This window comes from Ursus americanus, chromosome 2, assembly GCF_024610735.1.
Source record: "Ursus americanus isolate L20-20 chromosome 2, mUrsAme1.1.p, whole genome shotgun sequence".
In the NCBI taxonomy this organism is placed as follows: Eukaryota; Metazoa; Chordata; class Mammalia; order Carnivora; family Ursidae; genus Ursus; species Ursus americanus.
Window position 1 is genome coordinate 43,182,946 of NC_142128.1, and position 118,129 is coordinate 43,301,074.

General features: G+C 47.7%; 3 protein-coding genes across 10 annotated transcripts; all 3 read right to left on the minus strand.

Annotated features, from left to right (window-relative positions):
• Positions 1-276: 276 nt before the first annotated feature.
• Positions 277-39,450, minus strand: FCRL5 (Fc receptor like 5). 2 transcript variants are annotated; one of them, XM_045784526.2, is made up of 15 exons: positions 39,309-39,450; positions 31,138-31,158; positions 29,690-29,944; positions 27,442-27,693; positions 26,883-27,170; positions 25,124-25,402; positions 22,340-22,618; positions 17,028-17,306; positions 15,585-15,863; positions 12,068-12,346; positions 11,518-11,634; positions 4,589-4,616; positions 3,587-3,669; positions 3,319-3,387; positions 277-1,526 (listed from the first exon to the last, which is right to left on the minus strand). In XM_045784526.2, exons 1-15 carry the CDS (start codon positions 39,337-39,339, stop codon positions 1,372-1,374), a joined length of 2,694 nt encoding a protein of 897 aa, XP_045640482.2. In that variant the 5' UTR covers positions 39,340-39,450; the 3' UTR covers positions 277-1,371. The 2 variants fall into 2 exon arrangements, with proteins under 2 accessions (XP_045640482.2, XP_045640481.2); XM_045784525.2 differs by lacking the exon at positions 277-1,526 and having other exon boundaries at positions 1,625-3,387.
• A 13,538-nt stretch (positions 39,451-52,988) lies between these two features.
• On the minus strand, positions 52,989-75,935 carry FCRL4 (Fc receptor like 4). Of its 5 annotated transcripts, none has more exons than XM_045784528.2 (11): positions 75,761-75,931; positions 73,975-73,995; positions 71,081-71,332; positions 69,775-70,032; positions 69,191-69,475; positions 67,960-68,247; positions 61,485-61,598; positions 60,373-60,400; positions 59,355-59,455; positions 59,063-59,131; positions 52,989-54,814 (listed from the first exon to the last, which is right to left on the minus strand). In XM_045784528.2, the coding sequence occupies exons 1-11, from the start codon at positions 75,894-75,896 to the stop codon at positions 54,648-54,650; spliced, it is 1,719 nt and encodes a 572-aa protein (XP_045640484.2). In that variant the 5' UTR covers positions 75,897-75,931; the 3' UTR covers positions 52,989-54,647. The 5 variants fall into 5 exon arrangements, with proteins under 5 accessions (XP_045640484.2, XP_045640483.2, XP_045640486.2 ...); XM_045784527.2 differs by having other exon boundaries at positions 71,081-71,335; XM_045784533.2 differs by having other exon boundaries at positions 54,685-54,892; positions 71,081-71,335; positions 75,761-75,935.
• Positions 75,936-99,791: 23,856 nt separating this feature from the next.
• FCRL3 (Fc receptor like 3) lies at positions 99,792-116,809 on the minus strand. 3 transcript variants are annotated; one of them, XM_087855340.1, is made up of 14 exons: positions 116,631-116,809; positions 115,679-115,699; positions 114,431-114,673; positions 113,709-113,966; positions 113,181-113,465; positions 112,591-112,878; positions 112,003-112,281; positions 111,606-111,884; positions 111,132-111,251; positions 105,414-105,441; positions 104,163-104,281; positions 103,884-103,952; positions 102,427-102,458; positions 99,792-102,342 (listed from the first exon to the last, which is right to left on the minus strand). In XM_087855340.1, exons 1-14 carry the CDS (start codon positions 116,692-116,694, stop codon positions 102,217-102,219), a joined length of 2,211 nt encoding a protein of 736 aa, XP_087711466.1. In that variant the 5' UTR covers positions 116,695-116,809; the 3' UTR covers positions 99,792-102,216. The 3 variants fall into 3 exon arrangements, with proteins under 3 accessions (XP_087711466.1, XP_087711471.1, XP_045640577.2); XM_087855345.1 differs by lacking the exon at positions 111,132-111,251; XM_045784621.2 differs by lacking the exon at positions 115,679-115,699 and having other exon boundaries at positions 116,631-116,808.
• Positions 116,810-118,129: the final 1,320 nt, after the last annotated feature.

Below are 118,129 nucleotides of genomic sequence, written 5' to 3' on the forward strand. Positions count from 1 at the left end.
CTGGGGCGCTAGCGGTGGCTGGGACTGGCGCTGGGGAGCCCGAATGACGGCCGGGAGTGCCGATGACGTAATCTCGCGAGGGTAGCGGGTGCGGCGCGGCCTGGAGTGGCCTCTGACGCGATCACCCTTCTGACCCACGCGGGAGTGTGGACGGACCAAACCTCACTGACCGGGAGTGCTCCCAGGAGGCTGCACAGAGGCCGAGTACTGGACACACACACGCACACAGAAACACGCACTAACACACAGAGAAACACACGTATTTAAAATGTTTACTGAATAACTTCAAGGTATTTCAAATATTTTCAAAAATATTCTTGAAGTAAAAAAAATAGTCTTAAAGTAATATCAGATTATTGATTCAATAGTATCAATAATATATAGTTCATATTCTGTTTTCCCTGTCTCCAAAATTTCCCCTGTGGCTTCTTGACCTGGAATCCGATCATGGTTCCCACTAGGCCGTCAGCCCTCCTCTGTCCCTGGCTCCCGCTGCCCTTCTCTGTCTTCACGACTTTCGGAGGCGGCTGTGTCAGAACGGCCCACCCTTGGAACGTGTGTCTCCTCCTGGTGACAGGTGAGAGGACGTCCCTGTGCCTGCATCAGAGGGCGCACGGGAAGGGCTGTGAACCCACTGACTTGGGCAGAGGTGTTGGCCTGTGTGCAGGGAAGAAGCTGTCCTGGTGTCGGGGGCTGACCTTAGCGTCTGAAGCAGATGGGGGCACGGAATGTAGCCCCATGGTGAGGAGGTCCGCAGCCTGCCTGCACCTGTTCGCAGGGCCACATGCTGTCCCACTTGTCCAAGTGCTTTGGTAGCCCCAGCAGGCTGATGACCATTGGGGAAAGCAGCCATGGGGGACAGGTGTCCATGGGGGGCAGGTGTCCATTGAGGGGAAGACAGGTGTCCGTGGGGAGGACATGTGTCCACAGGGGAGGCAGGTGTCTACGGGGAGGACAGGTGTCCTCAGGGGGGCAGATGTCCACAGAAGGGGGCAGGTGTCCGCAGGGAGGACAGGTGTCCGTGGGAGGGCAGGTGTCCACAGGGGACAGATGTCCGTGATGAGGTCTAGGAGCAGGCCCCACTGGGGAGAATTTGGGGTGTATGTGGGAGTGGGACTCAGAGCAGGGACTGTGGCTGAAGCCTGCTGAGGAAGCCAGGGGACAAGATGGCCCTGGGTGGGAGCCACATGTCACTGAACAAAAACCCCACAAGCTCCAGGCTGTCACTTGGGAAAGAGCGGTGTCCTGCTGGGTCCGTGCTCTGGTCACACTGACCGCAGAGGCCACAGGATGGGGCTTGGAGCCATTCAGATCTTCCCACTTCCACGTCCCCAGCCCCAGGATCAGCTTGGGGTGCAGAGGGGTGTGGACTCAGCTGCGAGGAGCCGCGGAGGCTGGGAGGGAGGCCACCTTCACCTGAGAGTAGATGACCGAGGAGCCCTGGGGTCTGGAAGGCCGCTGGCTGGCGGCCGGGCTGTGGGAGGGCAGGTAGGTCCGGAGGAGCCTTAATGCGGAGTTTGAAGCCGCTGTAGGAAGAAGAGCGGCTCTCAGCTGGCAAAGATGGCCCAGCGCTCTCGCCCGGCCCCACGTCCCCACCAGCCCCGTCCCATCCCGGGTCCTCCCCGTGCCCAGGCAGCAGCCTCCCTGTACCGCCAGCACCCTGTCCTGAGACCTCGGCCTCGGGGGGCCCAGCCCCTCCTCAGCATCACTCCCAGCTCCCCAGGTGCCCGGCAGCAGGAATCCACCTCTTCTCCTGTTAGTGCTTTGAGCTCGGACTCCTTGCATGTACTGCGGAGAGCCCGGGCCGGTCACCTGTGCGGCCGCCGGCACGTACTGCCACTTCTCCTGTGCCTGTGACCTCGTCCCTACAGTGGGAGTCGTAACATTGTCCCCCTCTACTGTTACTGTAAACTGATAGGAGTTTGTGTGCATGCGTGTGTGTTTTCCAGCATCCGTCATGTGCACCAGACGCGGTCCTGACTGCTATGAATAAATACACAAGCACACGTAGCACACTTACTTACAGCACCTGGAACTGTACTGGGTACATAGGATCTTAGCACATGCTGATGGGATGCTAGACGTGGTGATGACTTTATATACCGTCCTAAATCTGGAACGGGATGTGGCATCCGGCACGCGGCTCTCTCCTCTTGGCTTGGAGGGACCATCTAGGCTTTGTGACTTCAGGCCGGTCACTTAAGGTCCTCGGCCTTAGTTCCCTCATTTATCAGATCGGGGTAATAACAACACTCACCTTGAAGTGGGTTGTGAGTGTGAGCGAGTTCAGGTGTATGACGGGTGAGCCATTGACTGAACCAAGCATGGGCACAAGCACAGCTCGTTCGACTTTACACAAGAGGATCAGAAAACCAGAGAGGGAAGCAGAACGGCTAAAATCACACAGCACTCCTTACAGAGCACAGGTGGAAGGGAGTCTGCCCCAAAGGCAGGTCTCCCTTGTGCAGGCAGGAGCCAGGCTGGGGCCCTTCATGGCCGAGCACCCGCCGGGGAGGACGGGCACAGCCAGCCCACCAGCAGAGTCATCCTCAAAGCTGCTGGGACGGCATCCCCAGGTCTGCTTTCTCAACCCTGTGGGTTAGAGTGGGAGGCAGAGTCGTGCCCTTGAGACTCCTGTGTCCCAAGCCCTGAAGCCTGTGAGCGTGTGACCTCACAAGAAGGGACTTTGCAGATGTGATCAAGGTTAAGCACCTTGCAATGGGAGGTTGTCCCGGGTTATCCAAGTGAGATTTTAGGGAGAACTTTAAATCAGAGAACTGTCCCAGCTGTGCTCAGAGGGAGACCTGGCTTTGGATGAATGGTCAGAGGGAGGCCACACACCACTGTCCACTTTGAAGACGGAGGAAGGGGCCGTGAGCCGTGGGGAGGGGTGTCCTTGAGAAGCCGGAAAGGGCAAGGAAGTACTTTCTCCCTTGGAGCCTCCAGAAAGGAGCGCAGCCCAGGCAACAGCTCGACATGAGCCCGGGAGGCATGTGTCTGGCCTCTGACCTCCAGCACGGTAAGCTAATGCATCAGTGACCTGATGGAAGGAGGACGGGAATGCTGACCCCGTGTCCCATGACAACGGGGAAAGCCGAAGCCCTGACAGGGCACGTGCCCCTCAGGCTCTCCCGAGGCTGTCGGTGAGGGATGGAGAGTGAGGCCTGGACGGTGGGGCGAGGGACCCCAGCAGGGCAGGTGGGCACAAATGAAGAAAGCCAGTGACCCTCGCATGGGTGGCTCTGTGTCTGGTCTGCTCAGACCTGCAGAAGGGGTGGAGGCCGCTGGCACGTCCGAAGTCAAGTCCACGTGTCTTACCTGCACGTCTGTTCCCCTGCTGAATCGTCCGAACTTCTGAGTACACCACGTCTCCTCCTTTAGGGTTGACTTGGAAAGAAGGTGCAGCTTAAGAGAACTATAAGGTCCTCACCTCTCGTCCGAGCTATTTCCCCCTCCCCCAGCCGGACCTTGTTCTCTGCAGGGACAGGGGGCTCGGGGCCTCTGCACAGCCCTGTGGTCTCCTGCCCCACCCCTGCCCGGACCAACCCTGGGGTCCCTGGCCAAGTGTGGGGCCCTTGGTCCTCACCATTGCTGTATACTGGTTGGAGCTCCACCCAGCCTGGCACATTGTAGTAGGTGGGCTCTTGGGGGTCCGCGTCTGAAGGGCTCCTGTGAGACAGAGACAGCCATGTCTCCCAGCGAGCCTGCCGAAGCAGCTGCAATCATCACTCGCTGCTGGCAGGTCTAGCCCAGTGGGTGGCTGCCAAGCCTGGACGCGTAGATGAGCGCATACCCGAGGGTCTGCGGTTAGGAACTGTCATGTTACAGATGACAGTGTTTCCAGACTCATGGGCACCTGCTACATACCAGCACTGCGCTGGACAATACGAGGCTGAGTCTATCATCATCCCTCTTCTATAGATGGAGAAGGTGATGAGTCCGAGAGGCAAAATGACTTGCTCAAGACCACGTGACTACAAAGGGCCAGAACCAGGATTCGAACTCGTCAAGAGATCAGGATCTCAGAGAAGCCAGTCATGATGAGGGCTCAGGGGAACTCTGCATGGTTTGGATGCTGCTGCCATGGGCTTGCCCAGAGATGGTTTGTGAGCCGTGGTGGGGCTCCCAAGCTTAGCCTCTGGGATCCAAGATGGCAGCCCCTTCTTCACAGACACCACCTCCGGTTGGCAGAGTGATCTCTCTGGGTGGCCAGTCATGTGACTCCATCTTTTTGGCTGTCCCCACAGCAGGTATGAGGTTGGTCATGTCCAGAACTTTGCAGGCTACCAAGTTGAGACTGGCTTAAGACATGGGTGGATTCAGTCTGATAGTGGTCAGTCAGACAAGCAAGGCAACAGTGGTCGAGGTTGTAAGTTATGAACGAAAAAGCAGTGAACACCCGAGGCAAGAAGATGTAGGCAGCTAGGGTGGCGGTGAGAAGGTCCTGGCAATTGCCTTGACGTTTGCCAAGGCAAACAGCGACATGAAGATGGCACAACCTATCTGTTCCCAGCAGTGACCAGACCCTGTTCATTTTTATCCCCTGAGGGCATCCCGTTAACCACACGCAACACAGCCCAGGTCTTACCTAGAGGGGTCAGAGGTCGTTCTTCCTCCTACAAAGGAAAGCAGAGGGTCACTGGAGCCAGGAGAAGGAGGCCTTCACAAGGGGCACAGCTGAGAGGGGAGTTAAGATGGCGGAGGAGTAGGGGACCCCTTTTTCAGCCGGTCCCCTGAGTCGAGCTGGATAGGTACCAGACCAGCCTAAATAACCACGGAATCAGCCTGAGACGCAGGATGATGCATCTGGATCTCTACAAATGAACATCTCCAGCGCTGAGTATTGAGGTACGAAGAGGGGAGCTGTAAACCGTGCACAGATATTGGAAGATAAACGGAAGGGGGAGGGAGCCGCCGCGTTTGGGCGCTGGGAAGCGGCAGCCACCTGCACGGGGGAGCGGGCGGACTCACAGAGGGCACCTGTGAGAGAGCGGACTGAGACCGGTGAGCCGTGAACGCGCGCCACCAGGCTTCTCACGAAACTCCGGAATCGAGGTGTGCTCACTGGGCATAGACTGAGACTGGGAGACCCGGGAGCGTGCGGGGCGGCCGGTGGCTGGCGGCATTAGAAACACAAAGGACAGAGACGCGCCGGCCCTGGAAGTGAGGGCACGGACGCCGAGTTGGTGCGCACATCCCGGGACGCTGCAGGGTTGAGCAGCACCAACAGTAACAGAGTTAAAGTGGCCAGAACATCAGTGGAGAACAGACCGCAATCCCTCTGTTCTGTGACAATGCAGCCTCTGCTGCTCTGACCCTCAGAAGAGGCATAGCCAGCCGCCAGGTAAAGCCGCCAGAGAACAAAAGCCTGGAAATACTGGCTCAGAGAGTGCCTATCCCCATCCCCCCTCTCAGGGGACACGGAGACTCTAACCAAACAAGGTTGCCTGAGTATCGGCGCGGCAGGCCCCTCCCCCAGAACACAGAAGGCAGGCTGAAAAATCAAGAAGCCCACAACCCGAGGCGCCTGGGTGGCGCAGTCATTGAGCGCCTGTCTCCGGCTTAGGGCGTGATCCCGGCGTTCCGGAAAGGAGTCCCTCATCGGGCTCCTCCGCTGGGAGCCTGCTTCTTCCTCTCCCACTCCCCTGCTTCTGTTCCGTTCTTGCTGACTGTCTCCCTCTCTCAGATAAGTAAATAAATAAAATCTTTAAAGAAGAAGCCCACATCTCTAAGATCCCTATAAAACAAGGGGCACGGCCTGGGACCCAGTCAATAATTTGGGCTCTGGACAACCCCGCAACCTCTCCTCATTAGAATGACAAGAAGGAGAAGCCCCCCCCCAGCAAAGAAAAGACAGTGAGTCTGTGGCCTCTGCCACAGAAGTAACGGATATGGATGTAACCAAATTATCAGAAATGGAATTCAGAGTAACAATGGTCAAGATAATGAGTAGACTTGAAAAAAGTATTAAGGAAAATGTTACTGAGAATATAGAATCCCTAAGGGCGGAAATGAGAGCGAATCTGACAGAAATTAAAAATTCTATGAGCCAAATGCAGGCAAAACTAGAGGCTTTGACGGCCAGGGTCACGGAAGCAGAGGAAAGGGTTAGTGAATTGGAGGATGGGTTAATAGAGGAAAAAATAAAAATAGAAGATGGCCTTAAAAAAATCCACCCCCACGAATGTTGGCTACGGGAGATTACTGACTCAACGAAACGATCCAATGTTAGAATCATCGGCATCCCCGAGGGGGTGGAGAAAAACAGAGGTCTAGAAGAGATATTTGAACAAATTGTAGCTGAAAACTTCCCTAATCTAGCAAGGGAAACAAAAATTCGTGTCCAAGAGGCAGAGAGGACCCCTCCCAAGCTCAACCATGACAGACCTACACCACGTCACGTCATAGTGCAATTCGCAAATATGAGATCCAAGGATACAGTATTGAAAGCGGCCAGGGCAAAGAAATTTCTCACGTACCAAGGCAAAGGCATCAGAATTACGTCAGACCTGTCTACACAGACCTGGAATGAGAGAAAGGGTTGGGGGAGCATTTTTAAAGCTCTTTCAGAGAAAAACATGCAGCCAAGGATCCTTTATCCAGCAAGGCCGTCATTCAGAATTGATGGAGAAATAAAGACATTTCAGAATCGACAGTCACTAGCCAATTTCGTAACCACGAAACCAGCCCTACAGGAGGTATTACGGGGGGTTCTATAAAAGTAAAAAGGCCCCAAGAGTGATACAAAACAGAAAGTCACAGCCAATACAAACAAAGACTTTACTGACAACATGGCAGAATTAAAAGCATATCTCTCAGTACTCAGTCTTAACATTAATGGTTTAAATTCTTGCTTAAACGCCACAGGGTTGCAGATTGGATAAAAAGAAATGACCCATCCATTTGCTGTCTACAAGAGACTCATTTCGAACCCAAAGATACATTCAGACTGAGAGTAAGGGGATGGAGTACCATCTTTCACGCAAATGGACCTCAAAAGAAAGCTGGGGTAGCAATTCTCATATCAGATAAACTGGATTTTAAACTACAGACTATAGTTAGAGATGCAGAAGGGCACTATATTATTCTTAAAGGAAGTATTCAACAAGTGGATATGACAATTATAAATATATATGCCCCCAACAGGGGAGCAGCAAGATACACAAGCCAACTCTTAACCAGAATAAAGAGACATATAAATAAAAATACATTAATAGTAGGGGACCTCAACACTCCACTCTCAGAAATAGACAGAACACCCTGGCAAAAACTAAGCAAAGAATCAAAGGCTTTGAATGCCATACTCGACGAGTTGGACCTCTTAGATATATATAGAACACTACACCCCAGAACCAAAGAATACTCATTCTATTCTAATGCCCATGGAACATTTTCAAGAATAGACCATGTTCTGGGACACAAAACAGGTCTCAGCCGATACCAAAAGATTGAAATTATCCCCTGCATATTCTCAGACCACAATGCTCTGAAATTGGAACTCAACCACAAGGAAAAATTTGGAAGAAACTCAAACACTTGGAGACTAAGAACCATCCTGCTCAGGAATGACTCGATAAACCAGGAAATCAAAAATCAAATTAAACAATTTATGGAGACCAATGAGAATGAAAATACAACAGTCCAAAACCTATGGGATACTACAAAGGCGGTCCTAAGGGGGAAATACATAGCCATCCAAGCCTCACTCAAAAGAATAGAAAAATCTAAAATGCAGTTTTTATATTCTCACCTCAAGAAGCTGGAACAGCAACAGAGGGACAGGCCTAATCCATGCACGAGGAAGCAGTTGACCAAAATTAGAGCTGAAATCAATCAAGCAGAAACCAGAAGTACAGTAGAGCAGATCAACAGGACTAGAAGCTGGTTCTTGGAGAGAATCAATAAAATTGACAAACCACTGGCAAGACTTATCCAAAAGAAAAGAGAAAGGACCCAGATTATTAAAATTATGAATGAAAAAGGAGAGGTCACGACGAACACCATTGAAATTGGAAGGATTATTAGAAATTTTTATCAACAGCTATATGCCAATAAACTAAGCAATCTGGAAGAGATGGAATCCTTCCTGGAAACCTATAAACTACCAAGATTGAAACCGGAAGAAATTGATTCCTTAAACAGGCCAATTAATTATGAAGAAATTGAGTCAGTGATAAACAACCTTCCAAATAACAAAACTCCAGGCCCGGACGGTTTTCCTGGGGAATTCTACCAAACATTCAAAGAAGAAATAATACCTATTCTCCTAAAGCTATTTCAAAAAATAGAAACAGAAGGAAAGCTACCAAACTCATTCTATGAGGCCAATATTACCTTGATCCCCAAACCAGACAAAGACCCCCTCAAAAAGGAGAATTACAGACCGATTTCCCTAATGAATATGGACGCCAAAATCCTCAACAAGATACTTGCTAATAGAATCCAACAGTTCATTAAAAGGATTATCCACCACGATCAAGTGGGATTCGTACCTGGGATGCAAGCGTGGTTCAATATTCGCAAATCAATCAGCGTGATACATCATATCAACAAGAAAAGACTCAAGAACCATATGATCCTCTCAATCGATGCCGAAAAAGCATTTGACAAAATACAGCATCCTTTCCTGATTAAAACCCTTCAGAGTGTAGGAATAGAAGGTACATTTCTCAATCTCATAAAAGCCATCTATGAAAAGCCTACTGCAAATATTATTCTCAATGGGGAAAAGCTGGAAGCCTTTCCCTTAAGATCAGGAACACGACAAGGATGCCCACTCTCGCCACTATTATTCAACATAGTACTAGAAGTCCTTGCAACAGCAATCAGACAACAAAAAGGGATCAAAGGTATTCAAATCGGCAAAGAAGAAGTCAAAATGTCTCTCTTCGCAGATGACATGATACTCTATATGGAAAACCCAAAAGAAGCCACTCCCAAACTATTAGAAGTTATAGAGCAATTCAGTAACGTGGCGGGATACAAAATCAATGCTCAGAAATCAGTTGCATTTCTGTACACGAATAACGAGAACGAAGAAAGAGAAATTAGGGAATCCATCCCATTTACAATAGCACCAAAAACCATACGTTACCTTGGAATTAACTTAACCAGAGACGTAAAGGACCTTTATTCTAGAAACTATAAATCACTCTTAAAAGACATTGAGGAAGACATAAAAAGATGGAAAGATATTCCATGCTCATGGATCAGAAGAATTAACATAGTTAAAATGTCCATGCTACCCAGAGCAATCTACACTTTCAATGCTATCCCGATCAAAATACCGAGAACGTTTTTCAAAGAACTGGAACAAATAGTCCTTAAATTTGTATGGAACCAGAAAAGACCCCGAATCTCCAAGGAACTGTTGAAAAGGAAAAACAAAGCTGGGGGCATCACAATGCCGGATTCGAGCTGTACTACAAAGCTGTGATCACAAAGACAGCATGGTACTGGCACAAAAACAGACACATAGACCAATGGAACAGAATAGAGAGCCCAGAAATGGACCCTCAGCTCTTTGGGCAACTAATATTTGATAAAGCAGGAAAAAACATCCGGTGGGAAAAAGACAGTCTCTTCAATAAATGGTGCTGGGAAAATTGGACAGCTACATGCAAGAGAATGAAACTTGACCACTATCTCACACCATACACAAAAATAAACTCCAAATGGATGAAAGACCTTGATGTGAGACAGGAATCCATCAAAATTCTAGAGGAGAACATAGGCAGCAACCTCTACGACATTGGCCAAAGCAACCTTTTTCATGATACATCCCCAAAGGCAAGAGAAACAAAAGATAAAATGAATTTATGGGACTTCATCAAGATTAAAAGTTTCTGCACAGCCAAGGAAACAGTCAGAAAAACTAAGAGGCAGCCCACGGAATGGGAGAAGATATTTGCAAATGACACTACAGATAAAGGACTGGTATCCAAGATCTACAAAGAACTTCTCAAACTCAATACACGAGAAACAAATAAACAAATCAAAAAATGGGCAGAAGAAATGAACAGACACTTTTCCAATGAAGACATACAAATGGCTAACAGACACATGAAAAAATGTTCAAAATCATTAGCCATCAAGGAAATTCAAATCAAAACCACACTGAGATACCACCTTACGCCAGTTAGAATGGCAAAAATAGACAAGGCAAGAAACAACAATTGTTGGAGAGGATGTGGAGAAAGGGGATCCCTCCTACATTGTTGGTGGGAATGCAAGTTGGTACAGCCACTCTGGAAAACAGTGTGAAGGTCCCTTAAAAAGTTAAAAATTGAGCTACCCTATGATCCAGCCATTGCACTACTGGGTGTTTACCCCAAAGATACAGACGTAGTGAAGAGAAGGGCCATATGCACCCCAATGTTCATAGCAGCAATGTCCACAATAGCTAAATCGTGGAAGGAGCCGAGATGCCCTTCAACAGATGACTGGATTAAGAAGTTGTGGTCCATATATACAATGGAATATTACTCAGCAATCAGAAAGAACGAGTTCTCAACATTTGCTACAACATGGACGGCACTGGAGGAGATAATGCTAAGTGAAATAAGTCAAGCAGAGAAAGACAACTATCATATGATTTCTCTCATCTATGGAACATAAGAACTAGAATGATCAGTAGGGGAAGAAAGGGATAAAGAAAGGGGGGGGTAATCAGAAGGGGGAATGAAACATGAGAGACTATGGACTATGAGAAACAAACTGAGGGCTACAGAGGGGAGGGGGGTGGGGGAATGGGATAGGCCGGTGATGGGTAGTAAGGAGGGCACATATTGCATGGTGCACTGGGTGTTATACACAACTAATGAATCATCGAGCCTTACATCGAAAACCAGGGATGTACTGTATGGTGACTAACATAATATAATAAAAAATCATTATTAAAAAAAAAAAAGAACAAAAAGAATAAAAAGCCCAGGTATAGCAAAAAACAACAACAACAACAAAAAAAAAAACCAACAAGGGGCACAGCTGCCAGGGGCTCAGGAGGACCTGAGGGGGGTCACCGGCACTACATGGACCCGGCTCTGCGACGCCCAAGGGAGGTGGCTGATGGGGCAAAAACTGGTGACCCTGGCTTGCGGTGGGGCTTAGCGACACCACGAGAGAGCGTTTTGCCAGGCGCAATCGTCTAGCTGCCGACGGGAAGCAGACCTGATCAGCTGTGGAAATACTGCACGTTAAACCACCAGTAAGTCATCAGATCCCCTTGGGTTTCTGTCCTCGCTCCCATTCCTTGGAGGCTCGTAAGGGTGGAGAGGGAGACACACTGAGGTTTATGATGCTGGATAAACTCTGTCTCATTGAGGCATTTTATGTGCATGAGGGCTGTTTCGGGAACCCTGTGTTTGCAAAGATGAATTCTGGGGGAGCAGGCGGGGAAGGTGGGGACTGGGACTGGGCGGGGGCGGAGCTGTTGAGAGCTCGGCGGTGCTTACAAAGGCAGCAGGAGCCTGGGGCGGGGGGACGGGGACGGCAGGGACTCAAGCGAAGGTTACCCACCTGCTCTCCTGAGGAGCCGGCAATACAACAGCAGTGCCACGACCCCGAGGCCCACCACGCTGAGCAGACCCCCAGCCACGCCTGTGGCAACAGGGCCACTTCTGCTCCCCGTCAGCCCTGGAGGGGAGACCCTGTGCGTGAGCTGGAGGGAGAGGCTCGCAGTCTCGAACTGCTCTGACCCCTGCAGCTGATGCTTGGGGCTGGGAGGGAGGAAGGACCTGGGGCACCAGGACGGGGAGGCTAGGCAGCAGCCCAGGAAACGGCTCCGCTCTCTAGGAGGAAGCTCACGCCTGCAGCCGAGGCCAGGCTGGAGGGTCAGGATGGACGGGGCCCACCAGGGAGCATCCAAATCAGTGATCGTCCTTGGTCCCCTGCTCCACTCAAGTACTGTCCCTTCAGAAACGCTTCAGAGGAGGACCATGTGCAGAACTCTCAGGTTTGTGTCCCTGTCCCTGAGAAGCAGGGCTTTGGTCACACGGCATGAGGATTCTCAGAATATCCCTGGAGGAGATATTTGTCCACATCTGTGGCCTGGGCACCGGAAACTCACCTGAGACGGAAAGTGGCACCGCCTCGCTGCGCTGGGGCCCCAGGCCATTGTCGGCCTCACAGGAGTAGTTTCCAGAATGTTCTGCGGTCAGAGAGAGGTTGAAGGACGCTCCTCCTCCAGAGGGGGCCGAGCTGCTCCCCAGGGTGACATCCTCGTGATAAAACCAGTACAGGATCGGGGGAGAGCCGCTCTGGGCCTCACAGCGAAGCTCTACCGTGTCCCCAGGGAAGGCCTGGGCCCCAGGCGCTCTGAGGGTGAGGACGGGGCGGGACGCTGGGACTGAGGGAGACACAAAGTTAATACAAGTTTCTACTTCTACCATATTTGTAAACAAGCAGAAATTATAAACAAATGGCAGAGGTCAGATCTCAGCCTTGGAAACTAGATTGAAACTCACATGACGGACAAAGCTACTGACCTTAATCTGCAGAGGCACGAAAATACCCAACAGAAAAGTGTGTGAAGGGTATGAATCGCGAACAACTTCGAGTAGCCAATAAATAGATAAAGAGATCATTACTTCCATTACTAAGTAAATACATACCAAAAAACCACCCATCAGAAGGGCAAAGCCTTGGATCTGTGGACACACAGGCACTTAACGGGTCTAGGTGGGATGGTGAATTTGAGACACTTCCTGGCATGGCAATACTTGCCAAATTGAAAATGCACATCAAATTTGACCCCGCAAGTCTACCTCTCAGACTGCTTCCTTCCCAGATACGGAATGTCTCATGTCACATATGGACATGAGATAGGCAAAAGCATTTGTGCAAGGATTTCTGTGGTAGAATTTTTACAATCGCAAAAAACCGGAGACAACCTAGTTGACCAATGAAATACAAAAGATGTCCAAGATGTATTTTTAAGTGAAAAAGCAAGTTGCATAATTATGTATAACCTGATTCTATTTCTGTGAAAAAAATTTTATACCTTTATGTTTATAATATATTTGAATATTTCTAGAAAAATATCCATGAGTTCTAGCAGTTTTGGGGTGAAGTCTTTTTGGGTTTTCTACGTAGACTATCATGTCTGCGAAGAGTGAAAGTTTGACTTCTTCTTCGCGGATCTGGATGCCTTTTATTTCTTTTAATTGTCTGATTGCTGAGGCCAGGGCTTCCAGAGGGTATTATGCTAAAAGAAATAAGTCAGTCAGAGAAAGACAGATACCATATGATCTCATTCATATGGAATTTAAGAAACAGAACAGATGAAGATAGGGGAAGGGAAGAAATAATTAAGATATAAACAGAGAGGGAGACAAATGATAAGATATTCTTAACTCTAGGAAACTAACTGAGGGTTGTTGGAGGGGACGTGGGTGGGTGAAATGGGTAAGTGGGTGACGGGCATTAAGGAGGGCACGTGATGTAATGAGCACTGGGTGTTAAATGCAACTGATGAATTACTAAATTCTACCCCTGAAACTAATACTATATATGTTAACTAAATTAAATTTAAATTTAAAAATTTTAAAAAGAGAGAAAAATGCCCATGAAACCCTTTTCTTTTCTCTTTACTTTTCTTTTCTTTTCCTTTCATTTCTTTTTCCCATGAAACTATTAAGGGTGGTTATATCTTGGAAGTATGTGGACATAAAAGTGTGTGCCTGCCGGTAGAATGAGACCTTCACTTTTCATATTGTGTCTTTTGTACCATTCACTTTTCTTATCATGAAGATTTATGTATTCCTTCCGAATAATGAATTACTAAGAACTCAATAGTTGAATACCCACCATTTGCATCAACATGGATGGGGCTGGAGGGGATTATGCTAAGTGAAATAAGTCAAGCAGAGAAAGACAATTATCCTATGGTTTCACTCATATGTGGAACATAAGGAATAGCCCAGAGGGCCATAGGGGAAGGGAGGGAAAACTGAAAGGGGGGAGGGATCAGAGAGGGAAACAAACCATGAGAGACTATAGACTCCAGGAAACAAACTGAGGGTGTCAGGGGGAGGGGGTGGGGAGATGCGGCAGAAGGGTGATCGGTATTAAGGAGGCCATGTGTTGTGATGAGCACCGGGTGTTATACGCAACTAATGAATCGTTGAACACTACAACAAAAACTAATGATGTACTATATGGTGCCTAACTGAACATAATAAAAAAAATAAAATAAAATAAAAACTCAAAAGTTGTGCTAAAACAGGTCACAGTGTAGACTTAGGTGAAGACCTGGGTAGGCCCATGCCTCCACCTGGCTTTCCCCTCACCAGCTGTGTGTAAACTAGCTACTTTTTACCTCTGAGCCTCACCTCCCTCCCCTGCAAATTGGGGATAAAGAGGTTTCACCAGTTTATCTTAAAGATGAAATGAGATATTATATGCTAAGTACTAAGCAAAGGGCCCAGCACATGCAAGGACTCAGTGACAATGATGGTAGTGGTGATGGTGGTGGTGATGGTGGTGATGGTGATGGTGATGATGTTGGTAGTGATGATTATGATGATGGTGATGGTAGTGGTGATGGTGGTGGTGGAGATGATGGTGATGGTGGTGGTGGAGATGATGGTGATGATGGTGGTGGTGATGAATGTGGTGGTGATGATGGTGATGACAATGGTGATGGTGGTGATGATGATGGTGGAGATGATGGTGATGATGGTGGTGGTGGTGATGGTGATGGTGGTGGTGATGATGGTGATGATGATGATGGTGGTGGTGATGATGGTGGTAGTGATGATTATGATGGTGGTGGTGATGGTGGTTGTAATGATGGTGGTGGTGGTGATGGTGGTGATGGTGATGACGTTGATGACCAGAACATTCATCTCAACTGCCCTTAGCATACTTTTGCTATACCCCAGTTCTCCCTAAACAGGAGTTTGGGGGTTTGGCCAGCCAGTATGGACCATCAGAACAGGTTCAGAGCTCACAGGAATCAGCTTTCCTTTGGATATAATACTTAATAGTGAGAGGTCAGAGGGCAGCATAGAGAATGGAGGAATTTGGTGGAGGGCTGGCTGATTCCATCCATGCCATCCTGCTTTCTCCTCTCTGTGCTGGTTTCCTGTGCTCCCATTGCTTTAAGAATCACTTTGTAAACAGGATTGGTTGTGTTTCCTGAAAGGCTACACACAGAGTTGATGTTAATATAGAGTTTTTAATATGGAAGTTTGAGGCATATTTATATTCCTGGTAATAAAGGAAGCACAAGAGTAGAGGCTTGCGGGGGTCAAAGAGAGAGAAACCCAGACCAGGAATGGCCAAATCTTTTTTGGAGCAGAGAGACACGTACTCAAAATTTCTTAATTTCCCTTTCAGTAATCGTAATTACAGATCAATATATAGTCTATGGTCTAAAAAGCCTTTGCATTTTTAGTGAAGAGTTTTGGTCCCATATGGGAAGAGGGACTTGGACATGCAGATGGGCTTTCTGCCGGCAGGAATTCCCCGGGGCTGGGCTGTCACACCAGCAGTGGGGGTGCCGGAGCTCCACTCTGGCTGCTGGGGAGAGAAGGCAGGCTTGCCATGCTTGGTTGTGCTGCTTGTGGGCAGGACCAACCCACCTGTGACGCTGAGTGGCACCGCCTTGCTGCGCTGGGGCCCCAGGCCATTGTCAGCCTCACAGGAGTAGTTTCCAGAATGTTCTGCGGTCAGAGAGAGGTTGAAGGACGCTCCTCCTCCAGAGGGGTCTGAGTCGCTCCCCAGGATGACATTCTTGTGATAAAACTGGTACAGGATCGGGGGAGAGCCCCTTTGGACCTCACAGCGAAGTTCCATCATGTCCCCCACCGCGGCCCGGGTCCTGGGTGCCTTGAGGGTGAGGACAGGGCGTGATGCTGGGACTGAGGGAGGAAAAATAGTTAACCATCAGTTTCTACTGTTTAAATATGTTCTTCCAAAGGAGAGACCTTTCAAACTGGAAACTGTTTTCCTCAGTTTTTAGTGACCTTGTGACATTACTCAGAACCCAGCTGTAATTTGTTCTGATCTGAAGAAACAGTGACATTGGGGTGGTGCTCTGTGTGGCTCCCAGGCCTTGGGTGTGCAGTGACACGTGTGTTTGGGGAGTCTGAAAACAAACATTAAATTGACTTCTGAGAACTCAAAAGACAATTGGGGGAAAGGAGAAATCGGTGTAATCAAAACTAGGAACAGGAGAGATCCACTATTCATGCAGCCGGGGATGCCACCCAGTGTCTGGGAGGGAGTAAGGTGTTGGTGAGCTGGGGCTCTGCTGGGGTCTGAGAGCAGGGGGGATTGGAACGGCTGAAGGAGCAAGTAGGACAGGAGGCTGTGGTTAGGCTATTGGAGCCACGCATGGACGTGGCAGCGCTGGCTTATGTGGAAGAGACGACAAGCCACGGTGTTAAGTGGCTCAGCCACGTGGACGGTAGAGTCCTGGAACGACGGCAGAACGCAGGGTAGGGAGGAAGGCCATGGGTGAGGTGCCAAGCCTGCACTGAAAGGGGCATGGTGGGGAGGTCAGCCCATCACAGGGGCTGTAGCTGAACACAACAGGGACAGGCAAGCAGTCAGGAGAGGATGTCGGGAAGTCCTCCAGCCAGAGCTCCAGCTGGGAGCCCGAGCTGAGAGAAACTGAAGGGAGAACGAGAGCTTGAGTGGCCTTTTTATGGGTTATCAGACAGAGGGAACCCCACCTGAATCGCCTCTGAGGTGAGATACGCTGCCTTTACAATCTCCTTTCTTGCTGATAATTGTTGACAAGGAAGTAGTTTGCGTACTGAAAGCCTGTGCTTCTATGTTAGGGAAATTTGGGGAAATTTTGGTCACAAAATTTGCTTCCAGGAAGTGCATAGCAAGCAAAGGGAAGGTGCAAGTTCCCGAAAATGCAGACTCCAGAGCTCCCGGATGGAGGCTGTGTCGGCGGCAGGCCTGCTGCGATGTCACAGTGCAAAGGGCCCTGTGGGACCACCAATCTCGGCTACTGGGGAAGGTGGGGGCATGGCGGGTCCCCGGTTGTGCTGCAGTCGGAACCATCAACTCACCTGTGACACTGAGTGAGGCCGCCTCACTGCGCTGGGCCCCCAGGCGATTGTCGGCCTCACAGGCATAGTTTCCAGAATGTTCTGCGGTCAGAGAGAGGCTGAAGGACACTCCTCCTCCAGAGGGGGCCGAGCTGCTCCCCAGGATGACATTCTCATGATAAAACCGGTACAGGATCGGGGGAGAGCCCCTCTGGGCCTCACAGTGAAGCTCCATCATGTCCCCCACCATGGCCCGGGTCCTGGGTGTCCTGAGGGTGAGGACAGGGCGCGATGCTGGGACTGAGGGCAAAAATAAATTAGTTGACATCAGTATCTTTTCATAGTTCCTTTATTTTCATTTTTCAGAGATTACCTCTGTAGATTATTTGTGACAGTTTCTAGATCTTTTCTATGTATAAGAATACCCTTTGACACCAACACATAAATAAACACATAAAAACATACGTGCACACACAGGCATGGGGTCACCATACACGTCCTGGTCTGCAGCCTGGTTTTCCCTTCAGCAACACATCACGAGCCTCTTTCCACGTCATTCTAGAAGGTCTATCCCATCCACCTTTAGAGACCAACTTATACTGAGCTATAATTTATACACAGCAAATGCAACTCTTTCAAATTTACAGTTCGATAATTTGGGGTGAATACTGCTCGATTATTTTAACAAGTGCAAAGCCTCCCAGTGTATGGGTTCACCATAGGTCACCGAAGGAACCCCATGGCTCGGAACGTCCTGTGCTCCTCCGGCAGATAGTGCCACGGCCAGCAGTCCTGGGTATCCGTCCTGGCCCATCTGTGTGCGCACTACTTAGGATAAATTCTTAGAAGTGGAATTTCTGGGACGAGGAACATGAACATTTAAATACACATATATTCTGCTAGATTGCTCCTCAAACACTTTGGGCCCTTTTGCACTTGCACTAAGGGAATAGAAGAGCCCCTGCTCCCACACTCTCATCAGTGAGAGTCACGGAGGGGGCAGAGGCTTGTTTATTATTTCTTCTCTGTCCCCAATCCTACATTCTACAGTTACTCCATCTGAACAAACCACCCGTCGCAGCCTACGCGACCCTGTGGGCTACTAGTAGGTGTTTCAGGGGCTGCTGGTGAGCTACAATCCATTAACGAGAAGGTCCTGCCTGTGGACGATTCAGACATTGTTGACAAAACGGAAGATTTGGAAACTGCCGTTCATTTTCAAAATGTATCCAGTCAACTCTTTTTTGTCCTCCACTGCGAAATAAGAATCACGACCACGAGAGAATTGTGGTTTTTTATTTCTTCTCCTCCCTTAGACCAGCCGACTTTCCTTTGTTACATATATATATATTTTTACATTTTTGGCACTTTCTGTAACCATAATTCTCACAGTTGATTAGCCTTTGTTTTCATTTCTGAATCAGTGGTTTTCAGCCCTATCTGTACAATATTCTCACATAAGGATGTGTTAAAAGATAACGATTGTGGGCCACATCTGAGAGAGTCTAAGTTTAACTGGTCCAGAGAGAGGCATCGTAATGAACCTGTTTCCGAGCCCCTAAGCGGCTCTCACAGAGATTCAGTGCGTACGCTTTATATTCCAGTGAAGCCATTTTGAGTCCTTTGTATCGATTCCTATTTTGGTTGGCTGGATTTTGTCATCAAGTAATTTTTCAAGAACGCTTAACGGATACTAAGTTGCCTGAGTCCCTGCATGTCTGAGCACGGGATTTGGTATAAAATTCTCGGTTCTCTTTCCTCCCTCGAAAGTACATGTCTGGACATGACTCCTCTCTCTTAGCAATGATTTCTGTGGAAAGCCTAAGACCGGTCTAACATTCTTTTTTCTTTCTGAGATGCCTGCACTTATGTACGTACTGCTGTGATCACACTTGCACGCGCACACGCACACGCACATGCACACAGATATTTAACCTCGACATCAGTAACCTCCTGAGGCTAAGTCTTTCCATCTATGTATTCAAGTTTTCTTCACTTCAGGAACATTTTTTATTCCATCGTTGAGTTTCATTTCTCTCCTCGGGTTGATTTCCTGACTTAGAGACAGTCCACTGGGCGGTCTTCACTGTCTGACCTCCGTAATTTACATTTTCGTCTTGTTGCCTTTATTTCTACGTTTCTATTTCTACTTTGCATTCTGTATTATTTTCTCAAACCAGTTCTTCATTTGATTAATGGTTTCCAGAAGTATACATTCTAATCTTACTGCTTCAAGTTTGGATTTCATTCTCAAAATAGCTTTGTGGGTTTTTTTTTTTTTTTTGGTGTTTTTCTGAGCTCTGCTAGGCAACTTTTAAAATCTCTTGTGTTGTCTTATTGTCTCTTCTTTAACCTGTTTATTCCTTTTTGTAGTTTTTTTTTTTCCTGGAGCCCATATTTTCTTTAATTGTCTGCACAGTATTCAGAAGCATTTGTAGGGTTTATTTTTGTTTCTATACTAATTCTTCTTTTTAACAATTTTATGTATTATGTGTCCTTTCTTTCGCTTGTATAAGTTGAAACGCATCGATGCAAAGACTCCCATGTTGTGCTTCGTTTTGCTTATAACTTAACCTTTAATGAATAAAGTTATATTCAGAGTCTTGTATTTGCTTGAGAATACTGTGTGTGTGTGTGTGTGTGTGTGTGTGTGTGTGTGTGTGTGCGCGTGCGTGTGTGTGTTTCGGTCGCTCAGGGCTGGTGATAGATCAGAGCACATTCCCATGAAATCTCTTTGCCTTTTCTTTGGGGTACATTCCCTCAAGAAAGTAGACTGCTTTCCGAATATCTGCCTGCCTCCCCATGGAGCTTCCCACTCGGCTCACAGACAACTTGCTTGCTAATCTAGGGCTTCTTAACTTCCGCTGACTTGTATGAGCAGATGCAAAGATCGGTGTTCTCTTCCTGCTCTTCTCTTCCTCATCTTACCTCAAAGACTTCTTGTGCATTGAATTGTAAATGCTGACTGAGGGCCTGTCCGGTGCCAGACTCCAACGAGGCACAGGGGTGTCGTGGAAACCCCAGGGGATCTGGCTCCCCTCTCAGGAAGCTTATATCGTGTTTGGAGGGAGGCAGACAAGAAACGGGAAATAAAGAGGTTTTGGGTATAGCCAAATTTGAGAAGAAAATAAAACTTGATAATGGGATGGAGGATGCCTTAGGACCGGGGGCATTCCCAGATAGATTAGGTTCTGGCTTTGGAATCCGGATCTCAGAACACTTAAATTTCTTAAATCGTCTCTTTATATTGGGGAAATGTCTTCTTTCGGTCATTCTTGATTTCCATGATCTAAAACAGGGGTTATCAAGGAACCAGAGATCCTTCAGGTCCTTACGCTCAAAGACCGTCTGTACCCAGACTCACGTGTTCCTAAGACCAGCACATCGCCGGTTTGCACACTCAGCAGCCGCACTCCCACTCTGACTACCCCCCGCTCCCACAGCCCCCAGGGTCCCCACCCAGCTCCCGCGTGAGCGCTGCCGAGGCTTCAGCTGGTGGTGCTCTCCCTTGCTGGGGCAGGTAGACAAGCCCGGCGTGACAGCACGCACGCGTTCCCTGGCTGCCTTCTCCGGGGCTTTGGTGCCTCTCACACTCCCCCTCACTTCATTTCTTTCAGAGCTTCATGAATTCCTGGCCTTTGGGTTCCTGTTCCAACTCAAATCACAGAGCTCTGGGGCTGCGAGGGACACTAATTATTCTGTTCTCTAACTCGCAATATAAGGTGAAAGCAGTGAGACAAAGAAAGTTAAAATGTTTTGCCCAAATTACGAACCAGTTATGTTCATAGCCAGAGCTAGAATTCAGGTTTTCTGACTCATAGTCAGATCCGATGACCCAAGCGTTTTTCACGTACACTGGCTCTGTCTAGGAAACCCCAGAGTCTGTGCTGTGCATACAGTTCCCTAAAACAAGCGTTTTCTGAAACAGACTTCGTTATGTGTCATGTTGTCTCCGTACTTTGTTGGGCTAAGGGTGGGCAGTGCGCCACCGTGGCCTGGGGGGTGGCTTGGAGGCGAAGCCGCCTGCCCTGTTAGACCAGCGAGAGCCCCCAGCATTGGCAGACGGGGCAGAGGATAGAACACGGAGCAAGGGGTTACCCCCGGAAGCTGACCAGTCAATGCTGGCTGTTGCAGAAGCTGTGAGTCAAGAGAAGTCATGAGAGAGAGGGAATGGGGTGCAGCGTGATCAGGAGCAGCAGGGACGGCGTGTGGGGACACGAGAAAACTAGCTGGTGGCCTGTGAATCGAGTGACGGACGCTTCTAGCTCGTCGCGTATCGACATAACTTGCTTTTGAGAAATAAGTTCCATTCTGAGACATCTCTCAGCTCTTCCCAGGGCCTGCAAGTGTTGTCTCTCTTGTTCTTCTCATACCCTAGATGTCCGTGCCCTCCCCCTCTGGGGACACCCCGGGGCTCTGTTTCCTTGTGATGTGGACTGGATCGGTCAAGATCTTTCGCTCATACTTCTGCTTCTCGTGAAAGCAGACAAACTGACGAACGACCGGACTTTCACTCTCTAATAAGCGAAGATCCCAGTGTAAACAGAGGCAGCTTCCCTCCAAACACTACACCGTTTTGGTGGTTACATGAGTCACCATGAGCTGTACACCCTGCTTTGTATACTTTTCTGGATGTGTGTCATACTCTCAGACTCCAACACTTAAAAACTGTAAAATAGTAAAATGAAACTTATTTTAATGGATTAGGACAAAGCATCACAGAAAACTCCAGAAAGCCACTCCTCCTCCCCTCATCAATCCTACTGCGAGCTCTTGAACCACTTAGGATGTCCAGAGAAACTGAGGGCTTGCCTGCGACTTGTCCATGTGACTGTGCTTGCGGCGACGTGAGCACACGTGTCAGTGGGGAAAGCAGGAGATGCTTCTGTGCATTGGGTTAAGAAAAACTGTGTTGGGGCCTGAACCTACAGGGCATGAGAAAATATTCTGAGGGAATGCCTTCGTCTGGCAAAAGCTGGGGTGTACGCTGAGCATCTAGGGGTCTGGCTGAGCCAGGGCTGGGTGAGGGCTGAGGTCTGCAGGCCTCTGGTTCTATTGGGACAGGAGCCCCTAGGGGCACCAGGTTGGGGGGGCAGGGCCTGGAGGGTACATGCAGACTTCTGAAGGGCTCAGTGTGAGAGGCGAGAACTGAGTCACCTCCCCGAGTTCAGCCACAAAGCGCAGAAAGCAGAAGCAGAAAGATGCGAACAGAAACAGAGTCCCTGGGTGTCCCTGCTGCCTTGCCACTTACCGCGTGGGGCCTCAGTTTCCTCTTCTGTAAAACAGGGACAAAAGAGTCGGAGATGAGTGACCGGCAGGAATCCAGGGCTTACCTGTGACAGACAAGCTCTTGGCATCGCTGCGCTGGGGGCCGAAGCCATTGTCCGCGGTGCAGGAGTAGGTCCCAGAGTGCTCTGCAGTCAGAGTGAGGCTGAAGGACGCCCCTCCCGCAGAGGGGGCCGAGCTGCTCCCCAGGGGGACATCTCCACGATAAAACTGGTACTGGATGCGGGGCGAACCTCTCTGGGCTTGACAGTGAAAGGTCACCATGTGTCCCTCAACCGCTCGGGCCCCAGGAGGGCTGATGGTGAGGACAGGATGAGACACGGGGACTGAGGGAGAGAAACATCAGTCAGCAGGTGCTCCTGCCCGTTCCCATCACTGGCCGGTCCCACCCAGCCCTTGCCCTCCACGCTGGCCTTTCCCTTCCCCGTCACCCGCTGTCCTTGTTAGGAGACCTCAGTCCCGTGTCCCCATGTAAGTGACGCTCTTGGGGAAGAAGTTCCTTATTTTGCTGCCTTACCAGTTCCTTCCTCCTGCCTGTGACCCTGGGAGACCTGCCCCTCCGCTGTCCAGGGGGGGTCCTCCTCCTTCCCCCGGGAGCCCAGCTGCCTCTGTCCCAGATGCAGATGCTTGGGCTCCACCGGCCTCTTCCAAGTTCCATTTAGATGTGCCTCATCCTCTCCACATGAGCAAATCCACAAAACAAACCCAGCAGATCTGCGTTTACCCTTCCCATTGTGCCTTCCTCCCTGGTTCTGAGGACGGGTCTGAATGAAGGGGTTACATTTACTGTTTCTGCCTCTTTGCCTCTCGCTTATTTATTTATTTATTTATTTATTTATTTATTTATTTATTTATTTATTTTGTGCGTCGAGACCTGCTTTTTATCCCCATGCAATAAAGTTGATTTTCCATGTTCGTGAGTATAATGATGACACAGCGTTTCTGTGCGTGGGCCTGGTGTGTGTGTGTGTCATATATAATTGTAAGCTCAGGCACGCAGACACTTACTGAATTATCCATCCTCTGGGGCAGGTGCTATTATCGCCCCCCTTCTACAGAAGCGGAAGCTGAGGCCCCATGCGGTAAGTGGCGACGCAGCAGGCACACCCAGGGACTCTGTTCCCGTTCGCATCCTTCTGCTTCTGCATTCAGTGCTTTGTGGCTGAACTCAGGGGAGGTGACTCAGTTCTCGCCTCTCACCAGCGCTCGGCTTTGCTTTGTCTGAACTGGCCCCTGTCTTCTGCTCAAAGGGGCTCTTCCCTTGGTTTCTGTGGGACACATGGACACGGCGCCTCTCCTGCCAGCCACAGTCCTGGGGGGCCTTCCTCCTCCGCGGGGCTGGCCTGGGGTCCTGACTGGCCTCTCTTCTGGGGCCTCTGCTCTGCTCCTGGCTGCTCTCCAGATGGTCTTTTCTGCCATCCATTCTCACCCACAGCCGGAGTGTGAAACGGTTTGCAGACCCCAGAGCTCCCTTTAGGATGAGGCCCAAGCCCTAGGCGTGGGTCTGAGGCATCCCCAGGTCCTGGTCCTGGACCTTCCCCTCCTTCCCGCGGGCCTTCAGCGTCTGCCTCTGCCTGGACCACAGCCTCTCCCTTGCCTTCCCTGCTTCCCCTGACACGCTGTCCAGCCGTCAGCTTGCATGCAGACTCCCCTAGAATCCTCTCAGGGCACAGCAGAGATCGGGGTGCCCCTTCTGCACCTACATCCTCCAGGAACTCATACCCCTTGGACTGGTGCTTGCGCCATTGCTGGGCCACACCTGCTGCTCGACCCCAGAACTGTGTGCACAGGCCATGCAGGCTAGTCTGAGGCCTCTGTGGACGGAGTGCAGTCGGCACACAGGTCACACACGCCCTTTATCCTCAGGTGCACAGGGGCACCGTCACGCAGAGCCTTACGCAGTGGAGGGCACTCATGGCGATGCCAGTGCCCCATGACTTTGGTCCTCTGGATGTCAGAGCCACAGTGTCTCTGTGTCTTTCATCTGACGCCTCCCACAGGACTCCCGGGTCCATTTCCTTATAACCCTTTGTGCATCAGCTGTGGGAAGGGCTGGATTCTGGCTTGTCTCCAGCCTGGTTGTGTTTTTCCTACAGATGAGGAAACTGAGTCTGCTCCAGTCCTGAGCCAGGACTGGACTCCGCAGCAGTATGGGGCCACACCCTGCAGTCCCCCCACCCCCAAACTGTGCTTGAAATCTGTTCTCCGTAGACAGCACAGCACTGAGACTCAAGACTCAACAGCAACAACTTCCACTTTGTAACTTGGACACCTGCCTCAGGGCCTGAAGCCCGTGGGCAGGCAGAGCCATCTCTGCTCCCCAGCCCCCTGCCCTGCCTGCCCCCCTGCCCCCCGGGGCCCCGCTGGCCCCACAGCCTGTCAGACCAGACGTGCCTGAGCAGGAGGGGCGTCTGGCGAGGACCTCGCGTCCTGCCTCTGGCTGTGTGTCTTTCGTGGCTCTGGACCGCGTTGATCAACACGTGGTGTTGAAGGGATAAGAAACACCTGTGGGCCCCTGGGGACTGTTCTGTCATTTCTGAGAACACTGGGCATCTGGGGATTCACAGGACAAGTGGTGAGAAGGGGGAAAACATCTGGCTCCTCAGGGGTCGGGGGCTGGGCGGGAGGCCGCTACGCAGACAGCTGTGATGGCACCTGCCCTGTGCCAGTGACGAGGCCCAGAGAGGTGAACAGCCGTCCCGTGAGCCAGGAGGCTCCAAGGGCATCGGGTCGGCCAAGGAGGAGACAGAGGCCCTGGAAGGTGGGGACATGCTTCCAGATGGCTTGTGGGGAGCGAGTCCAGGGACGGGGGACTGACCGCCGGGGCTCACCGGTGACAGACAGGACCACCGGCTGGCTGCGCTGGACACCCAGGCCGTTGTCCGCGGTGCAGGAGTAGGTCCCAGAGTGCTCTGCAGTCAGAGTGAGGCTGAAGGACGCCCCTCCCGCAGAGGGGGCCGAGCTGCTCCCCAGGGGGACATCTCCGCGATAAAACTGGTACCGGATGCGGGGTGAACCTCTCTGGGCTTGACAGTGAAAGGTCACCATGTGTCCCTCAACCGCTCGGGCCCCAGGAGGGCTGATGGTGAGGACAGGACGAGACACGGGGACTGAGGGAGAGAAACATCAGTCAGCAGGTCCTCCTGCCCGTTCCCATCACTGGCCAGTCCCAGCCCTTGCCCTCCACGCTGGCCTTTCCCTTCCCCGTCACCCGCTGTCCTTGTTAGAAGACCTCAGTCCCGTGTCCCAGTATAAGTGACGCTCTTGGGGAAGAAGTTCCTTATTTTGCTGCCTTACCTGTTCCTTCCTCCTGCCTGTGACCCTGGTCAAGGTGTCTTTCCCTCTGTGCCTGTTTTCTGCTTCTGCACTCACTGGGGCTGGACTCAGGGATCTGCCCTAAACCCTTCTTCCTTCCAGATTCGTACACTCTTCTAGGACCTGACCCCGTCTGTTTCCAGATGAGAGAACGGAGTCAGGAAGAAGCTCAGAGGCCAGTGGGCAGCCACTCAGCAGGCTGTTTCCAGAGCCAGCCAGGACCTCCGCCTGCCTCCTGAGCCCTGATCCCAGTGCTGAATCCCATGTCTTCTTGGGAATGGGCTGGAGTTGGCCCTGAGTACGGGGACGCCTCTGTAGAAGCTGTGACCTCTCACGACCTTGAGGACACTGGTGAAGGAGAGACGGGGTCTGCAGTTCTCTGCACCCCGGCCATATCTTTGGAGTAACCATGATGCTACTACCCATCTCTGTATCCCATCAGGGGGTGTCTATAGGTTATTGTCAACAATTAACTGATAATTGCGAAAGAGACACCTCCCATATCCCTGGGGGAGATAGAGGGAGACAGACAGGAAGGGAGAGAAAGAGAGAGAAAAGGAGAACGAGGGAGGGAGAGAGAGAGGGAGAGGGAAGAAGGGCTGGAGGGAGAGAGAGGGAGAGGAAAAAGGAGGGAGAGGGAGGGAGATATGCTGTAGACACACTGAGGGGTGTGATGGTCCCAGGCTGGGCAAACCATGAGGTCTGCAAAAGACAGACACGTGTTCAAAGATCTGGGAGCCAGTGGAGACATCGGGATGTGATATCAGCTGAACTCTGTTCCCTGGAAATGCATATGTTGAAGCCGTAACCCCCAGTGTGGGTTATGTGGAGATGGGGTCTTTGAGGGGATCAGTAAGGCTAAAGGAGCCTATAGGGTGGGACCCTAATCTCAATGACTGGAATCCTCGGAGAGGAGGAGGAGCCAGAGGAAGGAGGCTGGGTAAGGACACAGCGGGAAGGTGGCCGCCTGCAGGACAGATGAGCTCTCTTCAGACGCCTCGATCTTGGACCCGTCGCCCCCAGAACTCTGAGAGAATACAGCTCTGTTTTGTAAGCCATGCAGTCTGTGGCGTTTAGGTAAGGCAGCCGAGCGGAGGCGCGCAGGCCACTGGGGGAAGCAGCAGGAAGCAGGGAAAGGGAGAGCTGGGCTGGGTAGCAGGAAGAGGACTGGAGCCAGAGGTGGCAGGGCTTTTATTGATGGACAGGACAATCGAGGGCTGATGGGCGGCTCTGCCGGGGTCTTCCCTGCAAATCTCAGCGCCTGCCCGCACTTACTCTGCAAGGATATCTGGAATTTCTGGCTCTCTTTGTGGACACTGGGGGTCACCGTCCATGCCTCGCACCAGTAATACGGTGGGTCTTTGCTCCCCGTAATGGAAGGGATTGAGATTTTCAGCAAGTTCTCCGAGCCTGACACCAAGCACTGGCCATCTCTGAAGAAGCCGAACTGCAGCTGGACGTCTGACTTCTGAGGAGGGAGCTGGGTCTCACAGGTCAGGCTCACTGGGTACCCCGGGGTGGCCGGGGAGGGGTGAGCCCGCAGCACGGGACGTGGAAACAGCTCTAGAGAGAAGAATCACAACAGGCCCCAGAGCTTGAGGCCTGAGCTGCTCTGGGGAGAAACACAGCTCTTCTGCCACAGCTGTGAGCAGAGCAGGCAATGGGGGTGACACGACCCCAACACTCTTCAGCTCAAAGCACTCTTGCACGTTCTCTGATTCTGGCAGGAATGAGCCCTGAGGTTCAGTGATAGCCCAGCCCACCCCTCTCACCCTCGACCACCTCAGGGACCTTCCTTCCCATGAACCCTTCTCACTGCTGATGAAGGCTTTACCTTGGACTTGGATTTTGATTGTGTTTGAAGAAACAGAGCAACAAGTGGCCTCAAATCCAGTACAGCGATATTCTCCATTATCCTTCAGACTTGCATGTTTAATGTGGAAGCTGAAGTTTTTATCAAGGCCCATCAGTGCCTTATTATTCTTGTACAGGGTCCTGGTCAGTGTTATGTTTCTCTTTGTTCGGCACATCAGAGTCACGGAGTCACCTTCAAACACGGAAGGGGGAGCCTGCAGGATCAGTTTAGCTGCAAGAAATGCAAGGCCGGTCATTTGGTCCCCTCCACGGATTCTCCCTTCTTCTCATTAGTATTTCAAACAGATTTTATAGGTTTGGGGGTGGGGGAAAAAAGAATGCATAAAATAATTACAATTCCTTTTTTTCTGATTTCAAAATGAACACATATGCCCTGAGAAAACTTGGAAAGTAGAAAGGTAAGTAAAAAATCTCTTCTCGGGCGTGTACTTTTCTGGTGCTCTTTTCCGTGTGCAAGTTCGTGAGAATGCGTGTGTACTGTGTTCTCTTTATGAAATTGGAACAGTATTTATATATTTGATAATTTGCTCTTTCAGTTACTGTGCTATCAACACTTTTCTTTGCCATCAATATAATTATCGAACCTGACTTCTAATGGCCTCCAAGTTTTCCTTCAATGTGACATGATGTAATTTACTTAGTGAGTTTCCTTTCCTTGATCATTCGAGTTCCTTCAGTTTGGGGGTGCATATCTATGATTTCAGTAGATAAATTCTTAGGAAGAGAATTGCCAGTTCAAAGAGGATAAGCATCTTATTTGCTCCTTGTTACAACACTGCTTCCTTGTTCGTGAAAGCAAACAGCATTATAATTGCTTCAAATTCAAAACAGGTGGCTTTTGGGCACAGAAAAAAAGGGAAATGTTTCTTCCTGCTCTCTTGCTTTCTGTATACAGTTGACCCTTGCACAATGTGAGGGTGGGGCATGTATCCTCCAAGCAGTGGAAAATCGGAGTATAACTTTGACTCCCCCAAAACCTAACTACCAATAGGCAGCCGTACTAGAAGCCTTACTGGTAACATGAATAGTCAATTGTATATTCTCTGTATTACAGACTATATTCTTATAACAAAGTAAACTAGAGGGAAATGTTAAGAAAATCATAAGGAAGAGAAAATACATTTTTAGCTCTGTCCTGTAGAAACAACTGCATGTAAGCGGATCTGTACAGTTCATACCCCTGTTGTTCATGGGTCAGCTGTACCTTGATCTGTCTTCCTGTTGGTCTGTCTGTCTGAAAAATTCTCATGTTGCTTATTATTCCAAGTAAATCTTTTTTTTTTAAAAAGATTTTATTTATTTATGTGAGAGAGAAAAAGAGCACTAGGGGGGCCGGGGGCGGGGCGTAGCTGCAGAGGGAGAGGGAGAAACAGACTCCAGCTGAGCAGGGAGCCCGACACAGGGCTCAATACCAGGACCCTGGGATCATGACCTGAGCTGAAGTCAGATGCTTAACTGACTGAGCCACCCAGGCAGCCCTTCCAAGTAAATCTTATAAGCTTAAAATTATACATAGATTCAGAAACCATTCAAATAAATTACTTCTCAAATTTCCTTTTACCTAAGTCACACACACACCAATGTTTATAGCAGCAATGTCCACAATAGCCATACTATGGAAAGAGCCCAGATGTCCATTGACAGATGAATGGATAAAGAAGATGTGGTCCATATATACAGTGGAATATTACTCAGCCATCAAAAAGAATGAAATCTTGACATTTGCAATGATGGGCTGGGACTAGAGGATATTGTGCTAAATGAAATAAGTCAGTCTGAGAAAGACAAATACCATACGATTTCACTCATATGTAGAAGTTAAGAAACAAAACAGATGAACATAGGGGAAGGGAAGAAAATAAAAATTAAGATAAAATAGAGAGGGAGGCAAACCATAAGAGTTGCTGAACTCTAGGAAACAAACTGAGGGTTGCTGGACAGGAAAGGAATAATTGGGTGATGGGCATTAAGGAGGGCACTTGATTTCATGAGCACTGGGTGTTATATGCAACTGACGAATCACTAAATTCTACCCCTGAAACCAATAATACTATATATGCCAACTAAATTGAATTTAAGTAAAAAACTTGTAAAAATGTCTTTTTACCTGGGTCCTATCTGTATAGATTTTGATTCAGCAACTATAGGGCAGGTTCTGCGTAACTGTATGGTTCCAAAAGTTTTTATTTCTTTCACTTTTTTCTCACCTGAAGAAAAAGTCAAGCTCACACCATCACTTAGGGGCGAGTTGTGGATCTGGCATCTGTATTCTCCAGAATCATGGACCTGGATGGTGTTTCCTGGGATTTCACGTAGTATTTCTGTCCCAACATACCACCGGTACCATTTTTTGTCCTCTGCTGCATGGAAGTGAGATTCGTGGCAAGTCAGAGTCACTGCCTCTCCTTTGAAGATGATAGTCCATGGAGGATGGAGGGAAATCACGGGTTTGGATGCGGCTGCTGAGGAAGGAAGAGACAGAGTCTGAGATAGAGACCCCTGTGGTCCCCACCACAGCCATCTGTGTGGAACAGACCCAAGGACCAGGCTTTGGAGAACCCCAAGGAAGCCATCTGGGAAGGTCTGTGATTGCTCAAGGCCATTGGTTGACAGGACCCCCCAGGGGAGAATGGTTACTCAGGGATGGCAATGACCGAAATGATTTCAAGAAGGCACTACCAGCACAATTTGCTGCCAAATGCCAGTGGGAGAAATGGCTAGTTAGTCTGGTGTGGATCCTAGAGAAAGCCACCCCTGCCCCACCATTTCATCATGTTCACGAACTCATAAGAACCTCCCAAGGAATTGTGTAAATCACAGGTTTTCACTTTCCTAAAAGGATAAATCATATTTTCTGAAGATTTTGACACTGTGTAAAGCTTGAGAGATTAACTTTTTTAACACTTTAATTTCATAGATGATGATTCAGATGCCCAGAAACTCTCATCATAGCTAATTGTGGAAGAGCAAGGAATGGACCAGTCATTCGCTGGAATCCAGAAGTCACCCAGAGATGGATGAAATCCTAGGTCAGCTGATTTTGGTCAAGGAGAGAGGAGGTAGATCTTCCTTGCTATTCATGGGCCATTCTCTGACCCAGAAGAACGGCAATAAGAGTCAGAACTAAGAAAAATGTGTGATACAGATTACATTTCTTCTCCCCCAATCTCTTCTTTTTTACATTTCTTCCTTTAAAGGGCCCAATTTTTGGATGTTCTTCTGTTCTCCACACATTTCCTGGAGGATTTTACTTCTAAAACTACAGAGAATGTAATATTCCTGCTGGTATCCTCACAGTGTGATGTTATGAGAGAAGTTTTTCCAGCTTGCTGATTGGAGAAAACCCTATTCCAAGTCTTCCATGTTGAAGATGTCCTGCCAGGTCAAGGGGGGCGGGGTCCATTGGCAATAGGGATAAGCGCAAGGCCAGGAGCTGCTTGTGCCTTTGTCAGTTCTTCCAAAGAGAGTCAGAGGGTACCCACGTGGCTATCCCAGCCATTGGGTGATGCCAGTAGACCACATAACACTTCCCTTCTGGCCTTAGCAAGAACAGAAGATATTAGAGATCCTCTTACAGCCATTGCAAATACCTCATATTTATTAGGGAGACACTCTTATCCAGGGACACTGAAGAGCAAAAGAAAGGAGAACTCACCAAATTGTCCACTGACAGGACCTGCAAAAAAAAAAAAAAAAAAAAGAAAGAAAGAAAGAACCAGAGATGAACACAGAGCAAGGATTCTTTGGCTTTTCAAAAGTAATACCTGTTTTTTTTCTATTCAATTATTTCTTCCATTAGAAACTGATTTTTAAAAAATTTAATAGACATTTGTCAGATCTCTCTCTCTATAGTAGTCATTGTGCTTGGACTTCTAAGATGACCAAAAATGGTGTCTGCTGGTAAGCTGACTGAGGGTGGAAGCAGAAACATGAAGCAACATTATATAACTATAATACAGAATGTAAGTGCAATGGAAGTACACATAGGGCAGCTTGTGGGCAGAAGGACCACCCTTGCCACTATGGGGTGTGTGTGAGTGCGTAGTGAGGGGTCTGGGCTATGACAGGTACCTGAAAGAGTGATGCTTGAGAAAACTGAATGACCACATGGGAGTCAGCCAGGCAAAGGAGTCTGTGCACGGCAAGAGGTAATGGAGAGGGTAACAGAGGCAGAAAGGGCACAGAAGTGAAGAAATTGGACTGGTGTTCAGAGGTTAAGATGGAGTTCTGGAAAGTAGGGAATGAGGGAGAATCAGGTGAGAGAGGTATTCAGGGCTCATGTCATGGGTGGTAAGTAGCTATGGTTTTTATTATAAAAGCTACAGTTTTATTATTATAACCGAGAGGCACAGAAAGTCTTCAAGTAGAGTGACAAAATTAGGATTTGAAACTCAGATGGAGCATTATGACAGTGGGAAGACATCAGTGAGACCAGATGTGAAGCAGAGACACGGATTAGAAGGCAGAACAAAAGATGACAATGTTTAATTTTCTTCAGAGTATTTATCCAAAATTATTTTCTTATTTACTTCATTTACTTTCCCTTCTCTAAAATAGAAGTTCTTTGGGAACAGGAACTTCTTACATTCATCATATGCCACCCCCTCCACTGCACCTATAACAGTGCCTGGCATATAGGAGATATTCCATAAATATTTATTGAATATTTATTTATTGAGTAACAAATTAAGTAACTAGGTCAGTAAATACAGATAGGAGGATACAGGCTTGAGAAATGGGCAATAGAAAGACAGAGGAGGCAAAATTAGCAAGTTTATAAATTGCTTAGACATTTCAGGTGAGGGACAGTTTTGGTTTATTCAACAGAGATTTTTGAAATGTCGTCTATATGCCAGGGACTGGATAGGGCAAAGCAAATCCATCAGTAAGCAAGAGAGATATTGTCCCTCTCGACATGAGGGTGATGGGGAAGTAATCCAAACCTAAGTATTTTACAGAAAACGATGGATTATTTGTCATTACCCAAATACCTTGGTCACCATGGAATTTGTGTTATTTTAAATGTAGCTAAAACTTCTCTGAGTGTTTTCCATGTGGTAGACTTTCACATATATTATTTTATGTAATCTTGTCAATATCCCTATGAAGTAAATTCTATGATTATCCCCATTTACAGGCCATAAACTGGTCTAAGTACCAAGTAGGCAGCAGAATGGAGTTTTGAACCATTTGTTTGAACACATCCTGTTTGGTCCCAGAGCATGTGCTCCTGGCTCATCCTGCCCTTTTGTGTTCGTACCACACGGGGATGTGTTTCCTATCTCTGCAGTGTTTCATGCAGCTTCCATGGGGTCTTTTTTCTTACATTGTGCCCCACTCCATCCCTGTCCCCTCCAGCTCCTAGACGTCCTCTCTTCATGAAGTCATTACCAGCTCCTTGGCATATAGTTTATTCTTTGCTTGCACCATCACTGGTAACTTTGAACAATTATTTAGCTGGGATGTTTCTTGTACACTGGACTGGATGGAAGCCCTTTTGTATCGTGAGCTTCCTAAGTACAGAAATGCTGCCTCCCATGCTTTCTCATCATTCTCAGCACCTAGGACAGTGCTGTGCATAAATGTTACTAAAATTTTTCTTAAATAAGTGAATAAATATATGTTATTCTAATAATTTCAACTTTGGTAAAAACAAACCCATTTATATGTATGGATTGATAGAAACTGAAACACACCCACAGGTGCAGTTAGAATGTCAAGTACCAGAAATGACAGGAGCAAGATGATGGAACAGGAGGTCTCCAGCCTGTGTCTCCCACAGAAACACATATTTGGCAGTTAGCCACAGATAAAAGTGGGGAGTTTTAAGACCCAGGTAGGAGATTGCAAAATCCCACTGGAGCCCAAGACCGAGGAGGATCACCTTGAGAAGGCAGGCACACGCCCTGGTAGAAGACTCACTGACTAGGAGCCCACCTGCAGACCTAGAGCTGCCTCATCTTTCTGTGGACTCGAGTCCAATTTGTCCATGGTCTTGCCTCTAGATCCTATTGTCAAAATCCTCCTTCAAAAATGAAGGAGAGATAAAGACTTTCCAAGACAAACAAAAGCTGGGGGAGTTAACCACCATTAGACCTGCCTTACAAGAAAAGCAAAAAGGGGTTCTTCAAGAACACCAATGAAAAGACTCTAATTAGCAACATTAAAATGCACAGAAGTATAAAACTCCCCGGTGAAGGTAAATGTATCGTCAAAGTCAGAATACTCTAAATACAGTGTCTTAGTCCATTCAGTCTGCTATGACAAAAACACCACAGCGAGTGACTTATAAACAACAGAAATTTATTCCTCATGGTTCTGGAGGCTGGAAAGTCCAATATTACAGCACCAGCAGATTCCTTCCTGGTGAGGGCTCACTTCATCACAGACGGACACCTTCTCATGTAACAGGGCAGAAGGATGGGAGAGCTCTCTTTGGCTCCTTTTATAAGGGTACTAATCTTATTGATGAGGGCTTTCCCTGAAGACTTAATCACCTCCCCAAATCCCACCATCTTCTACTACACCCCCTGAAAGGTCAGAATTTTAACATGAATTTGGGGGGACACAGACCATAGAGTACTGTACGGTGGTCTATAATCACTTTTAACAGTTGTGTAAGTGAAAAAAAGACAAAACCATTGAAAGTAACTATAGCTACAATAATTTGTTAATGTATATACAGTATAAAAATATGTAGATTTTGACATTAATAACAAATTGTGGGGAGGAAGAAGTAAAAGTGTAGAGTTTTTATACACGATTGAAATAAATTTCTTAGCTCAAATTGACTGTTGTAACCATAAGATGTTTTATATAAGCCTCGTGGTAATCACAAAGGGGGAAAAAACTATAGTATATACACAACAGATAAAAAGAGAGCAATCAAAGCACACTACAAAAAATCATCAAATCACAAAGGAAGACAATAGGAGAGGAGGAAAGGGGGAAAAAAAGGACGGCAAAATAGTCAGAAAACAATAAAATAATGGCAATTGTAGTCCTTACCTATAAATAGCTACTTTTAATTTAAAAGGATTAAATTTTCCAATAAAAAACACAGAGTAACTGAATGAATAAAAATAATACAACCATATGCTGCCTACAAGAGTTTCATTTTAGATTTAAGGGCGCACACAGGCTCAAAGTAAAAGGATGGAAAATATATTCCATGCATGTGGTAACCTAAAGAGAGCAAGAGTGACTCTACTTTTATCAGACAAAATAGATTTTAAGTAAAAAATTTTAACAAGAGACAAAGAAAGCTATTATACAATGATAAATGGACAATTCATCAAGAGGATCAATCACAAATATACATGCACCTTATAGGAAAGTACCTAAATATATGAAACAAATAGCAGAACTGAAATAAGAAATAAGTAACAATACAATAATAGCAGAGGACTTTAATAACCCACTTTCAACAGTGGATACATCATTCAGACAGAAAATCAATAAAGAAATGGCAGGTTTGTACAACACTCTAGACCAAAGAGTGTCTACGTATCTAAATAGAAACCTAATAGAAATATACAGAACATTCTATCCTACAGTAGCAGAATACACATTCTTCTCAAGTGAACATGAAACATTCTCCAGCATAGACTATCTATTAGGTCACAAAACAAGTCCCAAATTTAAGAAGATTGAGCTTTCTGACCATAATGGTATGGAACTAGAAATCATTAACAGGATGAAACTGGAAAATTCACAAATAATGGAAGTGGAGGAACACACTCCTGAACAAGCAATGGGTCAAAGAAGAAATCGAAAGGGAAATCAGAAAACATCTTGAGAGAAACAGAAATGGAAACACAATGTAGTAAAACTTATGGACTATAGCAAAGCAATTCTAAGAGAAAAGTTAATAGTGATTAACACCTACTTTGAGAAAAAGATAAAGCTCCCAAGTAAAAAAACTAACTTTATACTCAAGAAGCCCAAAGTTGGCAGAAGAAAGGAAATAATAAAAATTAGAGTGGAAATAAGTCCAATAGAAAATAAGAAACAATAGACTAGAACAACAAAATTAAGAACTATTTTTAAAAAAGGTAAACTAAATTAACAAGCCTTTAGATAGACCAAGAAAAAAATGAAAGAAGACTGAAATAAAATAGGAAATGAAAAAGGAGACATTAAAACCAACACCACAGAAACATAAACAAAGACTACAATGAACAGTATATATCAATAAATTGAATAACTTAGAAAAAATCAATAAATTTCTAAAAATATACAACCTACCAAGACTGGATCACAAAGAAATAGAAAATCTGAACAGACTGATAACAAGTAAGGAGATTTAATTGTTAATCAACCTCCCCCCACCAAAACAAGGGGGTGCCTCGGTGGCTCAGTCAGTTAAGCATCCGACTCTTGATTTCTGCTCAGGTCATGATCTCAGGGTCATGAGATGGAGCCCCTCACTGGGCTTCTCATTCAACGGGGTGTCTGCTTGAGATTCTCTCCCTTTCCCTTTACCTCTCCCCCCACTCACATTCTCTTTCTCTCCCTCCTTTTCCCTATCTCAAGTAAATAAATCTTAAAAAAACAACAACAAAGAAAAGCCCAGAATCAGATGACTTCACTGGTGAATTCTACCAAACATTTAAAGAATTAACTCCAACCCTCTCGAACTCTTCCAAAGAAAAGAAGAGGAGAGAACACTTCTAAACACACTTTATGCGGTTAGCCAAACAAGTACACTACAAGAAAACAAAATTACAGGCCAATATCTCTGATAAGCATAGATTTAAAAAAATCTTAAAATGAAATGTTAGCCAACTGAATTCAACAGTATATTAAAAGGATCATGTGGCATTTACCCCTAGGATGACCCAACTTGTGCAAGGCAATAAATGTGATACACTGGTTAACAGTATGAAGGATAAAAATCTAAGGATCATCTCAATAGATGCATAAAAAGCATTTCACAAAATTCAACATATTTTCATGCTAAAAAAATACCAACAAATTATGTCTAGAAGGGATTTATCTCCCATTATGACAAATCCACGACTAACATCATAGTCAACAGTGAAAAGCTAACAGCTTTTCCTTTCAGATCAGGAACAAGGCAAGAATGCTCACTCTTTCCACTTCTATTCAATACAGTGCGGGAAGTCTTAGCCAGAGTTATTGGGCAAGAAAAAGAAATAAAAGACATCCGAGTCAGAAAGGAAGAAGCAAAATTTTCTGTTTGCAGATGGTATTATCTTATATATAGAAAACCCTAAAGATTCTAACAAAAAACCGTTGGAACTAATAAGCACATTCAGTACAGTTGAAGGACATACAATCAATGTACAAAAATGAGTTATGTTTCCATACACTAGCAAGAAACTATTTGAAAAAGGAAACAGGGAAACAATCCTACTTACAACAGCATCAACAAGAATAAAATATTTAGGAATAAATTTAACCAAGGAAGTGAACAATCTTTTACTGAAAACTACGAAACATTGAAAGAAATTAAAGAAAACACAAATAAATATAAAGACGTCCTGTGTTTATGGCTTGGAACAATTAATAGGTCAACATGTCCCTATTATACAAAGCAATCTATAGAGTCAATGCAATCCCTATCAAAATCCCAATGGCATTTTTTCACAGAACTAGAAAAAAAATCCTAAAATTTAAATGGAGCTGCGAAAGACCCTGACAGTCAAAGCGATACAGAACAAAAACAAAACTGGAGACATCATACTTCTTGACTTCAAACTATATTAGAAAAGTATAGTAATCCGAAACTGGCATAAAAGTAGACACATAGAGCAATGAGACAGACTCAAGTGCCCAGAAATAAATCCACACATTTACAGTCGTCTGGTCCTCAACAAGAGTGCTAAGAACACACAATGGGGGAAAGAACAGTCTTTTCTCTTTAATGTGCTGGAAAAACTGAATATCTACATGAAGAAAAATAAAACTGGGCCCTTATGGCTCACCATGTACAAGAATGAACTTAAATATATGAATGACTTACATATAAGACCCCGAACTATAAAATTGCCAGAAGAAAACATAGGTAGAAAGCTTCATGGCATTGGTCTTGGACATGATTTTTTGGGTATGACCCTAAAAGCACAGGCACAAAAGAGAAATAGACAAACGGGATTGCATCAGAATAAAAAGCCTATGCACAGCAAAGGAAGTAATCAACACCATGAAGAGGTAACTTGCAGAATGGGAGAAAATACAGCCATGTATCTGATAAGGGGGGTTAATATCTAACATGCATAAAGTACTCGAACAAATCAACAATAAGAAAACAGCCTCGTTAACAAACAGTAAGGACCTGAATGGATATTCTCAATAGAAGATGTACGAATGACCAATAAATACATGAAAGGATGCTCAACATCACTCATCATCAGGGAAATGCAAATCAAAACCACAACAAGACATCTCCTCACACCTGTCAGATTGATTATTATCACAAAGACAGAAGATACCAAGTATTGTCTAGGAAGCAGAGAAAAGAAACCCTGTGTGCTGTTGGTGGGAATGTATTTGGAGTAGGTAATATGCAAACCAGTAAGAAGTTTCCTCAAACAATTAAAAATAAAACTACCATAGAATCCCGCAATCCTGCTTCTGGATATCTATCCAAAGGAAATGATATCTTCAAGATATCAAAAATGAGTATCTTCAAGAGACAGCTGCACTCCCGTGTTCACTGCCACATTTCTTACACTGGCCGGTATATGGAAACAATCTAAATGTCTGCCAACCAATGGGTAGGTAAAGACACCTGGCACAGACACACAATGGAGTATTATTCAGCCCCCAAAAAGGAGATCCTGCCATTGTGAGAACCTGGATGAACCCGGAGGACACTACGCTGAGGGAAATTAGCCAGACCCAGGTGAATACTGCATGACCTCACTTTCATGTGGGACCTAAAAAACTTGAACTTGCAGAAGCAGAGAATAAACTGGTGTTTTCCAGGTGGTGGGGGGACTGGGGAGATGTTGGTCAAAGGAAACAAGCTTTCATTTAGAAGATAAACACGTTCTGCCGATCTAACGCACAGCACGGCCGCTATTGCTAGTAGTAACGTATCCTCGAGATTTGCTAGGAGAGTAGATTCTGAGAGTTCTTACCAAGCACTCACACAAAAGGTGAAGTGAAAAGAGAGAAATGTTAATTAGCTCAATCATGGTACTTAGTTTAACAATATATGTGCATCAAAATGTCACCTTTTACATCTGAAATATGTACAATTTTTATTTGTCAATTATACTTCAATAAGCCTGGGGAAAAAGAATGTCGTGTGCCTCAGGTTTGCCCCGTGCCTTTCCCACCTCCCCTCTGGGTCCCTCCCTTCCCCTGTGTTCTTTATCTCCCCGTCACTGCTGTGGCTTACATTCGAGTATAGGGGGAGGAGACATCTATTGTGTTAGAGACCATGCCCTCCCCTGCCTGGGACCAGGACCTGCTTGTCATACAAGCAATAAGTATATGTCCTTCGCAGAGAGAACAGGAAGGTCTTCTGTGAATAAGACAAGAGGGACAAGCAAACATCATACATTTTCTGGACCTCTTGAAGTAATATTTATTGTAAAAAAACAATGACTAGATCCTTAACTGTTGTGGTCATTGGGCTTCGTCCTCTGTAGGATTGAAGGTTTGTCCCCGCTCTGACCACTCCTTCAGCCTCCAGGGAGAAGCCCCTGAGCTGGATGGTGACTCCCGAGAATATAATGTCCCCACACGGGAAAGAGTGTCCAAGCCCCAAGAAGGGCCGGGCCCAGGGGGAGAGAGAGGCTGTCCCTGCCCCACCCGGGGACCCATCAAGACCCATCAAGCAGTTCTACTCACCCAGGACCAGCACTGACACCCACAGCAGCATGAAGACCTGGCCTGCCCAGGGCTGAGACCAAAAGAGAGGTTTTCTCAGGAGTAACAGGGTTGGTTTTGTTCTTAGAGTAGAACGCCGCTCAGTAGCCCTGAGAAGCACATCTGAGAAATTTCTTTTTCAAAGAGCGGGGTGCCTTAGTGAATTAGAAAAAAGGAAGTGGAAGTTCCCATTTTAACTACTAATCAAAATTTCCTGCCCTGTGATCAAAGTGAGAAGAAAACGCTAGGGTTTTAAAAAAGCACATATCCTTGTCCCCACATTTCCAATGCTGAGAAATTACCTTAGGGAAAGTATGCGTGGATTGTCTGAAAGAATGTTTATGGTAGCGCCATTCATGACGGCCCACACACTGCAAGCACGTTCCCCCATGTTCGGTTCGGCTCTACGACAGCACACACGGCAGCCATTAGGGACCAGGCCGGCCCGCACGCATCCGCAGGCAATGGCACCCTGGCTACGGGAAGAGGAAAACGTGAGGAGGAGAGCGATGCATGCGCTGTGGGCCCGGGGGTCCCTGTAAAGAGTGCAATACACGTGTGTATCACGTGATGAGAAGCACACTTTTTTTTTTTTCCTGGAAAGTATACCTAAAATAGCAGTTACGTTTAAAGAATTGTGGATGGGAAGGAGAAATATTTGTTTTATGTCTTTCTATACTGTTTGATTTTTAAAAAAATTGCTATGTATGTGTTTTTATAACTTTTTAAGTCAAGTTTCCATCCTGCTCAACAAAGATCCTGAAGACATTAGTACCATGAGGAACGCCGGTTCCTTCCTTTCAAATGTTTCTTACCCCTTTTCTCAAGGCCCATACGTTAGTCTCCCAGGGCGATGGCTCACGTCTACAACTGTGCGTCACCATACGTGTATTATGCTACCTCCCAGCCGCTGTGCTCAGACACAGAAGAGCACATAAGGATGAATAGAGATGAATCCGTCTTAGTCCAGCGAGAGGACTTCAGTGTGAGCAAAGAGCCTTACTTGCTTTTGGATACAAACAGTGCCGCTGTGAACATTCTTGGAAAGTTCTCCTGGAGTGTGTGCACACATTTGTACGGGGTACACGCCTGGGAGTGCAATCCGCAGCTCATAAGGCTTGCATATATTTTTAGAAGGTACCGCTAAATTATTTTCCAAAGTGGTTGTGCTGGGGCGCCTGGGTGGCTCAGCTGTTGCACGTCTGCCTTCGGCTCAGGTCATGATCCCAGGGTCCTGGGATCGAGCCCCACGTCGGGCTCCCTGCTCTGCTGGGAGCCTGCTTCTCCCTCTCCCACCCCCCCTTTGCTTGTGTTCCCTCTCTTGCTGGCTGTCTCTCTCTGTGTCAAATAAATAAAATCTTTAAAAACAAACGAACAAAAACCCAAAACCCCCCAAATGGTCGTGCTAATGCACACACCGTCAACCAGGGTGCATGAGTCCTTGTTGCTCTCAAATCCTTGACGATATGGGTATTATATGCAGTCTGGTAAATTTTAGCCCTTCTGCTGGGATGATCTCAATGTCGTTTCAGTTGTGTCCTGGTGAATTTTGCAACTGAAAACTTTCATATTTCAATTGGCAATTTAATAGTCTTTTTAAATGTGAAATGTCTGTTCAAATCCTTTCCCATTTTTCGATTGTTTTTCAGTCTTTCTCATTGTGTACTGTGGGGTTTTTAAAGCTGGGTATGGGTCCTTTTTCGGATACATAATGCTGTGTCTTCCCCAGTCTGGGGCTGGCCCGTTCCCTCTGTGATAAGGGCTTCAGTGCACCACCACTCCCACTCTGTGCCCCCTTTATCAATCTTTCCCTTTATGGTTAGAGCTTTTTCTGTCCCTTCCAGGAAACAAGCTCTTGAAACTGTTCTCCCGTCATTGTCTAGAAATATTTATTTTACTTTTATTTTGTCTAAGTATCATTGGACTTGAGTTTTGTGTATAAGTAAGGGTTTATATTCACTTAACAAATGGCCACTTTGCCTGGTTCTCATATTTATTGAAAATGCACAGCACCATGCAATTTGACCTGTGTCGTAAAACCAGCAGCCATGTGGATCTGCTTCTGGAAACTGTTTTCTTCCGGTCGGCTGTCCGTTCTCATGCCAGCACCACACTGTTCTAATTACTGTTGCTTTTTATTTTTACTTTTTTGAAGATTTTATTTATTTATTTTGAGAGAGAGAGAGAGAAAGAGCAAGAGAGAGAGTATGAGCGCACTAACAGAGAGGGAGAAGCAGGCAGAGGGAGCGGGAGAAGCAGACTCCCCGCTGAGCAGGGAGTCTGACTCGGGGCTTGATCCCAGGACCCCGGGATCATGATCTGAGCCGAAGGGAGACTCTTAACCGACTGAGCCACCCAGGTGCCCCTAATATTGTTTTTTAGTAAGTCTTATTATCTAACAGTTCGTCATGCAATATTGTTCTTCCTCAACAAATCTGTGGCTACTTTGGTCGCTTTATATTTTTCTGTGTATTTAAAAATCAACTTGTGAATTCCTACTCCTATCTTCTCAAAAAACAAAATTAAACCAAAAACGCACTGGATTTTTAATACTTGGATTTGCTCTGACTTAGTAAGTCAATTTATATAAATTAACATGGAGTGAATCTTCCAATGCATAAGCATGGAGTATCTCTCCATTTATATAGTCAGCTTGAACTTCTCTCAAGACTTTTCTGTGACTTTCTTGTAGAAGTTACATCTTTCGTTAGGCTTATTCCTAAATATTTGGTATGTACTTTTGATGTCATTGTAAGTGACATTTATATTAAGAGTTTTTTCTAAATATTTATTGTTGGTATATAGCTACATTTTTTTCTGATTTTCTATCAGTTACCGAAAGAATTATGTTAAAGCTTCCCACTAGAATTGTGAATTTATCTGCTTCTTTCATTTCTGTCCATGTTTTCATTTTATATTTTGAAGTTGTTTTATGGGGTGCAAATACATTTAGAATTATTATTTTTTTCCTAGTGGTTTGACGTACTTATCACTATTAAATGTCTGTCTTATCTCTGTATGTTTCTTTTAAAATTGTTTAATTTAAATTCAATTTAATTAACAAATACTGTATTATTAGTTTCAGGGGTAGAATTTAGTGGTTCATCAGTTGCACATAAACCCCAGTGCTCATCACTTCAAGTGCCTTCCTTGATGCCCATCACCCAATTACCCCATCCCCCACCCAGCTCCCCTCCAGCCACCCTCAGTTTCTCTAGATGTTTCCAACCTGAGAACCACGTTGGACGGGGCTTGTCTACCTTTGGATGTGATTTAGAGGATTGAATCTGAATCTGATACTCTGATTGCATAAGTCTTTGGGGGGGTCTCTGGAGGTGGTGGGCCTATTTTTCATATAAGAAGGATGTGAATATTTGTGGCTGGAGGGTGGACTGTCTCCTAAGAGACAGCTCTTCTCATAGCTGGATGTGCATGCTGCTCTTCCCATCAGAAAGTTCATTGTATATCCTTGACACTTGAATCCAGCCGGCCTGTGACTAGCCACAGAACATGGCAGAAGTAGAGCTGAGCACATTGGAGCCTGGCCCTTCAGAGTCCGGCAATGCTCGTTTTTATTATCTTGGAGCCATGAACTACCGCGTACGATGTCTGAGTGCCCTACTGGAGAGTCCTACCAACTGCAGCTGCTCCAGCCTCCCCAGACAGGGTGCCAGGTGCATGAATGAAGCCATCTCGCGGGGTCCCACCCGGCTGCATTCCTAGGTGAATGCGGCCACCTGAGGGACCGTAGCTGATTCAGGTGCATGGACAAACCACAGCACCATTGCTGTTTTAAGCCACAAGGTTTTGGGGTGGTTTTCTATGCAGCAATAGGTAACTGAGATTGGCTTATTAGGTCTTCCTTAGGAATATTATTTTTATCATTAAGTAATAATTCATGTATCCCTAATAATGCCTTTGTCTTCAAGTTAATTTTTCCAATTAGATCAAGCTTGTCAATCATGTCATTCATATCTGTATTCTTACTAATTTTTAGTCTGCCTCAGCTTCTGCTTTTTTATGCAGGTATGTTTTAATTTTACCTTATTCTTTCCAATTTTTATGTTTTACTTCTCTTGGTCTTTAATCGTTGGCTAGTACTGTATGGCAGACATTTACTGCTCACTGAATAGCCGTATGCTCCACATTTCTCAGCTCCCAAGTGCTGGGGCCTCGTGGGAATAGATGTGTCTGGTGGGCTGTGAGTGAAGGCGGTTCCCTGCTACTCCCAGGCTGAAACAGACGCGAGCAGGTGTGCGTGTCCCAACAGCCCGTGTGTTCAGAGTGCACAGGTACGAAGTGGTGGAACTCAGGTCACCTTCCCTTTTGGGGGGACGTCCCGACTCATAATGGATGTGTAACTTGAAATAAAAATTAACTTTTAGAATACAGTAGGGAATATAGTCAACGGTGTTACAAAAATCTAGCTGTGAAACTATCTTGAACTGATGGGTTTTTTTTATAAGGTTGTTCTTGGCAATGGTCTAAATTTCTACCATGATAATCTATCTGTTCAGACTTTCTTCCTTATCTCAGGACAACTTTTATTTTTACTTATTTATTTTTCCTGGTTTTTATTTCCTGGTATTTATATCTTTATTTCAAAATAACCAGCTCTTGCTATTTATTACAGTTCTTTTTCCTGTTTTGTAATTTATACCTTTTTGTTTTTCTTAGAGGTATTGTTTTCTTCAAATTATTCAATAAAATGTTTATCTATTTTGATTTTTTTCCTGTTTAGCAATATGAATATTCAAGGCTATGGATTTTTTTTTCTGTGCTTTAGCCATATTTTATAAGTTCTGATACAGTTTTTATTACAGCATGCCCTAAATAGTTTACAATTTCAGTTTTGGTTTTCTCTTTCAAACAGGAATTTTTAGAGTTTTCAAATATGTACATGGTAGATTTTTCTGTTTCTATTTTTCACTATTAATAATGACGTTTTGTTGATCATTCCATTTTAATCCAAGAGTATGGTGTGTAATATTGTAGTTTCTGGAATTTACTGGGAGTTCCTCTGACCTAACATGGTCTTCGTTGCTGTTGTTATGAGGTATTCCACTAAAAAGAGTGTGTATTCTTTACTTTCAGGAAAGAAAGTTCTACAAATATTTAGTATAGCCAACTGATGAAATATATTAAGTAGATCTTTCATATTCTCATGTAATACTTCCTTTGGGTTGATTTATAAATTGTAAAATCATGTGATCTGATGGATTGTGATTCATGATCGATCTTGTGTTCCTTGTCATTATATGGTACCCTTCTTTTGGTACAATTAAAATTTTTTTTCTTTTTAGCTTGAATTAGAATTGTTTGGTATTAAAAGAATTCCTTTGATATTATGGCGAAGACAGTATCTGATTTCCCCCCTTTGACTCAGTGGTATGGCTCTACTTCTGGCCGTGCTCTTTGCCAGAATTACTCTTGTCCGTTCGGGGAACCCCGTGCTAGTAACACTCCAGTACCGCTTGTCTCTGGACCAGGCTCAGGCTCTCCTGGCTGTGCCAGCTGAGGAGCCGCATGGGGAAGGAGCAGGGCTGGCAGCCAGGCAGCAGGCAGCTCCCACCCAGCCACGTTGCTGCAGAGCATTTCCTCACCGCCTCCGCCGCGGCCTCTGTGCTGGGGGCAGAGAGGAGGGCTTCCTGGCTTGAAGTGAAGCCCTGTATTTCACGGCATTTCTGGGTGTCGGGGCTGGCACACCCTGCTCTCCGGCTGACGGCGCTGGCACCTGCAGGGCCGGTACCGCCCACCCTCTCCTGCGTCTGTGCGGTGCCTTGTTCAGTCCCATCCCACCCCAGCCCCCAAACTCCCCACATCTTGCCTTTTGAGTAAGGGCTCATGTACTGAAGCTTTGGACCCTAATGGTTTTGCCACCAACTGTTGGAGAAGCTGGGGATCTTCCTAGAGGAGTGTGTAGGGGTCTGTGTTCATGGTCACCTTCTTTCTTATCTTGGTTTGGTTTTAAAGTTGAATTTCACTGGGCTTCAGAACTGTTCTTCCGAGTTTGTGAGTGGGGAATGTGACTTTTCAAAAGTTTCATTGAGGGGTGCCTGGGTGGCACAGCGGTTAGGCGTCTGCCTTCGGCTCAGGGCGTGATCCCGGCATTATGGGATCGAGCCCCACATCGGGCTCCTCCACTGAGAGCCTGCTTCTTCCTCTCCCACTCCCCCTGCTTGTGTTCCCTCTCTCGCTGGCTGTCTCTCTCACTGTCAAATAAATAAATAAAATCTTAAAAAAAAAAGTTTCATCGAAGATGGAATTTTTCATTCTTCTTGTCATCTGTGGTTGGTCTCAGTCAGTACAACGTGGTAGATAAGCTCTTATTCTGAACTGAACAAGACCCTCATCCTAAGAGTTACCCCGTGTGGCATGCCTACGGCAACACAGCCTCAGACCAGCTACTCTGCTGTCTTCCAGACTGAATCTGTGCATCAGCGTTGAACCATGTCGAACAGAGAATAGGACAGGCAGTGTTCTGTCGGGCAGGCGTTATTATCCTCATTTTACAGAGGAGGAAACCTGAGGCTTGAAGACATTAAGTACCTTAAGTTGACGTAGCTTGTGAACCCAGAGCCTCACGGCTGGTAAGTGATGGAGCCAGGACTGGAACCCACATCTGTCTGAGCAGGAGCCCAGCAAATTCAGGGAAGAGATTCAATGGTCATTGACATCTGAGCAGGGATCTAGATATTACATTGTTAAAGCAGCAGTTTCTATGGTTAAATGATTCTCAAGAGCAATTAAAGGCCTATTCTAAGTCCCTGGTGGCAGGAAATGGAAACCCGGAAACCCCATGTTCTGAATTTATAAATAGGCACCGGACTATTTATATATTCGTGTACCATTGCTCTAGCGCCCTGTGGATCAAAGCCCAACGCTTGTGGAGGACCCCAGAGACAAATTAGTAGGAAGGGGGAATTAGCCATGGTCATCTGATCCTTTCAGGGCTCCGTGAGTCCGTCTGGGGAAGGGGTGGCAGCTCCCACATGCTCATCCGTCATCAAGGAACCCACAGGGAAAGGTCTCACAGAGTGTGGTGACGACAGAACCCACAGGGAAGGGTCTCATGGAGCATAGTGACGATAGAACCCACAGGGAAGGGTCTCATGGAACATAGTGAGAAGGGAGGGCACACGGGTGAGGAGGAAGTCTTTGCAGCGAAAACAAATCTGGACAAAAGGAGAGTTTAATGTCTTAAATGGTACTATGGGTCATTTTCCTGAGGGAAAATCTAACAGGCAATGTTCTGTTGGGAAAGACAGGGGACAGGGATCCGGCTCTGTCCCTGGAGAGACTCAGGGCTCTGCCACTTACCAGCCACATGACCTTAAACAAATTATTAAACTTGATCCCAAGTTGCTTTGTCTTTACAAACAGAGGCAACAACACCCATGCCCTTGGGTTGGTGTGAAAACTTTATACTCGGTGAGTTCAAAACCCAGCCAGCTTGCACCGAAGCCTGCTGCCCCCTCAAGCTGCCCTCCCGCGTGGTAATGAAGGCCTTTGAAAAACCACCGAGCGGGCGCATGTATATTGAACCACTCCACGGAAGTATAATTTTCAGTGATACAATTCACTTGTCTTATCAGCACCATCTAAGTTGTAAAAATTTCCACCACCCCAAATAGAACCTGGGCACCTGTTTGCACTTTCCATTCCCACCCACAACCACTGGTGGCACATTACTCATTTGCTTTCTTTCTCTGTAGGTTTGCCTTTCTGACTGTGCACACGGGTTCGGATGATAGGTGCTCCCCTCGATCTGCCGTCGTTCACTTGGTATGCGTTTCTGAGGCTCGCCCCCGCGTCAGCATCCGCGTTCGCTGAATGCATGTTTTGTGGTTTGAGTGTTCTTGGCTAGGATGACAAGGTCTGTTAAGAGTCTCCTAGAGGATTTCACAGTTCCCTTTAGGGCAGTGCCCACAGCAGCTAGAGTTGGATACACGAGAGCAAGAGCCAGAACTAACAAAGAAACACGCCCGCCATCTGCCCTCAGACTTTCTGGGGTTCGGAGGCAAACCACCCACGCCTTTGGGTCACTCGCACCCTTGCAGCTACTTCCTGGCCGTGTCCAGATGGGATGTTAGGTCAGGTTAGACCAGCCCTCAACATCATCCTCGAATGCTGCCCCTTCTCTGCATGCCCCGCTTGTCTGCCTGGCATGGGGCTCTGGGGACAGACGCTCTGCAGACGTCCAGCTGGTGGCCAGTCCTCCAGTCAGCCTGCGTCTCCCACTAATTCAATGAAGGCCCTCGATTAGTCTGTTTACATGGATTTTTGTTTCTCCTTAATTACCAAATTTGCCTGGTTATATTAAGAGAAACTAATGGAGGCAGGCAGCCGGGGACGTGCCAGGTGAGCCTCACCGGAGACCTGGGCACAGAGACCCTCTTCTCCATGTGCTTCTTTCCCAGCTTGGCCGTCTGCACACCCCTTCTGTCTCTTCTGTGGAGACTCAGGTCGCTGGCCAGGGAGGAAGCCTGCTGTGTGGGAGGCCTGTGAGTGCTCGGGCTGGGTAGACACGAAGCTGGAGCCCAAGAGTTTGAGCCCCAATTTCCTCATTTTTAAAGCAGGTGTTACTTATCCTTGCAGCCTAGTCGTCAGGACCGGATCAGATGTTTGCAAAGTCTGTGCCGCCAGCAGGGAGGACAGGCTGTGTGAAAGGCAGGCAGTTCACGAGCCTGCCACCCTGACCTCTGACGTCTGACCTTTCCGCTTACAGGGAAGCTGTGTCACCAGGCTGTTCTCGGCCTGGGGCTCGCAGGAGCCAGTGCCTTCTAACCCCAGGACTAACACAATTATAAAGTCCACAGTGGTTCAGGTAGTTATGAAGAATTTAGAAAAAGAGCTAGAATTTGTTTGGGGCCTGTTTGATCCCAGGAGGTCGGTTCCCAGTTGGAGCTGGCTGCTGACCAGAGCCTCACGACGGGAAGCATCGAACTGCAGCTGGGCTGGAGGGCAAGGAGCTGTGCCGTCACGCTCGGCCCTGTGCTCAGGAAGGCCCTGAACTTGGCTGCCATTTTGAAATTCCTGATAATTTTCTCTTTGAACCTGTGGTTTTTAAAAAAAATTTTATTATTTTATTTTTTAAGAGAGGGAGAGGGGTGGGGAGGGGTGGAGAAGGAGGGAGAGGGAGAGAGAGAAGGAGACTCCTCACTGAGCGTGGAGCTTGACATGGGGCTCGATCTCACGACCCTGAGATCATGACCTGAGCTGAAAACAAGAGCCAGATGCTTAACCAACTTGGCCACCCAGGCGCCCCTGGACCTGTGTTTTGCAAATGAAGTCTGATGGGACTGTGGAGTCGACACGTGGGCAGAGGAAATCCCTGCCACACGCGTGCCCGCCTTCCTCGCTGCCCGTCCGCAAACACATTCCCGGGGCCTCAGAACACACAACTCCAGGTGGGCCCACAGGGTGTGTGAGTCAGCGAAGCCCAGAGTGAGAGAAAAGCAAGCGTATTATTACATTGATGACTAACGTCCCTGAGAAGCCAACCAGAACTTGGCTTTGAACACAGTAAGAGACTCGAACAACAAGGAAACCTGCTTGTGCCTCCTTCCGTGGCTTCCCTGTGTTAGCTTATCTCTCAGGCTGGAAATGGCATGGAGGAGAGAGGAAGGCGGAGCCTGTGTGCAGCCCTTTACCTTCCAGACCTCCCTCCTTCCCAGCTTCCCAAGGGCACGGAGTGTGGGCAGCAGGCGCACATAGGAAGAGATGAATGCAAAATATCGAGGGACTGTTTCCCCGCATTTCCACGGCTCTCATAAGACCAAATGCATGTGTGTGCATCAGCTACGAGATGCAAATCGTCTGACTTCAGTGATTGCACAGATGCAGGAAATGCTCTTATATTTGCAGTTAAAATAGAAAGACGAACAATAAGATTCACAGTAATGATTTAAAATTTTATTTTTTCTCTTCTTAGAATGACTAAGAATTAAATAGCAAAAACATCATGACAAATCGAGGCAGAGACCATGGGAAAAAGGAAGAAGCTTTATATTTCTGTACTTCGAACAACACTTTTTTCCCTTGCCTTTTGAGCAAGGGGTCTTGCATTTCCCTTTTTCACTGGGCCCCGACAGGTGTATACATCCCTGCCCCGCACCCTGCTCTCTCATCTGTGGTCCTGAGCAGCCCCCAGGGGGAGCACTGGCTTCTTGTGCTCTCGGGGAAGGAGGGCCCCATGCAGGTGAGCTGACTTCCTTTCCTAATGAAAACTCTCATTTTTTAAACCAGACAATAACAGAAGCCAACCAGTTGGAGGCCTTCCCCCACCCTCCAGCTTATGTAAATTTTTGAGGTGTTATTTTTCCATGCCTCTGGGAAGTCCAAAGACCCAACACATTTTTGCATAAACATAAACGATATATTTATCTTGGGGTTCCTCTTTCTGAAACTCTTGAACTGACATTTGGCTGGGGACTGTTTCATATTTCTTCTCCAGTTCAAGTTCAGCCTTTTAGATTTTATTAAACATAATGAGCAAGAAACGGGGATGGAGCTCATGTGAGCTGAAGGCCAATGGTGTGGCCCATGGGATCACCAGGTACACAGCTGGAAGGGGCGTAGAGATCATCGAGGTGAACTTTCCACCTGGACTCAAGTGGAAAGGCAAGTAAGTGTCAAAAGCACTCAAAATTCTTCAAAAAAAAAAAAGTTTAGGCTAGGGTTTGAGAAAGCCAATGTGAATCTCAAAGAAGTTTTTGGGAGAACAAATGTGGAAAATTAAATCCTGGCCTGTGAAATGCAACATGGAGGGGAACCAGAGGGGGCTGTGTGCCGAGCAGGCTGTCCCCATCTGTGGCACAGCGCCCCCCCCCCCCGGCTCCCCTGGTTACAGCAGCTTCCCCGGTAGCCACAGAGGCCCCTTGATGGTGAGTCTGCTGTGTGCCTGTGGGGAGGGGGGGGATTGCGCTCCTGCCCGCCTGCTAGCGGTTTGCCTCTGGGAGCTGCTCGGCCTTAGAGGCTCACTCTGCAGCCTTCCCCTAATGCCTGATATTAAATCCCTCTCCTCGTCCATCAGCTGCGGTGGATTCTGTCGTCTGCCGCTGAACCCTGGCTGATGTAGCAAAGAGCACAAAAGATGGGGTGGCGATGACACACTTGTCTGATTCGAGCCAGTTCCAGACGTTCTCAGTGACACAGGTGGGGCCTGCTTGCCTCCTCCGGTCCCGTGATCCGAAGTCCTGGTCAGCCGCGGGGTTCTGATGACCATTCCGGCCTTGCTTGCTCTCCTACGAGCCGTGCCTTCCTGGGGCTCTGCCTCCCCGACCCGTCGGGGTCAGGGAGCCCACTTCCGAAGCAGTATCTTCTCCTCTGTCCCGGGCCTAGTTCTAGGACGCTTTTCAGAGAGGTTTGGATTGTCCTCATGTGTATTTTTCTGCGCTGTGTGTGCAAAGCAGTGTCCTCTGGGCCTTCCTGGGAGACGTCGTCAGGTGTACGTGAGTGGGGCGAACACGACAAACCCACTTCCCCAACCTCATCTGCATAAATCCCGAATCCTTGCACTACGTTACACCAAGGGGTTGCTGTTACCCTGACTTCACGGATCCCGGGCCACCGCGGAGTGACAGTAAAGTCTGTCCCACCAACAGAGCAGCCAGTGAGGACCACCGTGCAGGCTCGTCCCCGTGCGGCGAACCCGGACCCTGGCAAGTGTGCCAAATCCTGTTAACTGAGCCCCAGATAAATCATCTTCTCTCTCCCTGGTTTCCCAGCCTCGGCAAAATATCCAGGTTTGGACTGTTACACGTTGGTAAATTCTTTTAATTCTTGGGACATGCAATCCCTCCCCTTCTGGGTTTCGCAGTGCAATTGTCCCCCCCCACCCCGGTGACATGTTGAACACGTCCTTTCACACGCAGGCTGGTGGCTGCTCCCGTTCTCTTCAGAGAGAAGCCCAACCCTGGATAGGCCACTGGATGTGGGAGGCAATGCATGTCACGTTGGGCTGCCCTGCTCTGACTCCATCACTGGAGAACCCATAAAGCTGCGTGTCTGAGTGGCCCTGGGCAAGCAAGGCGCCTCTCGTCTGTCCCGGCTATAGCACAATCAGTGTGTCTCTGGATTTTATGACCCAGCGTACCCGAAGGGTGCAGACGTGCTGTGGCTGACGGGGATGCTGGCTGAAGTCTGCAGCGAGCCTTCGTGGGGAAGAGCCCTCGATGACCTGAGGATTTTGAAGCAAACTTATGCCCTTTGCAAGTAACTACCGTTTATTTTGAGAAAACTCAAACGGGTCGCACGAGGCCGGGTGGTTGGTGACACAGCAGAGACCTGGGCTGGAGGTCATCTGACCTGCTGACCGAGAGCTGCTATGTGTCCAGGCCGATTCCACGAGCAGGCAGACGCGGTGTCCGGGTGGTCTGGCACCTGCCCCGCTGTCCCGCGCTGCTCTCAGCCAGCAGTGGTGGCCTGGCGGTGAGCTCCCTGTGGCTGGTCGACAAAGAAGTCTCTTGTGGTTTAAATCTACCGGCATCCGCGGGAGAGGTGCGTCCTGGAAGGAGGGTGAAGAAGAGCTCTGTGGGCAGTAGGGCTTCCGGCCGCACACCCCTCAGCCCGCGTTGCCTGCAAGACGACTTACCCAGAGGCCGGTCTGCTCTAACCCGTGAGCAGGGGCCATGTGGTTGCAGGTCGGGAAAGAACACATCGGGATGATTAGGGGCAAGCTGTGCGAACGGGCCCAGAGTAGGAGACCATTTGTGTCCTGTGTGAGAGCTGCCCAGGCCTTGCTGCGGACGGGGGTCTCTAACCTGCCGGGGCTGCGTGTCAGTCCGCCCCTTCCGCCGAGACCCCTGTGTTTGCTCGAGGGTGCACTGCATATGAAGTGGCATTGACGGGGTGCAGAGGTGACGTCCGGGCTCGGTTATAAAACACAGGCTTGCCAAGGCCAGATTGGCCACTGGCAGACACGGGGCCAAACCTGAGCCTTTGATAGCGTGGAAGACCCCTGCGGGGTCAGCTTGCTACGTCCTGGTAGACTGTTTACATCGGATCTCACCCATCACAGGGAGGACAGGATTTTCTTCAATGAACTAGGTCATTTATTCATTAAAAAGTATTTATTAAGCACCTACTGTGTACCAGGCACAATTGTAAGTGCTCGGGCTCTATCAATGAGCAGAAAACACAGAAGGTGTCATCTCTATGAAACTTTCCTTCTGTTACAAGAAGTGTAATAAATAAGTAAATTTTGTAGTATGTTTTGAAGTGACGTGCTATGGGGGAAAAGCGAAGTGGGGTGGATAAGGGGATGAGCAGTGCTGAAGACGGGGAATAACAGTTTCCAAAATACATGTGATTCAGGGTAGGCCTCCAGGCCTTGATGGACATCTGGGGGAAGAGCTCTCCATGCAGGCTCTAGGGGGGCGTTTGCCTGGTGCGAGCAGTGTCTGCAGCTCAGTGATGAGGGGGAGAGAAGCAGGAGACAAGGCCCGGGAGGCCCAGGAGGGAGGTCAGTGGAGCATTGTGGGCACGTTAGGGGAGATGAGAACCCACTGCAAGGGTCTGAGCACGTGACCACGATGCTAGGAATGGGGGGGGTATGGAGGAAAGACACCACAAGGGGACAGCGAACCCCCCGTGTGATAGACGAGGGGGTCTCCACCAGAGTCGGGGTGCTGGCGGTCACGGATTGCGACAGTGTCTGGATATGGATATTTTAGTACTTTATTGTGGAAAACTAAAAACATACAAAAACAGAGACTAGTGCAAAACCCCCTTCCTCCCACAACGTACCTGTCACCCAGCTTCGGAAATGGTGCACACATGGCCAACCCCATTTCATCGCACCCACCCTGTGCCTGCTCAGTTCCTTCAAACAAGGTTGTATCATTTAATCCGCAAATACCTTAGCATGAGTTCTTAAAGATGAATACTCTATTTTAAAATAAAACATAACTATAACAGTATCACTTATATCCAAACCATGCAATAACTTCTTAACATTGGTGTACAAATTTCCATTAGAATTTCCTAAGTGGTATTTTTCTTAACTTGGTTTGAGTCAGGATCCAAACAAGGCCGGCCATCCCTTCGGTTGATGTGCGTCAAGTCTCACTGAGTTTATAGGCTTCCCATCCCCCTTCCCTCCCCCACTTGTTGAAGAAACCAGGTCATTTGTCCTGCGATGCTGCCGCCGTGCGGGTTGGGCGGATGCAGTCCCGTGGTGCTTCTCGCGGCGCTGTGCTGTAGTTCCACGTACTCCCTGCAGGCTGGTGGTTGGGTCTAGAAACCTGATGGGATTCAGTTTTGATATTTGGGGCACGAATACTTTATAGGTGGCACTGGATGCTTGCATCAGGAGGCACAGAATATTGGGCTGTTTGGTTTTTGATGGTATTCTAATCAGTAGGTGTCCCAGGAACTACCCAGTCAAAACAGTGGTTTTCTGTTTCTTTCTTTCCTTCTTCATTTATTGGAAGAATTATTTATTCCCACATCAACTATTTGATGGTGGGGAAATAGCATCTGGAGAATACAACCCGTGGAAAGGTGCTCACTGCTCTCAGATTGCTAATTATTTCTGGCCTTTTCAGTGGACAAACCTAGGAAAATTTTTTTTTTTTAAAAGCAGGGTTTGACATCAGCTTATGCTGATACTTCCACCTCAAATTTAGATTTTTATGGCTGTTAATTTTTTAATTTAATTTTTAAATTTCTTTTCTCTAATGTTAGAAATCTTCGAAATAACATTAACCTAGTTCGCTTTTGGTTTTGGAAGCTCAGCCTAGAGCTTGCTTCTCTTCAGACGACTGTGTAAAGTACCTGACCCTCTTCTCTCTATAAACCACTGCAGTGGATTCTTTAGTCTGCGACTGAATCCCGACAGCATAAACAGCATAAGAAGGAGGGGTGGCTCTGGGCATCGTGTGGGAAGGACGTGGGCACCTCTCATAGTCAAGCCAACAGATACAGATGATCCCCAGTGGGACGGTTGTTGGAGACAACGTTGAGCGGAGACCTGAGTCACTCAGTCATGTCTACGTGCAAATTCCAATTTGCCAAAATTTGTGCTTCTGGTTTTCCAACAGGAGTACTTCTCCCCCCTTCTTCCTTTCCCCTCAGTCAGACCCTGGGGAACACATCAGGTTAGGCTCAGAGCAGGTGTGCAGGGTCTTGTCTCACCCGTGTACTCTGGTCACTTGAGCAAGTACCTCAGTGGCCGCCCCATCACCACTTCAGAGCAGTGCATTAGGGGTCCCGGACGTGAGTGCACGTGGGCAAGAAGAACTGGCACGCTGGAACTAGCTGGTCAGTCCAGGAACCCCAAGGACAGCACTGAGCTGGGGGCTTTGGATCAGGGACAAGTCATGCAAATTGGACATTTTCATAACCTTCCGTGGCATCTTCATCCTGAGACCTGACCTCTCCAGCCGAGTCCTGTGGGAGCTGTGTCTTCACTGCAGAGTAGACAACTGAGGCATGCTGGGGTGGAAAGGAGATAGAAGAACTGGAAAGAGAGAGGGAGGATGGGGCTGGAGGTAGAAGTGAGAGAGAAAACCGTCAGGGACTGATACTCACTTTGTCTTCTAGAGATGTTCTGGAGCTGCTGGCTATGGAGGGAAAGGGCCTCATTGAACTGTGGGCATCATGACCCGTTCAGAATAGGCTTCATGTTTTCCCTCAGAGGCTGGGAGCCACTGAACATTTTCCACTCGTGGTTATGTTTCCCACACCCTGACCCCCAACGTGTCCTATGGCACATGTGATTTTCTGTTGTACCACTTCTTAGTCCAGCCCTCTGCAAGTTCTTTATAAGCTCCCCTGATCTGTAAGGTCCTTCCTCACTACCACATCAAGAAACCTTGCTCCCTTCCTTTGCCAGATGTTGACATAGAATGTCTCTCTGTTTTAACTTTTGCCTCTCCTAACTTACAGCACCTCCAGCTCACTCCAACCTCAGAGCACCCCCCTGCTTGCTCAGCAAGTTCCATGAGAGCTCTTCACGTGTGTGCCCGTGGGAGAATGCTCTCTCACGTTAGTGTGTTCTAGGTCTTAGTTTATTTCCACGGTCTTCTAGAGACAGAGCTGCCGTGGGAGGGAAGGTTAGCAGGTGGGATTCACCAGACCCTACATGTTAGAAATGAAGAGTCTCAGGGAACAGGATGGAAACATCAGAGCCAAGTAGTGATTTAGGGAGACAGAGCCAAAACGAAAAGATACCTCTGGGATAACTGGGGCTCCTTGCTTTATCACCATATTCTTACCATCAACCTTTCAGTGTTACAGATCTTTTTAATGGTGTGATAGAAGCTCTGTACGCTCTTCCCAGAATGCCAGTCATACACGTGGAGCTTTGCATACGGTTTTAGGGGCTTCACGCAGACCTCAAGGAACTGGGGAGGATATCTGCCTGTAGGTCTTTAATACATAAAGCACCTGAAATGAACTAGTCCTCCCACCACCAGTGTGCTCAGCTTCAATGGTGTTTTGACAAATACATCAAAGAAAGAGTGAGAATAGTAAGTGATCAAGACTCCATAAGATGCGTTCAGTTAACCCAAACAACGTGGAGGCAGTTCTAAGTCTACCATTCAAAGGCTCTCAGTTAGTGGGGACGGCTGACAAGGCAAAGAGACAGACAAAGCAGTGATTCGTGTTGGTCAAATATAGTGATGGGCTCTGTAAGCAGCAACTACAAGACGGAAGACTTGGTCTCAGCTTTGCCTTTCGCGGGCTTCGTGATCGTTGGGAGCAACGATGTTTTACATCATTTGTGAAAGAAGTTCAAGGTCAGGTTACAATTGAAATTTCCACGGGGCACAAAGATATTGGGGATTTTAAATTCCTAAGTGAGGTGCCATAGTTGGAAAAGCAACCTATGAAATGGGAGAACGTATTTGCAAACTACATATCTGATAAGGGGTTAATATCCAAAATATATGAGGAACCCATGCAACTCAATAGCCAAAATACTACTACTACTGACTTGATTAAAAAATTGGCAAAGAATAGACATTTCTCCAAAGACATACAGATGGCCAACAGATATTGAAAAGGTGCTCAACATCACTTATCACTAGGGAAACACAAACAAAAACCACCATGAGATGTGACCTCACACCTGTTAAGATGGCTGTCATTATGTCATACGCAACAATGAATCATGGAACACTACATCGAAAACTAATGATGTACTGTATGGTGACTAACATAACATAATAAAAAAAATTAAAAAAAAAGACAAGAGATGACAAGTGTTGGTAAGAATGCGGAGGAAAGGGAGCCCTCCTGTGCTGTTGGTGGGAGTGTAAGACAGGGTGGGCCTTTGCAGAAAACCAATATGGAGGGTCCTCGAAAAATTAAAAATAAACTACCGCATGATCCAGCAACCCCACTCCTGGGCATAGACCCAAAGACACTGACGTCAGGATCTTGAAGAGATATCTGTACCCTGTGTTTGCTGCAGCATTATTCACAGTCACCAAGACACGGGAACAACCTAAGAGTCCGTTAACAGATGAATAGAGAAAGAATATGTCACACACACACACACACACACACACACACACACACACACACACGGAGTGGAGCATTACTCAGCCTCAAAAGAAATCCTGACATTTTGACAACGTGGATGGACCCGGAAGATGTTATGCTAAATAAAATAAGCCAGACGCAGAAAAGAAAATACTGTATGTGCTCACTTTGGATGTGGAATCTAAAACAGTCAAGCTCATAGAAACAGACAACAGAACAGTGGTAACCAGGGGCCTGGGGAGGGCAAACGGAAGGAATGGTCAAAGGGTACGAAGTTTGAGTCATGCAAGATGACCAAGTTCTATAGATCCGCCAGATCCCCCAGAGAGCTAACGATACTGTATTGTATCCTTAAAATGTGCTAAGACGGTCGATCTTACGTTAAGTGTTCTAACCACGCTCACAGATAGTAATAGTAATAATGGGGGTGGAAGAAAACTTCAGGAGACGATACCTGTGCTGTGGCCTCGATGATGCCGATGGCGTCACTGGCATCTACTTATCCTCAAATCACCCACTTGTATATACTAAAAATGTACAGCTTTTTTCCATGTCAGAAAAAGCCGTGAGCTGCCTACAGTATGCTAGACCAGGGAGGAGCTGCAGAACGTTATGTTAAGGGAAAGAAGCCCGACAAAGAGACCACGTTACATCTGATTCTATTTACACAAGACTGTAGAAAAGCAAAGCTCTAGGGACAGAAAGTGGGTCAATGGCAGTCAAGGTAGAGCTGGAAAAGTTATCTGCAACGGGGCAGGAAGGGACTTTCCGGGGTTTTGGAAACATCTTGAAGGTGGTGGTGGGTCTGGGACCGGGCACATTTGTTAACATTAATTAAACTGTGCATTTAAAATCAGCGAATTATACTGTATGTAGGTTATAACTCAATAAATCTGATTAAAGCAATCAATTTGAGGAGAACAGAAACTTGAGTGCATCGCACTAAGGTTAATTATAAAACTTGTGTTTCAGTTACGCATCAGTACTTGTGTGTGTGCGCGTCCACACTGGCTGACAACAAGAAAATATCTGAGAGCCACCAGTCTAGAGGGTTGAGAGCGCTGACTCGCAGCTGGTGGTATTATCAGAACATTGCTGAGGCAGCACGGACCTGAATCCCCAGACGTCCCCATGGACAGATGCGGCCCAGCTTGGACAGAGGACAGGAATGTAGCCAAGGGGGCCTTGTCCAATAGGGCCACGGGTACCAGGGGAACTCCAGCAGCAGGACGCTGGATGTGAGTGATGGGGGGGGTGAGGCCACTGAAGGGCCACAAACACCTGCGGGGATTAGAGATGGCCCTCTGTGCCGAAGGAGCAGCAGGCAGAGTGCACCTGCCAGCCAGACAGGTGGACGCCAGCTCGCAAGCACCAGCTGAGCGCGTCCTTCCCCGCTCGGGTCCCCAGCACCCTTCAGGCCAGTGAGGGGAGGCCAGCCACAGAAACAGAGAAGCCAGCTCCATCCTGTCCTCCTGCCCCCGCCAGTGCCCATTCTGAAATCTGCCTGACCGAGTGGCGGGCTAAGCATTCTAGTTGCTGAACTGAGACTGTGACATACAGCGGGACCTGCCGTCCGCTACCTAAGAGATCGGGAAACGTGTTGAAAAGCCTGTGCTGCCAAGATGTCCATCCCAAGTGCCGGGGAGATCTCCCACAGAGTAAAGTTTCAAGAAACAGTGCGAACCACAGTTGTAATGGGGTCACCGGCCTTACTTGCTCAGTGTCTTGGTTACACGGGGTTGTTTAGATGGACTGATCATCTGTCTATGTGTAAATAGACATTATGTGAACACGTGTCTATAATGTTCTCACCACACAGTAGGTGGCTTGTAAACCTCAACACTGGGATGATCGCTGGGATGGAGTCCCGCATGGGGCTCCCTGCTCAGCGGGGAGTCTGCTTCTCCCTCTGCCCCTCCCCCTCCCGTTCGTGCGTGTTCTCTCTCTCTCTCAAATATATAAATAAACCTTAAAAATTTTCATACACAGACCTTCACAATCATGATACCGATCAGAAGGGTATTCGGTTTTTGCTCTGATCATCAGCAAAGCTACATGATGCATTTCTTAGCGTCTCTTTCCTTTCCTTAGAACCTGAGCACTGCTGCAGGGGTTTTTGTCTGCCTTGTTCGCTGGCTGCGTCCGCGTCCCTCCCGCAGCACCTGGCCCGTAGCCCATCCTCCCGAAACACGCGCTGAATGAAGGCATAGAGTTTGCCGCCAGAATCTTTCCCAGGGACTTACCTGCCCCTTCTTGTCCTAGCTGAATAACCTGGACCTCGGAATACACCAAGTCTCCCTCTCCGGGGGGCACTGCGAAAGAGAAACCGCACTTTCCAGCCGCCCCCGTCGGAGGAATGTGCTGCCCACGCCTCTTCTAAAGCCTCCTCCCCACGCTTCTCGGACACAGAATGAAGCGGTGCCTTCCTGCGGGTCTGGGTTGGGATACGGTAAGGGGACCAGGCCGTCGCCAGGCCTCGAGCACATTCTCTCTCCCTGGCTCCAGCGGGAGCGGCTTCCCTACGGGGCTCCTCACCGTTGCCGTACAACTGCTGCTTCCCGTACAACTGCGGCAGCTCCACGGGGACAGGGCACCCGGCGCAGGCGGTCTCTCCCGGGCCTGTGGCGGGACGGCGCCTGCGACACAGGGAAACGCACGATCATCCTGAACGGCTACGAGGCACAGCAGTGGGAGGGTCAGAGAGGAAGGGGCACGGGGGATGTCAGCGGGAAGCAGGGGACCAGGGACCCAGGGAGGAAGGGGCATAGCAGGGCAGGGAAGCAGGGAGGGAGGGGTCAGCAGATGGCAGGGGACCAGGACCGGGAATGGTTTAACTGGACCTTCAGTAGGCCCATATAGAGCCAGACTGTTCTATGAGAGCAATCCTAGGACCACGATACAGGCCGGCTGCCGGGGAAGGAGGCTGGCCACTCTCTGACATCTTAGTTACAACCATCTCACTCTCAATTGGTTAAACAACCTCGCCTGACCCCCGGAGCTGGTGACTCCGTGTGGTCACACTGTCCTGCCTGGACAATTCAAGAAGAAACTGGACACAATCTGTGTTCCAGTCACTGGCTACAACCCAAGACTGAGCCACGTAGATCGTCGAGGACCATGTTTTCCAAACCAAAGTTAAAGACACAAAGCTGAGGAGCGTATGTGCAGGTGTGGGGCAGAAGAAAACGATTAGAAACCGAGACTTCCCTGGAAAATCTGGCAGGGTCGTCGTGCATGTAGTTAGGGCAACACGTTGTCTGACGAGAGTGCCAGCTGTGCCAGAAATATGTGTGTCCACCTAGAAAACCTACAATCTTTGGTATCACCCATTTGGATGAATGGATAAATTTCAAATAAGAAATGGATCTAAATACCTGCAAAATCCATGATAGAAACTATTAGAAGGTTCTAGAAGTTGTGATTTTGGTCATTTCAAGGGATGTGAAAATGCGGGCACCTAGCCACAGGGACAGAGAGACACGACTTGACCTAACTGTGTGAACCCACAGTTCTGCATATTCTGTTCTTGGAAGACACAAGGCTGAGGCCTCACCTGGCTGTGTTTCCCAGGAAACCATCTCCTGCAAAACAAAGCAAAGGCACGTTTGTGTCAGGAGAGGGAGCTCGTTCTCAAAAAGTTCACACACGGAAACTGCCTTAGAGAGGTCATCAGAAAAAGTCAATTTAAACATGCAGCCAGTCCTAGATTTTTAGGAAAATGATCTGGAGAACAATGGAACAAAGCGTATAACTTGCTGGGGGCAGGGCTGCACATTTCTGGGTCAAACATGCAATCACTTGAGACTTGAGTGAGGGTCAAGGCTGTGATGGCACACCTCAAGAAACACTAAGGAGGACCAGACAGTGTGGCAGGCAGAGCAGTGAGGGGCTGCAGGCGGACTTTGAGCAGCGTCCATGGTCGAGCCCAGAGGAGCCTTGGGCTCCGGCTCCGGCCCGCTGAGAAGGCTCGTCGTTCAAGGTCCAGCGCAGCCCATGCAGGGCACAGGGACGGTGCTGAGAACAAGGTGATGGGCTGAGTTGAACCGATTGAAACCAAGAGACAGAGTTGAAGGGTGTGGGTATTTGCTCTCGAGCCGGGACAGCTTCTGTGCCCGTTCCCCACATGAGGCTCTCTGGCACCAGAAACCAGCCTGATCTGGGCCCAGGCAAGAAGCCTTTGGAAGCACGGCTCTCCCCCAGGTAGGGGAGGAGCTGGCAGGCTGGCCCCTGGGGACCCCTGCCCTTGGAGCACAGGATGGCGGGTTCAGGCTTTGGCACCGGGAAGTCTCCGAGGAGGAGGAAAGATTCCGATTAAGCAGCTCCCCTTCTCAGAGCCCGGTGACATGTTGTGACTGCCCATGTATGGAGGAATTAGGATGAGCTGCAGTGTGTAGTTGACCAGTCTGTATGAGCCAAAAAATTGCCCAGGGACACCGTTTGGATTAAGTTTTTAAAACTTTACATAAAAAACTGTACTTCCTTCCTTAGTGAACCCAGCTAGCTCGAGCAGCCGTCAATCGCAGCATCTGTTCAGACCCCCTCCGTGAAGGTGCACGTCTGTGGGTGTTGCGGTGCTGAGGGGGACAACGGTGAGCGTGCTGGTGACCGAGGCGCTTGGCAGGGACAGGGCACGGCCTCTAGAAGAGGGTAAGAGAGAGCACAAACCTGACTTCCGCTGGTGCCGGCGGTAAAGCCACAGGGTCACGGCCAGGAGAAGAGAGCTGAGTAGCCCCCCAGCGGCTCCTGCAGCAATGAGGCCGCCTCTGTTCCTCCAAGTGCCTGAGGGGGAAGAGCCTGCGTGAGCCCCGGGGAGAGGGCCGTGATGCCCTGGCACCCGTCCTCAGCGCGGCTGGGGTCCTGAGCCTGAGTGGCGGGATGAGACTCTGTCTCCGGCAGGACGTGCAGGCTGAGGGTCTGGGGGCCGTGGCAGAGAACGCAGCCAGCTCCCTCCGCGGACCCGCCGACCTCGGTTCAAAAATTAGCATTTGAGGGACTCTCTCTCTCTCCATATGTCCCATAGTCTGGTAATCTGGGCTGTTGGGAATTTCCCCAGGCCACCTGGGAAGATGTGACGACGCTGGTGTGAAGGGTCGGCACTCATGGGACCAGCAGCACCATTAAAAAACCATACTGGGGCGGCACAGGGACACAGCACCATCTCCAACCTCACGGGAGCTCCGAGGGGGACAGAAGCTGCAGGGAGCGACACATTCAGCTCCGGGGTTCCTGATTTCCTGTTGGGTCTGTTCTCCTATCTTCTCATTCAAGAGACTGCATTCGGTTGATCCATCCATTCATTCACTAAGTGGACATTTACTGAGTCCTGCCATGGGCCAGGCCTTGAGGACGGAGCAGTGAACAGGACAGGTTCCTGCTCTCCCCAAGTTCATAGTCCAGGGAGGGCAGGCAGACAAAAAGCACATAAACACATTTGCGAAAAGGCAAACGTGGACTAGAGGGCAGAGAATAGGGGGTGGAGGTGCTTTTCATGCAGATCCTTGGTCCCCAGGGACACCGGATTCAGACATCGGATGCCAGCGCCACAGAATTCCACGGAGAACACTCATGTGTCAGAACACCACCACCACTGATAATTCCCATTGAGGGAACTGGCCGTTGTTGACATTTCTGTCTCCACGCTTCCCCTCCCTGACAAAATCAACAAACCCCATGTCTGACCTATGAGCGGTTCTGCCTGTAGACCACGAGCCCAGCCTCCCCCCCAGGACAGCTGAACCAGAGGAGAGGAGCGCCCAGGACAGATCCACAGACAGAGCAGTTTGGCTGCTGTGTCCTAGAGTGACTCTTTCCCGATTGCCTCTGGGGCAACTACCTATGCAAAATCAGAGTCAGCCACACACAGGGTCCCTGAGCCTCCAGATTCAAGGAGCGGAGGACAAATCTTCCCTCTTCCTGGTAACCCTATCTCCTAGGAGAAATGTCTACTCTGGAGAAAGGACTTGAAATTTGTCTTAGTTTGAAAGGTACAGAACGGTTATGCACCAACAAATAAGAGAGTCTGGAAGAAATGGGTACATTCCTAAAAACATACAAACACTAGGACTGAATCGTGAGGATCAGACAGACGAGTGATGAGCAGAAGATTGACTCGGCAATAAGCCCTCCCACCGCAGAAAGCCCAGGCCAGACGGTGTCACTGGTGGGTTCTACCAAACTCTTAAAGAAGGATTAACTCCAATCCCCTCAAAGTCTTCCACAAAACTGAAAAGGAGTGAACATTTCCAAACTCATTTTATGAGGCCGGCATCACCCAAAGTCAGATAAGGACACGTGAGAAAAGTACAGACCAATGTGGCCAATGAATAGAGTTGCAAAGATTTCCAAAGAAGACATCTGAGTGGCCAATGGGCACATGACCAGGGGCTCAGCATCACTGATCATTGGGGAAATGCAAATCAAAACCACAGCGAGATATCAGCTCACACCTGTTAGAATGGCCATTACCAAAATGACGAGAAGTAACCAGTGTGGCGAGGACTGGAGGAAAGGTAACCCTGTGTGCCGTTGGTGGGATCTTAGGCTGGTGTAGCCACTGTGGAAAACAAGATGGACTTCCTCACAAAGTTAAAAACAGAACTTCTATGTGATCCAGCAATCTCACTTCTGGGGATGTGTTTGAAGAAAATAATCACTACATGGAAGAGACATCTGCCTCCCCATGTTCACTACGGCGCTATTCCCAGCAGCCGAGACACAGAAACAACCTAAGGGTCCAGCAATGGACACATGGATCAGGAAAGTACGGTGCAGCCTCAGGTCCACATATGATGGGATCTACTCGGCCACGAGAAGGCCAGCCCGCCGTTTGCAACAACATGCCCTTAACTTGAGAACATCGTACTCGGTGAAATTAGTAGGACAGAAAGACAAATACTGTCAGAGCACTTAGACGTGGAGCCTAGAAACACTAAAGTCATAGAAACAGAATGACTGGTGGTTGCCAGGGACTTTGGGGGTGAGGGAAATGGGGGGACATTGGTCAAAGGTCACAAACTTCCAGTTAGGGGAGGAGTAAGTTCTGGGGACATAATGCACAGCGAGGTGACTGTAGTTAGCAACACTGTGTCCTACCCTTGAAAGGTGCTGAGAGTCGATCGTAAAGGTTCTCACCGCACGCACATGCACACGCGTGTGCACACACATACACACGTGTGTGCACACACTCACACTCGATCACCTGAGGTGACGGCGGGTAACTAACCCTATCGTGGTAATCATTTCTCACAATAGCCATAGAGCAAATCACTAAGCTGTATACCTTGAATTTACCAATGTTGTATGTCAATTATATCCCAACAAAGTAGTTGAGAAAAAAGAGAATAGTGTAGTCTCTAGAACTAGTTTGGCTGGTTAAAATCCCGGATCCTCCACGTCCTAGCTGTGTGGCCAGGGAAAAATACTTAACTCCCTGTGCCTCGGTGTCCTCACCTGTAACAGGGGGAGGACGGTAGCCAAGGTGGCAGGTGCATGGTGGATTCAGGGAGTTAATGGACGTGAAGGGCGGTGAACCGTTCCTGGCCTGCAGTGCGTGCTGTTTCTATGTATTAGCTCTTCTCTGCTGCCCTCACACTGAGCCCTAAGCCCTCAGGAACGTCATGCTCCCTGCTGATCCGTTCAGGGGACACCCCCACACGGTAGGCCTGCTCCCACACAGCACCACCCCGGCCAACGCTGGCCCATTCTAGGGACCGAATTGTGTCTACCCCCAAATCCATGCACTGCCGCAGCTCTAACCCCCAGTGGCTGGTTTTGGGGATGGGGCCTTTGGAAGGTCAGGTTTCGATGAGGCCCTCCTGATGGGATCAGTGTCCTTGCAAGAAGAGACACCAGACACCTCTCTCTCTCCGCTCTTTGCCGTGTGAGCACAGCCCTGCTGCAGGAAGGCGTGACCAGCGACCAGAGCCTGCCCACACTGATACCCTGATCTCAGACTTCCGGCCCCCAGCGCTGTGAGAAATGAATTTCTGTTGTTAAAACCACAGGAGCTAAGACAGCCCACCTCAGCCTGGTACTCCAGGCTACTGCAGAGTTTCTCTGCTGCTAGAAATTCTCCCATTTCTGAGCACAGAGATTTTGCATGAGGTCCATGAATAAAAAAAATCTAGTGAGAAATTTCCTGCTCTACCATGTGCCAGCGGACTCCCTGACTTCTGCTTAACGTCCGAGATCACCTGTTTCCTTAACAGAGGACGACATCTGCCCTGCAAAGTCGCACAAGCCAGCCCAGTGACGGTGTGAGCAGCCAGCTGGCCGCCCGGAGCATGGGAGGGGGACGCATTCTACTGACCTTTACTCCAAAGGGAAGAGAAACGCCTTCACACTCAGGGGTGCATTTCCAACAGACGCCTCACTGCCCTCTTCAGGGAGTGCAGCCTTGGGCTCCCCAAGGACTCCCTTCCAGTACCCCTTCTCCTTCATGGGGAAGCAGCTCTCCCGCCTTCTGAGCCCCTCTGGGTTTCTGGGCCGGTGCGTCTGGAAGGGGGGTGCCCCCCCGGCAGCTCGGAGCTCTGCTAACCTCTTCTCCCTCTTGAAATGCCATCCACATGACACTGGGCTCGGTCTCCGCCCTTCCGTGCTGGGGATTGCACCCACTCTTGCTGTTCGCTGAGAAATCTCCAGAGTGAGAGGCAGACAGTCCCGTGGCATCCCCTGGTGGGAAGCTGGGCCTGGGGAGGGCCCCCTTGGTCACAGGACTCGCCTCGAGGGAGCTGAGGGGAAAATGGCAGAGCAGCTGGGCCGCCCGTGTAGCAGCCCCTTCCCACGGCTGCTGCCCCGACTATTCAGGGTCACGGCTCCGACAGGGCTCAGCGCTCACAGAGACGGCCCCGTTCTCTGCCTGTTTAGCACGGCGGACGCGGCAACTTGACTGTGCAGATTTCTTTGGAGGACTGACAGAGGTCTCTGTGTCTCTGGACTGAACGTGTGGAGGTTCACACTTTGTGACCGCGTGCATGTCACCAAACTTTCTGAGCTTCATACTGCTTGTCTGTAGATTGGAGATGCCACTGCCTTCTGGGATTTTTACTACGGTCATAAAATGACGTGTGTAAAATTCGCTCATTCAATAGACATTTATTGAATGCCTAATTCGGGCTAAGCCCTAGTTCAGACACCGGGGATCCGATAGTGGTCAAAATAAAGACGTGCCTTCATACGGTGATTATGGGGGGAGTGGGAGGGACACAGACATGGCATGGCAGGGGGGCATAAGTGCTTCAAGGAAGAATCCAGGGGGTTCTGGAGACGGAGTGCAAAGGGCTCCTGTGTTAAACAGGTAAGGTTTGAGAAGGTCTCCCTAAAAAGGGGAGTAGACTCCTGGGGGAGGTGAGAGGCGAGCATGAGGATATCATGAAAGAGCAGTGCAAAGGCCCTGAGGTGGGACCATGACTGGAAGGCTTGAGGAAGAGACGGGGGCCATGGTGGCTAGGGTGGAGGAGGTGAGGGGAAGGAGGAGAGAGCTCAGGTCAGAGCAGCAGGGCCTTGGGGGCCACTGAGGATGATGGCTGTCACTCCGAGGGAGATGGCAAGCCAAGGGAGAAAAGGTTTTGTGCAGAACATGACTTAGAGGTTCCTTCTGATGCTGCCCTGGGAACAGACCGTGGGCAGCAATGGGTGAAGCAGAAGGCCAGTGAGGGTGTCACGGCAGTAACCCGGGGAAGGAACCCTGGTGGCCCGGGTCAGGGGGTGGCAGTGGAAGTGGGGGAAATGAGTCACATCCTCACTGTATCCTGGAGGTAGAACCAGCAGGAATGGCAGGTGGATTCGATGTAGAAAACAAAATAAGAAGAAGAGTCAAGAACGATGCCCCGAGTTTTGGCCAAACGAGTAGAAGAGTGGGGTTTTACACTTACCCAGGGGATGCTCCAAGCAGGAATGGATTTGGGGTGAAAATCGAGACTTTGGGTTTGGATGAATTACGTTTACGATGGCAATTAGCCATTCCTGTGGAGCAGTTGATTTAAGCGCTTGGATGCAGCGGTTTTGAGTTCAAACTAGAGGTCTGGGCTGTCGGTGGATGTCAGGAGTCCTAAGTACATAGCACTAAGGTGTGCATTTAAACTCACGAGACAGGATGACACGATGCAGACGGTGGGCACAGACAGGGAGGTCCGAGGACAGAGACCCATGCACCCCACGTCCAGAGCTGGAGATCTGGGGACGACCTACTGATGGAGCCTGGAAGCCGTGTCTGGGGAATGGGCAGAGGCGCAAGAGTGAGCTGTGTCTGAGAAGTCAGGGAGAAACGTGGTCCAAGAGGCAAGGGAGGGCCAGTGGTGTCCACAGCTGGCGACGGGTCACGTGAAGTGGAAACAGTGCCACTGACGTTAGCATCGTGGAGGACAGGAGATCTTCACCTGACGGACTCTGGCGGCAGGAGGCAAGCCCGGTGCTGACAGCGTTGAGAGGGAACAGAAGCGGAGGGAGCGAGCGGCGGTAACTCTCCTGAGGAGCTCCCTGCAAGGGAGCGCGGGCGGCTGCTTCCCTGGAGTCCCTCAGTGAGAGCTAGCGTTGTCACAGGCCAGGGGTGCGACCGAGCCCTAAGGAGATGGGACTGAAGCTCAACCGAGCCCCAAGGGCTGCATGGGAACCTGGCCTGTGTGGCTTTCTGGGGACAGAGGGAGGGAAAGGCAGAGGCCAGAACCATGCGACCCAGCGGAAAGCTTGTCCCCTCAGCGCAGGCGACTGGGCTCTGTGTCAGCTCCCCGTATCCGTAGGCTTCCTGGCGAGAGGACGGTTTGGGCAGTGAGGCTGTCAGGCCTGCAGGATGGCCGCGTCGGGCTCGCAGGGACGGTGGATGTGCCGTGATGAGTCACGGAAAGGCGCGGACCCTGCAGCACGGTTAACTGGCTAACGCTGCCCTTTGACATCAACACATGAAGGGTCAGAGTACAGACATGTACGGTCATCTCCAGCGTGTGAAAAGGCTCCTGGCCAGCACTCCCTCACTGGCAAACCTCGCTGTAACCTGAGTATTAATATTTGCGCGAAGAAACTGCGAATCGCCATGGAAGGCGGCAAAACGGAGCCAGAAAGAGGAGAATCCCCAGGTGGTCTGGCCATGCCCCCCCAAACCTGAGAACGCTGAGCATGAACAAGGTCCACGGAGACTAAATCTCACCTGTGACAGTGACGTTCAGGGCCCCGCTGCGGGCCAGGCTGTGGCCGTTGTCCGCCGTGCAGTAGTAGCGGCCCGCGTGGCTCCCCCGGACAGCGGGGATCTCCAGCTCTGCTCTCCGGGAGCGCTGACGCTTGCTGCCCAGATGCTCCCCCGTGTCCTCTCTGTGCCAGGAGAACGTGGTGTCCCCTGTGCCTTCAGCCACGGAGCAGACGAGGACCAGACGCTCCCCTGCCAGCAGCCGGCCCCCCTGGGGCTGGGTCTCTAGGAGTGCTCCAGACACCGGGACGCCTGCGCGAACATGAGGGGGCAGGTGAGGGCGGGGTGGGTCTCCAGGAGCATTCTAGACTCCAGGACGCCTGCGCGAACAGGAGAGGGCAGGTGAGGGCGGGGTGGGTCTCCAGGAGCATTCCAGACACTGGGACACCCGTGTGAGCACGAGAGGGCCGGTGAGGGTCTATGTGGGGAAGGCAGGGCTGGTATGTTGGACGGGGCCACTTTTTATGTGACTTGAAGATACACTCCAGCAGGGGCTGGCTTTGTAGCCTGTAGACTGTGGAGTTCGGACCTAGAACATCGCCAAATGCAGTAGTTATATCCTGACACATGGGGCCCCAGGAGAGAAAAACTGGCTCTGCCTGAAGAAGCCTTTGAGTTTTGTCTGATGTCCTAGCTGGCCGTCTGGAGTCTCTGCAGGGACCGGTGGCAGAGAGAGGTCCGGCACCGGGCTGGACGACACCCATTTCCAGGAGCCCTGCTTTGGTACTTGAGACAAGATGATACTTACCGTATTTATCTCTACCTGTGTGTCCTTCTCGTGTGCACTGCACGCAACGGGCACGCCCATTATTTGCTGCTATTGGTTAGGAAGGGGCTGAGGCCTATCTCCTCAATAGTTTGCCCCATGATCTGGCCTTCTAGAAGGTGTCAGCTCAGGGCACTGTGTTTTCTGGGGTTTGTTTGTTTTCCCTAACTGTCATATCTGACTTCACGAACCACCTCTACCATTTCGAGGTGCTGGAGTTTCAAAGGAAGTCTGAGTTTTTAGAAAGATGGTGGTGGAAAGGAGCCCCGTATTTCTTTTGTTATAGTACCTGACTTCTCAGGGCCAGCCTGCGTCCATCAGGATGACAAAATCCATCAGTGCTGGGCAGTCCCTCCCTGCACCGGGCCACAGGGAGCAGTTGGGGAGGGTGCCACCGCCCCGGCTCTCGGCCTGCTCTCCGACACTCACCCTGCACGCGGACCTGCAGCGGGAGGCTATGTTTGCGGATGCTGGGGACCACTGCTGCGACCACACACCAATACGACCCCGAGTCCTCTCTCCAGATGGCTGTGAGCTGGACTTCTGGGGACCTGCTCCAGTTCGACAGCATGACCCCGGGGTCCCTGAAGAAGATGAAGGACAGCAGAGTGTCCGACCGCTCGAGGCGCAGCTCTGTCTGACAGCTCAGGTTTACAGGGCCGCCCTCCGTAGGCTGGGGCGGTGTGACTTCCAGCTTAGGACGTGAAAATAGTTCTGGAGAGAAGAGGTAAACCACGTTCTCAGAATGCGGTACTTAGAGCCCTGGGACGGGCAGGCCTGACTTCTTGGTCCTAGAGAACTTCAGACAGACACACAGCAAGACAGAGACTCATCGACCCCGCTATCCCTTTGTCCTTCCCCAGGTCCCAGTGAAATGACCCTGCTCGCTGTGTCTGCTGGAGGACCTATGTCTCCCGTTACCCAGAGCTGGGGCATCAACGTACGGATCCCCCATCATGCCCAGCTCCCACCCTGACATGACTCAGCAAATCTATATGAAATGAAGGGTTTACCTTGAATTTTAATAATTCTGTTATTTGACCGATATGTGTAATGATTTCCCTCCAGAAATCCAATGCATTGGTAATTGCCACTGTTGTTCAAACTTGCTTGTGGTATCAAAAGATCCTGGCTGTTGCGAGAGGTAAAGATAACGTTCCCATTCCAGCTGTATTTCACAGCGGCCAGTTTCTCTCTCCCCTTCACCTGGCATCTCAGAGTGAGCGTGTCACCTTCAAACACGGAGTGTGGAGTCTGAAGGATGAGCAAGTCTGGAAAGCACACAGAGACAAGAGCCTGTCAGTGACAGACACCCCCCTCCTCCATGCAGCTCGGCTCACGAGGCTCGACTGGTTCTCTTTTCTCTTGCACAGGATTGAGGCTCCTGCCCCAGGCTCACTCTTCCTGCCAAAACCTTAGGACCTGCTTCACATGCCATTTGTAAGTCAGTCCCAAACCCACCAACCAATGCCTGCTTCACACTCAAGGACGGGTTCGTAGCGTGCGGATTCTAACGTGGGCATAGAGAGCTGAGTGGGATGTGAGGGACACTCCGACATTGTTGAACACGGTTAAAGATCGCCACCAGCCTGCTCACCGGGTCCCAGAGCGGGAGTCACCCTGAGGGAACAGACTAGCAAGTGTCACCACCACGCGCTGGGGCTCGACCTGCAGCCAGGCCTGTCGTCAGACACAGACCCAGGGGCAAGGGACCGGGAATGGGGTCCCGTGCGGACATTCTCCTGCTCTTCAGATCCGCGCGAGAGGTCAGTTCTGTCCCCCTGTCCAAGGACTGCCTCTCCCCCAGCGCAGGGCCATGCCGTGGTCCAAACTATTCTCTGCGAAGGAGGCAAAGCAGGACAGGAAGAGAGGGGTGCCCCCGAGGCAGGAAAGTAGGAGTAGAGAAGGGACAGGCGCCAGGACAGGTGGGGACACAGGCCTGATGAGGACACTCCCCTCCTCCGAACTCTTGTCCGAGGCCACTTTTCACACCTGCGTGGTGCTCAGTGCGTTCATATCCATATGCTTTCTCCTGCGGAAGCCGTGCCTGCCCGGAGGGCCGGGGCTAAGGCGGCTTCAGTTTTGAATCCCTGAAAACAAGCTCCTTCCTCCGCTGTGTAAACACCCAGGGAGAGGCCTGCTGATTAACGTTAGATGATGAAACTCTAATGTCAACAGTAGTTTGAAAAACACTGGGACACGAAGCCGACAGAGGTCAAGGGTTGGAGCAGCAGGAAGGACCTCGGGTCTCGCCAACTCCGGGGGGCCTAGGATGCCCTGAACCGCTTCTCAGTTGAACTGACTCACCCCCTCGCTCACCTGAAGAGAAGATCAAGCTCACGCCGTCACTTGGGCTCGAGCCCTGGATCTGGCACTTGTATGTTCCAGAGACACGGGCCTTGAGGGTGTTTCCTGGGATCTCACGTAGCGTTTGTGCCCCAAGGTACCACCAGTACCTTTTTATGTTCTCTGCTGCGTGGACGCGAGACGCGTTGCAAGTCAGAGTCACGGCCTCTCCTTTGAAGACGGTGGTCCATGGAGGATGGAGGGAAATCACGGGCTTGGGGAGAGCTGCTGAGGAAGGAAGAGACAGCGTCTGCGACGGAGACCCCTGCGGCCCACACCGCGGTCGTCTGTGTGGGATGGACTGAGGACCCGGAGCCACCTTGGGAGGACTGCGGGCTCTCCAGCGGCATCCGCCTTTCCTGGGAGAGCCGTGGCCACTCCGTGGTCTGTAGGAGAAGGCTGGCCTTGAGGGGACAACCCCAGCAGGCCCCAGTCACCGTGGGAGGGCAGCGTGTGGGCCCGGCCCTCAGGGACATCCCTCCGGACTCCCGCCCCCTGGGCTCGGTCAGTGGAGACATCGAGAACATGCCACCGTGGCCTAAAAAATTAGTTTGAGTTGAGGGTGTTCCAGAATAGGGTTCATGTACACATATTGGATTCTGAACGCCCGTACCTGCCGAACAGCAGAGCCTCCCCAAAGGCCCCCAGGATAAGTCACCTCCCCAGGACCCGCCACGAGCCGCTGACCCTTATCACCAGGGACTCGACAGACATTGTCACACACCGCGGCTGCCATTCCCGAAAGTGCCCTCTTCCCGGCCCCTTCCCTGCCCAGATGGTAAGCCCGCCCAAGTGCTAACGCCTCCCTGGCCTGCGGTTCTGTGCCCCGGAGAGAAGGCGACACACATCTCTGCTCATCTAGCCCGTCTGTTTAGTTGGCCGGCCCCAGTGATACACGGAGGAGGACAGACGTGGTTCTTTCCTGAGATGTCACTCCCTGCTGGAAGCGCTCTCCACACCTTGCCCCCTGTCGCCGCCGTCCAGCCCGCCGATGACCCGCGTGTGGATAGGCTGACGGCACGCGCACGGCTGGACGAGGGAACGGGTTTGGAAAGCGCCCCCTCGGATCCTGGCTTAGTGGCCACGGATCCAGTTCTGGGTAAGGGGATGTCAGGGGAACAGAGCCCGGAGGGGCCGGGGCTGCAGGTGCTACGGGAGGCTTCGCCCCTGCAGTAAAGGAGCAAAGCACGGTGGAGGTGTGGGTGGGGGCTGGGGGAGCTCCCTTACAGTTTCAGGGGCCACCTGCCTCCCCCAGCTTCCTGCCCTGAGCCGTCAGGATGCCTGAGGCTGGGGCAGCTGCCACATTAAAAAAAAATCAATATTCAGTTCAACGTGTTCTGCAAATTGCCTGTGGTCGTCTAAATTCTGTGAAGCAGAAAATAAGCCAGATTATTTCCATTTGCATTATTTTATTTTTCAAAACTAAAATCTCAATTGTGGGGGTATGTAATTTACCATAAAATTTGAAGTGGAATCCCTTGAGGTGTGTTTCCTCTTTGGTACCTTGATGCTCAGACCAGGAGGATTATCTGCATTTAAGGACCTACAAATGATTGCTTTTTTAAAGCTTGAGACTTGAAGTATTCTTACCTTTGTCTGCAAGAATGCCCCACCGATCTTTCAATGACACCCAAATATAAGGAAATGCCCTCCCTGTGTTTGGGGCAGAAATCGTAGAGTAACCTGAACGCTAGTTCGAGATGAAGCAGCCCAGTGTTCTGTCTGGTCGTGCAAACACCCATGGGTCTCTGCACACTTTCTCCTTCTCTCTTTAGAGGATTGTACAGAATATCCCGTGTTCCCAGTGAGCAGGGAGTCGTGTTTCTCCCAGAGAGAATAGAAATCCCCACTGTCTGCGTTCCCGGGAAGCATCTGGGATGGGAAGCGGGCACCGGGCCGCAGGTCTCGTGCCCGAGGGAGGAGAAACTTCTGCTGGTGGGGGCAGCCGGATTCCTTGCCAGTCCCCGTAACTGCCCCTGCTGTGTGCTGTGAGGAGATGCAGCGTGTCTGGGCCTCGTGAGGCTGGGACAGAGTCCGTGAGCTCCGAGCTTAACCACGTCTAGCAGCTGATCTAAGACGCTTTCTGTATTTGATTTCTCTATCCTGGAGAGTTTAGCAAACTCCAGTCAAGTTACAAGCTCTTCCCAGTTGGGCAGTGATTTGTGGGAGATGGTCTGTGTCCACAGGACCGATGGGGGGGGCCATGGAGCCAGGAGCTGCAGGGAGAGCGCACGCCTGCTGGCTGGGGCTGCAAGACAGCAAGCAGCCCCCAGGATGAACTCGGTGCTCTTGAGTGGATTTTCAGGGATTACCACGGCACCTGGGGACAGCTCCCCCAGAAAGTCCGGCCTTCCTGCTGACCCACAAGGATGGGCGCTCAGACGCAGCGTGATTTGAGCTAATTTCAAGAAAATGTCCACCCAGCATGCTGGAGTTTGGGGTGGAATGGTTGCATGGGGTTGTGCCCCTGCTGGGTTGGGCCAGGGAGGGTGGCGAAGCAGAGCTGTTTGTGCCCCGGGCCCCCACCCCGACCCCACTGGGATCTCAGCCTATTTCTAGCGTCCCTCTAGGGTCTGTGCGCTCTGTCAGGGTGGCCAGCATCCCACATCAGGTGGGGACACACCCCTCCCTGACCTCCATGACATGCGTCCCGGGCCCCTCCCCCAGGTTCACCTGACACAATGGCAGGTTTGGCCCGAGGGTGTGACTCCCCAGCTCCTAGGGGGATCATAGGACAGGGTGACACTGCCCTGCCTGAAGTCCTCCGGACGAGGACGCGGGGACCAGGCCCCCAGCATTCCGTACAGAGGAAGGTCACTAGAATATCTAGGAACGTAAACGAGAAAAGGAAAAGGGGACTTACTTACCAAGCTGTCCACTGACTGGCGCTGCAAGAGAGGTGAGGGCCGAGGTCAGCACGAGGCATGGAGCCGAGCCCTCCAGCCCAGGGAGCCCACTGCCTGCCCCACCCCATCCAAGGGCAGGAGAGGAGCGCCCAGCTCCGGCACCCCAAGAAGCCGGGGCCACCGAGGCCTGAAGCCGAGCGGTCCAGTGCTGGGCAAGCTATGGAAGTCTCCCAAACCTCCCTCTCCTCATCTGTCACACGGGGACCATAACAGTGACCTCATAGTCTTATTTCAATGAGTCAGATTAGTAAGTCTTCCATTAATGGCCACTGTCACTATTTGTCAGACACAACCATGCTGTGGATGCTGTTCTGACTTGGCTTGACTGTCTCCTTGCCTGGAACATTAGTTTCCTTCAGTACCAAGAAAAGTCCAGTCATACCCAAGCCCTGACACCCCAAGGAAAGCCACTTCCTCCACGAAGTCTTCCAGGATGCCTCTGGGCTGCAGTGCCCTCACTGTCTGTAGGCTCAGAACACGGAGATCACAGCTTCCTGGGGCTGGAAATTGGACATGCAGGGGCAGCGACGAACAGCACGGACCCAATGTCACGGGCTGGTTTGCATCCCGACTCTGCCACTACACGGAGCTTAAGGCAAGAGATCGTCTCTGTGCCTTGGCTCCCTTATCTGCAAAATGGGGTTTATAGCAGTTCCAGCTCATGGATTGTTAGAAGGTTGGATAGATCAGTATGTGGGATATTCTTAGAAGACTGTCTAGCATAGTCAGGGCTCAGCAATTAATGATTAATTACTATCAGCAAGAATGAATAATTATCACACATTATCTTATGATGTACTGTGTAATTTTTTGTGTGTATCTTCAAGTCAAATGCTCTTGCATTTGTACCTTGATTTCTTCATCAGAGGGTCAGCTCTTGGGGGCAGAGACTGTCCTCCACGTCCCTATGTCCTTCCGCTGCCCAGTGCTGTGCCCAGTGTCCCCCTTCATCACCTTTTACTGAGTTCCCATGCTGTGCCAGCCACACTAATAACTCTTCCTTTAGTTAGCATCTGGACATGCAACTGGGATTGAGACAAACATGCTTAATAAATATTTAGTGTACAACTGACTGACTGGTCTGTTTCCCTAGTTTGAGCTACTAGGAAATCAGTGCCTCACTCGGACAAATATTGACAAACAGTGCAGAAGCAGGGGGAATAATCCAAGGGAAAACATCTTCTTTCTTCTCCTCTCATGCCTTCTGCAATGATCGGAGCCGATCGTGGGATACAGAGAAGGAATAGCTCTTCCCAGCAGAAGCTCATTTCTACGTCAGCTCACATAGGACATTCACACAGACTCAGTTCATCTTTCAGCCTAGTCTTCGTGATCTGTGGTTAAGGAGTAACTGAATCTAACTGTAGATTTTCTTCTTAAGACTTTATTTTTAAGTTATCTTGACACCCACCGTGGGGCTCACACTCACAACCCTGCGATCAAGAGTCAAGCGCTCTACCGACTGAGCCAGTGAGGCAGCCCCGAACTGTGGACTTTTTTACATGGGAAAATAAGCCCACTTCTGCAGTAGGGGGAATTTTTTTGTGGCAATTCAAAGCAAGTGATGGACGCACTTTTGGAAATCAATCCTCCCACCCTACCATTCAACTGATATCTTCCCCTTTGTTCATTCTCTGTGGCTCTGAAATAGCAGAATCCATTTGTTCTGCAGCCCACAGGGGAAGCCCTTTGCTCGTGGAGAGGCCCTGGCGCCTCCTGGCATGGAGGCTCCCCTTCCAGCACTTACCGAGGACCAGCAGAGACGCCCACAAGAGCATGGGAGCGGGCTCCAGGGTCCCGGGGGGCAGCAGCTGGCGCGGCCGGTCCCAGCGCCCCATAGTGAGCGCGGCAAGGTGCTTCTGAGAACGGCTCGCTGCAGTCATGAAGTGAAAGGGGGAAGTGGAGGAATCTTTCTTAAAATAGCAGCAGCATGTTACCGGTATCAGGGACTCCAGATGACAAAAGTCACTATTTAACAGAATGCCTGAGGTACCGCTCTGACCTCTTGGTGTGAAAAGCTCCTCAAAGCTCTAGTCACCATATTGGCAGAATCTTCCAGCCGCTGCCTTCCAAGGAAAATGCAATGCATTCTGTCTGCTTCCAGATACCAGGCAAGACTGCAATCCTGCTGAGATTGACATAATCCAAGGATGTACCCGGATCACTCCAGAGCCAGAGAAGTTCTTTCTTTCTTTCTTTCTTTCTTTCTTTCTTTCTTTCTTTCTTTCTTTCTTTCTTTCTTTCTTTCTTTCTTTCTTTCTTTTTTTCTTTCTTCTTTCTTTCTTTTAAAGATTTTATTTATTTATTGGAGAGAGAACTTGCACAAGCAGTGGGGGAAGGGGCAGAGGCAGAGGGAGAAGCAGACTCCCCGCTGAGCAGGGAGCCCGACGCGGGGGCTCGATCCCTGAGACCATGATCTGAGCCGAAGGCAGATGCCCGACTGACTGAGCCCCCCAGGAGCCCCGTGTGGTTCTTTTTCAATGCAGAGAGACGCTCCTCCGAGCCCTGAGGCCTCTGCCGGACCACTTCCAGCTGACCATCCGTAGATGATGAAGCTGAACCGTAAGACAGCTCATGCCCTGTCTGACACATATGAGAATATCTTGACTCATTGTCTCTGAGAAAGCTACACACTTTGGTCTCATTAGCAGGTAGACTGCAGAATAAATTAGAGCCCATCTCGCTCTTCCTGGAGGATGGACTGTAACCTTTTTAACTTCGTGTTCTAGAATCCAAAATTTGTTACAGGAATGTCATGACAAATACATACGGATTCTATAACTGTATGTCATGCAAGGGGCCAGGTAAGCAAGACTCAGTAAGCTTTCATTCTCGTGGGGCAGGCAGAAGAGCCAGCCCGGGGTTAAACACAGAGTGGAAAGTGCTCTAATAGTTCAACAGGAGGGAGATCTAACCCAGGTCTGGAGACCCAGGAGAGGCTTTTCAGTGGAAGTGACACCCAAGTTGAGAAGGTATCATTGTGGGACTGAGCGATGAGCGTGGCCGCGGGTGAAGGTGGTCACCGTCACCGTCATCCTCACCCTCCAGATACCCATGAGTAAATGACTGATCTTCCCGTGAGCAGAAGACATCAGACAGAGGATGACTTGTGAGCGGTCTGTATTGCTCTGGACGACATGTGTCTGTGCACCTACCGCAGCTTCTTTCTCTGACGAGGGCTTGTGTTGACCATCAGTTATAGTCCAGACAATGTCCAGGACCTTAGAAGTAAAATAAGATGAATAAAATACATTTCTTTCAAAGACTTCTAAAGTGTGGTAAGAGCCACAGCAGCCATAGACATCAGGCACTCTGGGGACATAAAGGATGTCAAGGTGGCATTCGGTCCTTCGTCACCTAGCCCTCTGACAGCTGTGCCGTGTCTGCTACCTGCATTTGTCTCAGGAGGGCTGAGATGAGGTGCGTCCGGATGCAAATCCTGGCTCTGCCTCTAACTAGTGATGTGACCTTGGTCAAATGCCTCATTAGCGTCCTCAGGCCCCACTCTCAGCACTGGTACAAAGGAGGTAAAAACAATATCAACTTAAGGGGGGACGTTGGAACCGATGTAAGTATGAGTGCGATGATGTCGTAGAGCTCGTGGCCCAGAGCCCAGCACGCCACAAACACTCAGTGTCACCATGACTCGTCTAGGGCCATGAACTGGGAAGCACTTTATGACTGATGCAGTTTTCAACCAACAGAAGTGGTTTACAGAAGTGGAGAACTTGAATATTATTAATGGACGAAGGCTTGAGGGGAAGTTAAAGTCCTGTTCTCTGTTCTCTTGTTTCTGGCATCAATTTTGTTGAATGGGTGAATTTCAATTAGCAGATAAAATCTTACGTTCATGACATAAGATGTCCAAGCCCACAAGTCATGTTTACAACCAACTTCCAAAAACTTAAATAGTTTAAATAAGTCAAGTGCTATTTTTTGCTGTTGTGTTTGAGTCACTGAGATGAGCACCTCAGTTACTGGTACCAAAACTGTGGTTTCATTTTGAAATATCAGCCATGGGTTGCGTACACCACAGTTTACCAGGCTGTGGCTTGCTTAATCAGGAACAGCATTTAGAGTTCACGTGAAGGGAGGACAGTAATACTTGTAGTCCTGACCTTTTTCATATACCAAAAAAAAAAAAAAAAAAAGAAAAGAAAAGAAAAAGAAAAAAAGCATTTGAAACTCTATACCTCTTAAGAATAAACTTTAAATTGTGAAATGAGTGTAGACTCACAGAAAAGTTGCAAAAGCAGGAGAGAAAGTGCCCATAAATCCCCCGCCCGCCCCGTTCCCTGAAAGTTGTCATCTCACACTACCACGGTTCATTTGTCAATACTAAGAAACCAGGGATAGACCGGTGCTGGGTAGTAAGGAGGGCACGTATTGCATGGTGCACTGGGTGTTATACGCAACTAATGAATCATCGAACTTTACATCAGAAACCAGGGATGTACTGTATGGTGACTCACATAATATAATAAAAAACATTAAAAAAAAAAAAGAAATGCAAAGGAAAAAAAAATACCAAGAAACCAGGATTGGTGCCTTAGGATTAGTTCCACTCTTTATTCAGATTTCACCAGTCTTTCCATTAATATCCCTTTCCTCTTCTGGCGTCCCATCCAAAATATTGCATTGCAATTGTTTACCTCTCCTTACTCTCCTCCGGTCTGTGACCGTCTCTCGGTCTTTCTGGGTTTTTTGTGACCTTGATGGTATTGAGGAACATGGGTCAAATACTTGGGAATGTCTTCGCTCTGGGTTTGTCTGATGTTTTTCTCATGCAAACATGAGACTGGGGGGATGGGCTTTCAGAAAGAATGCCATAGGAGTCGAGGGTACTTCTTGTCATGTCCTATCAGGGAATCCGTGATCTCGGCATAGCTTATTGCAGGTGCTGCTCGTGGTGCTCACGAGGCTCCGGTGGTGCTCACGTGGCTCCGGTGGTGCTCACGTGGCTCCGGTGGTGCTCACAAGGCTCCAGTGGTGCTGACCAGGTCTTTTCAACACGAAGATGCTGTTTGTCCCTTTCCACACTCGGTTGTTTGGAAATAAGCCACTAGGTCCCGTCCCTCGGGGGGTGGGACAAGGAAGGGGTTAAGTTCCAGCTCTGTGAGGAAGACTTGTCTCTTCTCCTTCATTTATTTGTTTGTGTGTGTGTTCATTCATTCATTCAATCACTGGTTTCTATCACCACAGACTCGTGTACACTTATTTTGTACATTGGGTAATGATCCAACGCTACCTTATTTATTTCATTGCTCAAAAGTGTCCAGCTTTGGCCACTGGGGACTCTTTCAGATTAGTGCCTGTGTCTCTTTGATGTACCCTCATTCCTCTGCTTTTTTCTGAGCACTTCCGGAACTTTCTGGCACTACAAGATGCTCTGGGCTTGTCTTGTGTTTTCCTGCCCCAGCTCTAGAATCAGTCATTCCTCCAAGGATCCCTGTCTTTTTCTGTGGAAAATGGCATTTAGAAACTAAGATCAGGATGCTGGGTATGTTCCTCATTACTGGGGGGAAATTATGCATTTTTAAGTAAGGGACAGGAAATCTGTCATCTTGAGAGTACTTTATGAGTGGAAAAATACTGAACAGATAAATTTGTTATAAATCTTGTTAATAACAGCATCTGCTCCCAAACCAGCACCCGTGGTTTGTGTAACCATTGTCCTGAGGCTGACTGGTGAGCGATGGAGGAGTAAGTCCTTAGAATCATCAACTTTGACCCTCAGAGAAAAGGCAGTGCATCTGCTGTTACACGTCTTCGGAGGCCAGTGCTATCTCCAAGACTTCCTTCACTTTTCCTCTGTCCAGGTAGGGATACTTCTAGCCTAATGGCAAAAGACACTCCTCTTTGGTATTAGAAAATTTTCCAAGATGGTTACTTGTTCTAAGTCTAGACTCCTCCATGTTTATGAACATACTAGATCTTTTTGTTCAAAAACTGGACCAATGGAGGGGCCTCTGGGTGGCGGAGTTGGTTAAGTGTCCATCTCTTGGTTTCGGCTCAGGTTGTGATCTCAGGGTTGTGAGATCGAGTCCCACATCAGGCTCTGTGCATAGCTCTGAGTCGGCTTGAGACTCCCTCCCTCTCCCTCTGCACCTCCCCCACGCTCTCTCTCTCTCTCTCTCTCAAGTAAATGAAGAAAAAAAATGGGCCATTTGAGAATAGAATCACAGCTCTTTAGTGCCCTCTATTCCAGACTCATGACCCACATTGGTGTGGTGATGGGTGTGGAACAGACATGGGATTTGCAGCCTGAGGCCTGGCTGTGGATTTGCTCCATCACTTGCGAGCTATCCAGGTCAAAGTCAATCCACTTGTGACTTTGAGATTTATTATCTTTTTTAAACAAAACACTAATTTTCCCCTATATTTATTTAAATTTAAAACTTTTAGAAAAATAACAAGAATAACAGAACGAATACTGTCATGTTCTTTACCTAGATTGATCAATTGTTAACATTTTGTCACATTTGCTTATGTTTTTCTGAGGGATGGCCAAGACAACACTGTGCGCAGACTGGCCTGTCTGCACGTACTGTCCTGCGGGGTGGAGCTGGGCGTGGGGAGAAAAGGAGGACACTGCAGGCTTGGGGCCAGTGACCAGAAGCTTACTTTCCTTACATGGTCATGTTCTGGAGGGAATCCCAAGGATCCAAGAATGTTCTATTTGAACCTAGACTACCAGGTCATAATAAAGCTATATTTGTCAAGGCAAGAGGATAAAATCTATGTTATTAGTGTACTAGATTGAGCTCTAACTTTTAAACCTCCAGATGTATAGTGTGGAGGCCTCCATTTGTACCATAGTCCTGGGCCAGATGTGGAGGGGGGCAACTAACACTTATTTGGAAGGGGATAGGACATACTGCTTCACCCCACTGATTTCAGCAGGGGGATTAGAATGAGTGGCCTCAAGATGCACTAATCTGGTATGCAGATTATTTCGAGCTGAAAACAGTCAAAGCCCAAAGATTCACAAAGAAATTTTTACCTTCCCCCTTGACTGCCTAAAAGAATTTGGGCAGAGGACCTGCTCCAGGAAGGGAGCTCTCAGCATAGATAACTATGGTATAATATGAACGAGGGGTGGAAGAGGGGGAGGAAATCAGCCAAGTCTGTTGTGAGAATTCCTCTGTGTCCCATTGTTGCTGTCTGGCTCAGCAGACGTTTGTCTACCAAACATTTACTTTTCCGTCTTCCTGTGCATTGTTTTCCTTCCCTCTAAGTCCTAGACCCTTAGTTCTCTTTAGTTCAGAATGACACAAATACCTCATTTTGCCCAGCATCTTTGGAATCTCATGCTTGTGTGGATTCCCGATACGGATGTAGTTAAATTGTATTTTCTCCTGCTAATCTGTATCATGTCAGTGTAATTCTTAGACCAGTCAGAATAGTCTTGAAGGGTAGATAAGATTTTTTCCTCTCCAACAGTAGAAACTAACTTTATTATTATTATTATTATTATTATTATTATTATTATTATTTCACCTCCACTGGCTAAAACATTTTGAAAAAAAATCAGCAAAATAAAAATTGTTTTAAACTGTAATTTTTAGTTCAATTTTGTGATTTTTCCAAAATTGGCAATTCACTGGAAGTCTGCATATTAAAAAAATTTTAAACTTAGATACCTCTGTGGTACACCTGCAACTAGTATAACATTGTGTATCAACTATACTCAAATTAAATGAATGAATGAACACATAAATAAATAAAATAAAAAATAAGACAAAATTTAGATACTTGTAGGGGTTGAGGACAGGCTACCCCAAGATGGACCAATCTAGTGTGAAGATTAGTTTGAGCTGCAGACAATCGAGACCCTGTGGGCTCAAGAGAAACATTTGCCCCTCCCTCAACCACACAGAAGAATCTGAATCGGGGGTCTTTCCCAGAATAAGGGTTAAGAGCAGAGATGAATTTTATCTGAGTGACGTATCTACACGGCAGGGCAAACATCTAATTACCAAGCATCTGCTCTTCTCCGCAGTGCCCTGTGAACTACACTCCTTCCCTCTGAAGTCCCAGACCCCTGCCCCCTTCTCCTTAGTTTGGGATGACACAGGTACCTCATTTTGCCTGACGGTCTTTGTGGATTCCCTGTACATACAAACTTAAACTTAATTTTCTCTTGTTAATCTGTCTCACATCAGTTGGACTCTTAGTCCGGCTAGAAGGACCATGAAGGGGACAGGAATTCTTGCTCCCCAACAGCACTAAAGTAAAATCACCCACCCACTGGCAAACAACACTAAACTATGCATTTGGCTTCCAAATTTCATCTGTGACTACCAATTTTTAGCTGGAATGGACATCACAGAAACCTCAACAGAGAGAAGGTTTTAGAGAGGCATAATTTTAAAAACTGCACTGGAGAGTGCTCTCCATTTGATGGAAGTGGGGCAAATTTATATTTTACCGATTTACTCTGGTTTAATTGCTTCTCATAGATTGGCGCCCCAGGCATCTGTTTTACTCTGACTCAGCCTATTTTAAGGGGTGTGAATTCAAAACCTTAGGGTGCTGGCAGGCAGTGTGGAGTGAAGAAAATGAGGTGTGAAAAAAATCAACTGCCAGAATGCAACAAAATTGTAATTGTTTTTACTGAACTATTGGATATGTGTGCCACGTAATATAAACATGGATGCAAATGTAAATATATTACATTCTAAATCCAAATTTGAAAACAACATATTGAAATGTAGACATAATTAAATTATTAGTTTTTCTTTCATTGTTCATTACATTTAAGTTGGGAACTGGAAACCTGATTGATGTCTTTTCTTCGGCATCAAGAAATCAGGACCAGAGCCAGCATGTCGTAGTGTATGTGAAACATAAATTTCAGTTCTGTAAACTTACATGGTGACAAACTTTAGTTTTATTGTTTTATTGCTGTACAAGTTTACATTGCATTTTCCACATTCACTTTCCAGTTCCACGATTTGGGACCATGCATTGCAATCCACACTTTTATTTCTAGAAACTGACTTCAGTGACTAAAATCCCTAATTTGGGGAATTCCTAATGAGTTAGTGTTTAAATGGATTGTATCATCTGCTAAAAGGGCCACGTGTTTGATCTAATCTCTGCTGGGAAGCTGAGGCCAGATGGCTCCTCAGATGATGGGATCAAGTCATTTGTTTCTATTCCCTTTGGTGCTGTGTGACAAGCAAGACTCCTAAACTTCCCGTAGCGATGACCACTGTGCCCTTACTCTCAGGTAAAGAGCTAAACTCTGGCCTGCTCATCTCAGGGGCATGTCTAGTTCATGGCTTTAATTACTGAGTTTGAGACGTGTTCCATTTCTAACTTTTTAGCGCAGACTGATTCCTAGTCAATGACGTAATGTGGGATTTAAGTTTCTATCATTGTGAAACATAGCCAACTTGAGATTAATTCTTTTTCTTTTCTTTTTCTTTCTTTTTTTTTCTTTTCTTTTTCTTTTTTTCTTTTTTTTTTGAGAGAGAGAGAGAATGGTGGGGGCAGAGGGAGAGGGAGAATCCTAAGCAGGCTCCACACCCAGGGCTCGATCTCACAACCCTGAAAGCATGACCTGAGCTGAAATCAAGATGAGCCACCAGGTGCTCCTGAGCTTCAATTCCTCGTGAGTGCAGTGTTAGCCGTGATCACCGTAGGGCATATCTACATTCTGTTTACTACGTTTGTCCAGGGTTAGGGTTAGGGTTAGGGTTAGGGTACCTTCTCACTACTTACAACAGACCACAAATTCTTCCCTTCCCTGCATGAATGACCTTATAATGTGACTCCTCTCATAAAGAGGAAATCTCTCTCTGTACGTCTTGAATATGGTCTAGCCTTATGACTTGCTCTGGCCAACAGGAGGGGCAGGGGCAATGCTGTGCAAGTTCTGGGTGCTTGTCTTGAGAGACTTTTCATGCATCTCCCTTCACTGTTTGGCAGACAGTAACTGCCCTGTGACCAAGCACGGGCTAGCTTGCTGAGGATGAAAGACCGTGGGGAGACGACCCTGTCCTCCCAGCCACGCCAAGTGAGGCCATCACAACGCACAAAGCCATCCTTCCCCTGACAGCAGAAACACACAAAAGAGTCCTGACAAATCAGGCCAGCACTGCCCAGGTGGTAAGAACTGCCTAGCTGGATCCAGACCATGCTGCCAAACTGCAGAACCATGAGATACATACCTGGCTATTGACTTAAGCCATTAAGTTTTAGGGTGGTTTGTTATACAGAATTAGTATCTGATATGACTTCTCTCCATATGCTGTTGACGCCATGACCAAAGTCCCATCTGAATTCTTAATGATATTGAAATGAATACAGTTACTCCCAGTGGTATTATTTATACCTATAATCTTATAAGTTGTCATAGAAAAATGCCATGAATTAACTAAAATTTTCACAGACTTAGTCTTTCAGTTCTAAGTAGTATTTTCAACTTCCTGAACATCCGCCAATACTCAATTCTCTTCAGGAATCATAGCATTTTTGCTCTCAATAGACATTCTTTTATAGATTTGCCCTCTATGAAACATCCAAGGGTGTTTTCTGAAATTTAAGAAGGGAAATAGGGCTGTGGGCCAGGCAGTCAAATTCTCATGATCAAGTTACTGTCTTTAGCAGATTCTTGTTGATTACTTATTTATCTGATGTCTCGAGTACCACACACCCTTCCCATTGGTTGCCTGATTTCCCTTTAGATGGACTCACCTAAAGTACGGGCATGCTGGGGGGCAGGGTAGCCTCTCATTTGAAAAGCCCAAGGAAGAAGATTCTTCATCCCCCATTGCCTGAGCTGCCTTGGGGTGGTGGGTTTGCGACCCGAGTTCAGCCAATCAGACCTCTACCACGGGACTCTGCTGGTGGCATGGAGCTGTGCATCCAAGACCATGGAGGGGGCAGTGTGTGGGTCATGTTTCTACAGCAGGACACTTGCTGTGGCTCCTAATGCTTGGGCTTCCAGCTCCCATTTGTGCTCACTCATTTCTAAATCTTTGATATACTTCCAGTAAACTACCTGCCTTTTGAAAAGAGTTCCAGAGTCTTTCTGTTGCCAGGACCTAGGGTTCTGACTGAAATACCGTCAGAAGACTGGATGGGCATAGATGAAGGCATGCAGGATCCTACGTACGTTCTTGAGTTTGGACACCCAGGATGGAGAATATCATGGCAGCAACACGAGTAATATTCACCAGAGACCTCCTGATGAGTAGTTTTTGGAATATCTAAAAGGGACATTACTTCCCATCATAAAAATGGTAGCAATGATCCAACATTAAATTTGCCATTGATGATATGTCTTCTTTGCAACAGGCATTGCTTAGAAGGTCTCATTCGGTCTTCCACCGAGATGGGCAATCACTCCCATCTGCAGGGAAGATGCTGGAGGCTCAGAGAGGACAACAAGATCCCAAGGTCAGACAGTGTGCGTGGTGGTCAGCACTCCTGCCCAGCCCAAACTGTGTCTTCTTCTTGTTCTGCCGTGTCACCTGTCTTCCAGAAACAGAGTGGGGAAGAGACTATTCCCAATGTGCCCTGTGAACTGATGTTGTTATCCTTGAGTCTCTGCAGTGATCTTTCCTATCCACGTGTCAACCAGATATTCTCACACCTCATCTCGTTTTCAGATCTTCCAGGTTTGTAACTTACTCATGGGTGCCTGCCGGGGTCGCCAGCTCCAAATCACAGAGGCCATGCTGCTCTTGTTCAAACATGTCCTCTTCTCTGTTGAACTAGATAGTTCTTTGTGCTTTGTGTCAGTCAGGATTCTCCAGAGAAAAGAGGTTTATTATGAGGGATTGTCTCATGCAATTATGGAAGTATAACTCATACTATGTACTTCTTTGTATGGAGAAGTCCCACGGTCTGCCATCTGCAAGCTGGGGGCCCAGGGAAGCCGCTGGTGCAGTTGCGGTCCAAACCCGCAGGCCCGAGAACCACAGGGCCAGTGGTGTGAGTCCAGGTCCAAGTCTGAAGCCTGAGAACCCGGAGTGTGGATGTGCTTCCTCCAGCCCCTTCCTCACCTCCTTGTTCTATTCTGTCCTGGCAGCATGGATGGAGCCCGTGCACACCAGTGAGGGCGACCTTCTCTGCCCAGCCTGCGGTTCCCATGCTGATGTCTTCAGAGACGCCCTCACAGACCGGCCGGAATAAATGTCTTCCCAGCTACCTGGGCACCCCGAGCCCAGTTATGTTGACATGTAAAATTCACCACCATGTCTCAATTTCACCCCAGCTACTTTGTCAGATTTTCCCTCCTTCTTCTATTTATTTTTCCCCATCTTGCCTGTCAATGATATTTTTTATTATTTCTGCAGCACCCAGGAATTGATGGGTCACATTGTTCCTCTTTTTTAGAATTTATTTTCCCCTGCTTTTAATTGAGAATTATATATCTCGTCTACTTGGCCTCAACAAGTTTCTGGAAACATTTCAAGGATTTTAATTTTTCCTGCAATCCAGGAGGCTGATGGTGTATACGTGGGAAGTGGGGGGAGGTAAGGGGAGGAGAGACAGTCTGTGCTATTTGGGGAACCAGGGACTCTGCAAAATTAGGCGTAAAAGGAAAAGAGAAGCTGGTCTCTGCTTTAGGAACCCTTGCAGTGAATTATCCTATAAATGCAGATTCATATTTGTCTCAATTATTTGTATTCCTTGATATGAAAACTTTATTTCATACCTGTTTGAAATTTCTAGGACTCGGGATTGAATTGATGTGATATTTAGGCTGACTGCGTGTAAAAAAATTCTAGAAAGAATATTCATGCTCAAATTGCCAAGAGAGTCAAGTGGTTTTCCTTTAAACTGATGTGAAGTTAATCTAGAAACGGTATGAAGAATTCATTTGTTTCTTAGGAGTGGGAAGTAGACGGCGCAGAGTGAGGAGGGGAATCCGTTAGCCAGAACTTATTGGCTTGAAGGTAGTTCTTCACATGATTAAGTTACGCGGTACGATGTCGTCCGCGTGCTCCACCGTCGCGTAGGAATGCGAGTCTCCCTTGGCGGAGGGGGCATTGCACGCGGTTGCTGTCACACTGCTGTTCTCTCGGCGACAATCTACGCTACGTTATTAGGTTCGGTGTATTCATTTACGCGGGCCTCATGAGACGGATGATGGAAATACGGATGACAATCAAGATTCAAACGTCAAGATTTAAATCACACCGGAAGGTCCTGCCCATGTGCTCAAGTGGCCGAAAGCCCAGGTTTTGGTCTTCCTGTGACCAAGGCGAAGAGCTGTTGCCGAGTCTTGTTCTGACGCGGTGACTCACCGTGACGGACAGGGACACCGGTTTTGCCCCGAGTGGCAGAGTCCACGTGTCCTCCCACGGCTTACCCAGCTGAGGCCCTCTGTCACCACCAAACCCAAGGACCGTGGCAGCATGTCCCCCAGGGGCTCTGCTATGCCAGCTGTGGGCTGGCCCGGGCCCCTGTCACTGTGTGCGGGCGCTGACTCTGCACACCGGCCCTTGTGGGCTTGTGCCCCCCAGCTCCTACTCACCCAGGTCCCCTCGGCCTATGTCCCTTCTGTGCCCTGGCTGTCCTGGCTGAGGGCGCCTGGGGCAGGGCTGGCTTCACCTCATGGTTGCAGGAGGGATAGCCGTGGGCGAGCAGATGGAGAGAACCGGGAGGGTAGCTCAGCCGGGCGAGCCCTGGTCCCTGAAGGTCTGGGTCTGGGTCATGAGCAGGTCAGGGACTGGAGAGTCTCAGAACCTTCTCTGGCATCCTCACGGGCACTTCTGAGTCGCTGGCCCCCTCGGCAGCCCCCTGGTGCATATTTCCCCTTTTCCTCGAAGCAGCAGCCGAGGACCCCAGGGAGGGAAGCACACGGGCATCCTGGTTGGCACCTGGAGACCCTGACGACTGCGTCAAGATTAAGACACACCCGCAGGACATTCCTCACTTACTGTAGCTCCCTCTGGGGCTCCCTCCAGGCGCAGGCTGCTCGGCAGAGGCTGCCCTTTCTTCGCCATGGAGCAGAGAACAGAGCGAGCCTGGGGACGAAAACATCCATGGAGACAAAGGAAGCTAAGGTTTGTTGAGGCCCATCATGTCTAATCACTGAACAACATACCCATTTGGAGACTAAGTCCCTGGAAGAGGAGAGCCGGGAACTTGGGCCCTGCTTGCCTTCCCAGGTGCTCCTAGGCTCTGCCGGAGGAAATGAGAGAATCAGGAGGAGTTAAAAAACAACGAGCCTCATAAGCCCAGTCCTGAAACTTCAGCCTCTGTCCCCAGACAGAAAGAGGCACGTAGCAGCAGGCTCTGTACTCACCCTGGCTCTACACGGGCTCCTGGTCCTCGGCTGGGAGGGGAGAGTTAGGGACCAGGGCTGGGGAGGTTCCTGAAAGTACAGAGACATTCAGTCCCCAGGACGGTGAATCCGAGGGAGGGGAGAAAGGCTGGCAAGGGAGCTAAAAGGTAGACAGTGTCGGGGGTCCGAACCAAGAGAGGCACAGGGTCTGGCAAGATTGTCACCTGCGGCCTGATACACCCTCACACGGACAGTGCAGGTGAGGTCGGCCAGGAGCAGCCCCTGCGGCCCGGCAGGACCAGGACGAATCGAAGCTGGGCATGTCTGAGTCAAGTTCAGAGAAAACTAACCACCTGACTGGAAACTTTCATCCACAGCATTGCTCATTGTCATTTCCTTCAAAGATCTAGGCCCTGTGTGTATCTTTTTATCACATTGGGCTCGTGTTCCCGGAAAAGATACTTAACTTTCAGTAACTCATGGTACAACACAGATAAAAAATGAAACTTCGACTTAGCTTTGTGTTCTCGGATATGCCTGGACATTTTATCATCACATCTAAAGTACCCGTGCACACTGCTGCTGGCTAAAGTGGCTCAGAGGAAGGTTCACCCTCTGAGCGAAACGGAGTCTTGGACACCAAAGTCCAGTGTAACATCAAGGAAGAAAATGGGATACAATTATGTGGATATATACCAATAGTTATCAACACAGGGTTTTAGTACATATTTAATGCAATGTTCCTTTTTTGCGTTCTGAAATGTGTCATAAAATATTGTCTTAAATCTATGGCATCTTTGTATTGATTCTGGAGCCAGACTTTTGGGTTCAAAACTAGGCTTTATCATTTGCTAGCTGTGTAACCTCGACTAACTTGCTTACCCTCTCTGTGCCTAATTTCCTTGTTTGTAAACAGCACTGTATACAATCAGTTAACATATGTCCAGCACTTAGAACAGTGCGGGACTCGAGGTAAGTGCTATGTTAAGGACTAGCTATTCTTATCTTTAGGAATTATAATCTTTCATTATTATTTGTAAAGGTGGAGTCGGGAGAACAACGAGACTTCTCCGAGACAAGTGGCACTGACCCGGAATATGAAGAAGTAGCAAGTAGGCAGGGTTGGGGGCGGGGGTGGCAGAAGCGATTGTTCCAGGACATATAACATGTGCTTAGTGCCAGAGAAGGCAAGAGCTGGAGAAATCAAATTCCTATTTTGAGACATTTCCCAAGTTCTCTGTTTTGACTGTTAAATCAGAAGAATTCCAGCCTCTTCAGCACACGATATGTGCACAATACATGTTGAATAAATGAACCAGCCCGTAAGTGTGGACCAGACACAGCAGCCTCCACTGTGGGCATTGGCACCGGCACCCTTCCCGCACAGCAGAGCGTTGGTGTTGGCCAAGGGCAAGCTCCACGGGGATGGATGGCTCACAAGGGCCCCGCAGAAGACGGTCTGGCAGGCTCCTCACCCAGAAGCGTGCTGTCAGGACACACCGTGGGACTGCCGCCCTACACACTCCTTGGCCATCGGTGCCAAGGTCCGTCCCACTGTGTCTCTCCCTCCTGGCACAGCGCCTGGCAGAGAGCTCATGCTTCATACATGTTAGTGGAATGAACAAACAATGTGACATGCCTGTCTTCCTGAGGGCTTTGCACCTGGAAAATTTAGTGATTTGGCTACTGGCTGGGTAACCTGAGTGAATCACTTAGCTTCTGTGGGCCTTGGTGTACTTTTTACGAGTAGCATGTGTGCAACAGAGCAGGGTTCTGGGGCCACGCTTCCTCAGCCAGCCACTGGCTGGGCCACTTTAGGTGAGTTGCTCAACCTCCCTGTGCCTTGATTTCTGTATCTGTGAAATGGGGGAAACAGTAATCATACCTCTCAAATGGAGATTACATTCATTAAAGCATGCTGAGTGAAGGTAATAGTATCTGGTGCTCAGTATTTCCTGTGTTATCGTTGGTTCTGTTGATTAGCCCAGACCAGCTCAAACCTGGCTGTGCCTCTGAGTCACGCAGGAGACTCAACCGTAGGTAAAGGGGCTGAGCGGCCAGGAAACCAAGCAGCGTCCCCATGACTACAGCAGGACCCGGACCCAGAGGCGTTTGCAGAGGGGGCTTTAGAAGGGGGGGGGTGTCAGCTGTGAATGTACTTCTCTGTGAGGCAGGACCCTCTCCTCCTCATTTGGGCCGTGAGCTCCCCTCAGGAGGCTGATCCCCCTGCAGCCGGGGTGGCTCCGGGAAGAATGTGCTGGACTGGGGAGGGTAATGGGAGCACCGGCGCTCCGCTGCAGGGGCATCACAGGAGGGACAAACTACCGTCTGTGCCACGTGCTCAGACCTCCTCACATCCCCTGCTTCACCATTATCTTCTCTGGTCCACATGCGCCTCCCTGTGGGGTCAGTCCCGGCATTGGGCTGCTCTCTAACCGACTGTTCGCTCCCTGCCCATGATGACTACACCTCCCCGGCCACTGGGAGCATCATCACGACCTCCAGAGCATCATCACGGGTACCCAACATAGGGAAGGTAAAGGGAAGAGGAAGGTGGTGGCCATGCTGAAGCTTTGTGATGCTTGGTCTCTGGTCCTGATATACCAGCAGACATGAGAGGGCGTCAGGATGGCATCAGGATCTCTCTGGAATAAAGCCCTGTTCCTATCTGATGGGAAGGAGGGAACTGAGGTCCAAAGGATGCCCTGCTCTACTGTCCTCTTTCCAGCCCCATTGTCCCTTTTCACCAAACTCACTGCACACATGAATTTGGGATCTCTGGCTCTGTTTCCAGACGTGAGAACTCACGGCTTCTCCTCCTACTCTCCCCCATCCTTCCCCACAGCCCTGCCTTGCACACACACTCACACAAACGTACATAGGAGGTGAGAACTGAGGACACTTCCAATCCTATTCTTGCTAAAAACCATAAAACAGTCTAGGGCCAGTGGAACATGCTACTACATATAAAATAATTCAGACACCCAATAGCTGTTTGATCAAATATAAACTAACTTCTTGAATTTGATAGCGGCTTTTTAAGAAGAGATGTGGCTCCTGTCATTTGTGTCAGACGTTACCTCTGTTCCTTCTGACCCAGCTGACTGTGGCATGCCATGGCCAGGAAGGGGAGAAAGGAGGATTTTACAGAACTAAATCTTGCTTAAATTTCAAATATAGCAACAATAATAAACATAATCAGCATCACCATCATCATCGTCAGAGCTAACACTTACAAGCACTTGCTCAATGCCATGTGTTGGCCCAAGTATCCTGTTCTCTCCTCAGGGAATTCCTGTAAGTTAGATGATATTATTAATCCCATCTCAGGACATCTTCAAAGTTAAAGCAAATTGCTGCCACTTGCACCCCTTTGTCACTAAAGAAGAGATAAAATACTTGGCGGATTTCTTTGGATTTGGAGGCAACGTATTCCTCATTTAAGTGTATTGTTCTTACCCAATTGCCAAGGAGCCCATAAGGCAATCAGTTTTGAGCCAGGCCCAGGGCAAGAGAAGGATCTGCAAGCCCGGATTGCTGCAGAAACTGCTCAACCACTTGAGACGAGGGATACGGCAGATCTCGTGTTGCCCGGAGTGACTAGCCAATATGGGTGTTGCCTGGGGCCTCCAAGGAGCCAGGATGAGAGAATCAGGGCACAGACTCCTAAGGTTTTAGGGCAAGCTATATTGTCTTTTGAGAAAAAGCATCTGGTTTGCCACTGGGTCTTACTGGAAATTTCATGCTCCATCAGGGCACATCCAGGGATGAGGCAATCTGAACTGCTGGTCATGAACAATTCTGTGACCACAAGGCTGTTGTGCATAGCAGCGGCCCTCCTCCGGGCTCGTGCTGGCATACGGACATTGTGAGAGTCCATAGCTCGACTTCTGCTGCCTGTCTTCTCCTGCAGTCCACACCTATGGCCTCATGTAGAACTCCACACAGCCAGTTCACTGGAGAAGAGGAACCAGGGCTCGCTTCACAAGTGTTCTTGTACAATGTGTTGGAATTCATGGGAGGGGGTCTGCTGCTGCATAACATCCCCAACTAGTATCATTCCTCAAAGTAGGTGATGAAGGAAACCTCCCGGGAGCAGGACTTCAAGTGTTGCATGTGGTTATCTCCTCTGTCAGTCTGACTTGAACCAAATGAATTCTAATCAATCCATGCATACCATCGAGGTTCACCACATATGCCTCCCTGGGTCTGGAAGTCCAGCCTTCCCTGGGGAGAGAGAAACAGCCCAGGCACACCAGACAGTGACAGTTTCCAGAGCAGAAGCATTCAGAGCATTGGTGAGAGGCAGCCTGAGTTCTCAGCACTAGCATGGAGCACATAGTGGAGCAACCCTTTCCCCTCCACCGAGGTTGTGAAGGAGGGCTGATGTCATGCAAGTGAACAGTTAAGCAAACAAGATAATTTCAGACGCTGGGACGTTCTGTGAGAGACGCAAAATAGAAACTGATGTGTAGGCAGATAGAATCAAGAGCAGACAGCAAGAGCAATTGCTAACATTTGAGTATTTGGTACATTCCAGACATAGTTCTAAGCCCTTCACGTGCATTAACTCATTTAAACCTCACAAGATCTTATGAGCTGCACGTTTGTTCTCATCTTAGGATAAGGAGACGGAGGCACAGGGAGGTTGAGTAGGACACCGATGGCAGTTGGAGGGGTAGGTTCCTGCCAGCTTCCCACAGCATGTTGCCTTCCAATCCCAGTTTGTTCTTGACCTTCCTGATCAGTGTTCTAAAAGCCATTCCCAATGGGAATAAATTTCCATTTCTACCTAAGGCCATATAACTTGGTCCATGTTCCTGATTCCAAAAGAAGCTTGTTGATATTTTATGAAGAAAAGAGCAAGTCCCACTTTCAGTAGGTTTAAGGCTGTGTGGAGAGCAAGTGTCTTCTCTTTTCCAAACTAGTGTTTCTTTCCACCAGGTACAGAGGGACAAAAGGAGTTTGTGCCAAGAAATAGTCCAGGCACCGTGTTAACCTGAAGCTGAAACAAAGTGGCAGGGCTGGGTATAGAAAACAGATGCTGATCATAGTGAGACCACTTGATTCTGGCAGGAAGCAGGGACTTTTCAGTAAGATTCCCTTGGTGCATGTTTGTTTTCAGATCCATCTCACAGGAGCCTGTCAGCTGCTGAACTGTGAGCAGATTTATAGCTCAGACATTGATTCATCAATAGCCACCTGTAAAACCTACCCTTCTCTTTGGAGATCTTATTCATCCCCTCATTGCCATTCCTCAGAAGACAGTCTTACCTATCAGGCAGGCTGTGCTCACACAGAATGACAGGCAGGCCGGTGTGACCACAGAGCTCCCATGGCCTTGGGTGTTGAAGGACCACACTCTTGTCACTGTTTAAAGGGGCTTAGGTAGATACATAGGAGCCTCTGGGAGCCAGCCTTTTCCTGGAAATCTTAAAGAGAGAACAGAAGAAGGCACAGATTTTTTTTTCTTCTGCCTGGAACTGCCAAAGAGAAGAAACCAGAGACTTGCACAGAATTATTCATTTTCTCATGTTTCTGATTTGTAGTCTTCTGAAAACTTTCTCACCAGACCACTAACCACTACTTCTTCCTTTTGTGTCTACTTCCTTCTGTTCCATTTTTACCCCTCCCACCACATGTAAAGCAGCCCTGACCTTGTTTAGGGGCAGAAGAAATGCCAGTTTTGGAAGCAGAATCACATTAATTATCCACTGATAAGAGAGGAGAGATTGATTTCAGAGTGGTATGTGTGTAGATAGATCCATTCAACTTCCTCCAATTCGAGGGAGGGAAGGAAGATTTACAGTTACGAGGAGGAGGCAGTTTGTGAATATGATTTCATGTATGAAAAGGTTAGTCTCAGGAGGAAACAGATATCAAAGGGGTCTTTGAGAGGGAACTGTGTTATGGGTTATAACTCTTGACATACATGTCTCTTTATTCATCAATGAGTGCTGCTTTTGGCTTGCATATTAAGAAAAAGACCATCAAGACATTCTGCTTTGGAGAACACAATTGGAGAAGTGGCTTGTTTTCCACATTCACATGAATATTTTCTCTCTTGAGACTAAGTCTGGATTTTATGTTTAGAGAAATTTAGAGAAGTCTCAGGAGATGTCCTATGACCCACAACAGCTAGAAGAGAACAGGTTAGTAAGGAATATATCTTCATAATCTATGAGAGGACTTTGGTATATTAAAATACCACAAACAAAAGTAGAAGGCAAAAGGCACACCATGAATATCTACACCATGCATAATAGATAAAGAATCAGTATCCCCAGCTCATAAAGAACTCATACAATTCATTAGAAAAACAATATTCTATGTCTTCTGCCCATTTCTTAACTGGATTTTTTGTTTTTTGGTGTTGAGTTTGAGAAGTTCTTTATAGATTTTGGATACCAGCCCTTTACCTGATAAGTCATTTGCAAATATCTTCTCCCATTGTGTCAGTTGTCTTTTGGTTTTGTTGACTGTTTCCTTTGCTGTGCAAAAGCTTTTTATCTTGATGAAGTCCCAATAGTTCATTTTTGCTTTTATTTCCTTTGCCTTTGGAGACATCCTATCTTGCTATAAGATAGCGAGAAGTTGCTGCAGCCGAGGTTGAAGAAGTTGCTGCCCGTGTTCTCCTCTAGGAGTTTGATGGGTTCCTGTCTCACATTTAGATCTTTCATCCATTTTGAGTCTATTTTTGTGTATGATGTAAGAAAGTGATTCAGCTTCATTCTTCAGACATTTATCTGAAGAAGACATACAAATTGCCAACGGACACATGAAAATGTGCTCAACATCACTCAGCATCAGGGAAATACAAATCAAAACCACAATGAGATACCACCTCACACCAGTCAGAATGGCTAAAATTAACAACTCAGGAAACGACAAGTGTTGGCCAGGATGTGGAGAAGGGGGAAACCCTCTTGTACTGATGGTGAGAATACAAATTGGTGCAGCCACTCTAGAAAACAGTATGATGGTTCCTCGAAAAGTTAAAAATAGAACTACCTTACAACCCAGTAATTGCACTACTAGGTAGTGTATTTATCTGAAGGATACAAACAGTGATTCGAAGGGGCACATGTACCCAAATGTTTATAGCAGCAATGTCCACAATAGCCAAAATATGGAAAGAAGCTAGATGTCCATCAACAGATGAATGGATAAAGAAGAGGTGGTCTATATATACACAACAGAATATTACTCAGCCATCAAAAAGAATGAAATCTTGTCATTAGCAATGATGTGGATGGAAATAGAGGATATTATGCTAAATGAAATAAGTCAGAGAAAGACAAATACCATATGATTTCACCATATGTGGAAATAAAAAAACAGATGGACATTGGGACGGAAGTAAAAAATAAAATAAGATGAAAATAGAGAGGGAAGCAAACCATAAAAGAAGCTGAACTCTAGGAAACAAACTGAGGGTTGCTGGACGGGAAAGGAGTAATCGGGTGATAGACATTAAAGAGGGCACCTGATGTCATGAGCACTGGGTGTTGTATGCAACTGATGAATCACTAAATTCCACACCTGAAACTAATAATACAGTATATGTTAACTAAATTGAATTTAAATAAAGAATTTTAAAAATTTTAAAGAAAGAAAAAAAGGAAAAGACTATTCCAATTTCTAGAAATGAGTAAAGGTCTGATCCTAAACTATTGATTGAAGGAAGAAACACTTCCCAAAACACACAAAATTATATTTAACTCCACTAATAACTAAATAAATGAAACTTTAAATAATAAAATATAATTTCTATCATTTTGGTAAAAAAAAAAAGGTGAACCACCTAATATTGAAACTCATGAACAATGTTTCTAGGACCATAAACTGTAAGTCTTTTCTGTATTAAGAGCTTGAAAGTTCTTTATATTTCTTTTCCCAATAAGAATTGATTGTGAGAAAAACTCAGAGATGCAGACAAAGGTGTCATCTCTAAGTTTTTATAAAAATAGAAAAAAAAAGGAATTGTCAAAACTGATGGAATGGCATATGAGAATACATCTATACAATGTAATATTATCAAGCATTAAATTGAAATTTTAGAAGAATATTTAAGTATGAAAATGTACAAATAAGAAATCAGTACCAATAAAATATTTGGGAAAATCCCAAATACTTGGAAATTAACAACATTCTTTAAATAATTATTGAGTCAAAGAAAAATCATAATGGCTATTGAAACGATTTAGAACTGAATAAAATATTAAAAAGAATATATAAATAATCTAGAAGAAGGCAGGAAGAGTGAGCAGAGAAAGACAAATCAGAGGAGAACAACAACAACAACAACAACAAAAACCAGAAGGCCTAAATCTAACCATACTAATAGTAACCAAACTTTGGGATTCAGCTCCACAAGTTTTAATATTAAAACCCCATAACTTTTAACGCTGATATTAGAAAAGAAGAAAGGTTGAAAATGAATGACTCAATGTACCATTTTAAGAAGCAAGAAACAGAGAGAGGCACTGGGTGACTCAGTCGGTTCACCAACTCTTGATTTGGGCTCAGGTCATGAACTCAGGGTGGTGAGATCAAGCCCTGCCTTGGGCTCTGTGCTGGGTGTGGAGTCTGCTTGGGATTCTCTCTATTCTTCTCTTTCTGCCACTTCCCCTCATTCCCTTCCTCTCTTAAAAAAGAAGTAGAAGTAGAAGAAGAAGAAAAGAAGAAGAAGAAGAAGAAGAAGAAGAAGAAGAAGAAGAAGAAGAAGGAGAAGAAACAAGAAACAAGAAACAGAGGAGCAGAGCAGACAACATATTCATTGTCCATTGTTGTGTTTCTATTACAACAAACATAGCAGCTTAAACCACAAACATCTATTGCTCACAATTTGGGTGGGTGAGGGGCCTGGAACTTCCACTGGGTGTTTGGCTCAAGGTTTCACAAGTCTGAAATTCAGGTGTCAGCTGACCGCACCCTCATAAGGAGGCCTAACGAGGGCAAGATCCCCTCCCAAGTTCCCTTCGTTTCCTTTCTGCTGAGTGACTGAGGTCCTCTTGTTCTTGCTGGCGGTGGGCTGGGGACCAACCTCAGCTCCTGCATGTGGTCCCTCTCCTCATGGGCCCTTTCCAGCATGTGGCTTGCTTCTTCTTTGAGGCCTGTAGGAGAATCTCTCTGATGCTTCATTTCTTTTTCAAGACATACCAGATTAGATAACTTTTGATTAACCGAAGATCAACAATTAGTAACCTATTTATTGAGAGATATCTCATCATATTGATGAGTCCTGATCACATTCAAGAAGAGAAGATAAAAAACAAGGATGAGGGTCAGGGACAGGAATCTTAGGATCCATCTAAGAGTTCTGCCTACTTCACATAAAGTAAGTCAGAGGAATAAAACCATAAGTATAACAGAAGAAATCAACATCATTAAAAACCAAAAAATAGAATCGATTAACAAAGACCAAAGTCAATTCTTGGACAAAACTGAGAAACTTAGCTAAAAGTTCAAAAAGATCAAAAAGAAAAAGAGAGCAAAAACAACAGCAATATGAGGAATGAAAGCACTAAATCAGAAAACATTATGTAAAATTTTATGCTAGTAAAACTGACAACTAAACGAAATGAACAAACTTCTTGGAAAATACAACTTGGCAAAAACGACACAAAAAGAAAACAAAAGTGTGAATAGTCCTTTATCAATTAAGAGCTTAAGTTCCTTATCAAAAAACTTTCCCATGAAGAAAAATCCGAGGCAAACAGCCTCGCTGGTATATTCTATCAAATATCCAAGGGGAAAACATTTCAATTCCACACAAACTCAGAAAATTGAGGAGTATTACCAAAAGGTACTAGTAATAATTTAAAGAGGAAATGAAAACTCCACTTATATTGGCATACAGTATAAAACAATTAGGGATACATTTAATTAAAAGTGTTCAAAATAGAACTATAAAAATGGAAAGTTGTATGAAGTTCATGGATTGGAAGATAGTGTTTTGAAGATGGTGGGTCTCTTCAAATTCATCCACAGTGCAATCCCAACTGAAATTCTAAGAGGCTTTTTTGAAGAAATTTTTAAAATCCATGTAAAAATTCATATGGAAAGACAAAAAAAACCCTAAGTTAGTTTTTAAAATTTTGGGGAAAAAAAACCAACGTAGCTGATAAGCTTCTATCAACTGATCTCAAGACTTAACACAAAGCAGCAGGAATCAGGAAAGTGTGGTTTGGGGCATAAGGAGAGATGTGTAAGATCATCTACTTGTAAGCCACAGGTAGGTTAACAATGATAGGGCCAATTGATTGTTGACAAAGGTTATAAAATGGTTCTATGGGAAAAAGGTAAGATTTTTGTTTCGTTGTTAAGGAAATGGTGACAAAACACCTGGATGTCTGTATGGGAAAAAAATTAGCATCAACTCTCACCTCATGCCGTATACAAAAATTAACTTGCTATGCACCACATATCTAAATATAACAGTTAAAAACTGTTATATTTCTAAAAGAATATGTAGACAAAGAGCTTCATAATATTCAGTTAGGCAAATAGTTTTTAGACAGGCTGTATAAAATGTGAACTGTAAGAGAAAAAATGGTAAATAATTTCCATTAAATTATAAATCTTTGCTATTCAAAAAACACAGTTAAGATAATATAAATGCAGGTCACAAATCAGAAGGAAATACTTGGTAAACATTTATCTGACACAGGGATTTATATACCAAATACATAAATAACTCCAGTAATTGGATAAGAGATGAACAACTCACATTAAAAAGAAGCAAAAGAATGCTTGCTCAGCAAATGGTGCTGGAACAAGTGGATATGCACAGGGGAAAAAAAGAACATTTTCCCTATATTACACATATACCAAAAAATTCACTTTGAATGGTGCATAGACCTGAACGTATGTGTGAAAACTATAAAACTTCTAGGGAAAAATAGAAGAGAATCTTTTGACCTCAGGGTATACTTTCTTAGATAGGAAACACAAAGTAGGCTCATAAAATTAAAAAGTTGATAAATTGCACTTTCTCAAAACTAAAACCTTGTGCTCTTCAAAAAATATCATTAAGAAAATGCACAGAAAGCTACAGACATAGAGAAGATGCTCGCAACATGTAAATCAGGCCAGAATAAAAAACGAAAGACACCAAACTCTTGCAATTCAAAGATAAGAAGACAAATAGCCCAATAAAGAAGTGAAAGTTGTGAACAGACCCTTCGCAGAAGATCTGCAGAGCCAGCAAGGACTTGTGACGAGAATGAGCGCCACGGATTGCCAGGGAAATTAGAACCGCGGTGAGATCACACTGCACGGAAGCACACACTCGGCAACGGTCAAGTTCAAGACTGCACATGCCAGGTGTTGGCAAGGGCGTGGAGCTACAGTAGCTGTCTCTCAGGGCTCGCGGGGCTGGGACACGGTACCGCTGTTTTGGAAAAGAGTATCAAGCCTCTTAAAGCCTTAAACATAAATCTGCTACGTGACTCAGCAATTATACCCCCGGTATTTTCAAAGGAGCAATGGAAACATGTCCACACAAACACTTGCATGTGATTTCATAGCGGTTTTATTTTTACTAATGACGAATGAAACAATGCAAATGTCCATTTACAGACAGACGGATAATGGAAATGTGGTCTATCCAATGGCATGTTATCTAGCAAGAAAAAGGAATGTGTTGCAGCTGTTTGAAACAATGTGAAGGAGTCTCAGCATTCTTTTGCTTAGTAAGTGAAGCCAGGCCCCAAGGAGTGTATGCTGTATGATCCTATTTACATACAACTTTAGAAAATGCGCTCTAATCTATAGTGACGGGATGCGTCTCGTGGTGGCCTGAGCCAGTGTGGAGGGAAAGAGGCGCTCCTGAGAGCAGGAGAACCCTGGGGCGTGATGGAGATGGGTGGGATCCTGATTGTGGTGGTTTCGTGGATGCGTGTATCTTCCAAAACATCAAATTGTATACTTTAGACATGCGTGATTTATTGCGTATAAATTATTCTTCAAGACATTTGTAAATAAATAAAATCGATATGATGTTAAGAAAGAAATTATAAAAATTTTTAAAAATTTAAAAAAGATTAAAAAATAAAAAAAGATAAAGATTTAAAAAATTTAAAAAAGATTAAAAAAAAGAAAGAAAGAAATTATAGTCATGTCTTAGAGCTTGAGGCCTTAAATGCTACCATCCTGACTAGCTGGAAGTGTGCCTTCCTCTTGGATATTCTCCCAGTTATTCCTCAGACTCTCCCAACTGCTCACAGGTACTGTTTGCTCTCAGTTTGAGGACCTGGATAAGGAGTTCTGGGAGGAGGGTCTTGCCCCGTCAGACAGTTCTGTGCACCAGAGAGCCCCTCGCGGTCCCCATCTCTTGCTGGCATCACTGATCTTGTCCACCCAAGCGGCTGCCGTCCTGGTGACTGTTCCACGGCTGACGTGCCCTCCTGCAGACTGACTCTTACCGGCTCCGGGATGGTGCTTTGATGCTGTCTCTCTCCCTCGGGGACTCTGCCTCTTGTCATCCCCCTCCAGATGGGTTTCCCACAGCTGGCACCTCGTGGCATGTCCCTCTCCCCCTTTCTGGCTCTATTCTTCCTGGAGCCCAAAGTCGGGAGGCATTCGGGGCCAAATTAAAGCATAGACAAAGATTACACCTGGATTTCTTGCTCTCTCTCAAGGCCAGGCACACATTCTGGAGAGCATTATAGAAACAAGACATATAAGTCCCTCTTTCGTAAGAAAATATGTATTCCCTCTTCATGAAGGACATCACGTTTTTTCCCTCAGCAAAGTAGCTTGCTAGCCAAATTCATGAGGCTAAGACTAAAACCTCAAACTGGATTTACATTTTGCTCTATGTTACACTTCCCGTTGCCTGAGCTTCTGACACCCACAAGGAAAGGAATAACATTTGAAATACACTTAGTACTTGTTATTCTTGCTGTTCCAAAGGTTTGCAAAGCCTCACTCTGTTCTTTACTTGAAGTCATAAACAGGGCAGGTGTCAAATCCACGCTGTCCATGACGTGTATCAGCTGATGTCTACCTGTCCTCAGTGAACGCACCAGCTCGCTAAGACCTATTGTTTTTACAGCGATAAAAAGTTCCATGTCACCCCAGGTGGCACAGGCTCACGACTCCAGCTATTCCACACGGATAGAAGCTGCTCAGAGCAACTCTGCTGCTTTTCCAGAGCCTTCCGCCCAGACGGCACGCTTTTTAAATGTTTGCTCCCACGGTGGGAGTCGGTGGGCAGTGGGAAGGGTGTCTCCCGTGGGCCCGCTAACTGCCTGCGTCCTTACTGCCCCGACCGGCTCAGGCCACGTGGGCTCTTGAGTGACACTAGGCTTTGCCCCCCGAGTCCTGAGAGTCACCGGCCCCCCTGGGCTTCCAGGGCGGGCGCTGATTTCTGGAGCCTCCAAATGGTGGATGTTGAACAATTAAACAGCAAAACTCGGCTGCTACTGGTACCGGGGAAGTTTGATCTTGGGAGAGAGGAAGACTGGTGAAGGCCCCAAATTCTGAGTGCATCGGGGTGCGTGTGTCCTGTATCTGTACTGATCTTACTCGTTGACGTCATCATCATCAGTCATTTACCAGCTGTCTATCTAAAAAAGGGAAACAAAGTATTTAGAGCAAATTGCTTGCGAAGAGATGGCACATTCGAAGCTTTTGATTCCACTTTGAGCACATGGTCATGACTGTACCCTCGCAGTCCTGGCTAGACCATTCACCCTTCCTCCTCTGTTCCACGGGCCCAGGAGGTAAAGGCCCACCAGCCCTGCCTTCCCACGTGTCTCTCCTGTGAAGAAATGCAGTGTTTACTGGAATGCCCCTTCTGTTCCCAGAGCGCACACAGGTTCAGGCACGGCGGGGTGGGGCAGACCTCTCTCCCAGCCTCCTGGACGGGCGGAGGGTGCGTGGTTGCGGAGAACAGGGGGAAGGCATAGGCTGCTCCCAGGGTCCCTGAGCGCCACCCTGGGTAGGGGCTAGCAGTCCAGGGCCGGTGGTGCACAGGAGACATTCTCATAGTTTCCTGCAGCATCTTCGTGGGCCTGCCCTTCAGGGTCATCTGGGTGCGCCTTCTTCACCTCTGAATAGATGATTGCGGGTTCCTGGTGGGAACCCCACAAACAGTAAGTACCTTAGTACAGGCGAGGAGGAGCAGAGGGGAGAGGGAGCTGGAAAGGGGGACCCACCTCATCCTTCCAATGTGTCCTTGGTGCACGTGCTGTTGGACGGAGGAGGGAAGAAAAGTATTAGACTGTGGGTGACGTATTCCAACTTACAACACACTCAACGCATTTCAAAATCTCTCCTCTGCAGACTCAGCTCTCGATGGTTTTCTCTGCTGGATTCTTCCAAGCCTCAGAGTACCCCAACCCCATACACGGATAGAACATTTCCCCTGCCCACCAAATGCCCAGAGTGACTTTTCTGATGATTTCCTTCTCTCTCCACTGCTCATCACCCCAGCAAAGCGGTCCCTATGCTCCCAGCCCACCCCGTTCAGGGCCTCTGTGACTGCACTGATTGGGGAAAAGAGGCACACGGGGTTGGCTCCATGCAAGGAAAGTGGAGGAGGCTGGAGAGGGGGTTGGCATTCTAAGGCCACACAGCAAATTCCCGGTGAAGATCCGCAGTGAAGCATTAAGAAAATTCAGTGTGTGTTTCTTCTATCTTTCCAAGGGTCCTCGGGATCTCTTTTATTTATTTAGCCAATAAGCACTCAGTGAACAATGACCTACTATGAAGCACTGATAAGCTACAAGGACAGAGAAACAACACAAACTCGGTCCATGTACCCCAGGAGCCTACAATTTTAAGGTGAACGACGATGTATAAATGTATGCAACAAGTACGATGGGCACCAAGATAGAAACCCGTACTGAACTCTGTTGTTGCCCTAAGGGTAACCCATCCTCCCAGGCTCGAACGCAGGGAGAGCTGGCGGGAAGTTTCATAGAGGTCCCCGAACTATGTCCTGACATGTGAGTAGGGGCCGCCGGGTAAACTAGGTGGGGGTAAGGACGAATTGGGACAGAGACACAAGAGCACCAAAGCATGCAACAGCCCAGTATGATCAGGAAAATGGGAAGGGTCAACGCGGCTGGGGTGAGGATGGAGCTTTGAGGAGGGGCCGATGCGCAGGGGGAGGCAAGGGTCCAGCTGTGGAACGAAGAGCCACCGAGGCAGTTAACCTGGGCCGGGGTGTGAACAGCAGGGCATATCAGAGGGACCGTGCTGGAGACAGAGTGTTGGGGGCTAGAGGAGGACGAGATGAGAAATAAATACGCCAGTTGGGAGAATTATGATCGTCTACACATCAGGTTACGAGAGGCTGACCCCAGTAATCACTGGTCATACATTCTTTCAGAACGCTATTTGAAGAGGCCCCTAGTTTTCGAAGCACCGCACTAGATGTTACTGGTACGTTTGTGGGAAACAATAGTGTCTGTCCCCAGAGAGTGTGTGGGGTCTGGTGGCAGTGCACACGGGTCCGTGGGAAGGGACACAGCCATAGGATGGCTGCGAGGGAGGAGAGGATGCCTTCTTTCCGTGTCCCACTCGTATCTGAGAGGCCCGATCAGAGGCCGCCTCGTGGATCCAGTCACACACGGCCGCCTCACCTCCACTTGTCTGGAAGGTGTCTCACCTGGATTTTCCTTTGAATGCTGGCTGCTGCAGATCTGGGAATAGACCAGGTTGTCATCTCCAGGACCCACTGTGAGAGAATAGATGACAGCTAGCTGTAGTCAAGAGCCCACAATCTAGACTCTTCTCAGCCACTCAGTTCATAACCAGCTTCTGTCTCAGACACAGCGCCATGAATGTCATTGTCAAGTTGAGTGTGGCTCAGTCATGGGCACTTCCTCAATCTCTCCCCCAACCCTGGCTCATCCCTGGAGCCCCGGACTGCTTAGAAAACCCTCACCATTGCTGTACACGGGCTCCAGCTCCATCAGGGCTGGCGGCTCACAGGGGGTGGGCCTTTGGGGGTCTGTGCGGGGGGGTCCGGACCAGGAAGGCTTCCGATGCTCCTTGGGACTGTAACTGTGACAGACAGAGAGAGACACAGGGAGAGAAGGATCTGTGGATCATACCGAGTCTCAGGAAGACTAGTGTCCGGGAGGAGCCCACTGCGGTCCATGTAAAAATACCATGGCTGTGGGGGCGCCTGGGTGGCTCAGTTGGTTAAGTGTCGACCTCTTGATTTTGGCCAAGGTCATAATCTCGGGGTGGTGAAATCGAGCCCTACGTCAGTCTCCATGCTCAGTGTGGAGTCTGCTTGGGATTCTGTCTCTGAGAACTCCCTCCTTCTCTCTGCCCTCTCCCGGCTCACGCTCACTCACGGTCTCTCTCTCCTTCTCTCTCAAACAATAAATAAATACAATATTTTAAAAAATATCATGGCGGACTACCCTGAGTCTGCATGGCTCTCTCAAGGGAACTCAGAAGGCATGTGTGACGCGACGTGCAGCCCAAGATAGCATTACAGGGAGGGAGGGTAAGTCAAGGTCAGTGAGCAAAAGTGCACAGTCTCAAGGTTTTTTGGTAAACAGTTATATCTGCCTAATTTTTTATTGTTCTCAAAAATTTAAATGTTTAAACACGGATACACACTTTTGCATTCCCATAGAACTTGACCTTTGCCTTTTTTAAAAGGTCCTTTTCAATGTTCCCTCTCATATTATGGTAATCTACCTTTCCTATAAGACACCATGAGGACTCTCTGGGCCAAGAGCGGTTTTTTTTCCCCCCGCTTCTGTTTCATTCTGCAGTTAATATTGTGAATGGAACATTGCCAGCATTCAGTAAGTATGTCCTGAGTGAGTGTGTGGTGGAGAGGTGAGCCGGGGAAGAGCGGGGTGCAGCCCTGTGACAGACGATGCCGTTAAGGTGTGAGTGGTCAGCTCTGTGCCAGGGCGCATTTAAGGAAGAGAGAGATTAACGTGGAGAGCAAATGACATGAGTTCTGTGTATGCATAGCTCTAAGTGAGTATTATTCATAAATACGGCTGAAAGTGGCTTTCCGAATCACATTTTTGGATTTTGTAAGAATTTGAAAATGTTAATAGGAAGTCCAGGCAAATATTTTTTTAATGTGCCTATAATTCTGTGTCCCTGTCTTGTGGGTATGAATAAACCATGACAACGTTGTCAGCACAAGCAGCAGAGACCTCACCTGGGTGTTCCGGTGGTAGGGAGTCCTCCTGAAAAACAAAGGATCACTGAAGGTAAGTGAGCTGTGTAGGTAGTGTTCTGTACATTAGAATGCCCTTTCCTGGAAATCAGATTCATTCTAGGTTTCAGCTATGGCAAATCTTAGAGAACATCTGGCTCTACCCCTCCCCACCGTGGCATATTACCGAGGAGGAAGGTGGGGCTGGAAAGATAGCTGCCCAGAATCATACTTATTCAGTCGGTCAAAGTCGCATGCACTCTAAGGAGGTGTGGCCGAGTAGCACAAGAAACACAATTCCGTATTTAACTCTGGGCCCACTGCTTTCCCTCTTCCTCTTCTCTTTCCTGACTGTGGCCTTGGCGATGCAGACCAGAGACAGAGTTCTTACACAGTGTGAATTAATAGGGCTCCCGTAACAACCTTAGACCTCTGCACCTGTGGTCCTTGCAAACCCATCCACCATGGGTACATACTGCTTTCTCCATACCCCTTCTTTCCTTCTCCTTCACCTGGCTGACTCCAACTGATCTTTCCGCCTCCAGGGCTTTCCCGGGGGCCAGAGAGCTGTATGAAGTGACCTATCTCCACGCTCAAAGAACCCTGCAGTAGTAAAGTCATCATACTGGATGGCAATTACCTATTTGCATATTTCCCTCCAACTCTCTCCATCATGAAAGAGTGTGTTACTTGAGGCTGCAACTTCGTCTTAATTATTTTTATATTCCCAGTGCCTAGAATGTTGACAATATCCATTAAAGGTTTGTTCAGCAACTGAACAAATTAAAGTATGTACTTTGAGGACTAAAAAAATGGCAAGTTGACAATTCTGTAACAGGTGATTACATGGAAACCTGATCTGGAAGGCTTCTCCATCAGCCTTGAAAATATGGCCGTTTTCCTTCCTCAGTGAAACACTGAAATCTTTTGGCAGGACTCCTCTTACTTTCCCATTGTTGACTGTTGCTTATTTATCCATGGCTGTCTAGCTGTCTCACTGGGCTTGGAGACCAGGAGTCATCGCCCCAAGTAAGCATCCTCATGAAAAATGACTGATTGATGTCTGCAAACCGAAAGTTAAACTGCAGGGGCATGATCCCTCCCTAGAGCATTTGTGATTCCCATCAGTCGACAGGGCCTGTCGTCTCTTGTGCGTGGGGTATCTAAGTCTCAGCGTGTGTCTGCAAGTCAGTTCCTCTCCTCATTTGTAAAAGGGAGAATAGACCCAGAAGCTGGCTATTTACATAACACCAGCTAATGTCACTGAAGACGTGTGGGCCAGGAGCAGTGCTAAGCAGCTTACAGAGATAGCACCAAAATGGCAGATACTATTATTACCACCATAAAGAAACTGGGGTTTGGAGAGTTTAATTTACCTGCCAAATACTAAGTATTGGGCAAGTTACATTGCTGGAATTTTCATGCAGGCAGTTCAATCACAGAGTCAATACATTTATCGCTCCCTTTGGTAACTGCTCGGATAAACTCAGGCTTAAGGAGCTGACAGAATTCTCTTTTAGAAAAAATGGAAAGGGCTGAGCTCCCTGAGAAAGCTGGTGGATAAAGAGAAAGAAGACTTTGCTATAAGGGAAGTACAGTGGGCAAGATTTTGAGATGAGAAGGGCAGATACCCTCTGATTGGTCGACTGTCAGAACTTCTTACTAAGTTTGCTGTTTAAAACAACACTTCCTCTAGATCTGGGGGTCAGAACTGCCTGGGCTCCTGTTCTCACGGGTCACATAAAGTGATAGTCGCTAATCTTGACTTCCCCGTGTTGGTTGTTGTATTGACTGAGCAATCTATTTTTTGATTATTAACTTCAACAGTAAGGTTTTAATGTCGGCACTTCTAGTATGTTTCTAATTAATAAGTGACACAAACATAGGTGATTAAAGAGAAAAGTAGTTTTGGAGGAGGAGTTTGAAGTAGGAGGTGTGACCAGGCTTCCATAGGTCACCAAGGTGCAGTGAAGAGAATATGGAGTCAAGGGCTCTAAATGAATGATACATTTTATGATGAGTACTATTACGGTTAGTGCTTTTACTCTCTTTATATATTTTTAAAAAATGATATACACATTTAATTTTATATGTAATGTTATTTAAGAAAATACCAAGTAGCTTTAAAATATAAGTCATAAAATGTCGGTGCCATTTTTCATGCAAAGAAACAAGACAGAGGCTCATTGATTGACCTGAAAAGAAAAGGATAAGAAGACAGTGCTTGTCCAGCATCATTAAGAAAAATATGTACGTTTTTTCATTAAACTGAGACCCAAATGTTCTATTTATCTGTTTGTTTGCTTGCTTGATTTTCAATAGAAGCCCTAAGAAAGGGAGAACAGAAGCATTTGGTCTGACAGAAAAGGAAATACCATGTTATGCCAAGTGAGAGGCAGACAGAAAATAAAGTTTTAGTAATCCCAAAATATAAAGTATTGAAACCTTACAGGCACCCAAGACACTGAATAAAAAAGTTCAGTAATTCAAGAATCCCTGATCCACGAAAAGACATTTAGAGAGAAAAAAACCACAGTCACAGAAGAACAAAGGATGACAGCATATTTCTTGTCAGAAACAATACACACAGGAAGGCAGTAAAGCAACCTCTTTAAAATACTTAAAGAAGAAAACAATCCCAACCTATAATTCTACAACAGCAAAAGCATCTTTCTCAAATGAATGCGAAACAAAGACTTTAACAGACATATAAAAGCTGAACTAATTCATCACCAGCAGTCCCATACTATTAGAAATGTTAAAAGAAATATTTTGGGCGAAAGAAAATAATACCAGATGGAAATACGGAGATACAAAAAAGAAGGAAGGACATCAGAAGTGGAAACTACTCAAGTAAATATGTAAGATTCTTAAATTTTACTTAGGTCTCTTCAACAGGTAAGTGTTTTCAAAAATAATAGCACTGTAGCTAAGAGGGAAGAAATGGAGTACATGATGGAATAGTCTCTTTTTTTTAAGATTTTGTTTATTTATTTATTTACTTACTTTCTTAGAGAGAAAGCGAGTGGGGGGAGGGGCAGAGGAAGAGGGAGAAAGAATCTCATGCAGACGCAGACTCGTGGCTGAGCGTGGAGCCCAATAAGGGGCTTGATCCCACGACCCTGAGATCACAACCTGAGCCAAAATCAAGAGTTAGATGCTTAACCAACTGAGCCACCCAGGCGCCCCATGATGGTAATATTCTTACACTATATGTGAAGTGATCTAATGTCACTTGAAGATAGACTGTGGTAAGTTAGATATCTATACTATAAATGCTAAAACAACCAGTAAGGTAAACAAAACAAAGAATTATATACCTAATAAGCCAACAAAGGGAAAAAATGGAATCATAAAAAATACTCAATTGGTCTAAAAGAAGGTAGGAAAAAAAAGGAAAGGAAAACAAAGAACAGATGGAACAAATAGAGAACAAATAGCAAAATAATGGACTTAAACCTAATATTATCATCCCATTAATGTAAATGGTTTAACAGCTTAGTTAAAAGGTAGAGACCATCATATTGGATAAAAAGCAAGAATTAACTATATACTATCTATTTCTAAAAAATGCTTTAAATATAAGGGCCCAAATAGGTTACAAGTGAAAAGATGGATAAAAAAATACCATGTTAGGGTACCTGGGTGGCTCAGTCAGTTAAGTGTCTGCCTTCAACTCAGGTCACAGTCCCAGAGTCCCAGAATTGAGTCCCGCATCAGGCTCCTCACTCAGTGGGGAGTCTGCTTCTCCCTCTGACCCTCCCCTGCTCATGCTGTCTCTCTCACTCTCTCTCTCAAATACATAAATAAAATATTAAAAAAAAAAGAAATACCATGTTAACACTACTTATATTAATACATTAATATCAAAGACTATTTCAGAGTAAATGTCACTACCAGGGATAAAAATATCATTTCAGGGGCACCTGGGTGGCTCAGTTGTTAAGCGTCTGCCTTTGGCTCAGGTCATGATCCCAGCGTTCCAGGATTGAGCCCCGCATCAGGCTCCCTGCTCAGCGGGAAGCCTGCTTCTCCCTCTCCCACTCCCCCTGCTTGTGTTCCCTCCACTGCCTCTCTCTCTGTCAAATAAATAAATAAATATAATCTTTAAAAAAAAACCATTTCACAAGGATAAGGTGGTCATTTTATCAAAAACATATACAATTATAAACATTTATGCACTTAATAAAAGAACTTCAAAATACCTGAAGCAAAACTTGATAGAATTGCAAGAAGAGATGGATAAATGCATAATTAGGTTGGCAATTTCAATAATTGATAGATCAAGTAGAAAATCAGTAAGGATATAACAGACTTTAGCGACACGACCAGTCACGTTCACCAGCAGACCCATACTGTAAGAAATGTGAAAAGTACTTCAGGCAGAAAGAAAATGATACCATATGGAAATATGGAGACACAAAAAGGAATGACAAATACTGGAAGTGGTAACTAAGTGGGTGTTACCTTGACATCAAGTTAGACAAAGTTATGACAAGAATATAAAGCTACCAAGCAACATCCCCCACGAACGGAGTTGCAAACATTCTTAACACAATTATACCGAGTCAAATTCAACAATCATGACCAAGTGAAGTTGACCTCACAAATGCAAGGCTGTTTTAACGTTCAAATTTCAAAATCCGTATCAATAGACTAGAAAAGAAAATCATATGATCATCTCAATCAATGTAGAAAAAACATTTGACAAACATTTTTCCTATAAAAACTCTTGGCAAATTACAAATAGTAGGGACTTCCTTAGTCTAATATGGAACATCTATAAAAAATCCACAGTTAACATTATCATATTAAATGATGAGAGACCAAATACTTTCCCCTAAGATCAGGAACAAGACCAGCATGTCTGCTCTCACCACTTCTATTCAGCATTGTATAGGCGGTGCTAGCCAGTGCATTAAGGCAAGAAAGAAAGAAAGAAAGAAAGAAAGAAAGAAAGAAAGAAAGAAAGAAAGAAAGAAAGAAGGAAGGAAGGAAGGAAGGAAGGAAGGAAGGAAGGAAGGAAGGAAGGAAGGAAAGAAAGAAAGAAAGAAAGAAAGAAAGAAAGAAAGAAAGAAAGAAAGAAAGAAAGAAAGAAAGAAAAGTAACCCAGATTGGAAAGGTGACAGAATCACCTATGTAGAAAATCTGATGGAATCTACAAAACAGATTGGAACTAATAAGTATGTATATAGCGAGGTTGCAGGATATAAGATCAATATAAAAAATTAATTGTATTTCTATACAATCTATACTAGCAATAATAAAAAACTGAAATTTAATTTCATTCTCAGCGACTCTATTAATTTTCTAAATTTCACAATATTTAACTGGAACTCAAATCTCAGAGTTTATGGTTTGCACCATGGCTATTACCTAGTTTTGTTGTTACAAATGGAAGACTGTTTATTATTATTCCTTTTGTTCTCAGTAAGCTTTGAACCAGGGGTGGAACAGTAAATACTTACCTTTCAAATTTTTAATTGGAAACAAAATTCTGCTACCTGACTTAAATCTCAAATTACACACATGGAGTAACAACTTCATTGAGAAATGCATTCTACCTTTTTGTCACTATTGCCTACAGAGTGCCAGTGAATAGAACTGAGGGTCTACTATTTGGAAGAAAATAATGACCTTAATAGAATGCACCACACAAGTCCAAATCATTATAGCAACGGCCAAAGTCACAACATCCAAGGGTAAGACATAGACACCCACCTGATTTCCTTTGGGTCCTGAAGTGACTCACCAAAGAAGCACTAGCAGCAAGGACAAGCATGCTTAGCAGGCACCCGATGACGCCCACAGTGATGTGGATTACTTTGTTCGTGGAAAACTCTAAGTGGGAAGACCTATATTTGAGTTCCGGTGGCAAAAGTGTTTGACTTAGACAACATGTAGGTGGGGGCTAGAGATCTATCAGGGCAGTTTTCTTCCAGGTTCTGATTCCTCCATTTGAAGTATCTCCAGTATACTTCGTAACTTTCAAAAAAATGGCACATGATTGTTAGCATCTAAGATTGAAATGTATTCCCTTTCCTTCCCCCATGAAATCAGGACAATCTCTAGAAGCCCCAAGCCTTGGTGCCCATGTTCAAAAACCCTTTGACGCTGGTAGAATTTGTACAGTCTGTAGGAAAAATATTTTATTGACCTTCACGCTAACCCGTAGCTCAGGTACCCCCAACCCACCTGTGAGGTTGAGTGTCACCATGTAACTGCGCTGGACCCCCAGGCCATTGTCAGCCCCACAGGAGTAGTTTCCAGAATGTTCTGCGGTCAGAGAGAGGTTGAAGGACGCTCCTCCTCCAGAGGGGGCCGAGCTGCTCCCCAGGGTGACATCCTCGTGATAAAACCAGTATAAGATCGGGGGAGAGCCGCTCTGGGCCTCACAGCGAAGCTCTAACAAATCTCCCACCACAGCCTGGGCCCCGGCAGGGTTGAGGGTGAGGATGGGGCGAGACACTGGAACTGAAGGAGGAAATAGTTCATTGGAGGGTTTAATTGAATATGTATACCAGATAATAAAGGAAATATCCAGCATAATTTAGTAGTAGGAATATGGACCTGGGATCAGGACATGTCTCACCTGAGACGGAAAGTGGCACCGCCTCGCTGCGCTGGGGCCCCAGGCCATTGTCGGCCTCACAGGAGTAGTTTCCAGAATGTTCTGTGGTCAGAGAGAGGTTGAAGGACCCTCCTCCTCCAGAGGGGGCCGAGCTGCTCCCCAGGGTGACATTCTCGTGATAAAACCGGTACAGGATCGGGGGAGAGCCCCTCTGGGCCTCACAGCGAAGCTCCACCGTGTCCTTGACCATGGCCCGGGTTCTGGGTGCCCTGAGGGTGAGGACAGGGCGGGACGCTGGAACTGAGGGAGACAGGGGGCCGTCAGAGAGGGTCCTTGACACTGTAACAGATCAATGGCTCCACTCGAGGAGCCTAAAAGTAGATGTATTCCTTGAACCATGAGGAGGGATCCTGGATAATTTTGTTTTCATTACTACTCAGTCTTCTCCACAAGAAGTAAATTGTCTCACCTTACTTTCCATCTTTGCCTTGGTTGACATTTAAATCCTCACACCTCTGTTCCTTGCCTCCTTCAGGAGATCCTTATGGCTGACAGAGAACCTAAGCCCTGGCTTGGGGACAAGGTTGAGTGAAAGAATGAGGAACTTACTTCTCGGTGTGACTCTGATCCGTCTACTGAGGATGGGGCCGTGCATGTTGTCGGCCGCACAGTAGTACCTCCCAGCGTCCTGCTCCCTCACCGCAGCTATCCGCAGCTCTGCAGACAGGGCACGCTGCGTCTTCCTGCCCAAGCTCCTCTCCGTGCCCTCCCGGTGCCAGGAGAATGTGACAGTCCCTGTACCCTTGGCTACTGAGCAGATAAGGACCAGATCTTCTCCTTCAATCAGCTGGCCCCCAGGGGGCTGGATCTCTAGATTCACATCAGACACAGGGATCCCTGTGAAGACAGAGGAGGACTTGAGAGGGTCTCAAAGGTAGGTGCTGCAGGGCCAAGGAGTGGCTGGGATTGCCAAGAGTAAGCCAAAAGCAACAGGTGCAATCGGCAGCGGTCTAAGGAGGGAAATAAGGAATTGATTGTGTACATTATCACGAAGGGAGCAGTTCCCATCCTCAGGTAACATGGGCACCGGGAATAGTGGGATGGCTGGCAGCTCCTCTCTGCCATGTTCGTTATCTCCGGGAGCAGGAGAAGAGAGCTCCCCGCCCTCACTCTGGAAAAGCTGCCCCACAGACACTCACTCTGTACACGTATCCAGGATCTCAGGCTTATTTTAATGATGTTGGGAGTCACTGCGTTTGCCTGGCATGAGTAGGACCCAGAATCTTCACTCCACATGGTGGGAATCTGGAGCTCTGGGGAGCTGCTCCAGCCAGATCCCAGGACCTTATCTTCTCTGAAGAAACAGAATTGAAGTTCAATGTGTGACCTCAGTGGAGGGAGCCAGGTCTCACATTTCAGGTTCATTGGGCTCCCCTCGATGGGCTGGGAGGTGCTGACTCTCAGCACAGGACGTGGAAACAGCTCTAGAGAGAAGAAAAAAGACAGTTCCCAGGGCAGTGAGACCCCGAGCTCCTGGACAGATATACCTGTGTTCTCAGCACAGTGTCGGGAGGTAGGGACCCATGGAGAGGGAACCACCTCCCATCTCCTTCCCATGGATGCTTGGAAAAGGCCTCTCATGAAGTCCCCACTGATGAGCACCCCCTCTTTGATCCCCACACAGTTTCCCTGCCAAGACCAATTACCAACAGGATTGTAGCCATTACCTTGAACTTGGATCTTTAAAGGTTTTGAAGTTTCTTCCCATGGCCTCCAGAAAGATTCCCCAGAAGCAGTACAATGATATTCGCTATTGTCCTGGGAGACTGAATGTAGTGTGAACTTTGAGCCACGACGACGACCAATTTCTTTTTTATTTCTGTAGTAAATCTTTTCATTAATATCTTCTTCATTCTTCCCCCGGCATCTCAGGTGTACATCATCTCCTTCAAAGACAGGGTGCGAGGCCTGGAGGATCAGCCATTCTGCCAAGAGTGAACAAACATACTCCATCTGTTTCTTCAAACTCTCGTTTCTGCTCTTGAGGGAAGAGCTACGGCCCTACACACACTGGTGAATGTCCCCCACCAACATTTCCACGAGGCCCCAATACCCAAGACTCCCTTGCTCCCCTTGCCCTAGGTAGTGAACAAATTTTCACAAAACATACTTTAGAAATCCTCATGTGTATCATTAAAAGAGGAATTTTCTACCATATCTTTCTTCAGACCTGAGCCCCGTTTTGCCTGGTGGTTTCTGGGTTACTCCGAATGCAGACGGACAGTGTGCTATCCTCCACAGCCCTGTCTCCTCATTCTTCCCACTGGGGTCAACTCATCAAATACCCTCAGGCCTGCTTACAGCCCTGTCTGCGTTCCCTGCATTCACCCCGCCTTCAGACATGTGCCCAGCGGCTGGATTTCAGAGACAAACCCCTTTCTTTCCTCACCAGATAAAAATTCCACATGCACGGGGTCACTGACGGAAGATCTTTGGGTCTTGCATGTGTAACGTCCAGACTTGTATATTTGGATTGTTCCAGAGCCGGCTTTCCAGAAAGCCCAGTTGTGATACCAAGATGTATATCTCTGGGCAGGAGAATGGTCATCCTCACAGATGAGAGTCACTTCCTCTCCTTTGAAGGCTGTGGACCATGGAGGTTTGAGGAGAAGAAAAGCTTTTGGAAATGCTCCTGGACAAGAAAGAGAAAGGTGCCGTCAGGTGAAGATGAATGGCAGGTGGACTGAACCCAGGGAGGGCCCCACCTGCAGCTTGGCTGATTCCCATCGGGAAGGGAGCAGCTACAACCTGGGACATGCTTGGGGCAGAACCTGTCTTCCTCCCCCTTTGCCAAGCCCAGAGGTGGGCAGGTGGGTGTCATAGGGGAGAGGTCTCAGGTCCCTGGGGTGGGCTCAGAAAAGCTCGGGAGATGGGATGTGTAGCTGGGGACACACTATGAGGGCCTCTGAAGGTGGCTGATTCTGAAATGCTCTTGTCCGGTACGTTCCTGTCAAGGTATAGGTGGGCCTGGGATGTAGTTTCTAGACTCTGAAAAACCACTTCCTACTTGGTTGCTCATATATAATGAACAACAGGTTTTTTTCAGCTTTCATTACTTTTAAACTTTGTTTAACTTGAGATTCTATGCGGAAGGCAACTTTCGTCTACACTCCATCTAAGTCAGACACAATAAAAAACTAAGGGATATAAAGAATTTGAATGGAGAGGCATGGGCTGCTTGAGAAGTCACATTTGTATATAAAATTGCACCTGACAAGAGGGGCCAGAAAATTGAAGTGTAACAACAGCATGAGCTCCCTCGGAGGCGTGTAAAGATTTGGCTGCCGCGCTTCCTCTGTAAATGGGAGCTGCTCTCCTGTCCCGTCGTGGAGGCTCTAGCTTGAACATACGGCTCTGGGGGGTGGTCCTCAGGGAAGAAAGGGGACAGATGGAAGCTCCTGGGCATTAGCCTCCTACCTCTGCAGATGCTTCCTTCCCCTGCACTGATGGGGAAAGAACTGAAGGCTGCAGAGATCCCAGGAGGCTCTGCTCACCAGCCATGGTAGCAGGTGTGACCCCAGAGCACCAGCACGACTCAGGCTGGCACATCCCTTCAGCCCCCATTTACGGGCACAAGCGTGCCGGCCAGGAGGACTGATGCCCAGAGAGCAGGAAGGAAAGGGAAAGGAAGACTGACCTGACTGCTCTCGTCCGGGAGCTGTGAGGGAGCCAAGGGTTAAAGGTTAGCACGGGGTGATGCTGTTCCAACACCTCCTTAGACTCTGAGAAATTCCCCAGCAGCCCAGCCACAGCCCCTTCTCGGGCTCTCCCTCCCATTCGTTTCCCCGCATCCCTACCTCTCCTGGCCCCACACAAAGGCACAGCCTGTGATGAACGCAATGGCTCTTGTGCACGTGCCTGGTCTTCTTGCTATGCACGTAGGAGCTTGTGCTCCCTTTCGCTCTCCCTCTCTTCCCTGGCCTGAACTGGGCAGTGCAGGGGCAGAGAAGGGCTTGGAGAAAGCCTTTATCTCTGCCCCCCCACCTCATTTCTTAGGCACTGTTCCCCTACCTTTTCTTTCTTTCTTTTTTTAAAAAGATTTTGTTTATTTATTTGAGAGAGTGAGAGCGAGCGAGAGCACAAGCAGGGGGAGAGACAGAGGGAGAGAGAAGCAGAGGGAGCCTGACGCGAGGCTCGATCCCAGGACCTCGGGAGCAAGACCTGAGCCAAAGGCAGAAGCTTAACCAACTGAGCCACCCAGGTGCCCCTCCCCCTACTTTTTCAATTTCTGGTTAAATATTGGCTTAAAATCTCAGGAAGGGAGTCGTGTGGCTCTGCAGACCTTCCCTCCCTTGCCCGTGTTGGCAGTAATTGTTTCTCTGAGGATTTAGAGGTGTGGCTAGGGAGAGAGAAAAATCCAAGCTTCCTACGAGGTGAGAGAGGAAGCAGGTAGGAATCCAGGGGGCCACAAAAGACTCCACGGTCTCTGGAGACTTTTGGTTTTCCTGGAAACCTGGTTCTGCTCATTTTCCACCTCTTGTTATGTCTCTGAAGCCCAAGTAGAAGCAGAGAGAGAAGGCCCCTGGGTTTCCCCCCCACTGGCTGACATTAGAAACTTAGACCCTTGTCCCAGTCTGGCCCCTACTCACCCAGGGTCAGCAGCAGCCACAGAAGCATGGGGACCTGGCCTGGCCGACGGCAGGGAAAGCCCATCTCACCAGAAGCCAGGCTTCTCCCCCATCTGCGAAGGACGACCGGAGAGTGGTACTCAGAGAAGGCTCACAAGAATTAGAAAGAGGAAGTCAAATAACCATATGTTGCCTGTGTTCTCAGAATGTGACCGTGGCTACCACCCTATGTGCTGCTTATCTTTCGGGGCTGGTAGCGGTGCCATTTCCGATGTTGGTGGCCACCTTCCAGCGGTCCCCATCTGTCAAGAAAAATGTCTCCAAGGCTGTGCTTGGGTCCTCACAAAATGCCAAGTTTTGGATTTACTAATATTCAAATAGCTTTTTCTTCATTTTTCAAATGGAAACCCCCTTCCTTACCTTCAATTCATACAAACTTTAGTGTCCAATGAGGTCCTAATATAGACACGCCTGGTGACAGTGGTGTCAAGGTATGTTTTATGATGTAAGCCCCACAAAGTCAAAGGGTCAAAGGAGATGTCAAAGCTTTTGAGCTTTATAAAGCTGGCCTGAAGTTCCTGAAGAGGAAAACAATGGAAATTTGCAGACTGGCTCAGTTGGTAGAGCATGCAACTTTTGACCTCAGGGTCACGAGTTCCAGCCCTACGTTTGGCACCGAGCCTACTTAAAAAACAAAAACAGAAACAAAAACCCTCTGTAGATTAGCAAAACAGGCTTCCCCAAGTGCCACTCAGACCCACACAGATTAGAGGATGAGTGAACAAGCCCACGAACCGGAGCCTGTGTTGCGGGGTCTCAGCCCGTCAACAAACAGTGTTGTGCCTGGGCCAGTCCTGGTGGTGCTCGCCATTGTCCCCGCAACAACCATGGGGAAGCATGGCGGCGGAGCTTGATTACTCACATGTCCTGGGAAGTACAGGACATGTCTGGGACCACACAGCGAGGCCACAAGTCTGGGGTTCTTCTGCTTTTATTGGGGTCAAGGAGGAGGGCACTTCGGGTTTCATGGGTTTACTCTTTATCAGAGAATTTAATATAAGAGCAGGAATGTAAGTTTGTGAAGAAAAAAAAGAAGACCAAGATGTCCAAATGGTCAGTTAGTGAGATCAACAGAGATCTCTGAAACAAAGAGCATGGGGTGAGGCACTGGCCCAGTCCCAGAGGCCAGGGGCTGCCACCATGCAATGGATGCTCTGGGCTCCCCAGGCTTCAGGCAGGCGTCGTTTGCCTTATAAACAGAAACCCCCTGTCCACTCACACAGAAACCCGGTGTCCAATGCAGACCATCCCCAGAGAGGCCCTCTGCAGCCTCGCGGTCCAAGGGTCTTTCCTAATTATTTCCTGTTTCAGCCCCACAAACATTTCTCATCGTTTGCCCATTTCCCTCCCCTGCTCTGGAGAGTTCGTGGCCATTATTTCCTTATCTTTCTGGTCCTTCCTTCCTTCTTCTGAAATCCTCACAATGTGGGAATTGATATGCCTCATGGGGGCTTTTTTTC

Bases quoted from the DNA above. Each gene is read 5' to 3' on its own strand.
- FCRL4 (XM_045784527.2), bottom strand. From the start codon at position 75,896: ATGACTGCAGCGAGCCGTTCTCAGAAGCACCTTGCCGCGCTCACTATG. The intron at 59,456-60,372 runs GTGAGGCCTCAG...CCTGTGTCGCAG, and splicing joins TTCCTGGGAAACACAGCCAG to GCGCCGTCCCGCCACAGGCC. The intron at 59,132-59,354 runs GTGAGGAGCCCC...TCTCTTTCGCAG, and splicing joins GCAGCAGTTGTACGGCAACG to TGCCCCCCGGAGAGGGAGAC.
- FCRL3 (XM_087855340.1), bottom strand. From the start codon at position 116,694: ATGGGCTTTCCCTGCCGTCGGCCAGGCCAGGTCCCCATGCTTCTGTGG. The intron at 113,466-113,708 runs GTAATGGCTACA...TCTTCTCTCTAG, and splicing joins TTTAAAGATCCAAGTTCAAG to AGCTGTTTCCACGTCCTGTG. The intron at 102,343-102,426 runs GTGGGTCCCCCT...GGTTCCCACCAG, and splicing joins GGACACATTGGAAGGATGAG to GAACCCGCAATCATCTATTC.
- FCRL5 (XM_045784525.2), bottom strand. From the start codon at position 39,339: ATGCTGCTGTGGGTGTCAGTGCTGGTCCTGG. The intron at 17,307-22,339 runs GTAAGCCCTGGA...TTTTGCCCTCAG, and splicing joins CAAGAGCTTGTCTGTCACAG to TCCCAGCATCGCGCCCTGTC. The intron at 3,388-3,586 runs GTGAGGACCAAG...CTTCTTTCCAAG, and splicing joins CCAACCAGTATACAGCAATG to TCAACCCTAAAGGAGGAGAC.